Source organism: Lycium ferocissimum, chromosome 5, assembly GCF_029784015.1.
Source record: "Lycium ferocissimum isolate CSIRO_LF1 chromosome 5, AGI_CSIRO_Lferr_CH_V1, whole genome shotgun sequence".
NCBI classification, from domain to species: domain Eukaryota; kingdom Viridiplantae; phylum Streptophyta; class Magnoliopsida; order Solanales; family Solanaceae; genus Lycium; species Lycium ferocissimum.
This window is the reverse complement of record NC_081346.1, coordinates 11,487,186-11,612,148: the sequence shown is the minus strand read 5'-3', so window position 1 is coordinate 11,612,148 and position 124,963 is coordinate 11,487,186. Positions and strand designations below refer to the sequence as shown.

Here is a 124,963-nt window from a genome sequence, read left to right as displayed (position 1 = left end):
TTTTGTCCTTTTGGAGATTGTCGTTGGACTTCTTCCATCCTCTGTCCATTTGACTGACTGGGGCATAACATAATTTCACCTTAATCGTCTTGTAATTTGAGTCTGTTTCAGTTGGGTAGCTCTTGTTGAAATGACCATGTTATTGTCACTTGTTCTTCCCCAGCTTGTAACGCTGCTAATACAAATTGATATATTAAATCCCCGAAGTCATCAAAAATTTATATAAGGGAATTAAGAGAAAAACTAAAATGTTATATATAGTTGAGATTCAAAGTTGTGACTTACAAGTTACAACAACTATTGGACCACTCTTACACTACATTAGAACTTACTTTATCTTATATTAAGGATATTCAACAGTATATCTAATCTATAAAAATTCTATTTTACCCTATTTACATGATATAACTTTCTGACGAATTGAACCCCCGTTTTCTCCTTTTAACTCTGCCGGTGGTAACACCCACTAAATTATCCCTTCAAACTACACTCAAAAGGAATATACTCAAATATAAGAACGGAAAAGGCTCGCCAATAGCGATTATAAATTAAAACTCATTAGTCGTTTTGTATTCTGCGGAAAAAGGGGATGCGACAAGTGGAGTATAAAATTAAATTCATTAATCATGTGTCGATAGACAAGCCATATTTTTTTATACGTGAGTCAACTTGGCAATAACTTTCAAGCAATATCTAATCTCTATTAGAATACTCTTTCTTTCTCCTTTTTTAATAACCAGATCTATTACCAAGGGGAAAAAAAGCATATACCTTGTCCTTCTGAAGGAGAAGAATTGAGTAGGAGAGTTTGCTGAAGGGAGGGAAAAAAGGCACAATAAGCAGTGACTCCAAAGCAAGAAAAAACAACTACTGAGATAACAAAAAAGACAGAAAAAGTTTCCATGATAGTATTTTTGCACTTCCAAAGTATGAGGAAGAGAGATTGAGTGGAGGTGGAAATTAAATAAAGATTTTGTGAACCCACTAATTTATGTCTATCAGACAGGGGTACAAGTTAGACTTTGCTTGATATGGATTATTATGGAGTTGACAAAAACAAAAATGATTTGATGTTTATTTACACATTCTAGTAACATAGCGGGTAACTGTTTTTATTTTATTTTTTATTTTTTGTGGTATTCGTTAGATGATACGTTACATTAGCACTATAGGTGGACGAGAACAACAACGTACTGAAAATCTTTTATAAGCGGTGTCTTTATTTAAGGAAATGAAGAAAAGACAAATTCGCGTGATATTTCATTTGAAAAAATAATATTTAGATCATATTAATAAAATACAATTTAACTTCTCAACAGCTTTTAATTTTTTAAATGAACTAATGGTAGCTTTATTAAAAAAGATACTAATTAATTCATCATTAGAGATAAAACAGATTGTTTCAACAAGTTTACTTGTTTTTACCTCATATAATTAAGGTTGCTGGTTCGATCCCTGCATATAGAACTATTCTTTTGATAAACGATAATAAACCAATGCATAGCACTTCTTTTATATAATTCTAGCATTTTTGTCTGCATCTAATTATATAAAAAAACGTGATTTTTTTTTTTTTTAATGAAAAGTTGTCCCATGACACCACTTCTCTTAAGGTGCATCCGCCCCTGAGCAAGAGATGAAGTTCGTGATCTAATTATGATGAATAACTGATGTGTTTTGAGTCTAATAAATAAAAATATTGTTTGAACGTCCGTGATATTAAAAATATTGATTAAATTAATGCCACAACTGGGGCCTCAACTCTTCACTAAAGTTGGAATTCCTTGAAATTTTGGAAAAGCTGGAATCTCTATCATTATCATGATAATTGGAGGAAGATTCAAGGAATTTTCGAGTTTAATTCAGTCAACCAGGTTAATTTATGGATGCCATAGTTAATTATTATTGTCATGCCCCTAGATGACTTGCTAAGACAAAAGATGAATTTTTCTACTATATTAGAAGAGTGGGTTGGATCGTCGTCTACCCACTCTTCTAATATAGTTAAAATAATAATAATAATAAAATTAAGGTGGGGCCCACTCTTCTATAATAGTAGAAATAAAAAAATAAAAAAAGGGACATTTAAATAGTGATAATAAGTTCAGAAAATGGTAAAGGTACGCTTAGAGAAAATTTAAAGAAGAGAAATTCATGAAAAAAGTGTAAGAAATATTTTCCTTGTCTCCTTTCATTACTTGAATTGGTTTATATACAAAATAGGAGAATAATATTCTAACCTAAAATAGGAGATTACACAATATACAAAATATGCTAACCTAAAATAGTAGACTACAAAATCTTCTAATGAATATTTACATATTCTATCACACCCCCGCAGTCGAAACGGGAGGCTTACGAACGCTGAGATCGTCCGAAAATCTTCAAATAAGACCCGTGGTAGTCCCTTGGTGAAAATATCGCAATCCGATAGCGGGAAGGAACATGAAGGACACGAACACGTCCGCGCGCAACCTTCTCACGAACAAAGTGAATGTCCATTTCAATGTGTTTGGTGCGGCGATGTTGCACGGATTTCCCGAAAGATAAATGGCACTCACATTGTCACAATATATCATAGTGGCCTTATGAATAGGACAATGTAATTCCAAGAGAAGATTGCGAAGCCAGCAGGACTCGGAGACAACATTAGCAACCCTCCTATACTCCGCCTCAGCACTCGAGCGAGAGAGGGTAGGTTGGCGTTTCAAAGACCACGATATCAAGTTATCCCCAAGAAAAACACAGTAACCAGACGTTGACCGACGTGTGTCAGGGCAGCCCCCCCAATCCGCATCAGTGTAAGAAAGAAGATCCGCAACTGAGGACGGATAAAGATGCAAACCATAGTCAAGTGTACCCTGAATGTATCGGATGATACGCTTAAGTGCACGCATATGAACCGTCGCGCGCATGCGTACGTGTAAGCATACCGTTGAACGAAGATAAGAGATATCCGGCCCTCGTGAAAGTAAGATACCGGGCGGCACTCGCGAGGATCGCGATAGTGAGTCGGGTCATCATAAGGAGCACCCGATGTGCCGCTCACCTTCGGTTTAGTATCAACCGAGAGGGTAGAAGTAGCCCACACGAAGACATCCCGGCTCTATCAATGATTTCCGTGGCATACTTGCGTTGCGACGTAAAAACGACCATCCTTATGTCGAGTGACATGAATGCCAAGGAAATAATTCAAAGGACCCAGATCCTTCATAGCAAATTCCGAGGCAAGAAGAGCCATAATGGAGCATCGGAGAGAATCTGAGGAAGCAGTAAGAATAATATCATCAACATAAAGTAGCAAATATGCCATCTTGGACCCCTTTTTGTAGATGAACAAAGAATTGTCAAATCTGCTGTTTGAAAAACCAAGAGAAGAGACATAATCTACAAAACGCTTGTACCATGCTCTCGGGGCCTGCTTAAGCCCATATAAGGACTTACGGAGTAAACATACATAATTCGGATGAGTGGGATCTCTGAAACCCAGAGGTTGATGTATATACCCTGTTTCCGGAGCTCACCGTGTAAGAAAGCATTCTTGACGCCTAGCCGATAAATAGGCCACCTCTTTGATAGGGAAAGACCGAGAACGCGTACGGATCGTAGCCGCTCGACCATCGGATCGAAGGTCTCACCACAATCAATGCCAACTCGTCGAGTCTTACCATCACCTACAAGACGAGCTTTAGGCCTCTCAAAGTCACCATTAGATTTTTCTTTATGAGTGAAAATCCACATAGAACGAATAACATTCACATTAGGTGGACGGGGCACTAACTCCCACGTCTTATTTTTAATAAGAGCATCAAATTCATCATTCATAGCCATTTTCCAATTCGGGTCGCGAAGGGCGATCAGAGGGTTACGAGGAAGAAGGGATTTCGTAACCACGGTATTTAAGTTAAAGAGGCGTTTTGGCTTAAAAATACCATGCTGACTCCGGGTCACCATTCGGGACGGATTGGGAGAAAGGGAAGGCTGGGGCGACGGCGGGAGGGCCCGCAAAATGGAGGGAGGATGGGGCGGTGGCGGGCCCGGTCGGGGCGGGGGTGGGTCACCGGCGCCGGGCCGGGTGCGGCGGGAGGGGACTGGGCAGCGGGCTGGGTCACGGTGGGAAGGGGGGTAGGAGAAGCCAAGTGATGCAACCACAATGGGAAAATGCCATCGTCCAAAAACTCATAAGTAATAGAAGTGAGAGAATGTAATTTGGAAAAGGGGAAGACATTCTCATCAAAAATCACGTGACGAGAAATAATGATTTTATGGGACGATAAATCATAACACTTATACCCTCTATGATTCGCAGATACCCAAAAAGACACACGGTGTAGACCGGGCTTGCAATTTGTGGATAGTTGGAGAAGGAAAGAGGGGGATAGCATAAACATCCAAAAACCCGAAGATGAGAGTAAGATGGCGTTCGTTGGTAGAGCACTTGAAGAGAGAAACGTGACCTAATAATTTACTTGGTAAAATATTAAGAAGATATGTTGCCATTTGTAAGGCGTGATGCCAGAACGAAGGAGGGAGAGAAGCATGTGCAAGAAGAGTCCGAGTGATATTATTGATAGAACGGATTTTTCTTTCGGCTTTCCCATTTTGTGAAGACGTATGTCGACAAGAAAGACGAAATGACATCCCATTAGACTCACAAAATTTCCCGAATTGATCATTATCATATTCCGTCCCATTATCACATTGGACATTTTTAATATGACGTTCAAATTGAGTGTGAATGTGGGTTTTCAAAGCTAAGAATTTCGGATAAACATCGGATTTCTTAGCCAACGGAAAAGTCCATAAAAATTTCGAAAAATCATCCATAAACAGAACATAATATCGATGACCCAATGAACTTAACACGGGAGAGGTCCACAAATCACTATGAATAATATCAAATGGCATCAAAGTTTCGGAAATAGATGAATCAAACGGCAACCTAATGTGTTTACCTAGAACACAAGAACGACAAATACTAGATTTATTACATTCAATGCTTTTACGAACCCTAAGACAATCTAAGATAGAATTTCCCGGATGACCCAAGCGAGCATGCCAAAAAGGAGAAGACAACGCCGCAAAGTTTGATGGAGTGGTGGTTGGATATTTGATGGTGGTACCGGATAAAGATCTCCCCCGACTATCACACCGCATTAGTGGCATCCCCGTCGAAAATCCTTCACGTAAAACCCATATGGATCAAAATCAACACACGTAATTATCGTAGTAAACTTCCGGATCGAGATTAAATTTTTAATGAGTTTAGGAGCGTAAGACATTTCGTAAGGATAAAGGGGGTTCGAGGAGGGAAACTAGTGTGACCACAACCACGAATTGGAATCGAATGACCATTTCCCACAACAATACCATTATTTTGATTGCTCAAATTAAAATAAGACGAGAGATTACCGTCCGAGGATGTCATATGAGAAGTGGCTCCGGTGTCCATGTACCAATTTTGGCTGGGGCGGTTCAAGGTCATGGTGTGCATTGCGGACTCAATGTCGGTTGGAACATACGACCCGGGAGAAGCCACCGCCGCCGTGTAGAGCTGCTGAGCTGGAGGAGGGCCCAAAATACCCTGCTGCCGTGGCGGGACTGGCGGCGGACGAGCCCAAGAGGCTGCTTCGGGCACGGCGGGGAGGAGGAGGGCGCCGCCGGGGCCGGGGGACCCCGCGCCGCGTGCCAACCGTCGTCGACCGCCACCGCCGCAGTCCACCGTCGTCGCCGCCGCCGGCCGGGCGGCCATCGCGCCGGCCGGGGTGATTTTGCCACTACCGAGCCGCGGCCCGAGCCCCCTACGCGCCCGGTTCCAGACTTGGCCGCGGGAATTTTTTGATTTCCCTCGGCGTGAGCTTGAGTTATCAGAGGGGAGTGGCGTGTCGTCGACCGAGGCCACCATAGCCGAGCCAGACCCGTGAGAAACCATGGCCGCAAGTTCACGTTCTTCCAAAACAAGAGAAGACCGAGCCTCAGTGAATGGTGGGAGCGGCTTTGCATGGCGAATTTGTGTCCCAACCCCTTTGTATGCATCAGTGAGACCCGAGACCAGTTGAAGGACAAGGCGGCTATTCGTCACGGGAGCCCCAACGTTTTTCAGTTGATCGGCAAGGCTCTTGAGACGTTGACAATAGGCGGAGGCATTGGGAAAATCCTCCATACGAGTCGTCGTGAATTCTTGTTCAAGAGTCACCGCACGAGAAGTTTGATGATCTTGGAAGATATCACGTAAATCGGTCCCAAGCCTCCATGGCAAGAGCATTCGGTTCGAGGATAGTGTTTAACGCATCGATCGAAATCGTCGAATAAATCCATTGAAGCACGGTGGCGTCAATGGTGGTCCATAATTCAATTTCCTCGTCGTTTTGGGAGCCGCTTCTCCTCACCCGTAGGTGGAGGAATGATGTGATGAATGACCCCGCGAGAACGAGCATGAATTTTGAAAAGCTCGGCCCATGTACCATATTGTGAGTTTTCCATCTCAAGAGTAACGCAGACGTGATTCTTGATATTGGAGACCGCGAGGGCCGGGTGGAACGTGGGCTTAGTGGGGTGGTTGGTGCGTCGGCCGTGGGAAAAAAAGGAAGGGGGCGATGGCTTAGGAGGAAAACAAAAATAGGGATTTAGGGCGTGAAGCGGAAGGAGGAAGAAGAAAAACCCTATTCTCGATACCATGTAAGAAATATTTTCCTTGTCTCCTTTCATTACTTGAATTGGTTTATATACAAAATAGGAGAATAATATTCTAACCTAAAATAGGAGATTACACAATATACAAAATATGCTAACCTAAAATAGTAGACTACAAAATCTTCTAATGAATATTTACATATTCTATCAAAAAGAAATAACGATTTAAATTGAACACAAAAACAGCTAAAGAAGTCATAAAACCGAAAGATTTAAAACTTATACCCAATACGTCTCACACAAATATTGAGAATAACATCAAGAAGACGAAACATAAACGGTCAAGAAACGTATACACATATTTTAAGAAAATGATGAAGTTCGTCTATACTTAAAAATTTAATACTACAACAGATGTTGACACATGAAAGCACTTTCAGTGTTGTTGAGTAGAAAGAGACGATGGCATGAAACTCAGTAGGAGAAGGTGTATTTCAAATCTTTCAATTGGAGAACCAAACCAGGAAAGTCATATATGGGAGAAGCGGTCTACGTAAAATAATTTATTGATATTTTCAATTAATTGAATTATAATACTTTCTATAATAAAAATTTCATAATTATATTACTAAAAGGTACTCTCTCTGTCCTAATTTACGTGACATAGTTTGACTAGGCACGAAGTTCAAAAAAGAAAGGAAAGATCTTTGAAACTTGTGGTCTAAAACAAGTCATAGATATTTGTGTGGATTTAAATCATTTCATTAAAGGTGAAAGGGGAAGTTTCAAGTTAAATGATTTCTAAACATAAAAATATATCATTCTTTTTAAAACAGACTAAAACAAAAAAATATGATACTATTTTTTGTGTTGGGCCAGTACTAGCACGAGCTTTCATCATCTAGTGAAATTAAAGAAATGGTCTATTCCCTCCGGTCCTGTTTATTTATCATTTAGCTTTTTGCACATCTTCTAAATAATATTACTAGTAATTATAGTTATTTGACAAAATATTTTCCATATTTATTGTTTGAACCTTTAATCTCTTTATTCTTTTTAGAATATTTCTTCCAAGTAAATTTTAAAAAAAATCAATTATTTTTAAATTTTTTAAAATAATAATTTTTTAAATAACTATTCTTAGGAAGGTGTTATGAACTAGTTAGCTTCCAAATGATGGAACAAAGATGACCTTGCGATTAAAGATGGGGGGCTTTCTAATTACTCCTAAGGTTCATTTATTTGTCATGTTTTCTTTTATATGCTCTTAAGAAATCATTAATTCAAAAAAATAATTTGATTAAATTATCTTTATTTATTCTTTGATCTCAATTTAATATTACCATTCCTTTTACGACATTAATCTTTCTTCTCATTTATTAAAGTAAGAGTAAAGGTGGAAAAAAGTTAATTCCAACTTTAATTTGGTGGAAAAAAGTTAATTCTATCTTTAAATTTTAAAATGACAGTTTGTTGAATCAATTATTTTTAGTAACCATGACAAGTATAATATATCGGAGAAAGTAACAAACTTGGTAAGCACCCTTCCCTTCTATTTCAAAAGTTTGAGTAACCAAGGGAGCAAAAAGGGGAACTTCCAGGGGTAGGGGTTAAAAAAAAAAAACTTGGAAGGTGTTCTGAATACTTAGCCTCACGTCTCCAAATGAAATTCGTCACCACTAAATTCTTGATCCATCGAATTATTCAATGGCCAGGCTAAGAGAAGTGAAGATCGAACTAAGTTGGAACTTTGATTAAAAATTAAAATATTAAACTGTATGTTTTTTCTGAAAGTGCAAGCTCCGACTAATACGTCTTTAGCCGACAGGAATTGACCATACTAGTGGCTACTTAAAAGTTAAAACTAGTACACTATTTTGTTATTTGATCCCGCAATTAAAATGGGCGCCTCACGACTCCACTAGTTGATATTCGTCGAAATTTTGGAAGGGTTGGAATCTTTCACTATCATGATGATTGTAAGAAAATTCAAAGAATCTTCAACTTGACTTGGTGTATATATCAACATCTTTTATGCCTGGTTACTTAGTTCTTAGTCGGTTTTATTTTGTTTGGCATTATTTGCTTATAAGTCGTTTAAAAAATTATATATTTTTCCAATGAGAAGTTTTTATAGTCATATAAATGTTATGACATGTTTAAGATTACAAGTAACATTATAGCCACACAAAATGTGAATAAATACCTTGAAAGGTCACTTAGAGCCCGTTTGGATTGGCTTATAAGTTGGCTTATAAAACATTTTTCAGCTTTTTTGAAAGTGTTTGTAAACAAATTAAAAGTCATTTTGTGCTTAAAATAAGCTCAAAAAAATAATTGGACCCATTTAACTTAGTTTATCTAAAACAGCTTATAAGCCAAAAAAAATAAGTTGGACTACCCCAACTTATTTTTTTCAAACTTATGCATGCAAATGTTTAAGCTATAAGCCAATCCAAACGGGCTCTTAAGTATGTGAAATTGCTTAATAAAGTCGCTCAACTTACTCTTGTATCTTTAAAATCCCTCAACTTCAACTTTTTCGCTTGCAAAATCATTCCATGTTAAGGGTTCTTAAAATGAGACTATGGATTGATACTCTGGTTTATGTTAACTTCATAGCAAATTGTTGTCCGCTAATTTTCTTACTGCTATATTTGCAATACCAAATAAACATGCCACAGCTGTAACAAGAAAAGAGAAGGTCAATCTCCTCTTAATAGTCATGGAGTACACTTCTTACAGCAACATCCCGTCCATCAATATTTTATGAATCCTGGGTGATATAGATACTTATTACCCAGCGAGACTTCGAAAGTACAGGATGATAATAAGCTTATCAACTGCATTGACCAATATATTGGTATTCTTCACCCACAAAATCAGCGTACTAGCTGCTTCACTGCTTTGGCTAGATTTGACATTCAAATAATAAACTGCAATTTGCATTGCTAAATATAATTTAGCTGAACATGTAGAGAAATATAGCAGAAGAAAAGTAAATCGGAGAAACCTTCTGCTAGCCCAAGATCGTTACTAAGATCGGAAGATTCAACTAAAGAAGAGGAAGCTATAGAAAGGAGAACTTTGAAATGGAAGAAAACTCTCTTGAATTAGCTTGAATGATTTTCAATTGGGTTGATTAGAAATGTACAAGATCATCCCTATTTATAGTTGTCTATGGAAGATTCTAGATACTCTTCTAGATACATCTACAAGAAAATTCTAGCAACCTTTATCTTCTAGTAATACTCTAGAACATTTAGTGGGCGTTTGGCCATAAAAATTATTCACTTTTTTCCGGAAAATTTTTCATTTTTTTTATTTTTAGCGTTTGGCCATAAAAATTATTTACTTTTTTCCTGAGTTGTATTCCGGAATACTAAAAACAAGAAAAATTTGTTTTTCAATTTTTTTTCACTTTTTTCACTTTTTTACACTACATTTCACCAAAAACTACAATTTCAAAATTCCAAAATAAGTGAAAAAGTTTTTGGTATTTATGGCCAAACGGGCCCTAAGATATTTCTATACGATAATTATTCAAGAAGCTACACTTGACCATTCTAGATATTCTTCTAAATATCTATGATATTTATTCTTCCAAAAAATTAACTTTAATATTTCACACTCCCCCTTAAAGTAATTTTTTGGAAGCTACCCCAAGCTTGTCGCAGAAGAACTCAACTGAAGCTTTTGGGCATGCCTTGGTGAAAATCTCAGACATACCTTCCTGTCTCCTCTTCCTTCTTCAAATGACGAAGGTTTTCCGCCATTAATTAGGCCTGCAAAGAAGCATGAATACGTACCGGCACACTTTTCATCTTTGTAGTGAGCTGGCTTAACAATATTTCTTTTTGGCCTTTGTGAACCATGTGAATTATCTCCATGCTGAGTTTTACATTCTTGAGTTTCCATACTCCCCCTTTTTCTTAGCTCCTTGACAATTGTGTTATCCGGAGAAATACCCGAGTCGGTGACGATCTGACCATTCATTTCCTTCGAAGCCTCAACACTAGCGTATGATCCACTACTAGATTCCCTTTCCGCTCCTCGCAAATTGTTTGTCGCAGCTTCCAAAAATCATATTGTTTGTCTCTCTATTTGAAATCGAGCCCTCAAGGTTGCTTTGTTCATTTATTTGATTGTTAGCTTCTTCACTGTCTGCTGGTAGATTTGCCGAGCTAGTGATTGACTCTGATATGACAGATGATTGACCAAAGACTTCAACTTCCACTACAACTCCCTCAATGCTTTCTCTAGAATGGTCACCATTTTCATATATAGTTTCATACACTTCATGCTCTGGTTCTATTTCAACATCCTCCACGTCCAGACTTTTATTACCAGTTTCATGATCTGCTTCATTGATTTCCTCGATAGCAGCTACCACATCACTAGTCTGAACATCCTTGGAATCTTCTTGCTTTTTGTTGAGGACACCAATGCCTGCCTTCTCCACGTGATGGACCGTATTATCTCCTGAATCCATGGTCCAGTCTCTTTCGAAATTGAAGGAAGCGTGGCATCTACTAATCGAGCCTCAGCTACGAAGCACCTTCCCCAATCCTCTTCTTCTTCAGCAGCTTTCTCAACTTGAGCCATGTTGCTCTCTTTGGCTTAGCAAAATCTTTTTATGTGTCCTACTTCACCACATCGGTAACATTTAATAGTCTTCTTACCATTATTAGAAGACCCTTCCTTCTATCTTGGCGAGCTTGACCCCTCATGGAATTGAGAATGTGTCATCTCTCTTGAGCCACTTCGCTTTTGTCTTCCTTTAAAATTCCTCTTGTTAGCTATAAGAGCATTTCCTTCCCCTTCTTTGATAGACACACTAGCCATCTGTTTGGCTAGTAGCTCCTGTGATGATAAGAGATTCTCAAACTCCTTCAAGGATGGTTGTTGAGCCCATCCTTGAATTGATGTAACAAAAAGAATATATTCTGACTTCAAACCACGAATAATAATTCTTCTCATTCGTGCTTCAGGGATAGCCTCGTCCGCATTTAATAAAGAGATTTCTGAACATAAGTTCTTAATCCTCAAAAAGTACTCGGTAATAGAAAGATTACCTTGAGTGGTGTTCGCCGATTCATTCTCCAATATATGTAGTCGGGCTTCATCCTTCTTATTGAACAGCCGATCGAGGGTCCTCCATATCTCATGAGCTGATTTGCACCTAATAATATGATCAAACAAGTTGTGAGAAATGGACCTCTTTAGGATGAATTCTGCCTTTGCATTAATCTGCTTCCACTTCTTGCATGCGTCGCCATTTTTCGGTTCGTCTGCAAGAGGACTTGTGTTACTTCCATTAACAACATCGCACAAATCCTCACCAACAAGGTATGACTCCATACATGTCTTTCATACCTTGTAATTGCAATGATTCAACAACTCCATCCCCAGTCTATTAACACGACCGCTCAAATCCATTTAGAAAAACCAGTTGAATCTACCACTAATCCGATCTTGAAACAAAATCCAGAAGCCAACGTATGGCTATGGCTCTGATACCATGTAGACAAATATAGCAGAAGAAAAGTAAATCGGAGAAACCTTCTGCTAGCCCAAGATCGTTACTAAGATAGGAAGATTCAACTAAAGAAGAGGAAGCTATAGAAAGGAGAACTTTGAAATGGAAGAAAACTCTATTGAATTGGCTTGAATGATTTTCAATTGGGTTGATTAGAAATGTACAAGATCATCCCTATTTATAGTTGTCTATGGATGATTCTAGATACTCTTCCAGATACATCTACAAGAAAATTCTAGCAAATTTTATCTTCTAGTAATACTCTAGAACATCTAGATATTTCTATAAGATAATTATCCAAGATGCTACACTAGACCATTCTAGATATTCTTCTAAATATCTATGATATTTATTCTTTCAAAAAATTAACTTTAATATTTCACAGAACAATCCATCCATACTAAACATTACAAAGTTCACTTCAACAAAATTATAGAATTTTTAGCTAGAGCAAACACCAAGCAATTACCGAACACATCTAAAAAAGGATTATTTAGTGTGTGCTCCTATCTACAAGACAGGGAAAGTTAATACGTAGTTTATTTTAAACCCAATGCAAGTTAGATTTTCGGTGACCGGAAATGGCATTTCTGTCTGGAATGACTTTGTAAGAGAAAAAGTTGAAGTTGAGTGATTTTATTGATAAAAAATGTAAGTTGAGGGACTTTACTAAGTAATTTCACATACTTGAGTGACATTTTAAGATATATACTCCACAAAAATGTTATAGAATAAAATCACAAGTTTTAAAAGTTTTCATTTCTTCATTAAATTTTGTGTCAAATCAAAATACGGAGGAAATATTTATCATCCCTTGTAAATATCAAATAAGAACTTGAGATTAAGGAAAGGGCGTACGAATTAACACATATGGATTAGGAATGATCGTCCTGAACAAGTTGCCCTCACGTTTCCAAATGAAATTCTCCATTATTGATTCATGGTTGACCATACCATACTAATATCTACTTTTATTACTACTTTCCTTCCGGAGACGGAACGTATTTTAAGTTTTTCCTAAAAGCTCCAAGAGTACCCAGGAGGCCAGGTTTCAATATCCACAAATGATTTACTTCTTCTTCCTAATATTTATCTATAACCAAAAAAGAAATAATAAAAATAATTCACTTCCCAAGTCCCAACTCCCAACTCCCAGTTGTTTTTGGTCTACTCAGGCCTTCTTATTAGAGTGGAAATATAAGTGGAACCTTAAAAGCGAATACCAGGTCTATTTTGTTGGCCGATTTACCGAGTACTATTGAATTTGCAAATAATACAGTTTACGCATGATATTATTTGTGCCGAACCAAAAAATGCATAATATGGAGTTAACTAAATCTGCACTACAGCAATATCAAACTTCTAATTAGTTGTTGATACTTAGGAAAAGTATCTGAAGTAACTGAGGCCAGAGCCTTGGTCTATTTGAAGCTTTTGTTTAGCGAGGGTGATAACCTCAAAAAAGATTGGGGATTATTTACACTACACAGTCAGTGGGCAATTTCCAGAATTTGGGGTTCAAAATATAAAAATGTAAACACACGAAGAAGCCTAAGGGGGTTCAACATCTACTATATAGACATAAAAAATAATTTTAACCTTGTAAAAACAGTGATTTTTTCTGCCGAGGGGGTTCGGATGAACACCCTCGACTTATGGCTCCGCCACTGTACACAGAAGTCCAACAAAGTCCACGATAAAAAATAATTTTAATCTTTAATTGGAGAGTATAATTATTGTATAACTACTTAATATGCCTACGCTTTGCACGGTCATAAAAAAGTCTTGATGAGTTTATTAAGTGACTATTTTATATAATACATATAGAAATAGAAGAAATATGACAAATAGTTAAACTAATTTTCATCTATAAAAAATCACGAAACTCTAAGCTTAAGTAGAACTTGATAATATTGTTGCATACTAATATATAACACTTGATCGATCAATAAATCACAATGAAATAGAGAATTCTAAAGTCGTTCCTCAGTTATCATATTTTTTCCAAAATTAACTAAAAACAATAGCAATAAAATAAAGGAAAGAACAAGCTCCTATTTTCGCTAAAATTAAATAGTATAGGAAAGTACTGTCTCCTAATTATAAAATTGAAAATCATAGAAATCAATATTTCAATAAAAATAGAAGTACTTTTGATATTTATTATAAATACTAAAAGTGAACATAAAAGATTCAGGGATATGAAAAAAGACTTCTGTAGTTTAGCCTTGAATAGTTTTTAGTAACCTATGGGCTTCTCACTCTTTCCAAAAATCAGAAACTTTACTACCTCTTGTGCCAACAAATCCACTCTAATTTTCTTCTCAGAATTCGCTGCAAATTTCCCAAAGTTTGTTTTTGGCTATTTCAGTATTCTATCACTCATAAGTATAAATTGAATATATATAAAAAACTCTTAAAAAACACAGAGGGAAGAAAACGAGAATTAAGTATGGAGATGCAAAGAGTCCAAAAGAAGGAAAAAGTCATAAAATTCATTCTGGTACATGCCTGTACAAGATATACTTCTCTAAAGTTCTTCTTGATTCTCAATTATTATACAAGTCCTTGAAGAGAAGAAAAAAAAGTGTAGTAGGAAACATGAGTTTGTACGAAGAAAACTTTTTAAAAAAGACTATCACATCTCTAATTCGTTTGTTTTTTCTCTTGAATTCCTTTCTCACTACTTATTTTTCTTGTTCCTTTTTACATAACACTCTTGGCTGCTGAAGAAAACTGGCTATCTTTTTCTTTATACGCAATATCTTGAAAGTCAAAGAAAAAGATCTACCTTGGCAACGAAATGACTGATATGCTCATTGCATGGAATGCCACACTAAAGTGTCACCGAGGCCATGTGAAACACATTATTTAATACCAATATTTGGGGCCAAATGAAAGTCTAATATATTATATCGGCACGTGGCAGAAAGACTCCCAGAATAATAAACACAATTGGCCTGAAAATTGGAATCGTTGGTTGCTTCAAAAGGGTTCCCTAAAGGTTGTTTTGTCTTTTACGTTTAACGATTATGGAGTATGACTTTTGGACTTCTCAAAACAAAATGAAGGAAAAAGCAAGAGAAAAAGGCAAATTTGTATTAGTATTCTCTAACTGTTGTTAATGAAAGTGATGAAAGATAACTTAATTAGGAAGAAATGCAAACTCAAGGCAAAAGTGAGTTTGGAGCCATAACATAGATCCGATTTTAGACTTCTCTACCCGGCACGACGTAACACTATTTCTGCAAAATTCATTGCTTGAAGATATAAAACAAACAAATAGTGAACAAACAAAATTATCGACTTGATATATCAGTACAGATATTACGCTGCGTTGAATTAGAGGTGTGCCGAAATAGATTTACATAGATGGTGATAGGCGAAGAGGAGAGAATCAGGTCTATAGTGACAACAGGACAACCAATGTCTTTTATTTATGAAAATATTGCAGAGATAAGTTCTTAATGTAAATAACTGTATTCATTCCCAAGTTGGGGTGACTTTTGGGATTATAATAGAGAGTAACGTCTGTTACCTTAATTGCTTCGTTTTGTCAATCGTGCCATTTCAGATTCCAGTTTTTTAGAATAGTAAATAGTAGTTAATTAAAGAGAGAAATTAGGATGAAAATTCAAAAAAACCAGGAAAAGGATAAATACTAATGCTTGATTTTTAGAGCGCCGCGTCACTGGGCCTAAGTCTTGCTTATATATAGATTAGAGTGGATACGTAATACATCAATTATATACTTATTACACATGATATCTCTTCAAAAAGAGTTTAAATATGATGAACCTGCAAGTTTTATGTGAATTATGTTATGAACCTCATGACAATTATTATAAAGTTCTTATACACGGAATATATATCGTTGTCTACTATAAATAATTCCGATTAAGTGGGTGAAATTCTTCTTAATTGCCTGACTAAAAATGTGAAAATCCAAAAAGATGAGTACACTATGAGAAAAAAATTCTCAATCTTTCTTAACAATAATGGTTACTTCCTTCTACTTTACTGTACAAAAACCCTGGATTTTTAAATAAGCAACCCTCACCAGCTCCCGACGACTTTTATCGTGTATCCTTTCGACTCATAGAGTTGAAACATTATAGAAAGTTTGAAATTTTAACCAAAAAAAAAAAAAAAAAAAGAACAGTTGAACCATCAGAAAATGAACGGACGTCATTATAATTCTATAAAGAAACTTTGCCAAAAATTAATAAACTTTAGTCATTACAGTATGAATTACAACAACGTAAGCGATGTAAAAACTGATAACCAAACTTTGATCATCCAAATAAAAGTACAGTAAAAATTAAGACAAGAACATACACAATGTCACGCATGACACATCATGAGTCATCAAACTCGTATTAAACTTAATCAATACAAAATCTTAAAGTCTACGGTACACAGAAAATAAAGGAGATTATTTAATTTCCTTCCACATCATAATCTGATCATCACGCATGTAGATCCATGATCATCATCGATCACTTCTGTTGACTTTGCTTGGCCTTTCTCTTCTCCATGTAAAAGAATCCAAATAGGGACACAACAGAGAAAACAGAGAACACAATGGAGCAAATATCCAACGTGGCATGTCGTCCACTAATTGCTTGAATGTCGAAAAGGTTCTTTTCCTTCTTGGCATCAGCGCTTTGTCCAAAGCCAACTTCTTCATTAGCAGAATTCAAAACATAAGCCCTAACAAAGTAAGTACCAGTTGGGACATCCCTCTCAATTGTCCAATTGTAATTGTTTGAGGATTTGTATGGCATGGTTACAATGTTGAATTGGCAAGTTTTGTCTTTTTTGAGAAGGTCGTCTGTTTTCCTCCAGGCACGATCTTTTTGGCTAATAGCTGCGAAACAGAGCTGGAGTTTTACTGTTTTGTAGGTTGAGTCTGTCCCTGCTGGGAGTGTCTTGTTGAATGACCATGTAAATGTGAGATGGTCTTCTCCAGCCATCAACACTGAAAAGATGAGAAGATTATTTTCATTTCTATGATGACTATACTAGTAAAGAATCTAGAGTTTAAGCTATATGTGTCATAATATTTGCAAAATCAGATTATTTAAAAGTAATTAACTTTATTTCATAATATCAATTGATAATTTAAAAATAAATGGTAAGTAACATGTTATAACAAGTTAAATTACGTTGATCGTGTAAAAAGATCGTTATACGATCAGTATATGTGAATTTAATCTATGTATCTAATTTCCTAATCAAACAATTAGCTCTATCAAGTCATTTAATAGCTGTAATCAATTACATGAGCAAAGAAAAGAAAAAGAAAACGATCATTACAAGACAATTAATGGAATGACCTCAATGCTTAGAAATCAGTAGCCATTTTTACTTGATATTTCCCTTCTTCCAAAACGAATAGTAAACGGCTAATGCTAAGAAATATGTCCCCGAAAAGAAAAGTCATCGACATATTTATTTGCAACAAAGCCTTGGATTCTTGTTCTGGGCGAAAGTGTCAGAGATTTAAGATGCAGCCACATGTGAGACTAAGTTACTTATTTCTCAAATCATTAAAAGTTGGGTACAAAAGAGAAGATAAAATCGCATTCCATTCTAAAATCTAATTAAATCCCTGCATTATAGTCTTCCATTCCTTTCTTGTTTAACAGAAAAATAGAAGGGGCTGATAATTCGTACCTCCTTGTCTGTGTGAAGCAGACACATCAAGAGTCTTCTTGAGGGTAGAGAACAAAATTTCAGCGTAACATGAAGCTACCAAGCAACATATCACAAGCGAAGCCACAAAAATAGAACGAATACTTGCCATTTAGCCGATTATAATCTGCTCACTGCCTTGCAACCAACAAGAGAAAGAAAACTGGAATGTGAAGAAACTAATGTAATATTCAACTGATGATGGGCTTTAGTAGAAGATGGGTTGCTTTATATAGATTTCTTGATATTTGCCACAAAAGGTGGCCATTTCTTAAAGAAAATTTAAAAAGAGGAAGTCAAACACAAACCGCAACTGGTAGCTAACAATAAGATAGTGTCATTTTCTAATGTAAGTTTTAAATAATAAAATACGTAGCTATTAGACGTGTGAATTGGCTCTAAGCCATGTTCAAAGGGTAACTTTCTGACGGTTTACAGACTAATAAATACTCCATTGTAATTTTGGGAACTACTTGTTTTGACAAGAGCTTAATTAGAGTTGACCTTAGTTTGGATGAATATATTTAGGAATTTCTGAATTGTTCGAAATAATATCTACTGGGATCTTTGCGATACATTCGATATGAATATTTAAGTGAGTTAAGAAGTTGGGCTTAAGAGTTTTGTCTCCTAATGCTTTGGAAGGACCCAAAACAAGAAAATCAACTGATGTAGGGTGGTTGATCAATGAGCTGATGCAGAAGGTGGGGTATATGTTATGAGAAATCGCTAATCGTATGTATAGATCATAATTGAGTTACAATATATGTCTCATTATTTAAGGCATCTACTAGCTAGTTGGGCTCATCATCTATATATATTTATTAACGCCCTTGGGATAAAAGATGATTGAAGAGATTTAATCCTATAAACAAAACGCGGCTATTACCCCTGGATCCTTATTAATCTTGATTCTTGATTGATATATATATACAGTTACCTAGGCTAGAAAGTTCTTTCTCAGCGCTAAGTACGGCTGCTATGAAGGAAATTTATAATTCAGATAATCTTAAAGAATTAGTTCAAGTTGTGTGCAGATTGTATATAAGTTTCTGTACATCATCGCATTAATAACTTACCTGTAAAGTAATATGTAGAAGTAATAATTATAATAAGCACGATCAGACCGATTAAAAAATAAAACAAAAATATAGTTTACTGTTATTAGCAAAAGATATATAGATTTGACGAAGAAGAAGAAGAAAAGGAATAAGAAAAGAAGAAAAAATTAAGAATAATTGATTTTAAAAAATGAATGTAAAACGTCACGTGAATGTTTCGTTTGACCTACTTTCACACGCTTACGAAATGAGTGAAGTAATTATCCATGCAACTTGGTAATACATGAAAAATTTAAATAGAAAATACTACTCCATATAGTTTAGGGGTAACAATAACACCCTATAATTTAAGTACTCCTTATTAAACTTGCAAAATGTGAATAGTTTAGAAGAATTTTAAGTATTAACTCTAACTTATATGGATAGTGTAAACATTTAATTAACAATAACAACATACCTAGTGTAATTTCACAAGTGGAGTCTGAGGATGATAAGTGTACGCAGATCTTACCCCTACCTAGTGGAGGTAGAGAGACTGTTTCCGAAAGACCCTCAGCTCAAGTGCAGCAATCAAAGTAGTAATGAAAAAGGCAATACAGCGGTGAAGAAAACATGGCAACTAATAAAGAAAGCAGTATAGAGTATTCAGTAAAGAACAACAGCGGAATATTGAGATATCCGAAACACAATAAACAACATATGGTAACAGATATCCAAAGCAAGAAACTACACGAATAAGGTTAATACTATGATAGACACGGTGCTCCAAATTACCATCAAGTTTGGTCCCGCTGAAAAGTGAGTAATCGCTCAACTACCCACCAACCTTCTATCCTAATTCACGACTTCCATACCCTCCTATCTAATTTAGTATCCTCAGTAAGCTGAAAGTGTATACATTTAATTATAGTGTCACAATATATAACTTAAACCAGACAGGAACCTCATATTGATTTCTCCTCAAAATTACTTTTTACCACGTCATGGATAAAAAGGTCCTTAAGGTGAATAATTTGATTCCTACTTTGATAAGATCTGCATGCTTCCAGTTAGAACCTTGGTCATAGTAATGCCAAAAGGCAAAATCCATATATAGAACAGCATCACCGCAAAAACTGACTGGAAATTTTTTAATGGAGTAGTTCAGCTACTCCAGATTATTTTCTTGTGTTGGACTCATTACTCATTCACTTTCAACAATCTGGAAATAAAAATACTCCATTTTTTACTGTATTTGATTTTAAGGGATGCATACATATCAGACAAGATGACAAGAATAACGTGGGGCCGGTTCAAGATGTACGGATCCTCAGCGGCTTTTCAGATACACGTACGAAATATTATCTCTTTCTCGTTGACTTTCATTAATTAGTGAGGTATATTTTTACCAACTGCATAATACACGAATTAAATACATACAAATTCCCAAATGCATGCAATTCCTGGTAAGGGGCAACAAGTGCCTTTTCATTTAGTTTTGTTCTTTTTCTGCTTAAAAAAAACAAAAGGTCCAGATTAACGGCTGAGTATTACAACAGCACTTGCGGTTGACGTCAGTGCTCTAACATTTTTATATATAAATTGAGTGGTTAATCTTGATTAGAAATATTTATATACAGGATCTATCTGATAAATGGAAAGGGAAAAAAACAAAAAGAAGGAGAATATTACTTTACTACTATATTTATATTTATATATATATATATATATATATATATTTTTTTTATATAGAAATGAGACTTTGGGGGTACGAACACTGCTTTGAACAATTGCACTAAAAGCATTACAAATTGTACTGTACACTTAGCCCATCTTTTCTTTCCCATCACACTTGGGCTCATCTCATCTCCTTTTGACAACACGTGTTCCCTACATCTAAAAGTTGCTCCATATTGTTTCCATTTCACCTATTCTACTTCCTTAATGTTGTTTTCCTCTACAATTCAGAGTTGTTTGGAATTATTGATTTGCAGTGTTTGATTCATAGTTGCACATAATTTTTTTCTTAATTTCTGAACAACCTTGGCCATGGATTGTCAAAGAGATGAGCTTTCTGGAGTAGTATGGAAGAAAAGGGATTTTGCAGCCAAGGTTTATGTTCTTCTAATTTCCTCTCCATTTATTCGTTTGAACTCCATGATTGCAGTGTTTTGGTTTAACTGCTGTTATTTTTAACTATTCTCTTATATTTATATTTCTAGCGCACACCAGGTGTTTGACAAAATGTCACTATTAGCCATAGACTTCAGAAAGAGGAGCTTTCCAGAGAATTTCAGAGAAGAGAGCTTTTGCAGTTAAGGTTTTTGCTCTTCCTATTTCTTCAGCTTTGTTTTTCTCAATACAAATTACACTTCTCCATGATTATAAGTTTTTGTTGTTTATTGTTGTTATTCTTTACATTTCTAATGCGCACCCCGTATTTTTTAAAATGTCACTAATATAAAATCGGATTTTCTTTGCTCTGTTGGGAAGTAAAATATCAGTTTCATAGTACCTTTTAAGTTCTTTCAATGTTTACTTAAGTTAATTTAGCTATTTTGAATTTGGCATAATACCAAAACAGGCCCTCAAACTTGGCCTCGGCTGGCAGGTTTGCCCTCCAACTTTGGGTGTGCACAAGTAGGCATCTCAACTTGTCTCCACTTTGTCAGCTGAACACTTTAACTTACAAAACGATCATTTAGACACGTCAACTTGTATAAAGTACACCTCAAAAATTTATGAGCCACGTCAGCATTTGTGTTTGCGCGTTCAACTTTATACGAGTTGAGGTGCCTACTTATGCACACCCAAAGTTGGAGGGTATACTTGCCAGCTGAGGCCAAGTTTGATGGCCCGTTTATGTATTAGGCCTTTGAATTTTGATGAGCAAAATTATATTTACCAGTTAACTTGAGTGTTTGCCATCACTTTAATTATGATAAAAATACTTTGACAGGTTAAACTATTGAAACAGAAAATCACAAAGGAAAAAAAAAAAAAAAAGGACGAGCAAATAGGGAAAATTCTCCATGAATTTAGAAGGTTAAAGGGTACAATGAGGATAATATCAAGTGGTTCCTACAATGCAAAAGGATTTACCATTACAGACTACATTCTCTTCACAAGCAATTTTCCAAAATGATAAGACATTTTATTGAAAAAAATTTCACTCGCTCAATGATAAGATGTGCAGGAAGGAGAACTGACGAGTATCTAATTTATCACATGTAATCTACTTTATTGTAGGGAAGCTTTAAAAAGCTAAGAATATGGAAAATGAAGAAAACCTTTCACAAAGTCATATGGCCAAATCAGCTAATACATAATTTTAGCAAAGCAACCCACCAAGAAATTCAGGTATATCTACTTCTCAGTGACTTCACCTTTGTATACTATAAATTCTAGTTGCAATTACCTACACTAAAAAAACCTTCCCCATCCCAATGTTGATGAAAGATATTCAAAATTTGCTTCTTCGGTACCTACCTGGGCTGATAGAAAAATGTTTGTACTTCTACTAGAAGTGTAATCTGTCGACCGTAGTTCAAGTTGGCCAACCTCTTATTTGACTGGTTGGTGATTAATTGGTTCTGATCTTCCCCTTTGAATGACATTTTTTAGATTTTTTGCATGATAAGACAGTTGCTAAAGATCTTTATCTTCGTACCCTCTGAATACTGTGTTTTTGAATCTTCATGCACATACTATAATTCTTAATTTCTTCTAGAACAATCCTCAAAATGTAATTGTATGTATGTCGACTGTTGGCCAAGTACTTTGTATTGTACAATAGTTACAATGATAATCCAAGAAAATTTGGAACCTCCGTTCACATCACCTTTTAATGGAGGCAAATAAGGTTATGCTCAAAAAGTTCGGTTCTCTAGTAATCTCATGTGATACGTTTCACTAAAACATAAGGTAATTGGTCACATAATCTTGCACTTATTGTATCTATTCGTGGACACTTAGAATGTGGACTTTGTCTATGTCTTCTCTCTTAGCTCCCTTCTTCGAGTTGATAAGTTCATAATTAACAGATTCATACGCTTTTTTTATTCATTTGCACCCCTGGAATTGTTATACTTATCTCATTTAGATACCAAATAATTTCTATTTTATTAATGAATGTGGTATATATTTGCTAGGATGTCATATATGCAGGTGATTTCAATTCGGATCGAGAAGAATGGCTAATCCTATACCACCGACGATCCATTATAGTGCGCAACCAGTATTCTATCATATCTGAATTCATATGGGGTATGGTGATCCCACACTATTAGAGTTAGCAGTTAAGATTGAGTCAGGTGAGTGGTCATAATTTATGAAGCGCAATTCAGATATTAGTTTATTGTTCAAAGGCCTCATCAAGTTTTTTGCTATCCAACTTTACTTCAAAATTTTCTTTTGTATCTTTTGAGAAGAGAATTTGAATTTTTAATATGCTTATAATTAATTAAATTTCCACCTGTCATGTGTGGTACTTTTTCCAGTGGTGTTTCTTCTTTGTTCTTTTGCCGCTTCTTACTTTTATATAGTCTTGCATAGGTTTGGAAGGTTTTTACTCAACCTTCCCCTTGGAGAAGTGAAGATTTGCTGTAAAGTTTGGTGCTAAAATAACCCACAGAAAAAAACTTTTGAATCTTTAACATTTTTAAGTAACAGCTATGTGGAATATCTAACTAAATAGTATATTGCTTAAAATATTAACTGCATATGGTATTGGCTACCAATTATTTAATGCTCTTAATTTCATTGGCCAGAAATGTAGCAAGCTTCATTCGCATCATGGTTGCGCTATATTTGGATTGGCAATTTTTTCCCCTGTATATTTTTTTGAAAGTCAATGATATTTTCTTTAACGTGAAATGGAGACATACTTAGGTTTAACATGTCGGCAGTCAATGAATAATAAACTAATAAAAGTTATTACTTGCCTCTTAGAAAATTCACAATTTTCTATTTCTATGGACTGGCAAACTATAAATTTTGCTAACATGTAAAAGTTTTCTCAAATTTAAACGTTAGATTGATTGGTAGGGGAAAGACACTTTCCTTCTTTGAAATAATCAAAGATGGACCAGTAGATTATACATTTTGCTAGCATGTAAGAAGCTTTTCCTAAATCTGAATGTGATTAGTTGACTGGGTAAGATTATATGGATGACACTGAAATTCCAAATTGCTTGGGGGTGATACATATACATTCTCATTTCTTTTACATTGATTTTGCACATTCATGATGTTTTAATTCTATACAGATGCCAGAATGGGGCTTCTCAAAAAGGAGATTGCATGTCTATATTCTTTGTCGATGCAGTGAGCTCTCTTCTTGGAGCTCTACTCTATCAAGTTGCTTTCGAGTATCGGATGTTTTAGGACCGATAGAAATAGAAATGGTCTCACGTGTAAACTTATAAATCGTATCTTAGAGTTCTTTCCTGTAAATGTAGCCTCTAACTTTTAATGCCCTCAAGTTTCGTTAATTGGGAGAATTAGGTGCAAAAAAAATTGCTACCTAAGTGTATTGTTGAAATTTATGCCATCAGCTTCTTCATTGCAATGTTATCATACGACTAAGGAAAGAAAGCAAAGTTACTCTGGAAGCACTCTATCATTCAACTCCAGTTCCTGTTATTTCTTGCATTATGAAATTTGGGGTCTCTTGCATCTTGCACCAACAATTTTGAAGATTACGAGCCTCTGATGTTGGGCCCGTGCTAATGGTCCATCTAGTACTTTATAGAAGAGGGAGTTCATGCCAGGATAGTCGACCATGAACTCCCTCAATGGTCAACTGAAATTAAAAGATGGGGTCCACATATATTAAAAAGAAAAAAAAATGAATGGGGAACCAAGAAAGGATTGAACGTGAAATAGCAAAAGCAATTGCGGCCCACATTTATATTTATCTTTTTTATATTTATACTTTATACTGCTTATTATTATGACTATGGCCGACAACTTTTTCCAATTAACTTGCCCATTGCTCATATAATCATATTTATGAACCTGTTCATAGTTTAAATTTGTTTTTGCTGTACGTATACATTACTGCCTCCTCCCGGTCATATTATTGGATATTTTTAATTTTTAGATTTAGTCCAAAATATATAATCATTTATATCATAAAAAAAGTAATAATTATTTTCTTAAAATTATCTTTCTCAAAGGGTATGTTCAAGCTAAAAACACAATCCCTGGGAAATAATTCTAATTTTCGACGAACTTAACTTCTCGTTTCATCATTCGTTCCAAGTACTAATGACACGTAGTGCTTTTATTTTCATTTTTTAGAGCATAGGTTTGTTAGATTCAATTGTTTTGACATTAAATTATGATTATTATTCTTTTTCTCAATAAATTGCATACTGCTATAATTATAGATTCTTTTATTCAGAATTAGATAGTCTGAAACTAATAACGAATTAGTATCGATGACCCAGGTAAGTTGGATCTCAAGAGTTCTAGCAAATAATGTGTGTCATGAAAAATATTCTTTTCGAAACAGGTTATTATCAAAATATATCAAAACTAAATTAAGGAATTCTTAACATTCTTTCACTGTTTTTACATAATTTAATTTCCACATCGCGTTGCTACCTTCGATCTTGCTGCAATAAATGAATCTTGAAATATAAAATTACTCATTTCTTGAACTTTATAATATTTGGAAAAATGTGCTATATTACGTTTGAATACTCATATTTATTTGGTTTAATGAAGGACAAATTTGATAATAAAAATCCTGCATATAGGGAGAGGTTTACCGATCCATCAGAACTTATGACGGTCTGTCAGAATTTTGCTTGCATATATGAGGCAAGTTTTTGCCCAACCATTTGTATTCTGAGATCCACCAAAACTTGTGAGTTATTTTTTTTTAGTTATAATTTTGAGTCATTTTTAAATTTATGACATAATTTGTACTAAAGTCCGGACAATCCTCAAGGACTTTTGGCAAGGTGATCCGCAGCGAATTACTATCATATTGTGACACACAAACTATTTTTATAAAACGAGTCAAAACCTAACTTTTCTTTCTCATTCAAAACCTAAAATTGTGGCACAAAAATATCTTATTTATACAAATCAAATGCAATATTCGAGGATAGAAAATGTTTCTGCACGGGCTACACTTATCTCTATCTAGTCTAGTCTAGTTACTACTCTTTAGAAGAGCCAGTTTATAGCACTTTCGTCGTCCGTTTTTTTATATTAAATTGTAGGCCCCACTCATGTTTAATTCCCCACTCATTTCTACTATTATTAAACAAAACAACTAATATAAAAAAAAAATGTGGGCCACATAAACTGGCTCTTCTAAAGAGTAGTAAAATGTGGGCCACATAATTTTAAGGTATACATATATCCGTTCCAATTTTTTTTTTCAAAAAAAGTTATGAGCCCCACATGTATTAAACAATAATTAATATTAAAAAATCGTACAAATTAATAATGTCCCAAAAAAATTGCCCCTAAATTAAAAAATCAAACAATATTTATGTAATTTTCAAAGTATCTCATTAAGTCAATAATGATAGATTCATTGCCACGTGCGTTTTCGTAGCAAACACAAATATAATAAAATTTTAAATACGGAGCACAAATTACAATGTTATATTAATCGTGTTTTGAACAATAAAACAACTAACATAAAAAAAAAAATGCGGGCCCCATATTAAACACGATGCGTATTCATAGCAAACACTAATATAATAAAGTTTTAAATACGGAGCACAAACCACAATGTTATATTAATCGTGTTTTGAACATAGTATCCCATATTGACAAAATCAAGCAATATATAAAAAAAAATGAATCCCATATTAAAAAAATAAACAATGTCAAAAAAAAAAATTCAGACTCTGTATTCTTAGCAAACACTAATATAATAAAGTTTTATATACGGAGCACTGTAATTTTCAAAGTATCTCATTAAGTCAATAATGATAGATTCATTGCCACGTGCGTTTTCGTAGCAAACACAAATATAATAAAATTTTAAATACGGAGCACAAACTACAATGTTATATTAATCGTGTTTTGAACAATAAAACAACTAATATAAAAAAAAAATGCGGGCCCCATATTAAACACGATGCGTATTCATAGCAAACACTAATATAATAAAGTTTTAAATACGGAGCACAAACCACAATGTTATATTAATCGTGTTTTGAACATAGTATCCCATATTTGACAAAATCAAGCAATATATATAATAAAAAAAAAGTGAATCCCATATTAAAAAAATAAACAATGTCAAAAAAAAAATGCAGACTTTGTATTCTTAGCAAACACTAATATAATAAAGTTTTTTATACGGAGCACAAATTACAATGTTATATCAATCATGTTTTGAACATAGTATGTGTATATATATATATATATATATTATATACATAAATATAATACAAACTAATAATGTCCAAAAGGGTGGGCCCCATACTAAACGACACCAAGCAATATAAAAAATAAAAATAAAAAAAGAAGAAACTATATAAAGCATGGGTTTAGACCCATGTTTCATCATCCGTTGTCCCTTTAAAAAAAAAAAAGGAAGAAAAAAAAGTGGAACTAACCACATCCAAACTCACGGGAAAAAAAAAGTGGACACCATATTAACGAGAATCAAGCAATATTAAAAAAAAATGTGAATCCCATATTAATAAAACAAACAATGTTAAAAAACAAATGCTTAGAAAATCAAACAATTAAATCAATAATAATGGACTCTTTAGAATAAGGAAAAAATTAATTTCTACTTTGTTTCATTTTAAACATGTAAAACTAATTTAATAATTTGAATTAGAATTATCTAAATCAAAATTTGATAAAAAATAATAAGTATTTTACACCGTTAAATTAATCGAATTAAAATTGAAAGTATCAACTGATATTCAAATATTGCTATTGTTTTATCTGAAAGAGAGGAAAATACTTTCTTTTTAAACAAGTCTTCTCTTTTAAAATGTATTAATAAATTTTCGTAGCAAACACGAATAAAATAAAGTTTTAGATACAGAGCACAAACTACAATGTTAAATTAATCGTATTTTGAACACACACACACATATATATATATATATATATATATTATTATTATTATCTAAACACAATTACATATACCTATACACTATAATCTGAAGTGTTGGGCCCGTGCGCAGCACGGGCATAGGCCATCTAGTAGTATATATAAACGCTTGCTTTTTTGGTCGTCCTCACAGGACCTTTTTGGCATTTCATTGAGTTGGTTTTCACTGGGTGAACTGCATTGAACATTTGGAATTGGTACGAAAAAGATAGAGGTTTTTGATTTAAGTACCTTTTGCATTCCACATTTAGAGCCTGTTTAGCTGGGCTTAAAAAAAGCAGCTTATAAGCCAAAAAGAATAAGTTGGGGTAGCCTAACTTTTTTTTTTTTGGCTTATAAGTTGTTTTCAGCTTACAAGCTGCTTTAGATAAGTTAAGTTAAACGGGCCCAATTATTTTTTTGGGTTTATTTTAAGACAAAATTTTTGTTCCTGCTAACCAAATACTCAAAGAAATAAAAAAATGCTTATAAAGCAACTTATAAGCCAATCCAAACAGGCTCTTAAAGAGTTACACGTGTTTCCAACTTTAGGATTTTGTGGTCCCTCTTTCATTTTGCCTCTGGTGCAATTCAATATTGTTCAATTGCGACTACGCAATTTAATAAATAAGAAATTTTTTTGTGATGATATGCTGCTGCCAAATTCAGTCTGCTTGCAACCCTTTTCTTTTAGGGAAAAAGTGCAAATATACCCTTCAATTTTGCAATTTAGAATAGATATGCCCTTCGTTAAAAGGTGATACATATATACCTCTGCCGTTACGCAAATGGTACAAATATACACCTGTCATTACATAAATGGCGCAAATATACTATTTTCGCTTATATAATTTTTTTAAAATCATTTAGCTTATTTTTTTAATTAAAAAACAGCCATGTGATTTTAAAAAACATATCTACCCATTTTTTAGTAGACTTATTTTTGTAAAGCCACGTGGTAATTTTTTTCTGGTGGGTCGAGTCTGGTTCGTTTAAAAAAATATCTCCGTGACTTTAAAAAAAATGGGTAGACTTATCACGTGGCTTTAAAAAAATGGGTAGACTTATCACCCAGACCCGACCCACCAGAAAAAAATTATCACGTGGGTTTTAAAAAATAAGTCTACCAAAAAATAAATGGGTAGATAAACTAAATGATTTTAGAAAAAGCTTCTTAGCAAAAAAGGTGTATTTGCACCATTTGTGTAGCAGCAGGGATATATATGCACCACTTTTTTAACAAAGGGTATGTCTGCTCTAAATCGCAAAGTTGAGGGGTGTATTTCCACCTTTTCCCTTTCTTTTAGAAGCTTCTGTCAAAGAATATTACTCTTTTCGTTTTAATATGTTTGTTTACTTTTCTTTTTAGAACGTTTTAAAGAAAATGTCTTTTTCCCTTTTTCATAATTCTTTAATTTCAACTTTTCACATGCCATGTTTAAGATCACAAATTAAAGAATATTGGTACATTCTACATATCTTTAGTTTAAGCCACAAGAGTGCAAAGTATTATTTACTTTCTTAATTAAACTCTGTGTCAAATCAAAATCAGACAAACAAATTAAAATGGAGTAAAACATATACTCTTATAGTTTCAACTTTCCACATGACATGTTTAAGACCACAAAATTGAAAAGTATTCTTTACTTTTTTAAACTTCGTGTCAAGTCAAATGAGACAAACAAATTGAATAAGGAGAGTAAAACATATACTCCTATAGTTCCTGTAGGAGTTTCTTATAGCTGAATAGAAAATATTTTGTCAATCAAATATGTGCCAGTTGGAAGCACATTAATAGAGAATTCATGCTTTAATAACTTAACCATCTCATTTAAATTCCAAATGAGAGGGTTGAGCATTTATTTCTAATTTCCTAACCAGTCTGAATTATTTTGTTTCACCGCAAAAGTTGAAAGGATAACAGTAACGCTTATTATTATATCCTTCCACGGTTTGGGTTGTGTAAATAAATGGATATTATAAATTAATTACTTGATATTTTTCGAAAAAACTATTAAAAGTGCCATATTTTATGATAACTTTTACTTCATTTGTGATGATATTATAAGAGACAAATATTTTTTTAATACAAAGAGAATATTAATATTAAGAACTAATACATATTATACAAAAAAAAAGTTCTTTTTGGTTAGACATTATACAAAGTTTGACTTCCCTTGGATACAGAATTTTCCATGATATGATGTATTATAAAAGGCTGCTATGTATTTTTACGACAAAGTGCACAACATTGTGGCATTTCAAAAAAATTCCGACAAAATGCACAACATTATGTCTATTCTGATCGTGATTTTGTTTCTTAATTTTTAGGTTTAAGAATTTGTCATATTTAATCTTATTGCAGTAAAAAAAATTAGTTTTGACTTCAATTTAAGATTCATAGATAATATCTATTGTTGTGCTGACAATCAAATAATTAAGCGCACAATTAGGTAAATAATGCAATCTGATATAAAGTCAATCGAAATCAATTTAAGCTTCAATTCATGGATAAAAGATATGAGTCATTAATTCTACGGTAAAGCTCAATTTGAATTATAAGATATTATGTTTACAAAAACTTGTAATGAAGTAATTAAAAAGGAGCATTTATAGCGTGCATTTATTTGAAAACAAAAAGAAAGTCTAAAACAAAAAACAAAAAACAAAAAACAAAAAAAAAAATCTTCATCTTCTTTAACTTTCAAACACTTTTGTTCTATGATTTAGTTTTAAGAAGTTTGTAGAAATGTCGAACTTCTCTTTCGATAAGTTAATGCCACAAAGAGCAAAAAATATTAAAATAATAATGATTTAAATTTTAGTGTTGATAATTTTTTATTTATTAGATTTTTTTTTTAAAAAAAAGAAGAGTAAAAGATGAGTTATGCATCGTAAAGTGGTTTATTGACACCGGTAAGTGATTTAGAGCCCGTTTGGATTGGCTACAGCTTATAAGCTGTTTGGCTGGCCAGCTTAAAGTCATTTTGTGCTTAAAATAAGCCCAAAAAAATAATTGGGCCCGTTTGGCTTAGCTTATCTAAAGCAGCTTATAAGCTGTTTTTTTAAGCCCATCCAAATAGGCTCTTAGTGACTTTTGTATTAGTATACTCAAAGTAAAGTGACTTTTGTGGGAAAAAAAGTGATAGTTAAGTGACTTTTGTGTTAGAAATTTTGTGAAAAAAGATGATCGTTAAGTATATCTTTAAAATTTACCCTCAAGAAGTACAACACCATTTTAACAAAAAAAAAAAAAAGGACAACCAAAATTCAACCCCATTAGATATTCCATGGCAAATTTGGATTCGTTGGTCAGTATAAAAATCACATCTTTGTTATTATCTTCTATTCTTGAATTTGTTGCTTAAGAATGAGGAAATTAGTTAAAATGGGTCTTTACAAAATGAATAGAGGTTTCTGATTATCTTCTATCATGAATTTGCTACTTTTTTGTTGATTTTTTTTAGGTTGTTGAATTAGCTAATTATTTTAGTTTGACGGCATTTGTTGTACCTCTAATAGAGTAGTAGTTGCAAGTATTAGAAACTGACCGCGGCAGATTTATCGTTTACTATATGGGTTCAACAGAACCCAATAGCTTTAACTTAAATTCAGTATTTGTATGAACTGAATAATTTAGTAGGCGTTTGGTCATGAAAACCAAATATTTTTCACTTTATTTGGAATTTTGAAGTTGGAGTTGTCTTTATTTGGAATTTTATGGTCTTTCCTTTTTGCTTGCACTCCTCTAGTTCCGCCTTTATTTGTTGCATCCAAGTGCCATTAATAACGGCGAACCGCTCTCGAATGTTTGTCCATAATTCTTCCGCTTCCTCTTTATGTGTAATCGTTGAGTGAAGCGTCGGTTCTATAGTGTTGCAAATCCACGACACCAACAGTGAGTTTGTAGTCCACGAATCTTTCAAGTCTGGCGACTCTTCATCTGGCTTCTTGATCATACCGTCAACGAAGCCGATTCATTTCCTTGCTCTTAGGGATGTACTCATGGATCTAGCCCATTCTTCATAATTTTCACCCTTCAATTGGACTTGTGTCACCACAATTCCAGGGTTATCATTCGACATAATGTCGTAGGGAGAGATTATTTTTCTTTGGGTTTTGTTTTCTTCACCAACACTTCCTTTCTTTGGTATTGCCGGTTTCTTTATCGTCACCTGCCATGGTTTTAGGGTTTTTTTGTTCTTTTCAACGTGGCTCTGATACCATGTTAAAATCGAGACAGAGACGAGAATTTAGAGAGACAAGAATAATGAGAGAATTCTTTTCTGCTTTGTATTCATCATAATGACCTCCTTATATAGAAGTAAGGTCTTCCTTCTCCTAGTCTAATAAGGTAACTCAATTCTAATAGAACTATAATTCCTATATTACCATAATTACAATTGTACCATAAATAAAGGGAAAAGGGTCAAAAATGCCCATCTACTTTTGGAAAAGGGCTAAAAATATCCTCCAAATAAATTTTGGGTCAAAAATACCCCTTCCGTCATTAAAGTTTTCAAATATAGCCCTGTCTTAACGAAAATTCGCAACATAACCCGATTTCATTTTTAAACCCGCTTCATTTAAAACCGACCCAACTAAATAAAAAATGCATATGGGCTACCCGCTCCTGTGCCTAGTGGCTCCAGATGCAGGACTCGGGAATAAGTTGGTCACATATTGATTTTTTATGTAGTTGGGTCGATTTTAAATGGAGCGGGTTTAAAAATGAAATGGGGTTATGTTGCGGATTTCCATTAAGACAGGGATATATTTGAAAACTTTAATGACAGGAGGGGTATATTTGACCCAAAATTAGTTCGGACGATATTTTTAGCCCTTTTTCCAAAGTAAAGGGGCATTTTTGACCCTTTTCTCAAAAATAAACTATTATTATATTCCCTCAATAAAAGAATATTCAGTTGTTTGAATGCACTGAAAGTGAAAAAAGTGAAAACAAGGTTTTAGTTGTTTTCCAAATTTCAAATACAACTTCAAGTTGTATTTTTAATTTTCATGGCCAAAGCTAATTTTAAAATAAAGTGAAAAAAAAAAAAATTCTCAAGTGTATTTGGAATACCACACATTTTTTAGGGGCTTGCCTAGTGCGTTTTTTACACTATACATCTCCTGTGTGATTTACAGGCTATTACACTAGAAGCGGGTTTATCCAGAGCGCACCCAAAAGGTGGAGGCTGCGAGTTTCCTGGTTTACAAAAAATTAATTGTAAATTTAGAACCTAGGAATTTCAAAGGCTAAGAATCTAGAACCATAAATTTCAAATCTTGAAGCCGCCTCCTATTACAGAGTATGAAACGTGTGTGCAAGATGTGTGATAAAAGTGCAATCGAGTTTTCTAAGGATATCATAATGGAAATATTGCATCGTTTGCCTTCAAAATCTCTGGCAAGCTTTAAATGTGTATCCAAGTGTTGGCGTAAGTACATTGCTGATTGCCGTCGTCGACGATGGAGGCCTCAACCGGATCTAATTGGTTTCTTTTATCAAGCTCCAGAGACCCATATAGGTTCAAAAATTCGTTTCTTTTACTCGTCAAACGAAGTAATTGATGGTAGTTTGGACGACTTAGTAGACAATCTTCTTAATTGTCATTGGCAGGAGAGTTAATATTGTCGCATCATCCAATGGTTTTCTTCTATGCAATTTATCGAGGGTTTCTTATTGTGTTTATAATCCTGCACTCCCCAAAACTCGAATCTACATGAAGGATCACCCTGCTGTTGGATTTAATTGTAAGGTAGATGAACCTGATACTGATTTCATCTCCTTTACTGTAGTTCGCTATGAAATACCTATGTATTGGGATTTACAGTTTACTGTATATAGCAATTGAAAGTTTCTCTTCGGAGACTAATGTGTGGACTGCAAATCGTATAAGTCTTGATTTACCACTTAGACTGTATCATTCTACCTATATGAAATCGCCATCTGCTAGTGTCATCGATGGAGTATCCACAAATCACTTTTCATGATAGTGAAGATATGGTGACCGCAGGCTGTTGTTATCTTGGATTATCTGGTGGGGCGTTGTATTTTGCGTTGTGCGTTAGACTTCAGGCAACGGTCACTGTGTGGTACCTTGAGAGCAATATTCATAGTCGAGATGCAGTATGGGTTAAGAAGTATGTTGGAAATGTCGCCGGTACAGTTCTACAATGTCCAGACGCTTGTGGACTTGCAAGCTCCCCTCGTATTGAGGTGCAGAACATGGCTATTCATCCTACTGTTCCGCACATCTTTTATTTGGGTGTAAGATGTTGTTTGAGTCAAAATTCGTATTTTACCCAAATAGTTGAATTTGTTCTAAGGTTAACCACTGTTGGTAGTAATTTGATACAGATGTTAGAATTAACACAAGCAAGTTATTAATAATTGATAAAGAATAAATAAATAAAAGAAAAAAGTAGACTTATGTCAATTGTAATGAACGACACTAATGGATTTCCGCGTTCCCAAGAATGAGTAAGAACTTGATGATAAAAGAATAATGATAATGATAATAAGAAGAGAATAATAATCAATAATAGTGTATTTTTCCAGAAAGTCTTGGATGCCCAGATATACAAGTGAAAGTCCTATTTATAGGTATATGATCCTATTTGGTGCCTTTTCCGTTGTGTGTATGTAACGGCAAATCATTAATTGCTGAATTAATGATTGTCATTTAATTCCTTGATTCTGGCCGTTAGGAACCGTTTTGCCGTTACTGCATTAACTCCATTTAATGCGTAATCAAGAGGGTCTAGCATGTTGTTTCCGTTGATGTTCTCTTCGTTGACCAAGTCTTCGGTATCAGCTGCCTCTCCGTAAATGCTGTGCTAGGCATGTCGACTACATGTTTGTCCACGTGTTAGGTGCGATTTTTCACCCATACAGATGTAAGGTTATTTTTTTTTTTGATGACATGAGAACCCACAGCCGCTACTCTTAGGGTGCGCACAGGGTAAACCCAGCTCCTGTGCAATAGCTCGCAAACAACACAGGAGAGATAACCCGCACTAGGCAAGCCCCGTGCGACGAATTCGACTTGTAAGGCAAATCCCCGTCGTCGTAGGCAGTGGAGGTTTCGAACCTGAGACCTCCATTACGAAAGCCCCATGCTCAACCAACTGAGCCACCCTGTGTAAGAGGTAAGGTTATTTCTTACGACTTTGAAACGGATAATGTAGAACTTGTGTATGATTTCGGAGAATCTTATAGGAAAACATATCGCTACAAATTATTTTCTTATGAGTGGGATCAATGGGCACGTCTTCTTTAGACTATGAAGTAATGTTATGCCATATTAGAGATTTTTCTGTTGAGTGGTGGATCGTTGCATGTAACTATTTATCTTGAAGTGCAGATCTGCTGTGCCAATTCATGGGTTTTCAATTGTTTAAGTATTTATGTTCAAAGTTTGAATCAGTATACTATAGCATATAAAACTACCTGTCTCCATGTTTATGGGGCTAGCTTAAAGAATTAGTGAAACTGTTTACCTTATACCTCAGATAATTCTTAGTTGCAGGCAGAAGTTAATACATATTCCCAACCCGCATCAGCCTTTTATGCGCGCGCGTGTGTTTGCTTTGGTACAATTGAAGGGGTATTATTGAAGTTAATATGTTTTCAACCTTATATAGAATCCCTCCCCCTTAACCAGAGTCTCAGGTTTAAGCCCTAGGAATGAAAAGATTCATGATACGGAGCGCTTCCTCCTTTAATGGGTCTTATGTGGGGCGAATCCTGATTAGTCGGGACCGCAAAGGGGGTATCGGACACTGGGCTAGAAACCAAAAAAGATATGTTATGTAGGTTTACTTTTATCTTTCTAGTTTTTGAGGCTAAGAATTATCTAGACTGTTAATTTATTCTCCCTCTGAAGTTGGTGCGCTTGCTCCACTTATTTTTGCCATGCATGCATCTGCATGTTCAGAAAAAATGAGGGACATCTGCAGAATTGAATTGTTCTCCATTTAAGTGATTTTTCTGCTGACAGGCTAGTATAAAAACATCCCTTTAGTTTCAAACAGTTTCAGGCAGCAAAGAAGTAAAGATCATTTTGTTGTTCCAACTCCAAAATGCTCCCCTTCTTGCCCAAGTTAAATAAAAAGACTTAAAAGTTAAACTAATTTGAAATATGATTCGTGGACAGAAGCTGCGGGTAAACCCTCGGTTTGCCCTCAACTATATACGTTGATAGGGGATAACTTCTTTGCTAGCTACCAACTAAATGTGATACTATCTACAACTCCTGAAAGAAGGCCAAATAGTGTTGGGGAATAACTTCTTTGCTAGCTACCCACTAAAAGTGATACTATCTACAACTCCTGAAATGAGGCCAAATAATGTCTCATCTGACATTCCTTCTCTAAGGAATGCTTATTCAAACCATTGAGAATAATTAAGAAACAAGAGTGTCGTCTAAAAAAAAGTAAATAAAATATTAGGGGAAAAAAATCATTTTTGAATATGTACCAGAATGTTATATCTTGTTTTCTAATTTTCTTGATTTGGTAAATAACATTTATTTCAAACTAAATTTAGTAGAGTTTCTTTTTTTTTTTTAAAAAAAAAAAAATAGATATATACATAATGAGCATGAACATGTAACATGAATTTTGGTAGAGTTTGGCCTAGTTGATGGGACTCGAACCTTGGTTTATAATTAATAGATTCTTGTGGGCGGCTTTGATGACTTTCTCGTCCTGTTCTCGACACGTTGCTCTCAAAGACGTACAAATTCCATACTTAGAAAAAGGTTGTGAATACTTAGTGGTGGAAAATAGGCAGGTTGGATCGGATTTGAACGGATGAAAAGCGAGTTTGAGTTCCAATATGGGTAAAAAATGGATTGAATATAAATGGAGGGGATTCGCTGAGCCTCACCTCTACTCCGGTGTTGGCTAGGCTAAATTATATCATTCATTGTTCATATTATCACAGAGTATGCCCCAATGATGCATAATATTCTTCTTTTTTTCTTTCTATATATTCTAGCTGCTCATAACTAAACTAGACTCGTGAAAATTATACTATTGAAATATGTATATGTTGACGTTCTCTAGATGTGAAGCTTTATGATTTAGTTAATAGCATGGTCTTAATTAATTATTTGAAATTATGTGTTAACCGCATTCGAGTTATCATTATTAAAGCATGCTATGTGACGATACAAGGGCGCATAGATCACATAAGAATGGATAGTTGAGTCGGTCATGGATTATATATATTAGATTCCTAACCATAAAACCAATTAAATATATAATTGATAATTAAATTTAATATAATATACTATAGAGTTTACTGTATTTTAATTTGGACATGAATGAGAAACGTTAAACTAACAATAATAGAAATGTGTACTTCAGTGCCATGTCCTCGTTTTCAAGTCTTCAAGTTTTTATTTCATTTTCAAGTTTATAATATTAGACCTTTGAGTAGTATTTTAAAAGTCTAAAAATTATATTAATCAAACATCTAGATATGTTAAAAAGTTTTTTTGGCAATAAAAACCAAGGTAGTTTTTTGAATCAAATGTCTAGCATTTACTAACTTAAAGGAACTCATTGAGGAAGGGTTGCTAGTAGATATAACAATAATAAATTTCTTTCCATTTTATATTATTATAACATAAACCCTAACTCATACAATTTACCCTTCTATCAATTGTATCGTTACAGTCACTAACAATTGAAGATGAGGAGATTTGCCGTTCCCTTCAACTCTTTCTTTGATATTCCCATTCCTGTTCGGCAATTTCAACAAGAGCTTATTTTTCAACCCATAGTAATACTTTCATTTCGGTGAAAGGTAAACTTGGGTTAAATAGCAATTTTGATAACTTGATGATGTTGTTACTGTCTTCCTTCAAATGGTTAGAATTAAGCCTCTTCTTCCGGTTGTGGAATTCTCTAAATTATTGAATACTATGCTTAAAATGAAGGATTATTCTGTTGTCATTTCTCTTTTCCATAAAATGCAGAAATATGGTATCCCAATTAACGGATACATTTTGAGTAGGGTGATTAACAGTTATTGTCTAATGCATCGTTCTGATTGTGGGTTTTCGGTGTTACCCATTTACCTGAAGAATGGGATTCCATTTAATATTGTCACCTTTAACACCCTATTAAGGGAACTTTTTGCTGAAAATAAGGTAGTAGATGCAGTTCAATTGTTTAAAAAGTTGGAGAGAGACAAGATTTGTGAGCCGAATGAATTCACGTTTGGAATCGTCATCAATGGGCTCAGCAAAAGGGGCCATACTGAGAAAGCTCTAAGTTTGCTCCCGTTAACAGAGCAACGGGACATTAAGCCCAATGTAATCATCTACAACAATCTCATAGTTGCCCTTTGCAAGGATAGAAACTTAGATGCTGCTCACAACCTTTTGAACGAGATGATGTAGAAAGGCATTCCTCCTAACGTCGTTCCCACAACTTATCTTGGCATGTCATTGGGAAATAAACATAAAGCAAAAGAGATATGGGATGGTATAGTGGAGAAAATTGAGAAAAAGTTAACTAGATGGAAAGCTCAATATCTATCTCTTGGAGGTAGACTAACCCTAATTAACTCTGTACTTGACTGTCTTCCCACATATGTAATGTCCTTATTTCCTATACCTTCCAACGTTATCAAAAAATTGGATAAACTTAGAAGGAATTTCTTATGGCAAGGGTGTAAGGAAGGGAAAGGGTACAATAACAGTGAAGTGGGAAACAAATCTTACTCAAGACGAATAGGGGTGGTCTGGGGATCGAAACTTAAGTTTACAAAATAGATGCCTAATGATGAAATGGCTCTGGAGATACCATGGTGAGGAAAATGCTCTATGGAAGGAAGTAGTCAGCGCAAATTTTGGTGAAACAATTCCTTGGTGTACAAAGAAAGTCACAGATACTTACGGAGATGGAGTTTGGAGAGCTATCAGGTCTCTTTGGCCTCTATTAGAAGCTAACATCAAACTAAAGGTAGGAGATAGAAGAAAATTGCAGTTTTGGAAAGAAAACTGAATTGACCAAACATCTCTCAGGGATTCTTTCCCAGATTTGTTCAGCATCTGCAACAATCCTGAAGCAAGAGTGGGTGAATGTTGGTCACCCCAAGGATGGGATCTTACTTTTAGGAGACCGTTAAATGACTGGGAAGTGGACAGAGTGGCATCTCTCCTTGGAAAATTAGAAACTGTTAGTGGTCTCACACCTGACTCAGACAAAATTACTTGGGAACATAGCAATGATGGATGTTACATAGTCAATAGTGCATACAAAAAAGAGATGTTAGATTCATCTGGGAGAATACAATATCCGTGGCACTGCATTTGGAAAAGTCTGTCTCCCACGAAGGTAAAGTGTTTCACATGGTTGGTGATAAAGAGAGCATGTCTCACACATGACGTGCTTCAGAAGAAAGGAATGCAACTTGTGTCAAGATGTTTTCTCTGTAACACAACAGGAGAAACAAACAATCATTTGTTTGTACATTGTAGCTTCACTGCTCAACTATGGACTCTCTTCTTCAACCTCACTAACACTACTTGGATCATGCCTGAACACACAACAGATCTGCTCAGTTGTTGGATTAGAAGGGGAGGAAGCAAAATCCAAAAGAGATAGTGGAGGATTATACCATCGTGCATATGGTGAACTGTGTGGAGGGAGAGAAATGATAGATGCTTTGAAGATAAATCCAATTCCATCCAGAAAGTTAAATGGAATTGTATTGTATCTTTATTTTCTTGGTGTAAACAACAATGTATAGTGGATGTAAATCATTTTTTTGCGCGGATTGCCCTTCTTTTGGGGTGGTCTTTAAATTTTGCCCCTCAAATTTGTGGTCTTTAAATTTTGCCCCTCATATTTGTGGTCTTTAAATTGTGCCCTTCGCTTGGAAAGGTGGGCGAATACATGAAATTCTGGGTTCGAACCCCCGCTTAAGCATAAAATAAAAAAATAATTTCGCAAGGCAGGACCGGGGGAGTATATGCCGGATCCGGCATAACTAAAAGTCTGCCCCATAAGGCAGAATTTTTCCTAAGACATAGTTTAGTTATGCCTTATGGGCAGAATTTTAGTTAAGGCATAACAAAATTATGCCCCATAAGGCAAGAACTTTTCCTTAAGGCATAGACTTTGCCTTATAAGGCAAAGTTTAAGTTATGCCTTAAGGAAAAGTTCCGCTTATGGGCATACTTTTAGTTATGTCTTTGGGGCATACTTTTTAGTTAAGGCATAACTAAAAGTTTACCTTGAAAAGTAAAATATATATATATATATATATATATATATATATATATATATATATATATATATATATATATATAAGGCAAAGTCCGCCCTCTCCGGCGACTTTTAGTTAAACATAACTAAAAGTCCGCCCCTCCCGAACTTATAGTTAAACATAACTAAAAGTCCATTTCCTTCCCGAGATTTTTAGTTAAACATAACTAAAAGTCTGCCGGAGGGCATAGCAAAATTTAAACTTTGCCTTATAAGTCAAACTTTTAGTAATGCCTTAAGGAAAACTTACGCCTTATGGGGCATACTTTTAGTTATGTTTTATGGGACACACTTTTAGTTAAGGCATTACTAAAAGTTTACCTTGAAAAGTTAAAAATATACATATATATATATGCTTGAGGGCAAAGAAAGTCGCCCCTCCGGCGAATTTTAGTTATGTTTAACTAAAATTTACGCCGGGGGGCATACTTTTAATGGGCAAACTTTTACTTGTGAAGGAATTATCAAAGTTATGCCGGACCCGCATACTTATGCCAAGTCCGCCCATAAGGCATAAGTATGCCGGTCCCGCATAACTTTGGTAATTCCTTCACAAGTGTCTTGATGGGGCATAGCGAATTTTAAACTCTGCCTTGCAAAGTTTTTTAAAAATTTTGACTGTGTGTGGGTTCGAACCTGGAACCTATGGGTTTTAGCCGAAGGGCAAAATTTAAAGATTTCAAATATGAGGGGCAAAATTTAAAGACCACCCCAAAAGAAGGGCAATTCGCACGCCCGATGTAAATCAAATTGTAGATCTATGTAACACCTCGTACTTTCATACTAAACCATATCGGTAATATCCCATAAATCCGAGTTAGATGTGAACGTATGAAACTAGTATAAAGATCATATTTTAGCTACATGAATCCATTCGGGTGATAAACAGTTGTTTTGAAGTCAAACCAAAAAGTGAAGTTCTTAAGGCCTTCTAAATTCGTCTAAGTCTGAGACAGTTGTACTTATGGCCAGTTTTTGGGTAGTGACGTTAGGAATTTGAGAAAACTCAAAACATGAAAGTTGTAGGCCTTTGAAACACCTTTCCAACCATATATTATGGAGCTCAAACGGAGCTCTGTGCTAGAAGTTATACCCGTTTTACTCTGCGCGAAGTGCTGCGCAATCGCGCACCAGAGGCAGTGTTACTGCCTTCGCTGCGCGATCACCTGCGCGAAATAACCTCTAGCTGCGTGACCGCGCACTGACCACGATGTTTTAAGAGCCAAATTTCGTTATATTCATTCCCACTTCGTTTTAAACCAATTTTTCTGAGGTAAAGAACCCTAAAGAAGTCTCTCAAGCCCTAAGGACTAAGCTCTCTTTCTCTCCCAACCGTCAAGAAACTTTAAGGTAAGCCTATTCCATGCAATCCAAGTCAATTCCAACATACGTTCATGATCATTAAGCAAGAATCCATCATTCTTAACATAGGATTTTCAAGAAAATCCATCTCAAGGTTCAAGAATTCAAGATTTTGGAAATCCTCTTCAAAGCTCAAGTCTTTAATTCAAGTTTCGGAGCGACTAAGGTATGTAGAACTTCCATCCACATGTGGGAATCTCTACGTTCTTCCCCATGCTCCGTTTCTTGATATCTATGAAGTTCAAACCCTAGGGCATTAAACCCAACATATTAGTAGCCCATAGTTATGTATTTATGTACATGAATTCTCGTATCTATATTCGTTATTGTATTCCTAATCTTCCATTACGGTTATTAGGAACCCTAGCTTAATCCATGAATCATGAATTCTTCCTCATGTATTCTCATTATGTTTATATGAAATTTTATGATTTTATGTAGCAAGTTACAAGCATGTTTTCAAGTCAAATTATATATATAATTTTGAACTATTGTTATTACTCATGAATCAAGAACATGTTTGCAATACTATGACAAGTTATCTTATGAAACCATATTACAAGATATTTCATGAAACCATGTTACAAGTTATTTCGTGAAATCATGATTACAAGTTATTTACAAGTTACTTCACGAAAATCATGGGCTTCTTAGCCAACTATATCATGTTCATGTTTTTGGGATTGCTTAGTTAACCGAGAAGGCTCAGATAGCCTGAAACTACGTCGCCACCGTAGGATAAGGGTTGTCGACAGGAGGCAACACCTTCATTATGCGGTTTGGATCCTTACATGCTTATTATTACTTAAATCTCATATGCCCGGCAAGTGCGAGTGTTCTCCTGGTAGACGCAAGTACCGCATCATGTTGTCGGTTACATTATAGCATTCCCCACGTTAAGAAGTTTTATATACATGTATTTTCATTGATTTACTGTTTTCGGACTTTACTCCCGTTTCATGCTCATGTTCAAGTTACATTCAGTTTCAGTTCATGTCCTATACCTATGTTGTGCCATGTTCTTCATTTCAGCAGGTTTTACATACTAGTACTATTTACCATGTACTAATGTCCCTTTTGCCCAGTTCCGCACTTCACGGTGCAGATACCGATTTTTAGGAGCATACACCGCGCGGTAGGATCACCTCGTTATCGGCTTATTGGTGAGCCCCCTCCTCTCGGGGTTCGACATGGAGTCCGTATTAGTATGCGGATTTATGGTAGTCCGGGGCCACGTCCGGTAGTTAGTATTCCAGACATGTTTTAGAGGTTTCATAGACAGATATTAGTTCACAGAGTCAGTTATGCTTTCATGTTTGCAGACTATTACGTTTTCATGATTTTTCATGCTATGAGATAATTTTAAGATTTTATTCCGCAAATTACATTTTCATGATTCATTTAAATTGCATCATATAGAGTATATTGTTTTGATGCCCATGTTGACAAGCAAGCCATGAGGTTCGCTCGGACACATGCAAGCAAGGCCCGAGTGCCGTGTTACGCCTAGGCCATGGTTCGGGGCGTGGCAATCTATTAGGATCTATGTAACTTTCTGGAGGTAGCCAGCATATCCTTAATCTTTGAGGAATACAACCTTACCAGTTTCAAAAAACAATAATACTAACTTTTAAATATTTGAATTTATTTTACATGCAAGCAAATTAAATTTGTATTATGCTAAATATAAATTTATGCACCGCGAAAATATTGTTCCTTACCAGTGACAAAAATTAAAGACACAAAATGGGGAAAAGGTGCAAATGACCCATATTTAAGTACCCCGGGCGATGCAGTCCATAAACACACTTTGTCAACAATCTAACTTCAAAAAGTTTCGCCGGGAAATCAAGATTCAAGAATCTCTTCATCCATATTCCTATCCGGTAACAAACATTTCATTCCATGTACATGTTTTGCTCAGATGTAGTATCAATTATGATAACTTTATATGCTCCACTTTCTAATTTTCTAATTGCTTTGCTTTATCTGTTCAATTATAGTTCTAAAGTTGAAATATGGATGTTACATTGGTGACAATATTATTGGGTATCTTGTTAGCTGTGCTCATTGTCATACCTCGACTGCTCAGTAAATCTAGTGAGTTTTTCTTTTCCAATTGTAACCTCTTTCGGTATGTTTGGCTTTGAATCTAGGGAAAAGGGTCAAAAATGCCTCCCTAAGTTGGGAAAAGGGCTAAAAATATCCTCCGTTACAAATTTGGATAAAAAATACCCCTCCGGTCATTAAAGTTTTCAAATATATCCCTATCTTAACCGAAATCCCCAAATCCCCCAAAATAACCCGATTTCATTTTTAAACCCGACCCAACTACATAAAAAAACCATATGAGACCAACTTGTTCCCGAATCGTACATCTGGAGCCACTAGGCACATGAGCGGGTAACCCATATGCGTTTTTTATTTAGTTGGGTCGGGTTTAAATGGAGTGGGTTTAAAAATGAAATCGGGTTATGTTGGGTATTTTCGTTAAGACAGAGGTATATTTGAAAACTTTAATGACGGGAGGGGTATTTTTGAGCCAAATTTGTAATGGAGGATATTGAACCCTTTTCCCAAAATAGAGAGGTATTTTTGAGCCTTTTCCCATGTTTTTATGTTTTGAATTTGATGTTTGATTATTGTCATTTTGTGTTCTATTACAGATCAGCCCAAAAAGGTTACATCAAATGCTCAGAACAAGGTACTGTTTTAATTTACAGTCATTTGGTTGTCTAATTTGGTATGATAAACTACTTTTGTTGTTAAATTTAGGCAGTTCATGATGTTAACAAGTAACTATGTCTGTCAGTATAAAAGTTGAAGCATTTTAGTTTGTATTAAAAAAAACCACCTTGAACCTAACTCAACCCTAGAAGCGAACTCATAGACTAAAACTCATAGATTGTGTAGGATTCTAATAGAAGAATTAACCTAAATAGTCGCTCACCCAACCGCCTAAATTAAAATATTAAAAATGGCCGGCAGATGTATAATACTAGTATAACTCATGTATAATACGCTTATAATTTATGTATACCAGCTAGGGAAAGTAAACGTTGAATCTGACCAGCTAATTGTATAAAGATTCCATTCTAATACCCCGACATAGGTACGGCCGGCACCTAGAGTAGAGTAAGATAACGTGGGTGGCCCAAAATTAGGGATGGATCTAATTGTGATACCACTTTAAGAAAACAAACCTTGGTCTAAGTCAATTCCAAAAGCTAGTTTAACGGTAATGAATTTACGTTGTGGTTTACTCATGTGTTAGGTTTGTCTCCACTTAGATGGTAGATAATAAAATGCTTGAACTGTTTTCTTTTCTTGATATACATGTGTTTATTCTTAAACCTTTTTTGTGTGTGTTGGGGTGGGGCAGGGGGATGGAATGTCTTTCTCATCTTTAAATTTATCCCCGGTGTTCTGCGATTGCTGATTGCTTCTTTTTCTTTCTTATTTTTGGGATATGTTCTTTTTGAACTGAAGGCAGTCCTATCATATAGCAAAGCCGAAGTTGCACTGCATAACAAGAGAACCGATTGCTGGATTATTATCAAAGATAAGGTCTTTTTGATTCGCTTCTTCACCACATAAAGCATTACTTACACTTGTAGAATATTAACGTTTCTACCTTACATTCTTTTCCTAATGTCTTCTCTTCTCCGCTTTTTTCTGTTTTTAGGTGTTTGATGTTACCTCGTATGTCGAAGAACACCCTGGGGGTGATGCTATCCTAGCGCATGCTGGTGATGATTCAACTGAAGGTTTTTATGGGTAAGTTATTTTAAAAATATCTTTCTTTCACGAAATTAGTTACATTAAGAAATTGTCTGAGGAGATAAATGGTTACAATTAAAATTGTCCAAATTTGTCTTTTTACTCTAGTGTCCTCCGATAATCCCTTATGGCATGTCACCAGCTGATTTGATTTTTCCTACATGTCTTTCATATTCTTAGAATCTTTGGGGAAGTTCGTCTTAGCTTCCTGCTATATCGCTTCTTATACTGAATCCAAATTTTGGGGAGTACTCCCTACATTGCAATTTGTTTGTCTTAGTTTGACTAGGCATGAAATTTAAGAAAGTAAAGAAGAATTTTAAATCTTGTGGTCTTAAACATGTCATATGCAATGTTGAAATTAAAGAGTTCTGAAATTAGGAAAAAGGCATTCTTTTTTAAACAGACTAAAAAGGAAGTAAGACGAACAAATTGAAACAGAGGGAGTATTAGCTTTTGTAGACTTATGCATGATCACTTGGTTTGTCGCTCTTTTCATTGTCGTCCTCTAAGTTCATTTTTCCTGAGATAGGATACTTAATGTAGCCTCTTAACTATGTAATCACCGGTCATGCTTATCCTATTCCATTTGTGGTTCTCAGTTCCCTCCGTTGCGTTATTTCTCAAAGTTTCATTGTTGGTTGTTGTATTATCTTAGTAGTTGGGTTCTATTAACCGTATAAATCATGGTCACATTCTTGTTGCAGGCCACAACATGCTACACGAGTATTTGAAATGATTGATGACTTCCGCATCGGAGATCTAGAAAAATAATTGCTTACTTCCATCAAATGGTAAGAAAATGTTTATCTGAAGTCAAAATTCAAGAAGTGCCTGCCTCGTGATGAAGCATCAGTTATGTCTACGGCGACCTATTGCCCTGTTACCCGTCTTCCCATATCAAGCTCTGCATTGCTGATATTCGCGAATTCAGTTGTTATGTCATCTTCTTTTGTTAATCAGCTCAGCATAGATTTGAAACCCAATTTTTCATGCACTTTGGTGTATGTGCCTCATCTAGTAATATGCAAAAGCTCTAGCCTCTGTCCACCCTTTGACGTTTTCGTCGTGTTAAAACCTCAAATATTGTTGAGTCTGAAGTGCACAGATACCCGACTTCGTGATCACCACTTAAGCCGTTGTCGTAACATATAAAAAAGTTTGCAAGTCTATCTACTTCGAAATAACTTTAGATATGCGATGTCTGAAATTTTTTTTGACTGAACTTCAAGCACATTTGGCTGGATTTGTCTGAATTTCAGTCATATACTCATATGTGCACTACAAGAAAGTACAGAAATGACAGCAACTCTTTTGGCAACAAAAATAATATAGTTGGCAAAATTCAATATTTGGCAACAACTTAATTTTATTGTTGGCAGAGATGATGAATCTTTTAAAAATGAACTTTTTTTTTGTCGTCAAACAATTTAATTTTGTTGTCATAGTATTGACTATTGTTGCCAAGAGTACTTCTGGCTAGGGGTGTCAATGGTTCGGTTCGGTTGGTTTTTTGCAAAAAAATATACCATACCAACTTTTCGGTTATGCTACTATATATAACCATAATTAAACTTTTTAAAACCGCTCCAATCATATCGATTTTTCTTTGATATCAGTACGGTTCGGTTAATTTTCGTTTTTTTTTGTTTGTGAAAAATCAACTAATACAAAACGGGAAATAAAAAAATAGAAGTTAAGAATTAAAAGTGACGGAAGAAACAAACTGAAAATACACTAACATTATTGATGAACCTCACAGATATAATGACATATACGTATAACTTATAATAAACACACTACGCTATAAAATAATACTAGCAAGGCTGCAAACTAACAATTGTATCAAGACATGACAATTGGTGTTTAAAGAATATTTTTATTATTAAAAATTATTGAAAACTAAAACTACATAAATTAATTTTCATATAAGTTCCAGTGCAATGAGAAAGGGTAATTGTATTAAATTTTTAGTTTAAGAATTTGCAATATGAAGTTATATGTAGATGCTACCATTGTTAAGCACAATAAGAACTTCAAAAATTTAGAAAATAAATAGAGGGAACAAAAAGAAGAGGAGGAGAAACAAACCTTTCCTTCTTCTGGAGTAGTTCATGACATTGTTGTGTAGTGGTATTCGCGACTTTCTGTATTTTATTTCAATAGGAGTAGGTTTAAGTTTTAATTATAGTCCTCTCCATTTTAATTCATCCCAAGGCAAGGTCTAAGGTTAAAATATCTAATGATATGTATTATAAATTTGACACATAAAATATATTTTTTACATGTATATTTATTTGGTTCAGTTCGATATTTTTTTTTATAAAATAAAAACCCACCCTAATTATTTGGTACGGTTATAATTTTATATTAAAACCTTTGATTTTATTAAAAAGAACCTAAAAATCGATTCAGTATGGTACAGTTTGGTCGGTTCAATCGGTTTTTGAAAAACCATTGACACCCCTACTTTTGGCAACAACAAAAAATTTGTTGTACGTCGTTGCAATAACAACCGATGAGAAAAGTTTATGCAACAAAAAAAAAAAATGTTGTTGCCAAAAGTACTTTTTGCAATAATAGTCTATCTATGGTAACAAAAGAATTTTTGTTAGCAAATGTCTTCTTTCTTATAGTGGTGGCTGAATTAAGTCATTTTTGTCTGAACAAGATTCTAAAAGTTGGCTGAAATTTAGTCATTTTTCCTGAATTTCAAGTACATATGGTAGGACTTTAATTTATTTGAACTTCAACCATCTCCTGAGTCATATGGTTGAAATTTAGTCATTTTTGCTTGAACTTCAGGTAGCTTGACTTTAATATTGTCTGAACTTCAACCATATATATGTAACTTCAAATTCCCAAGTAGTTAGATGTGCAAAATAATTTAAAAAGTAAATACTTATTAAATAGCAACATCCAAATATGATACACGACGAAATTCTTAGTAATGCTGAGGTGAAACTCAAAGAAAATGCCGTGTAAATTGGCCATTTTTCTAATTCTGGTTTCGCAGGCTTAGCCCATAACCAGCTAAAGCTGCTGGTTGAGAGCCCCATAAAGTCTAAGATAAATAGAAAATAAAGGAGATGATTTAATTTACTTCCACATCATAATCTGATCATCACGCATGTAGATCCATTATCATCATCATCGATCACTTCTGTTGACTTTGCTTAGCCTTTCTCTTCTCCATGTAGAAAAATCCAAAGAGGGACACAACAGAGAAAACAGAGAACACAATGGAGCAAATATCCAACGTGGCATGTCGTCCACTAATTGCTTGAATGTCGAAAAGGTTCTTTTCCTTCTTGGCATCAGCGCTTTGTCCAAAGCCAACTTCTTCATTAGCAGAATTCAAAACATAAGCCCTAACAAAGTAAGTACCAGTTGGGACATCCCTCTCAATTGTCCAACTGTAATTGTTAGAGGATTTGTATGGCATGGTTACAATGTTGAATTGGCAAGTTTTGTCTTTTTTGAGAAGGTCGTCTGTTTTCCTCCAGGCACGATCTTTTTGGCTAATAGCTGCGAAACAGAGTTGAAGTTTCTTGTTTTGTAGTTTGAGTCTGTTCCTGCTGGGAGTGTCTTGTTGAATGACCATTTGAATGTGAGTTGGTCTTCTCCAGCCATCAGTACTGGAAAAAATCAAATATTCTTAATTAATATGGAAAATGTTAAACATATTTTCTTCTATTTTAAGATTTTTTCGTCAAGAAATTGTTTCATATCTATGACGACTACATGTATCTAATATCCTAATAGCTTTAGTTAATTACATAAGGAAAGAAAAGGAAGACAAACCGATAATTACAAGATAACTAATGGAATATGCCCTCATTGCTTAGAGATGATTAATGTATACTTTCTCAGTTCTAATTTATGTGACATAGTTTGAATTGTCATCAAGTTTAAAAAAGAAATATAAAATTTCTAATCATAATTAAACATGTTATAACATTTGTGTTGCTATACATTTGAAACTTGTGATCTTAAACAAGTAATAACATATGTGTGGTTATAAAAAATTTCTCTAATTTTTTTTGGAATAGATTAAAAATGAGAGTGGTCACATAAATTGGAAAGGAGGAAATAACTTTTACTGTATTTGTTATGATCCTAATTTCAAAATGATAACCAAGGGCTACTGCTAAGAAAGATGTACCAAAAGAAACAATATTCTAATGACTTGATGAAAAAAGGCCTTTGTTAACTTTTATAGAGTCATGAGCAAATTCTATGTGAAACAAGGCCTTGTATAGTTCTAGGGAATTAATAGTGTCAGAGATTTCAGATGCAGCTACATGTGAGACTAAATGTAATTTATTTCTCAAATCTAAAAAGTTGGGTATGAAAGAAAAGATAAAATAACAACCCAGTTATCAATAGAAGCCAATTTAAAATCTAACTAATTCCTAGAAAAGAAAAAAAAAAAAAAGAGAGGGGTGGTGAACAGTTCTTACCTCCTTGTCTGTGTGAAGCAGATACATCAAGAGTCTTCTTGAGGGTAGAGAACAATATTTCAGCGTGACAAGAAGCAACCAAACAACATATCACAAGTGTAGGCACAAAAATAGCACGAACACTTGCCATTTTCCGATTATAATCTGCTCACTGCCTTGCAAACAACAAGAGAAAGAAAACTAGAATGTAAGAAACTAATGTATTATCCCACTGATGGTTTTTAGAGGAAGAATGGTTGCTTTATATAGATTTCTTGATATTTGCCACAGAATGAGGCCATTTCTTATAGAAAATTTAAAAAGACGAAGTCAAGCACAAGCCCAACTGGCAGCTAGCTCTCAAACCTCCACAAGGGATGCAAACAATTTAATAGTGTCATTTTCTAATATAAGTTTTATATAATAAAATAGCTATTAGACGTGTGAATTGGCCTAAGCCATGCTCAAAGGGTAAGTTTTTGACGGGTTAAAAGACTAATAAATTTGTAATTTTGGGAACTACTTGTTTGGACAAGAGCTTAATTAGAAGTTGACCTCGGTTTAGATGAATACTTTTTGGAATTTCTAATTTGTTCGAAATAATATCCACTGCGATCTTGCGATACATTCGATATGAATATTTTAACGTCTTAAGAATTTGGCTTAAAGAGGTTTGTCCCCTAATGCTTTGGAAAGACCCAAAAACAAGACGGTCAGGTGATTTAGAGGATGGTTGATCTATCAGCTGATGCAGAAGGTAGGGTATATGTTGTGAGAAATCGCTAATCGTATGTATAGACCATGATTGTTTTATTATGAGTCTCATTATTTAAGGCATCTACTAGTTGGCCTCATCATCTACTAACAGTACGTTTGACCAAGTTTCTGTAGGAACCAAAAGTATTTTTTTTTTTTTAAAAAAAAAAAATCAGATAGTTGAGGCGTTTAGCCAATCTTTAAGAAAATAAATTATTTTGAGTAGTAATAGAAGTTGTTTTTTGGAAGTTGAAACAAAAATAGTTTTTCTCTCGACAGTACTTTTGGAACCTTAGCTAAGCAAAAGTTGTTACTCCAATATTGACAAAAGTACATTTCAAATTGATTAGGAGGGATAAGTTATTCCACCCATCCCATCCCTCCTACCAAATGACCCCTAAAAGTACTTTCTCTTAGCTAAGCAAAAATTATTGCTGCATTATTGATAAAAGTACATTTCAAATTGATAACCAAATACAAACGACTGCTCTCTAAAAGTAGTTTTTTGAAACATTCTGATGATAATTTGTTTTTGGAAGTTTAGCCCAATTAACTAGAACATTATACTTCTAATATTTTTCCTATTTAACTTTAACTTTCCTTGGGATGAAAGATAATTGAAGCGTGATCCTAAATCTACATATTTTCATCTGAGTCTTATTCGATAAGCTGAAGAGGTTTACTCCTATAGAAAAAGACGTGGCTATTATCCTTGGATCGATATTAATCTTGATATATATACAATTATCTAGGCTAGAAATCTTCTCGACGCTAAATACGGCTGCTATGAAGGAAATTTATATATTTGACATAACTTAAAAGTAGTTGAAGTTGTGTGCAGATTGTGTACAACTTTTTGAAGTCATTAGATTGAATTACATGTAAAGTAATATGTACGTAATAATTTATAGTAATCTATATGATCGAATAATTTGAAAACAAAATAAATAAATTAACATTACAAGTTAAATTATATTGATGCTGGCATAAATTATTTAATATAATATCAATATATATAACTATTAAACCAGATTGGAACCCGATATTGATCTATCCTCAAAATTACTTTTTACCACATCATGAAGAAAAGGGTTCACAAGGTGAATTCAATCCTATACAGATTTGAATGGTGTCAGTTAGAACCTTGGTACTAGTAAAGCCAAAAGCCATATATAGAGAGAGCAGCATCCACCGCAAAAACTGACTAGAATTTTTTTTATTAATTCAGATATTCAACATTATTTCCTTTATTTTCTTGTGTGGCAACTCATTTTCAACAAGCTGGAAATAAAAAGTCTCCATTTTATATGTAGTTTAAGTCTTTAAGAGATGCATATCAGACAAGATGACAAAAATAAAGTGGAGTACGTTTACGATGTACGGATCATCAGCGGCTTTTCAGATACACGTACGAACGTTTATCTCTTTCTCGTTGACTTTCATTAATTAACTAAATTTTTATTAACTAATACACGAGTTTAATAAACAAATTCCCAAATTCAATTCCTGATAAAGGCTAACAACTAACAAGTGCATCTCCTTTTGATTTGATTTTGTTTTTTTTTTTATGTTTAAATGAATTAAGAAATCTAGATTAACGGTTGAGTATTACCAACAGTGCTTACGGTTGATGTCTGTGCTTACAGTTTTTATATGGAGTAGGTTAATTCTTGATTAGAAATATTTATATACAGGACTTATGACATAAGTGGGAATTTAAAAAAAGAAAAGAAAAAGACAGAAGATAATATGCAAAAGTTATAGCCTTGAGTCTTGACATTGTCGTGTTAAACCTCTATTAATGCTGAGACGAAACTCGAAGCTCCCGTTTGGCCATAGATTTTGAAGTTAAAATTTGAAATTTGAGTGCTTGAAGTTGTGATTTTTGAAACTTGAAATTGTGTCTGGACATGCATTTTACTTTAAAAAAAATTAAAGTGTTGTGAGTGGAAGTTTGGAACTTGTAATTTTTTTGAAGATAGATTTTCCAAATCTAATCCAAAATCTATGACCAAACAGGTATTTGGAGATAAAATTTTAAAATCTGATCCAAAATCTATGGCTAAACGCTAACAAAGGAAATGCTGAGTGAATTGGGCTTTTTCTAATTCTGGTTTCCTAGGCCTAGCCCATAACCAGCTCAAACAAAATGTTGGTTGAGAGGCCCATACCTATAGGTTATCGTACAGCTGAAGAACTTGAATTTTTATTGCTTCCACTAAATTCTGATGATATACTACTTAGTCTGCGACAGTAGGTCCAACAATATACGTATGAGTGCATATGTTTGGCTCATCACTGAGTGTTAAACTCTTGCAGTACTTTTGATTATTATGTACTTCATTATTATATTTCACTCATGGTATGATTTACCAACTATATCTTCATGCAGTCTACATAAGACTTATGTCTAGCTTATTTCTCTTTAGACCATGTTTAATTACCTTTGTATCGTGTACTAATGCATGAACAAACTATTAAAAGTTCTTGCACGGTCACATTCTTTATTCATAGTCAATTAGTTATCTAGACTTTTTAACCTTCTCGTTCTCCTTTGATCATGACCAAAGTAAGGCCTAATTGAAACCGTCCTCGTCCCCTTGTTGCTGCTTGATTAATTTATCTTCGTACCCTACAATTTGGGAATAATATCCGGATTGTCTCGCATTACTATTTTCTTCATTCTACACTATCTATACTAATATAATCATCAATAAAGTTAGCTACGAATTCGTTATCGTCTCTAGCTAGTTTGTGCCTATACAAAGAATTAGGTCTTGATTTCAGCTAATGTTTAATAGACAATTGCACTAAAAACAACTAAAGCTAATTTGAAACCCCAAGGAGGCGGATTTTCACAAGACTACACCAAGAAAAGACAACCTTTGTGCCGGCCAAATGTTACAACATTTGCTATTCATTTATTTTAGCAATGTTTCTACAACGTTGTCCTTCTCACCCCCTCTATGTTCAGCTAAGAATTTCCTACATTCCCATTGGTATTCGAGATTTGCTTCCGCTAGTAGAATCGCGCGATGGAGAAGAGATTCAACAGGAACCTGTCAAACGAAAGCAGAGGATCCTCAAAGAGCTTACAGAAGATAATTGCACAGAGCAAGAAGCCTGTTAGTCATGTCCCGGACTTAACTGATTTTATGAATGACATGTTTTTTGGGACACCAAGTCCTGATAAAAAAACGTATGATCTGAAGGGAATTAGCACGAATCTGATGGATGACGAAGATGATTTCGACTCGAGCACAAGGAGTGTTAGTAGCAGGCTAACTCAGGAGTGGCTGCACGAAGCTAAGCAAATGGTGGCATCATCACCTGGTCGTGGAAGTGAGTCGCCCCCAGGGCGGCTAGTGGCTTCCCCTAGGTTTGCAACATCTCATGCTAGAATTGCAGATTCTCTTACTGAAGGCAGAGATCCTCTTTCTAGGTCTGCTAGAAGGTAAAAAGCTAATAGCTCATCTTTTCGGTAAAACCAACTTAACATTGTTGCACTTTGCATTTGTATTGTTGACAATCATACCATTTCTTTGATAAATCATATTCAAGTTTGTTGGTGTTATCTCTGAGTGCAACAGGACTGTACAATTACAATAATAGCTATGCCTCAATCCCAAACAATTTGGAGTCGTCTATATGAATTCTTACTTATCCATTTAAGCTCAAGTTATATCATCATCATACTAAACAAAAGTAAAAGTAACAGAAATGTGCACTTATGATCAAAGTATACAATTAAAAAAGGACGGAAAAAACAAATGCTACCTGCACATTTAACAAGTTTGTACCCAAGATATAGAGAAGCTATTAACATAGTTAATATTTTATTTTCGCCAATAATCGATCTTGAGGTCATTATCTTCTACTATCTATTATGTCCCCCAAGCTTATGAATTGTAACTGAGAAGAACCTCTAGACTGCAAAGCTTGAAAGAGATTAGAAAAAGTCATAGTCATCTGTCCCAATTAGCCCAAGTTTATGAACTACTTCACTACTTATTTTTTAAGCATTATTGTAGTCTCTAACATTTGCTGATTAAAACGTTAGTAGTATTGATTAAAGCTCTGGCAATCAGTTTTGACCCACAATTATGTAAAGGCATGTTTGATTTAAAAAGCTCATCCAAACTCAGTGTTTACAACAAACCATATTATTTTAATCATGGTTAAGTTATAAATTGAAGTGAAGTCACATATTAACTAATCATGATTAAGTGATAAAAAGTGTATGCAAAAGAAACATGCCATGTTACTAGTGGCTTGGATCAAGTTTTTTCCATTTCGGGACTTTAGGGTTAAATAAGACTCTAACCAAATAGCCAAATGCAATTCAATTTGCCTATTTGGCCCCGCAAAATTTAATGTTCTTATTTTACAAAGTTTAACAGATTTCATTTACTGGAAAAACAGGCATAGATCAGTGGTTGGTTTCAGTGAAGAAATCCTCTCAAAAACAAGAAACACAACCGCAACAAATCAGAACCGTACATTAATCCTCCCTCAGCCAGCACATCACCTTCATCAAACGTTCAAGATTGGCTCTCCAACACCTTCAAACCTCCAAATGATGGGCCCACCATAAGCACAACTGGACCCACTTCTCCTAATCCCAACAATGATCAGCACCAACAACCCGCACTCACCCTCCCACCCCGCCAATCAAACAGTCGTAGAACACGGTTCCATACAAACTCCAATGCACCTCAGCTACAGTCTATCCATTCTCCAAAACGAACTTTTAAAATTCCCGCCACCAACTCAACGGACAATGTGTCACATTTTTTAGATGACAAGCCACTTTCACCACCCAAAAGTCTCATTGAATCTTCTCATAGGAGGTCGATTTCTTCGACGACATGCTCAATCCCGGACGATCGGGTCCTTTCGCCTCCGAGGAATTTAGTAGAGTCGGCTCATCGGAGGACTATCTCCGCGTCCACGTGTGCTTTCGAGAAGGTTTTGCAGAAGAATAACGTGAACAAAGATGAAGTCAGCGAGGAAGATTTGAAGAGTCAAGGATTGAATCGGTTCTTGAAGGAGCAGAGAGACAAGATCAACAACATTTTCAGTGGAGAAATTAATGGGAAAGCTAAAATTGTGCTCTCTGGACCTTCCAACAGTTGAGTTCCAGCTGAATTTCTTTTTCCAAATTTAAATTGAGTTAATGGTCAAAAACACACCTGAACTATAATCTTTTTGCAAGTTTCCCAACCCAACTATCAGTTGTTTTTTCTACCTAAACTATCACTTTTTAGCGAGTTTCACACTCCAACTATCAGTTGTTCCCTTTTCCTACCTAAACCATTACCATCTATGTATAAAATACACCTGGACGCTGACTAGGTCACTTATCAGTTATTCTCTTTTCTTACATGAACCATCATTATCCTCAACTAGGTGTATTTAATACATAGATGGTGATAGTTCAGATAGGGAAAGGGGAACAACGGATAGTTGCTCACAAAAAAGTGATAGTTCAGGTATGTTTTTGACCATTATCTCTTTTAAATTAGTACATCTTGTGTATTTGCTTTAGGTTTCGGCTATTTCACTGAGTTAGTTGGAATATTGTAGGTACAAGCTCAATGGTGGCGGCAATTTGCTATGCTTGGTTGTTGGAAAATAGGATGAGGGCTAATGAGCAAGAAGGAGGAGAAGCGAATACAACACAGGTGGTGGTTCCTGTGATGAATATGACTAGAAGAAAGATGTTGAAGCAGCGGCAAGCGGCATGGCTTTTTCACCTTGTTGGTGTTGATGTCAAATCTCTGATGTTTTCTGATGAGGTACTAGTCCCAAGACCTTGACACTCTTGAGATGAAGTCAATTTCCTTTATTGTCAAGCTTGCAGGCATTCTAGTGTTATGTGCTTTGAAATTGATTTATTATAACTTGTGAAATGTGAACAAGACCAAGAAACTAACTAGCTAAACTGAAACATTAATCTCAGTTTTTCTATGTACCTGCAAGCCGCAAAAGGCACAATTCGACATGCTTTAGCGAGTCATATATCTCTGTGCTTATTTTGAGTCTAACAAACCTTGGTTATCATGTCCTGTTCATTGATTTCTGGATTAGCATCTTCCTATCTTTTAAGACAGCCATCAAAGATCTAATTATATTACCATTTAGTAATGCATAGAATATTCAATCTCCCGAGAATGTGAGAACAGATCTTGCAAGTTATACCACTTGTAAGCCATTTGGGACTGTTTCCTTTGATGAGCTAATGCTGATTTTTTTCGTCTTTTGGTTTTGAACAGGTTGATTTGGAAACATTACTATTGGCTAAGCAGCTAAGCATCCTTGTAGTTGGTGAAGACATACTCAAAACTAATGGAGAGGTACTTATAGTGTGTTAAAGATCTTTAAAACAAAAGATTTTAAGTACAAACAACGTAGCATAATTTGACGAAGACTTCTAACGTTTTCTCCTGCCGTATGTCATACCTGTAGGCTGTATCAGGATGCACTGTTCTAACGGACAATTACTGTGAGGATGCTTATGACCTACTTCAGACACCTATCTTGAAAAAGCTTCTGGTACTAAATAAGTTACTCCATTTCTCACATGACCAATAGAAGAAGTGAGACACACATTTTGAACTCTGACAATCTACTTCCCAGCTTGCAGGCATACTTTTAGACACACAAAACTTAAGTGCATCATCTAAGGTGTCAATGACAAGAGATGTAGAAGCAGTTCAGCTGCTTTCAGTTGGCTCCACCCCTAATTACAGAAATACCTTTTTTGACCAATGTATGCTTTTCCTTTGCCATGAAGACTATGATCACAAATTCACAGCATTTTTGCCATAAGAATTGAAGTTTATGATTATCCTTGCAGTGATGCGAGATGCGAAGGATGATAGTTTCTTTGACGCTATGAGGCAGAGTTATGGAAATTCATGCATTGAGAGTAAGTCTCACCATTGACAAATCTTGGTGATTCTTTACTTGTCTAGCTTTATATTCACTTAACATGATGTTGTTTTAACACTCGCTTTCGTGTTGCAACCCCCAAAACTAAATTGCTACTGATGATTGCAGCCAGCCATAAGTATAGAGACGAACACCTCTTGGAGAAGAATTCCGTTCCTCAAGAAAATACACCAAGTTCAGATAAGATTTCTAAAGATCAGAAGAATGGGAAGACAAATAGAGTGTCACCAAACACAGGTACTTCACCTTATTTATCCATCTATGCATTTCATGTTAATTTTAATGGAAGTAATTGTCATATTCAAAGATCATCGTTGAGCCTTTGTCATTCCAAAGTTAATTCAGACTGTGATTATCATGATTGGGAGTAGACATGTACAGAATCTCGAACGCATCAGAACAATTAGTCACATTGTTCAGATTAGAGCTGACTGGGTTTTGGTAAATAAACTTCTCATCATGCTCGTGCAGAACTAATTTATCTAAACATGGAATTTTTCTATGATATGTGTACATTGTCTACCAGAAGATAAAAGATATCTGCATAGTTTCTTAATTCTTACCAATATTAGTCCAATGAAGTACAATTCATTAATGACTCTTCAACAATACCTTATTAGTCTAATCCTTTTTCCCCTACTAGGTAAAACTACAAATTCACGTGTACATGCTCCTCCAATATTACCAGCAAAACCAGTGGATGCTTCTCGGGGCAAGAACAAAACCTTCTTCTTAGCAAAGTGGTTTGGATTGGGGAAGTGAGTTATAAAATCTGCTAAAGTATGAGTAATTTCGATCATCCAATGCTCAAATTTAGTCAGAGAACAGTCAGGCTGATAGAAAGTGGATTTTGGGCTACATTTTTTTTTTTTTTCTTTTCGAAAACCTACAAAATTAATAGGGAATTTTCTAAATGTTTGGAGAGCTGTTTTGGTTGTTGGTCTTATTCAATTAAATTTTTATGTGTCTGAGCCAGGCTGTTGCACATGCATTATCAGTAATGTTTAATCTATCTTCTTGTATCACAATCTTTATATTATCTTTCAGCTCATAGTTATGCACATAAAAACTCCTGCATAACTAATGTGATTAATTCATGAATCGAACGACCCTTCTTATGCTCAATTCTCCACTTCATAAATGCTGAATACACCAGTAAAAAAAGGCAAAAATCGCACAACAATTAGACAAACACATACACATCCTAGGCTACTGTTAAGTATACTACATAGCGGTTTCGCTTCGTTAATATTATCTATGCGGAAACTGATGAGATTGATGGTTACTGCTGGTTAACATGGATTTTTTTCAGTTATCGTATCCCATGAAAAAACTGGATCTTTATGTTACCTATCTCTTTCCCTGAATATCCTTGATCTTCAAGAATATTTTCTTCCTTGAATCACAGCGAGTTCCCTTAATTCCAACTTCCAACTCAACATCTTTGTTCAGATTTGTTTAACTTGAATTTAGCTCTTGAGTGTTCATTTATTTCATTCTTCTTAAGTAACAGTTATGTCAAAAATGTCTATCCAGCCATAAATAATAGAATGCCATAAGTCAAAACATTTTTTTGATTAAATTTTCTTGACCAAACTTTCGTGAATCTGTCATCAATCAAAACTTAGCAATGGGCTAACCTTAAAATAGGATTGTGGCCAGACTGTACAAAAGCATCGACGTAAAGTCTCCAGCACATCTTTTCACTTGTTTTATTGGCCTGAACCAACGAATTTCTGGTAGAACTCCAAAGTATTAAATCTCCCATCCCTTTATCATTTTTTTTTTTTGTCTTTTCTTGAAAGGTTTCTCATTTTGAAAAGATGATAAATTAAAGATCATCAAATCATTGAGCAATAAATTTTGTAAAGGAGGAGAAGACTATATTTTACTCCTCATCTAGAATATTAAAAGAGTGACTTTGAAGTCTTATGATGAGAGGGCTTCTAATCCCTAAGAATCAGGAGATGGGTACTACTTTTTTGCAATATAACATAGTTAAGATGTTCGTCATTTTCTGTATTATTAGAGGCGGATTTAGCCTATAGGGGTTCACATGAACTCAGTAGCTTTTATCCAGATCTTCAATGTGTTAAGAAATCCACTAGGTATTAATAAATATTTGACCATGAACTCGGTTATATATTAACTGGAGGTCGTTATAGAAATTAATAAACTTCAAAACTATCTGTAAGGATTAAGGAATTTGCTATGCTGTTGTCATCATAATAGTTCAAAGTATGCAAAGCCTAGTCTTTTTTTATAAATAAGAACTCATAGTGTCTATTTACCTTAGTTATTGCCTTTGATCATCAAGGTCCTACTTATATACACAGTGACAGCGTTTGCCAAATGCAGAAATACAGTTAAAGCAAATGTATTCAACATTCTTCTGTATATATATAGAATTTAGAAGACAAAAGTATCACAAAAATAATTGCTCACTTTATAAAACCACAGTTGAGAAAGAGAAGAAAAAACTGTGGGAGAATACGAACATGGAGATGCCTCAAGATTGGGAAAATAATTGGGCATGTTATGTTATCCAATCTGTCTCTGTCCAATTATGCCCACTTCTTTTTCACAAACAGCTGTAACTACCTTGCTGCCACAATGCTAATTGGGGCCCCCAATTTGTTCCCATGTGCTTTGCTCCTTTCCTCTCTCAGCTGTCAACCCAATCTCCTTCCTAATTAGGCCATGACATGAGTCTCATTTTTTTTTCTCTTTCCCCCCATTATGTTTTTAGCTGCTTTTAATGATGATACAATCAAATAACCAATATTCACTCAATGTAACTTTCTCATTCTACCTTCCAAGCATAAAGAAAGAGGCAAAAGTCTGAAGAGTTACTTGAATTTAACCCCTCTATTGACCCTGAGCTCCCTGTTTGGGATGATAACGGAGTTGATGTCGATGAGGAGAATGGCGGTGATGATAATTCAGATACTGATGAAGGGGATGTGGATAACAAAACTGGCTTGAAAATAAACAAAGCATGCCTTAAACCAGGATTGAATATCCAGTCATGAACATCCCAATAAACTTCTATCCTTACTTTGTTGAGATGAATCGATTCGTTCCCTCTGAATTTCCACTGCAAATGCTTCACATGAATGAACAATTTCCCATCTATCCTTATCTCCATTTCTGGATCGACCCCATCGATAGAAATCCCGCTACTGTTAATTCTGTTCTTGCACTCAATGGAAATCTCATGCATTCTTCCCTTGTCATGGAATCTAACTCTTGTTGAAAACTTCTTTTTACCAAAAATGTGTTCTTTTCTTGATACCAGAATTGGTTCAATCAGTGCTGGCCTGCATCTTGTTTTTCTATAAGCATCTTTTTTCAAATCACCAAGCAGCAAAATAACTTCTTCATCACAAACAACTGCCACATAGTACTCTGAGCTTGGTTCTGTCTCGCCATTAAATTTGGCAGCCTTAAGATCCCAGAAAATGTCAACTGGCTTACTGTCCAAAAGAAAGTGCTTTGAACCTTGTTTCCTCCAAAAGTACCAAGGCTTTAGCTCCACCTTGCAAGTATACTGCCCATCTCCACTTGAAGATCCTTCTACTGACACTGATAAACCATGGAGCAACAAGTTCTTGCACCAAGTAACTGTGATTAACCGGCATTGACCAGCAATTTTAGTCCGATAAACGGACATAAAAATGCTTTGGCCTGACCTGGTTACTGCAGCATGATCATCTGTTAACTTTTCCCCTGCTGAGAAGCAAGTAGGGATTGAATCTTGCATCATTTAGCTGATGAATCTTGATTGGCTTCTTTGACTTTGTCACAGAGCCTATCAAAAGGGATAAGAAAGAGGTATAATTTTAGGAGGATAAATTATTTTTGAAATAAGTATTTGGCATAGGGAAAGAATCCTAGATATTAAAAGTTGGGAGTTTACAGATGCCGCCAGAGGTGATCTTGGCAGCATTGATGAAACACAATAATAAAAAAAATATGTATCTGAACTGGCAAATAGATGGCAGATGAATTAGAATGAGTGAAAGAGTAACCCCTTTTATATTCAATTATGCGGAAAAATACTTTATTTATAAACTCAATTATTTTCTTTGATGCTCCATACAATTTTTTATTACATGTAAATAGCTAGCAATAGTTTTATTTATAATAGTACGAAACTTACTTTGATTATAAACTGGAAAAACTATTTCTATATAACTTTGACTACCAATCCTATTTAGACATGAATTAATAAATTAACAAATATCAAATCCTAAACAAGTCTGGTTTTCCACAACTTTAAATTTTCTTCAACAAATTATTTGATGTTTATCTTTCCTGGCACTTTTTCATTTTTCTATTTGGCTTTCTTTATTAGTAAGTTGTACCTTTCTTGATTATACCCCATTTCCTTTTAAAATGCTTTTCAAAAAGACAACTTTTTTTGAACCCATGGTAGACTTGATTCTGTGTCACAGTTAAAAGCTCATTTCCATGCAATGGTGAAAAAGCAGAGAAGTCTTCTTCACCAGATCTTAAGTTAGTTTGCACACCGAGGGTGAAACTATGACCAGTCAAAACTAAAAAATGGGGTTCCCAATGAATTGTTAATCACATTCTTTTACACTTCCTTTGTGATGGCACTCTTTTTGTTCCAATTTATATCATGATTTTTGACTAGATACGAAGTTTAAATAATGAGAAAAAAAATTGAAAATTTGTGATTTAAAATAAGTCATAAAATTTGTGTGGTTATAAATCATATTATTAAAAGTAAAATGAGAAGTTTAAAGTTAAATTATTGCTTAATATAAGAAATATAATTTTTTTGAACACTGACTAAAAAAGAAGAGTGCAAAAACTATTACTCCCTCTCTCCAAATTTATGTGGCGCAGTTGAAATTTCGAGATTCAAACTTTTTAAATTTTGACTGTGAATTCGAACATAGAAGCTTTAAGTTTTTTTGAAGTGAAATTTATATTTGAAAACTACGTAAAATAATACTTAATTCACAATAATTAACAACTTAATATATATTTGAAACACATATAAAATAATTTTGGTCAAAGAAAAACTTGGTTAATCTTTAGAAATTCAAAATATATCACATAAATTGGAATGGAGAGGGTACTATATTTGACATTTGAGTTAATGAAGTTTGTTTTAAGGATAAAAGAGGAATAGGAGAGGAATCTAGCTGGGGAGCTGAAACAAAGCAGAATGAGTCAGTGTAATTAGGTGAAGGTGTTTTCAGATCTGGTCCAACTCAAATACTTTTTTGTTCCTTGGCTTCAAGACAAAAGGAAAATGGGAGCTAGATAACAAATGACTGCTCATCATGTGTTGGATCTGTATTGAAAGGAAATCATGATTCATGAATTAAAATTTGAGGGAGTTTGATTTAGTTCAATTTCCAAGATTTATAGTAGAAATACAACTAATACAGTAACACTTGTCCTTGGGAAAAAAAAAATGAAAAAATACAGTAACATCTGTATATATAGATTAATTAAAATGAATGAAAAAATTAATGCAAGGTAACATCATGTAATCACTATATTTCCCCATCAAACGTGATTATTGTTCTCTTATATTAGTACCCCGCTTTGAACTGTCATGGTTTGCCTTTTATCAAACAGTAGGAGATATCTCCTGCGTTTAATAGTAAAACTTTGGTTGGATAGCCTAAAATATTACTACTCCTTTTCAGTCTCTTTTGTCCGTTATTTTAGAAAGAAAAATGTCCAAAATATCTATCATTTTAGTAAATTAAGTATAACAACAAAACGACAACATACCCAGTGTAATCTCACAAGTGGATCTGGGGAGGGTAAGACTAAGATGTACGCAAACCTTACCTCTACCTTTATGGGATAGAGAAGTTGTTTCCGATAGAACCTTTGCTCAAAATAAATGTAACTGATGCATAAAATTTTAGTAAAATTAAGTAAGCGTTAATTTTTTTTTTTTTTGCAATTCCACTCTTATTACTGAAGAAATCATATAATCATTAATTCCTCATTTAAGGAAGAATTAAGAGCAATTTAGTCAAACACCCTTATGTTTAGTACTACCATTAAAGGAAGTCTTTAATCGAGTCTGAGTGGCATATACCAAGGATTGAAGGAAGTGTTAAAAGGTGAATCGAAGGCTAAAAAGTATAGCCTTTGTTTTTTTCTTTTGTCCCATTAAGTAGCTTAATTCGATATTTGACTGAGGTATCATTCAACTGAGAAAATAGTTTTGTTTTCTTCTAATAAGAAAGACAAGAACGGGGAAAAAATAGTGTTATAAGATTAACATGAAAAACACTGGCCAAGGTAAAAGACCGCGCGTAGAAAAGGAAAAAATGTTTGTGTATAGAAAGGGAAAATGAAGTAACTGAAAACACTTAACAAAAATAAAGGTGTCAAACCGGTCAATATATAACAGCTCTAACCAAAGTAGTGATACACGACATTGGCCAAACAAATTGGTCGTTACAGCCAACAAAGCCTTTGAAGACAACACGTGAAAGCAATTTCATCAAAATAACTTTAATATCTTCTAGTGGGCATACCTTATCCTTTAACACTAAAAACTAATAACCAAGAGAAATGCACCTTCTGGACTTTGATTCGAATTTATCCCCTTTAACGTATGTGTGTGCGTCCAATTAGAAATTTAACGAAAATATACAAAAGCAAAACGGAAAAGTAAAATTGTTTCGAACTTTCAAAAATAATTTTCATACCCCTTCGTTATATTTAAAGCTAATTATCACTTCTAAATTATATTTATAAATTAAAATTATCACTAATACTACCGCCATTTATACGTCGCATCATCCTATTTTTCAAAATTATTTACCCTCAAATAATTTTTTTTACTCACTAAAATAATTAATTTTTTTTTTTCAAAGAAAAATAATACGGATAATTTTTCCAAAAAAAATATAAAAATAATTCCGTATTATTTTTTGTCAAAAAAAAAATTGGCCTGATTGAGTTATTTTAGTGAGTAAAAAATTATTTGAGGGTAAAATAATTTTGAAGGGCTAGATGATGCCGCGGAAACAAATTAGATGTATGAATATAATTGACCCCATAAGATAACCGAAGCAGATAATTGGCCCTAAAGTATAACAAAAGATGGATACGAATTATTTTTCAAAGTTGTGGTAATTTTGGCCCTTTTCCGAAAGCAAAATCATGAACAGAAAAATAGAAAAATACATTACGTCGATAAATTATAAACTCCTTCCGTCCCAATTTATATGATATAGTTTGAGTAGGCGCGGAGTTTAAGAAAGTATAAAAGACTTTTAAAACTTGTAATTTAAAACAAGATATAAATATTTGTGTAGCTGTAAATCATTTCATTAAGGGTAAAAGATAAAGTTGTAAGTTAAGTTATTTCTATATATAACTTAAATGTATCATTCTTTTTTAAACTCGCTAAAAAGAACGTGAATCACATCAATTGGGACAGATTAAGTAGTACTTTTACAACACTATACAAAATGTCGAAATCTGCAAGCATGAAGCAATATCTGAAAGTTAGGCCTAATAAACTGTCCAAATCAGAAATGAGATCAGTGAGGCCACACCGCTACTATTTGAATAATTGTTGGCCCAATTCATTTGGTCCAATATCGCACTGCGAAGGGATGATGCCTGGCCCATCTATGTTAAGTAGACTGTCCATAGTCCCATAAGATCATTTTGATGGGTCATTAGCCCCTATGTCCCTATTTTGTGCTTGTCTTTAATTTGTCCCTTGTAACGTTTTCACATGGCATAAGTTTATATTTTCGCATCATAATATTCAATATGTTATGCTTCGCATGACCTGGAACATATGCCCTGTGGAAAAGTTAAAGACCAGCCCATTTGAAGGGTAAAACGTGCAATTACTTCCATTTTGATCAGCTTGCACAACGAAACTGGAAAGAAAAGGAGAGCCGTGAGCTACTGGAAGGTGCTTTCTTTGTTATGCTCTTATTATGCCCTTTTCGTTCAAACACAGACGACATTTTAGTTTTATGACCTTTGTACCAGAGATCTTCATTTTTTACATATAAGAGATCTGGAAAAAAACACATAAGAGATTTGAAAAAGACATTTTATTTTATTCAAATTGTAAAAAGCTAAGAGATCCTATTTCATCCAATATTTTAGAGTTTCCGAATAGGGAAATACAATGTGTCAGATAGTCATTGGCAATTGTGACTCAATAATTTTCACGGAAGTTGAAAATGATTATATAGGATTTTATTTTTATTTTTTTACGGTTATATGAATCTTCAATTCCCTTCATTTAAGCCTGTTTCTGTTCAGTACAGGAAAAGACCATTGCATATAAAAATGGGCTTAATACACATGCAACTCCTTAGACTTGCCAGTATCTTTCATTTAGACACTCGAATTAAATCATGTTTCAATTGAACACCTCAACTCATAATAAAGTGTTTCAATTAGACACTTTCGGTTTAAATTTTAATTTTTTTTTTCGTGTGTGTTTTCATTCGTCTATTAAGTAGTTAAATTTACCACATGAAATATGTCATTTCCTTTAAATATACGCATCTACCTCAAGTAGAAAATGCTTGTGATTTTACGGCTTATGGAAGTAAATGCATATAATTAAAGGAGATGACATATTTTATGGGGTTAACTTAACTACATACTAGACTAATGAAAACAAACAATTTTTTTTTCCAAAATTCGAACCGAAAGTGTTTAATTGAAATACTTTATTAGAAGTTTAGGTATTCAGCTAAATCAATGCTTAGTTTGAGGGTCTAAATAGAATAACCTGATAAGTCTAAGGGTTGTCTATATATTATCCATTAAAATAAGGGAAACTTACATAAATCACCATATTTTGAGATTTCCTTACATATTATAGCTACTTTTTCATATTTACCATATGTAGCTGATTTTTAGATTTTTACTGTTGTATTTCGTTTGTAAAAATACATTTATTTCCTGACCTTTCTTATTTTTTGGACGATTTTTAGTGCCCCATTAATTATGGAATCTTCTAATAATGGATACACCCCACAAATCACGTATTTATCATATCCTCCATAACTCATCAGGTTTCTCTTTCATAGTTAAATACATGTATTTTTCCCCTATTTTTTTGGGCTAAATATTTGGGCGGTATTTCATTATAGTTTAATACATGTATTTTTTTGAGCTAAATATTTCGGTTGTATTTTCTCATAGTTAAATACATGTATTTTATTTTTATTTTTATTTTTTGGGGCTAAATATTTTGTCTGTATTTCCTTATAGTTTAATAGATGTATTTTTAAATACAAGTGAATATAAGAAAATACACTCTATACAAAAAAATACAAGCGAAAATATAAAAAATACCACTGTATTTTCACCAAAAAATATGAACACATCTAAATCTTTTAAAAAAATACACCATAGTCGTGAGGAGAAATACAACATAAACAAAAATGCTAAAATTTACCAAAATTTGTTACTTGTAATGGGAGTAAAAATCGTGCTAAGATGTGAGAGAAATCGTGCTAATTATGGTGAGGAATAATGAGAGTAAAAATTGGATAGAGAGAATTTAAGATGTGAGAGAAAAATATTTAAAAAAGAAAAGAGATTGTGAGTAAGTTGAGAGTGGTACCTTATTTTTAGGAAAATACACTGCATTTATAAATGGTAATTTGATAAATAATTAAGCTATTAATAATAAATAGAAAAAAAGATAGTTAATATTAATAAATAGATTTTAGATATAGCTATAATAAGTAAATTTTCCTTAAAATAATTCGATGTTTTATAGAAATATTTAATGGAAACCTATAGGTTGCTGTCATTATCAGTAGATCCAAAACCTAACAGCCACATGTAGTGTTGCGTGATACATGTTCGAACTTTGGAACAAGTTCCTCCAAACGGATCCAAAAAGTGGCCTACCTCATTTCTTTCCTGTGGATATATGACTTTGTGCGGCGAATTATTCCATAATGATAATGACTTCCATTTCATTTCTATAAAATTATATTCTAATGTCGTCTTTAATAGTTGCCTTTTTCTTTTAACAAAATGCTATCTCCCCACGCAAACCACCACCTGAATTACGTGAAAGGCTATGAAGATCTTCAATAAGGAGAAAGCAAATGATAGAATAAGACTTTTGACTGATTATTTTAAAAGAATCAGTCTATTGATCATTTTTAAAGCAATAATAGCATATTTTTTCTTCAGATCATCTGTTATTTGAATTGATGGCCCGACTAACTCAAATTCACGTACGCCGTATACAACTCATCAAGGGGGAAAGTGCTCTATACTAGTTAGGAATTTCTCCATAATTAACAAAGCTCGAACTGTCGATCGAACACGGTACCTCAGATTAAGAATGGAGTAATATCATACATTCCACCCCATCCCTACTTTTTAAGCATCTATTAGTTAAAATAGTTTTCCTTCTCTTGTGTTATGTTGTGGAAAGAACACTAGAGTTGGAGGTGGATGTACGGTATTCACAGTAGTTAACTCTCACACCTCTCACACCTAGTACTGCTTTAGTTCTTCTAACTATATACTATTTATTAGTTTAAAAGATAGATTTATAATAAGTTTGAATTTATTTTCAAAATAACACATGTGAATGTAATAATTTTCTATCCACTCACTTAATTAAAATTATGATTCCGGCTCACATATATAGGCATGAAGGTGGCAATGCATATTGCTGTCGGTGAATTAATTCCTCAATGAGAAAAGCCATATGGTAACAGCTCTTCTTTGTTGTGAGCATTAATCTCAGCACACAAATTCTTTTTTAAAGAAAAGAATCAGAAATTGTGATGAGGTATTGAAACAACTGGGAGTGGAGCATTGAAAAGCCAGTGAAGAAAACGTCAATACAACCCAACCATTTTTGGTCAGCACATGCAACATGTTCCCTGCTTTCCTTATTCTAACGTCCTACTTTGGCCTAGCATTGTTTTGTTACATTACTCACATTCTGCATTTACCCTAAAATCACAATGATTCATTATAACTAAGCGTTAAATTAAGATTAGAATGTACATTAGTTAAGTATAATTAAGTGATAAGAGTCTGCGTATGTGATGTATACTATGTATTCATGAGTTTGATATAAACACCAAGCATGTTCCCCTTATAATTTTGGGTTAAATTTATATATAGTTTGAATTCTTCGTCTTTTTTTTTTTTTTTGAAGAAAATGGAATTAGATCATCGCTGAAGAATAAATTAATCAAATTATTTTAGATATTTTTCCTTCTTCAATCAGGTCAATAAAATAATGGGTTGACAAGAAAAAGGTGCTACATTAGATGGAATGACTAATTATTTTGGAGCATCTCATGAGTCATAATTCCTTGATATTTGTGCGACCCATTTACAATATCATATTACTTAGTAGGGATGATTAACGCTTATAGCTTACCTAAAAAAGGTGAGATAATCATGATATAAATTTCTCTGACCTATCAATCTTAGATAAATGAAATCTTCATTGTTCTGCGTAGAGTATCAAATATATTGCTTTCATGTCTAAATTCTTTTTTTTTTGGTGTAATGCATGTTCGTTCGTGGAAAAGATTAATTAGTTTAGTTGTCTAGTATATTCTTCTAAAGGTTCTCACCCATATGCCCCATTATAATTTTAATTGGTGCTCTTCACAAGTTGAAGAACTAGTCGAACTTATTATAGTATCTAATGTTAAAAAGGATAAACTAGGAGTTTCTGAAGGTCAAACACTTGGACACGCAATTCGAATGAGATTATACTATCTAACGTTGTTTGGTTAATTATCTCACGAATATTATTGATGCTACTACGCTCTGGTTTTGACCAATTATTCTTGGAGCATTCTATACTTTTACAAATTACAACTAGCATTGTTTAGATTTTACATGTTTTTCGCCATTAACAAAAGGAAATTCCTTATTATGTTGGACATGTGAGACTTTTCAACTAGTTGCTCTGCAAAAAGAAAAAGAAGTGCTCAACAAAATTCTTTATTCATGGACATTGGTACTTTATTCTGAAAATAAAAAAACTTATTTAGTTCGCTAAATTGTGAAGATCAATAAATCTTCTTTTCACATCATAAACTACTGAATTTAACATTTTAAGTTTTTAACTGCATCAACAGTAAAATACTTCCTCATTTTCATTTATATGCCACATATTCTTATTTCTTAGTTTAAGAAAATACCTTGTTAAATCTTAAAAGTTTAACTTAAACTTCTCATATTACCTTTAATGACAAGCTTTAATGGCAACACAAATATTACAATATGTTTATTCAAAAATCTTTTTTTCTTCAAATTACGCCATATAAATTGAAAACATGAATGGTAATTAGGAAGGCGAGGTGTTTGAAAACAAACTAAGATATGCTATCTACAATATCATATCAGTAGAGATGATTATACGCTTACCTCACCTCTATCGCATTCATAACCGTGCTCATTTTTGTTTTCTATCTCCGTGTAATCTGTGTAGGTTCATGGAAAATTTCATTACTTAGTTTTAGTTGTCTAATATTCTTTTTAAAATTCTCATTCCATTACTTATACAATTGGGCTCTTTCACAAATGGAACAAATTTACATAATTTGATGCATTACACAACTAAATTAATAATGAAATTAACACAACTTAGTTGTCTATATTCTTTTGTTAACCATGATTAACTCATACATGTTTTTACCTCAAAATTATCATTAAGTAAATTAACTTAGTTACGTATGCCTTTAATAGACCGTTATGGTCCAAGCCTTTCCTATGCGCGGTAAGACATTAGTGCACAGGCGGCCCTTTTTGATAGTTTTTTTTTCCGTGCTGCCACTCAAAATACCAAAACAAAAACACATAAAAAAAAAAAATTAAAAAAAGCACTGTGTACTATTTTGGCACTTAGCCAGGGGTACTAAACAGAGAAAATGAGATTTTACTAGGCTGTATTAGCCAAAAAAAAAAAAAATGTTTCCTTAAAAGTTCCACAACAAATGGTGTTACTGACTTTTAAAATCGAAAAAGCAAAAAGAGAGGATCCAAGTCCATTGACTTTCCATAATTATCCAGAGTTTTATTTTTTCATAAGCTTCCAGAGTTGACAAATCTGAATAGGAGTAATAAATAAATTAGCGTCCGTCGGTCACAATCATTTAAGCCGATTCCCTCCGTTTATACGTTTCGGAAATCAGAAATCACAACCACCACCTTCTTTTTTCCTTTACACGGTTCTCTTACCACCACCAGTCGCCAAACCTACGTAAACTTCTTATATGTATAAATAAATAACCCTACTAACGTGAAGGACAAAAAGTAATCAAATTTTTTGCTGAATTGTGGATTAGAGTGTTGAATTGGGGATAGTTGTTTGCTATATTAGACTGATCTGTATCAATTGAAGAGCTAGGGTTCTTAATTTTGTGTCATTTGGAGGAATGCAGCAGAATTCGGAGTCGGAGCAGGAACCCGACGATTCTGAATCTGAGCCTGAGTTCGTTGAGCTCGATCCTACTGGTCGCTACGGTCGGGTTAGTTTCTTTTTTTTTTTTTTTTTTGGATCAATTTACTGTTTTACTAGTTCCTTTTTACTGATTTTATTTGTCCTACTGCTAAATTTTTACTCCCTCTGTCCCAAATTAACAGTTCCTTTAGAAATTCAATTCAATAATTAGTCTTTTTTCTCCAACTATACCCTTGTATTGAAGAACTACTTCTTCTTAATAGTGCTTAATTCTCAAGAGACATTTAATAATCAAATTACTATACATTGTATTTATTGATTTCTTAATGGGCGTGAAATGAGCTAAATAGACACTTATTTTGGGACGGGAGGGAGTATCTTTTATTGTCTTTGATGATAAATACACTCTGCATTTGAATTATGGAGTTGATTTCTGTTGTTTTATGCAGTACAAAGAGGTTCTGGGAAAAGGAGCTTTTAAGAAAGTGTATCCTTTATCAAACACCTTTACATGCATATGATTTGGTTACCATTATACTTTTTACCCCTATAATGTTTGTTTTGGAGGTGTTATTTTGTCAATTCTTTGACTTACTATCGGGAAATAGATATCGGGCTTTTGATGAATTGGAAGGAATAGAAGTAGCTTGGAACCAGGTTAAAGTTGCTGATCTCTTGAGGAATGCTGTGGACTTGGAGCGTCTTTATTCTGAAGTTCATCTGCTTAAAACCCTCAAGCACAAGAATATCATCAAATTTTACCACTCTTGGGTAGACACAAAGACTGAGAATATCAACATCATTACTGAAATATTCACTTCTGGGAATTTAAGACAGTATGTGATATTTGTCTTTTCTTCTGTCCTTTGCTCAACCCCTCCTCCCGAGAAAAGGTCATATTATGAGCTGCTCATTGTGTTATGTGCAGATACCGGCAAAAACATAAGAAGGTTGATTTGCGAGCACTCAAGAATTGGTCTAGGCAGATATTGGAGGGACTGTCATATCTACATGGTCACGACCCTCCAGTTATTCATCGGGATCTTAAGTGTGATAACATTTTGGTCAATGGTAACCAAGGGGAGGTGAAAATCGGTGACTTGGGACTCGCAGCAATTCTTCAAAAGGCTCGTTCAGCTCATAGTGTCATTGGTGAGGGCTTAGTCCACTTTGCTAAAATTGTATCTATCCAAGGTTGCTATTGTTAGTGTCGTTCAGATGGTCTTTTTAACAGTACAATTTATATTTCATCTCAGGTACCCCAGAATTCATGGCACCAGAGCTTTATGAAGAGGAATATAACGAGCTAGTAGATATCTATGCTTTTGGCATGTGCTTGCTGGAGCTGGTGACTTTTGAGTATCCATATGTTGAGTGTGCAAATGCTGCCCAGATATATAAGAAAGTGACAGCAGTAAGAATTCATGTCTTTTTTGCCATCTATTATGTTCTCTGTTTCCTTGTGCCCTCAAACTTTACTAGGACATGCTTCATATAGTAGAAATAGGAACGGCATAAATGGCCATCTTGGTTTGGCTATCTTGGTTTCCAGCATTTTGTTTCTTAAACTGCTGGGGCTGAACTAAAGCTGACCAAGCATACATCGGTTAGGTTCAATTCGATTTTGCGCATTTTGGTTTGACTAAATTTTGTTTGATAATACAGCAAATTTGGTTAATGCTAAACTAGTTGGAATCACCAGTATGCATCCTCTTTATATTCCGCTCTATTCAGATCCAAGTCATTCCAGCACTGTAAGCAACTTTTCTTAAGAGAAGTTTCTAAAATTAGAGTTCTCTAAACCTTGCATTTATCCCTAGTCAGATCTAGTGTAATGTAACGACAATAATTAAGATTTAATTTCAACTACAGTTGATGTTGCCTATATGGACCTGTACTTCCATTATGTTATATTTTTTGCTAAAATCACAGATCTTAAATTTAGCACAAGATGTGGTAAATTTAAGTGGATAATTTCTCAAGATATAGAAGTAGTGAAAATTATACTGCTTCAAATTGCATTTTTTTTTTTTTTAGGTTTCATGTGAGGAATAGAAACAAAAATTGAGGAGGTTCCAATCGATTACGTAAAGATGAACCTTGAGAAAGAGATGGATGGTAGTGGTAGATTCCTCGCTATGGTGGTGGTGGTGATAAGGCCTTGCAGCCTCGCTTGCATGGTGGCTAAGTCTAGACTGAGAAGAGAGCGCCCAAAGACTGGTGGCTGAGGCATCTAGGCAGGGTAAGAGGATAACAGACTAAGACTTTGATACAAGAGATCATAAAAAACGGATATTGGCCAAAGAAAATGATTGGAAAGTGGGTTAGAGAACTAGAAGGAAAGAACGAATAAATACAGAAAAGAAAAGAAAGAAAAAATACAGGAATTCTGGTAGAGATTTAATAGCTTGACTTTGACCTTGGGAACCATTACACAAGGCATCCAGATAATGCTTCAATGTAGCGTTAGATGTCTCACAATGGTGGTGTTGGTGGTGCCAAGGCACTGCTGCCTAAGTTTACATGGTAGCTGAGACAAGGCTACAACAACAACAACAACAACAAGCCCAGTAGAATCCGACAATGTGGGGTCTGGGGAGGGTAGAGTGTACGCAGACCTAACCCCCACCTTGAAAGGTAGGGCGGCTGTTGATGCAATATTGTAGTTGAATTAGCATTTTATTAGCTGTATTAGTTAGTTGGCTGATGTGGCAGAGTTAGTTAGTATTGTTCAGCATTTTATTAGCTGTATTAGTTAGTTGGCTGCTGTGGCAGAGTTAGTTAGTATTGTTCAAGAAGTTAGTTAGAGTCCCAAAGTTAGTTGAAGAATTCAGTTACAGTGGTTAGCAAAGCAATTAATAGCTTAGTAGTTGATTAGATTCATTTCATATATACTTTGTAACTCATACAATCAATTCATTCATGAATATACATCTACTTCTCTCTTTCTCAATATTTCTCTCTCTAGCTAAATCTCTCGGTTGAAACCCTGACTTAGCATTACAGTTCTTCAAGTTTCACAACTTCTAGATCTGTTCTTCACCTTGATTGCACTGTGTGCATCAATTGGTATCAGAGCTGTCGATTCTCGGCAGTGAAACCATGACCAGAAGCAACGAAATTGCCACTAGAAGCAAGAATCAAGAAAAACCACCAGAGGAAATGGAAGATAAGCTGTCACAAATCCAAGATCAGTTGCAGAAATTAATGGAAGGAATGACTAGTATGAACAATCGTAATTTGCAAGCTGATAGGGAGTTGGTTGAATTGAGAACCACCATTAACAACATAAGAGGAAAGGAACAAGAAGTAGCCAGAGCTGAATCTTCTTCAGTGGATAGGAACTGTCCAGTTGAAGCCCAAACTGAAATCAGACCTAAGGAGAATGGTCATACACATAATGGTAATTTCTTCACTAGATACTCTAGACTAGAATTCCCAAAATTTTCTGGCCATGATTTGAGGACTTGGTTGTATAAAGTGGACCAGTTCTTTGCTATGGATGAGGTTCCATTCGATCAGAGGGTTAAAGTAACATCAATTCATTTAGAAGGAGAGGCAATTGCTTGGCATAGGTCATATGTGAGGTCTAGAAATTCAGTTCTGGAACCTACTTGGACTGAATATGTTCTAGCATTGAATGAAAGATTTGGAGAGGAGTTTGAAGATCATATGGAATCAATGAAGAATTTGACTCAAACTGGTAGTGTAAAGGAATACCAAGCTGAGTTTGATAGATTGTTGACAATGGTAAACCTGTCAAAAGAAAACACCATCAGTTGCTTCTTGGGTGGACTCAAACCTGAATTGAACAAAGCTGTTAAGATCCAATCCCCAAAAACTTTAATGCAAGCCTATAAGATTGCTAGGTTGCAGGAGGAAGTCTTTGAAGCTCAAGCTAAGACTTGGGGACTGAAATCTGTTGTTAAACCTGCACTAGGTCCTCTATTACCTACTCCAAACCAGTTTAAAACCCAGAATTTCCAAAAATCATTTGTACCAAACTCTACAATCAGGAAACCACATGAAGTACAGCAAGGAAGGCCTAATAGAATCCCAGGAAGGAGATTAACTGCTGCAGAAATGGATGAAAAGAGGGCCAAGGGTCTTTGTTTTTTCTGTGATGAGAAGTATGTGCCAGGGCACAAATGTAATTCCAACAAGCAGATCTTTATGGTGGATATAGTTGAAGGGGATTCAGTCCTTGAAGAATCAGTAGAGGAAGTTGGTCAAGAATTTCTTGAAGAGATAGATGAATTCATGACCATCTCATTACAGGCTTTTTCTGGAGTAACAGGTTACCAAACTATCAGGGTAACTGGTTACCATGAAAAGAGACCTTTACAAGTCCTTATTGATACAGGAAGCACCCATAATTTCATTGACCAGGATATGGCTAAGAAGTTGGGGTGTAAAGCAACTGCTATAATGGCACAGTCTGTCAGTGTTGCTGATGGAAGGAAGGTGCAAACAGCTTCAGTTTGCAGAAATCTTCAATGGCTTCTGCAAGGTACTACATTCAGTTCTGACTTCTTGTTATTACCATTAGGCAATGTGGATATTGTCTTAGGTGTACAATGGTTAAACACATTAGGGAGGATACTGTTTGATTTCAAGAATAGAACTATTGAATTTATGTATCAAGGCAAGAAACATGTCTTGAGGGGGGCTAGTAGTCAGCTGAAATCCACTAATGCTAAAGCAGTGAATAGAATTGAGGGAGGGAATACTCAGTTCTTTATGTTGACATTAACATCCGGGGAAGATGAGGACATCCAATGTCATAATATTCAGGCTGCTCAAGGTGATTCAATTGCTCCTGAACTATCTGGTTTGATTGAACAATATGATAGTATTTTTGCATTACCTACTACTCTACCACCCCACAGAGGTTCTTTTGATCATAGGATACCCTTAGTTGAAGCTGCAAATCCTGTAAACAAAAGACCTTACAGATATCCTGGTGTCAAGAAAGATATCATAGAGAAATTGGTACAAGAGATGCTTGATCAAGGTGTTATACAACATAGTACCAGCCCTTATGCATCACCAGTTGTGTTGGTTGGTAAGAAGGATGGAAGTTGGAGGCTATGTGTTGACTATAGGGAATTGAACCAGTTGACCATAAAGGATAAGTTTCCTATACCTATTATAGAGGACTTGTTGGATGAATTAGGGGGTGCAGTGGTGTTCTCTAAGATTGATCTTAGAGCTGGTTATCACCAGTTAAGAATGTCTGAAGAAGATTGTCATAAAACAGCTTTTAAAACACATGAAGGCCATTATGAATTTCTGGTTATGCCATTTGGCTTAACCAATGCGCCATCTTCATTTCAAAACCTTATGAATTCAGTTTTTAGACCATTATTGAGGAAAACAGTGCTGGTTTTCTTTGATGACATACTCATACAGTAAGAGTATGACTGAGCATGTTGAGCATGTTAGAACTGTGTTTGATATCATGCAGAGGTTCCAATTGTATGCTAAAATGTCTAAGTGTGCATTTGGAGTGCCTAAGGTGGAATATTTGGGTCATTTTATCAGTAGAGAGGGTGTGTCAACAGATCCTAAAAAGATCATAGCAGTGCAACAATGGCCTATTCCCAGTAACATTAAACAGTTGAGGGGTTTTCTGGGGCTTGCTGGGTATTATAGAAGATTTATCCAAGGTTTTGGTGCTATATGCAAACCCTTACATGAGTTACTTAAGAAGGAGGGTTACACTTGGAATTCTGAAGCTACTGCAGCATTTGAGAAACTGAAACAAGCATTAGTTTCTGCTCCTGTACTAGCAATGCCTGACTTCTCAAAACCTTTCTTAGTGGAGACTGATGCTAGTGGTAAAGGTATAGGAGCTGTCTTGATGCAGCAAGGACATCCTATAGCCTATATCAGCAAATCTTTGGCACCTAGACACCAAGCTATGTCTGTTTATGATAGAGAGTTATTAGCTCTCATTTTTGCTGTTACTAAATGGTCACATTACTTGTTGGGTAGCCCATTTATTGTTAAAACTGACCAAAAAGCACTGAAGTACTTGTTGGAACAACATATCCATACTGACTTTCAGATTGCTGGCATTTCCAAACTCATGGCTTTTGATTTCTCTATTGAGTATAAAAAGGGTACTGAGAATAAGGCTGCAGATGCACTATCCAGGAAACCTGATTCTGAGTTGTTGGCTATTTCACTATTGTCTCCAAATGATTCCTTGTATGATCAAATCAAGGACACATGGACAGCTGATGCCAGTCTGCAGGATTTGATTACTAGACTACAGATTCAACCTTTTAAGTCCTTTACCTGGTGTAATGGTCAACTGAGGTGGAAGGGCAGGCTGGTGGTTGGTGCTGATCATCAGCTGAGGACAACTATCATTGATCTATGGCATTCTACTACTCAAGCAGGGCACTCTGGTATGGATTCTACTCTAAAGAGGTTGCAATCTCTTTTTTATTGGAAATCACTTGCTACAGATGTTAGAGAGTTCATTAACAAGTGTGATGTGTGCCAAAGACACAAATATGATGCGGCTGCTTCTCCTGGTTTGTTACAGCCACTTCCTATTCCTGATGGAGTTTGGACTGACATATGCTTAGATTTCATTGAGGGGCTGCCTAAGTCTAATGGTAAAGATGTCATTTTGGTTGTTGTGGACAGACTAAGTAAGTATGGTCACTTCATGAGCCTGCAACATCCATATACTGCTCAAACAGTGGCCCAATGCTTCTTAGACAATGTTTTTAAACTACATGGTTGGCCTGCTACAATTACTAGTGATAGGGATCCTGTTTTCCTTAGCAATTTTTGGCAAGAATTATTCACCTTACAAGGAGTTCAATTACAAAGATCTACTGCCTATCACCCTCAAACAGATGGGCAAACTGAAGTTTTGAACAGGACTTTGGAGACATATCTCAGATGTTTTTGCTCTGACAGCCCTCATGCTTGGCCTAAGTATTTACCACTAGCTGAGTGGTGGTATAATACTACATATCACACTACCATTAAATGCAGTCCTTATGAAGTTTTGTATGGTCAAAAACCACCTCTGCACTTGCCTTATTTGGCTGGGGAATCTTCTTCTGAGATGGTTGATAGGTCACTGGTTGCTAGGGAATCCATCATTCAGCTTTTGAAATTTCATATACTAAGAGCTCAACAAAGAATGAAGGACTTAGCTGATAAACACAGATCTGATAGGAGCTTTGAAGTGGGTGAATGGGTTTATCTCAAGCTACAACCTTATAGACAGATTTCAGTTGCTACTAGGCCATTCAACAAACTGGCTGCTAAGTACTTTGGACCCTATCCTATTGATGCAAAAGTTGGTGTTGTTGCTTACAGGTTACTACTTCCAGCTGATGTTTTAATCCACCCCACCTTTCATGTGTCACAGCTAAAGAAATGCCATGAGGTTCCTACTGTTATCAACCACCCTCCTGTTTTTCATCTATCTAGTCCTTATTGTCCTCTTCCAGAACTGGTGTTAGATAGAAGACTTGTGAAGAGGGGTAACAAGGCTGTTGCTCAAGTGCTGGTGAAGTGGACAGATATTGATGCTTCTCAAGCTACTTGGGAATATGTTTCTGATTTGCAGCACAGATTTCCTGCATTTCAGTCTTGTCAAAGACTGTGCTTCTGTAGGGGTATTGATGCAATATTGTAGTTGAATTAGCATTTTATTAGCTGTATTAGTTAGTTGGCTGATGTGGCAGAGTTAGTTAGTATTGTTCAGCATTTAATTAGTTGTATTAGTTAGTTGGCTGATGTGGCAGAGTTAGTTAGTATTGTTCAGCATTTTATTAGCTGTATTAGTTAGTTGGTTGCTGTGGCAGAGTTAGTTAGCATTGTTCAAGAAGTTAGTTAGAGTCCCAAAGTTAGTTGAAGAATTCAGTTACAGTGGTTAGCAAAGCAATTAACAGCTTAGTAGTTGATTAGATTCATTTCATATATACTTTGTAACTCATACAATCAGTTCATTCATGAATATACATCTACTTCTCTCTTTCTCAATATTTCTCTCTCTAGCTAAATCTCTCGGTTGAAACCCTGACTTAGCATTACAGTTCTTCAAGTTTCACAACTTCTAGATCTGTTCTTCACCTTGATTGCACTGTGTGCATCAGCTGTTTCCGAAAGACCCCTGGCTCAAGAGAGGAAAACAAGACAAAAAGTCAGATAGGGACAAGCATATCAAATACAATATGAAAATGAGGAATAACAAAAGCAAGGAAGTCATGATAGAACAGTCCGGAAAGAAAGGAGCATTAGCTACCATAGATAAATAAGATAATCAAAGTACACAGGCCCAACAGATATAAGCAAAAATCAAATGCAGAAATCAAATGGCAATAAACGAATGAGCAAAACTACAACTACTAGGGTGAAAGGATAAGCAACCTAGCCTTCTATCCTAATCTGAGTCCTCCATAACCTCCTATCTAAGGTCATGTCCTCGGGAAGCTGAAACTGTGCCATGTCCTGTCTAATCACCTCTCCCAATACTTCTTCGGCCTCCCTTTACCTCTCCTGAAACCGTCCATAGCCAACCTCTCACACCTCCGCACTGGAGCATCCGTGTCTCTCCTCTTCACACGCCTAAACCATCGTAGCTGAGATGAGGCTGAGAAGAGATAAATAAAGGTTGGTGGTTGAGGCAATGTTTAAGAGGGGAAGAAGACATGAGTCCAAACCTTTGATAGAAGACAGCCATCAAAAGCAGAAACTTGGTCAGAGTAAAGGCTTGGATAAAGGGAAAGAGAAAACTGAAAAAGAAATCCAAATAAGAGAATAATATTTCTATGGAAGTCGTGGAAAAGATAACTAAGAGTAAAAAATAGAGAGAATTGAAAGAGAGTAAAATATAAATATAGGAATTCACAGATATGCTTATCCACCTTGACCTTAATTACTCTACACCAAGGCATCTGATATTCGCTTATGCTATGTTTTAATAATATAGGAATCCATTGAGACACTCATTAGTAGTGTTAACAGCTCGCTTGGGACGCGCTTAAACCCTGAATCGTGGTGATGTCCATCTTCAAGTGCGGATGTACATTATACCAAGCGATATGATCCGGCCCGCTTAGTCGGAAACTTTTACTAACTACGCACATAAATATTGCAAAAGAAAATGTATACATAATATTGAATGACACCACATGACAAAGAGTGTTTCCTAGTCCACCGTTCAAGTGCCTCCTTCACCTAGGATATTTTTCTTTTTTGATCAAGAAAAGTGGGGAAACACATAAGATATTTCTGAGGTGAATCTTCATTTCACTGAAGTCCAGGTAATCATCCGTTGGTGATTTCTTGTTACTGTTCAGAGGTATCTTTTGTGAAACTATTCACTAAAGTATGTTATATTCGATTTTTAATTTGTTTTCTGTAAGTTGCATTCGTTTGAGATTTGCCCCTCCGGATTCATTGTCTACTTTAATCTCAGTTTCTGCCAAAGACGGTTTGGCCTTCCCGCGTGGTTGGGGGTGGGTGGGTGTTACTCACTGTTCTTTCAGTCTTCATGTTTTCCATTTATTTATTTTATTTTTAATACGTTGGAGGGTGGTAACTAGGCTTCACTTCCCATCCGGTAGAGGGCAGTACCCTTTTTGTGGTCTACATCTAAATGCATACTTCGAGGTGATGCCTTGACATTTAATGCAGTAGCCTAGTTATCAGAACAAACACAGGGGTCAGATTTTCTCTACAGCTCAATGGCAGCATTAGATTTGTTCTCCTGATACTTTAACTCAAGGCCATTTAATATGGCTAGCCCACTGCAATTACAGGCTTTTTTCCAGGCAAAGGCTGAAATACTGGCAGTATTGTTACTCGTGTCAAGGAATGTAAGTGTGTACCAATTCCATCATATTTCCATTTAAGAGGAGAAAGAAGAAGAAATGGTTCACTTATACCAGATCAAATCCTCTTATTTATGTTTTACAATGTTTGGAAATAATGCCTACTTACAAGCAAGGAGTTTTGCTATTTAGTGTTCATCAGTTTCTTATTGCACATTGGAAATCAGAGAATTTATAGAAAGGTCATTCTGGTGTTCTGAAAACTTAAATCATCGATCCTTGAAACAAAAGTATGTTTTAGGTCCTTATGTAAGACATAGGTAATCGACTCCTACTTCAATGGCCATGCTTTATGAAAACAGGATGTTCAATTCAAATGAAGTGTGTTAAAGAAAGGTTGTGTTTGGATTAAAAAAACTGAATTCATTTTGGTTTTATTTCCAAAAACAATTTGGTTTGGGTTCATTTGGAAGGATCGTATTTGTTTTTTTTTTTTTTTTTTTTTTTTTTTTGAAAAATATCACTGGAACCCAGAACTATTTTTGAGGGTATCACATGGTGACTTCAATATATTGATACTGCCTAAACATTTTGGACGCTTTTAAACATACTTCTGAATATATTTCAGAAATTTGGACCAGTTTATCTCGCACAACCACAGATACTGCAAAACTCTGGCCATCAAGGTTTAGGGGGAATGGGAAGAAGCACCTAGTGATTTTCACCTTTGAACCAAAGCCTTCGGCCCATTAGTGATTGGAGATTGAGAAAGTCAAATGATAGAGTAAAAGATTTGGGCATAACCATAAGGGTGGTACTGAAAAGAAGGAAAAGATTCTCTAGTACTGAACCGGAAAAGCCAAAAGAACCCTTATATAGAATGCTCGGGCTTTGGAATGCCTATTTTCTTTTCCTTGTGATGATCGGGTACTTTCAGTACTTAGCTCAGGTTGCCCTACACCCTCCATCTGGCTCTTACTTTCATCTCAAATACCGTCCACTTTCCTTAAGGGAAATATTGTTTCTTTGCCTTCATAGCATTTTGATATTTTATTGGGATAAGTGACCTCCTTATAGAATCTCAAACTTAACACTGATTGTGGGCCTACTTTCTCTCGGAAACAGTAAATTCCAACTCTACTTTTTAAAAAATTACCATTTAAAATAAAGGGACAGAGTGAAGTAATTTCTTTTGTTATATGTGATTATGAGTTTATGACTCAAAGAAAAGCCAGGAATCTTACTCATCAATTTTCATTGTTTGGTGGCTAACAAAATACAAAAAAAGGCAACAATAAGTCCACTTTTTGATTCTTTATTTCAGTTTTTGGGATGCTATTGGTAGGTGTCCTACATTGATGATTTCACCCTGAGTGTTAGTTGACAATACTAATTCTTCTATCGCTGTAATTTTGATATTTATGGATTGATTGAAGGATATATATGTTGCTTAATGTTGGTTTTGTTGACACTTGATTTCTTGGATCAGTTTTTCTGTTTTCAATGCTAAGATTTTGTACCTATGGCCCTTGAAGGGAATTAGGCCTGCATCATTGGCAAAAGTAAAGGATGCTGGAGTTAAAGCATTTATAGAAAAATGTATTGCAAAAGTTCCTGAGCGGCTGTCTGCTGCGGAACTATTGGTGGACTCCTTTCTCCAGTCAGATGATGATTCTGGAAGCATATCTAGATCCTTGAGTTCCCACCCCAGACATGCAGGTAACTACATGATTTCAGCTCCACATAGATATGTCTGGAAAATGTTGACACTTCTGGGTTCTTGCAGATAGGAGTGATGACCCATCTGACAACGGAAGAAGTCCCCAGGACCCTGTACCTGAAGGAAGCAGAGATTTCACAGTGCAGGGCCAAAGAAAGGACCTAAACACAATTTTTCTTAAACTGCGAATAACTGATTCAACAGGTTATGCCTTGTTCCTTATTTCCCCACCAAACTAAGATTAATCACTTCAATAGTTTGACATTTTCCCTGTATCTCAGGTCATGTTAGGAATATTCACTTCCCCTTTGATATTGAAGTTGATACAGCAAACACTGTTTCTAGTGAAATGGTTGAGGAGTTGGACCTGACAGATCAAGACGTCTCCGCTATTGCTGATATGATTGATTCTGAAATCCGGTCATATATCCCAGATTGGGCACCTAAACAATGTTCTAGAGATCACATCACTGATGAAGTTGCTCCTTCTGAGAGCAGTGCCTCTGAAGCTCGTGAAGTTGCTCCTTCTGAGAGCAGTACCTCTGGAGGTTGTGACGACGTTTCCCCTTCAACAATGAACTCCACTCTTTCTGGTGGTCTTGTGTTGGAAAGACTTCCTTCAGGTCATAAGTACTGGTCTGATTCACCAAAAACAACCAGTAGCGCGAGCTCTCCACTCAGACCGGGCCCTTCAAACCTGTCACAGGCAGATTCACCAATTCGCGAAAGTAGCTGGGATGACGAAAACGAACAATCACCTGTCAGCAAGAAAGAGGGAAGCAGCTCAGATGATGGTGCCTTTGAGCATGAAGAGATTGAAACTGAAAATGATATGGATGAAGAGGCTGATGTGATTCCAGATTCAAACTCAAGTGATAATAAACAATCTGCTGATTTAACTTCTGACACACAGCTTCATTCATCAGGGGAAAGAAAAAATCATAGCAGCAACAAATGTTCAGATGACATTGGAGAAATTGTGGAGAAACTTGAGAAGCTGCTAGGTGAGCAGCGCACAGAGCTAGATGAGCTCAGGGAAAAACATGACTTGGCTATCTCAGAAGTTATAAGCAAACTTCCTCCTGAGATACGCAGTGGAGTGCTTGCTACGTGTGGTCACAAAATATCTTCCCATAGTCTACGGAACGAAAGAGGCTGCTCCAGTACAAACTCTGAAGGCCCAAGCTCCTCTTTGAAAATGTAAGTGTTGCTGTCTTATTATTTGCTATTAAAGTGTAGATATAACTAAGGCTGTTTTTTGATTGTCCCAATCATATTACTTTTGATTGACTGTTACTACCAATCATGTTACTTATCCTAAAGGTTTCAAGATATTCCAGAATGCTGAAAAACTTTAGAGTTGCTGGCAATGGTTACATGCAAAATTCTGTAGCCGGAAGTGTTCTGAATGGACCTATATTTAGGCGCTGTTTCAGCTCTGTCAAAGGCAACATCAGTTCAGGAATGGGAATTGCTGTAATTTTGAAAGAGGAAGCAGGAGATTGATCTATCAGTGAGCGGTGCTTCAATTTGCCCTCAGTGAGTTTATTGTTGGACAAATTGAAATTTATGTTGCATGGCGTAGACGACGAGTTGATCCCTTAGTCCTTCGGAAGATCTTGTTGACCCGCTGAAATGGATTTAAAATCTCAGATTCGTGCATGAGATGCCTCGAGCTGCAGCCACAATAGGCTTTTGCATTTTCGTGAAGTGTATACTTGTAAATATTTATATTTTGTATTTAGCAAAGGTTAATTGGTTTGAAATCACGCCTGTTGAGATATTACCTGCACAGGTCATTTATATTTTATCAATCATGTTCTATAGACTAGTAAAACAGTACATTGCTTGTGAGATGATCAGTGTTTGCTGTTCACCCTTTTATTTTTTATTTTTACAGGATAGTATTTTTTAGCGAAGTAATTTGCTTTTCCTCCTTGAATCAGTGACGATTAGACTTTTTTTTTCATCAATCAATGACAATTAGACGAGTGTTTAAATATCTTTTGCTGTAGAAAAGAAAAAAGGGACAAATTTATAGAGAAACGGGCGATCAAATTGCCAAACGACTAACGACAATCTTTTGTCCAAGATTTGTATACCAGTATTGGAAAGTCTCAAACTAGAGTACCTGAAGTAGAAACGTGGCCCAAAGAGAGACTCGAATAAGTGGATCACTTTCAGTCATTTTCGTATGTTTTAGCCATAGAATTGGGGCTCTCCTTTATGACATTACTGGTGCAAAAATCGCCAAAAGTTATGTCATTTGTACTATGTTGCCTAATTGTTCGATCATGAAAATTACATGTAGCGTCTGCACCAAATTTATTGTGGTCAGGTCAATGACAACCAAGTGAATCAAAATAATCTCGTTTACTTTTTTGTAGTTAACCGAGTTTTAGCATATCCAATTTTCCTTCGTACCAAACATATGTTCGAGTTAATAACGCATGGACAATATTTATTACAACTATACTATTAATAGATTATTGTGCATATCACAATAAATTAATTTCAAGATACCACAAGTAAGACCTTAAAGTTAGGATTCACATCCGTGAAAATGATTAGCTTTTATATTGTTTATTTGAAAATTAAACATTTAAACATCAAAATCAATGTATTACATCAAAGGGGCGCCAATAAATGTGGATGGTCACCTCCACTAAATGGGAAAAAAAAATGACATTTCGGATCTCAACACTGAATAAATTATTGCAATGGTAAAAGAACTAATTGAAAAATTGAGTATACTTCGAGGGAAAACAGCACATAAAGACATTGGATTTCATGTGTTATCCAATATAGGTAGAGATTGATAGAAAAATCCCCCAAATAAGTACACACCAGAGGCCCCATTTTGTCCTGCCAAAGCATATAAACACTGTTATCCCCTTCTTCTCGCCCAATTTCTTTCAAATCCCAAATTCTCACTCTCTTTTCTCTCCCAAAAACTTCAATTTGAGTATTTATTCACTCTTATCCATGGCTTCAATTTCAGCAACAACTGCCACCGCCACCACTTGTTCAACTAAACTCATAAACCCTTCAACTAACAATACCCTTAAACCCTCCAAACTTATCCTATCCTCTTCTTTTACCCCAAATTTCTCAACCCTTTTCCTCCACTCACCCACCACCCCCACTTCTCCCACCACCCACCACCAACAACGCCGCTTCACTCTCCGTGCAGCACGTGGCAAATTCGAAAGAAAAAAACCCCACGTCAACATTGGTACTATTGGCCACGTCGACCATGGTAAAACCACACTTACTGCAGCTTTAACCATGGCGCTTGCCTCTTTAGGTAACTCCGCCCCAAAAAAATACGATGAAATTGATGCTGCCCCAGAAGAACGTGCCCGTGGTATTACAATAAACACTGCTACAGTTGAATATGAAACCGAAAATCGACATTATGCACACGTGGACTGCCCTGGTCATGCTGATTATGTTAAGAATATGATTACTGGTGCTGCCCAAATGGATGGTGCTATACTTGTTTGTTCAGGTGCTGATGGACCAATGCCACAGACAAAAGAACATATTTTGCTTGCTAAACAAGTTGGTGTTCCTAATATGGTTGTGTTCTTGAATAAACAAGATCAGGTTGATGATGAAGAGTTACTTCAACTTGTTGAATTGGAGGTAAGAGAGCTTTTGTCTAGTTATGAGTTTCCTGGTGATGATATTCCTATTGTGTCGGGTTCTGCTTTATTGGCTTTAGAAGCGTTGATGGCGAATCCTAGTATTAAAAGAGGTGAAAATCAGTGGGTTGATAAGATTTATGAGTTAATGGATAATGTTGATAGTTATATCCCTATTCCACAAAGACAAACTGAGTTGCCTTTTTTAATGGCTATTGAAGATGTGTTTTCGATTACTGGTAGAGGTACGGTTGCGACAGGGAGGGTAGAGAGAGGGACTGTTAGGATCGGAGATACGGTTGATATTGTAGGATTGAGGGATACTAGGAGTACTACTGTTACCGGGGTTGAGATGTTTCAGAAGATTTTGGATGAAGCAATGGCTGGTGATAATGTGGGGTTATTGTTGAGAGGTATTCAGAAGATTGATATTCAGAGAGGAATGGTGTTGGCGAAACCTGGAAGTATTACTCCTCACACAAAGTTTGAAGCTATTGTGTATGTGTTGAAGAAGGAAGAGGGTGGTAGGCATTCCCCCTTTTTTTCGGGGTACAGGCCTCAGTTTTACATGAGGACTACTGATGTGACTGGGAAAGTTACTTCGATAACGACTGACAAAGGAGAGGAATCTAAGATGGTTATGCCTGGTGATCGTGTGAACTTGGTGGTTGAGCTTATTATGCCGGTGGCTTGTGAGCAAGGGATGAGATTTGCTATTAGGGAAGGAGGAAAGACTGTTGGAGCTGGTGTTATTCAGAAAATTATTGAGTGATCAACGAGCAGCTGCACGTTTCCCTTCAAATGGTCCGGCCCTTGTCATGCAATATTCTTAATCCGTTGTCATATATGAAAGTTTTTGGTTACTTCTTTTCTTTTAGAATCATAGTTTAGTTGGAGAAATCTTGTTATAAGTCAATGATAGTGGACCTTTGAGAGTTTGCTTCAGTTTTGCTGCTTTATGTTTCATTTGTTTGAAAGGAACGATACCATTTGTCTCTTGTAACCTTTAGTTTCCCGCAGGACAAATTCATACTTTTGTTTGATATCGATTTTAACATGCCAATGAAGTAAGGTGCATTTGATATTTGTTTTGACGAATCAATGCTGCTAGGAAACACCCAAAAAGAAAAGAAAAACTGAGATATTTTCTTTTAACATCATTTGGTTGTTTAGAAACTAGAATTGATGGACCCATGTAACTATTATGTTGTAGAACCTCATAAGAATTTGTCAAGTGATGCTTAATTGTTATTCTCAATTGTGGCTTATCATCCCTCTGAGAATGGTCAGTTGGTTCTATGTCGGGATTCATCTGCCTTGGTCTTTATTTATTTACATGAGCTACTAGAAATTACACTACAGAACATGTTTTATACGTATTGCTTATTAACCTCAGAATGAAATGGTCCGTTGTGTCATCCTTCGTGCTTGTTCCTCTAATTATGCTCGAAAGAAGCTCTCACTGGCTGTCATTTTTCAGCTTGTTGCTGTAATCGTGCTTGAAAGATGTTCTCGTTGGCTGTATAACTAGCAAGCATGTTTTACTAAGCTGAACTAATGAACGACTCTGTGTTTGTATACCTCCGGATTTGACAGTTTTGGTTATGTCTTTCCGGAAAAATAGTGGATATTGTTTTCAATTTCTGATGCGGAGTTGATTGTTTGTAGGATCTGGTGAAAATGAGCGTCATAGCATGTAATTTGTTATATAACGTTTGTTGTTTACGGTTTAAAGTGGTGTAAGTGAAGCTGCTGAACTGAGCTTTTTCCTATCAACTGTAGCTTTGCAGTCCTTTTGTTTTGACTCAAACACGCACTACTCGTGTTGCCATGAATGGTAGAGCAACATTTCTTCAAATATTTTTGGTTTGATGTCATTCATGATGGCAAATATCGTTAAGTCCAAATATTTCTTCCTTTTCCCTGCTGCACCACTTGTATGTCACCCATGAGTTATGCCATTTTTGCAAGGGTTATTTGGCTAGTTATTATGGCTGTACTCTTGTTGATTGACATTTGGGTTTGTAAGCACAAGTATTATAACTGAGGGTGCAATCAGTTTCTTTTTGCCTTCTCAACAATAGCTATTATTACTGAACTGTGATGTATAGGAATAGGATTACTCTTGCAAGACCTGCCTTTGGGCATAAAATGTTACAAATAACCGTCTTGGATAACTTTCAAGGACCTGCACTTTGCTCATCATCTTTTCCTTTTTCCTACTTGGCTTGGATTCATTTTATAAAGCAATGGTACCATTTGGGCAAGGACAGATGAAAGAAAGGTGATACTCTTTCTCTATTCGGTCAAAAATGATGTTGGCCGAATGCACGTGGGCTATCAATACCATTGATCTCAATACTTTTCATTCTTGGGAACATTGGTTTGTCAAAGGGCTAGTTGATTTTGGGATGCTACTGAATTTGGCGAGTGATGCTGGAATATTTAGGCTTGAAAGAAAAAAGGTTTAAAATAAGGAGAATTGAGTTCGCGTAGGTATTGCAAAGGACCAATGCCAGTCCCAGTTATATTGCTGTGGACCATCCTTGTGCAGTATTTGGTGCTTGTTAGTTTACTTACCATTGAGGCATTCACGCTGTGGGGTTTTTTTTTTTTTTTTTTTTTTTTTGTGCTGAATATGCTAGTTCGTGTTTGTTAATCTTACTAGACTTGAAATTGTGTGGGAACTAATTTGGGATTGAGATGTGTTTGATTGATTGATACCTTTGGTTACCTGTTGATGATCATGGACTCATGGTCTTAATGTGTACACTGTTGGAGTTCTCTAAGTTCTTGTGCTACCCCATGATATGATCTTTTTTCGAATTGGTGATTGGATTGTTTTTCTTTTCACCAATTATTTTCGAAATTCAGTTAACTTATTTGGAGGGAAATGAGAATGGAGAACCAGCAGCGAACATAGTTGGTCTCTTTTGGTAGACCAACATGGTCGTTCTTTAACTATGAGCCTTGGCTAATACTTTATTGGAGAACTACAACCTCAGATTATACTGGTATGTGAAATTTAAGCACCTTACAGAATTGGAAAACTGGAAAAGAAGTGATGATCATGCTTTGTCTCCCTGCTAACCGGTGCTACCATTTAGCACACAAACTTACCAGCGCCCTTTTCATTGTTACTCTTTTTCTCCCCAAGCTATTATCTTTAAACAAATGTGCTTATATATACAGTAATGTGCTTATATAGAGTTTCCTATACAAGATGATGACTGCGTTAAAGCAGAAAGTTGTTTCAAGGAGAATGTGAATTAAAGATAATGCAGCCTTCTAAAATTATCATGGTGATTTATGAGTTGCAAGGGAGAAAATATTTGAGAGATAAGCCAGCTTCAACTTTGAATGAAGAATTTCAACATGTTTCTCCATCAAGAACTTCACTTTCTGATTACAGCACTTGCCCCTTCACACAAATGATTTATTTTTTAAATGGTTCGATTTGCATTCAGATATAGGAGTTAATTACCCTCGCATATTGAAGAAACGTTATACTCAATGCGTATATGCTAAATCTTTAGTCAACTTCTGCCAAACAGTCAATGAAGAATTTACAGAACAAACATATTAGGGAAGGAAAATAAATTACTCCGTAATCCCTACTATCTGAACTTAACCAATGTATGAACACACTTGAAAACTCCCAATTTTTCACTAGCATTGTCTGTATACAAATACTATCCAGTGCATATGTGTTCATGTAAATAGGTTCTAGCCATGAATGAAGTTACAGATAATTTGAGATTTTAGCTAGTAATCCGATACATATAGCACCTATAAGTTTCTGTGAAGCATTATTCTCATACACATATGGTCTAAAACTGTTTTCTTCGTTGGGTGGAATCTTGTGTCTGGTTATGCATGTCTTAGAAGATAGTTGAAGCAATAAGCTCTTGAATAAATGCAGCTCTTTGCCTTTTCTCTTCATACTGTTCTTCCAGAGCTGGATCACATATTGGCAGCTTGCTGCTGCAGAAGAAAAATAGATTTCTGTCAGCCTACTGTCAAAGCCATCATTAATTGCGCTACTAGTTTCCCTCTTGCCTCTTGCCTCTTGACACTCGCTTTTTCTCTGGGATGTTCTTGTGGTTGTAGAGGGAGAGGGGGGGGGGGGCAGCATATAGGAGAAAGGAAAAATAATTGTCTAGCTAAATAATTAGACTAATTACATCCACAATCTGGACCATCAGTTGATAAATCTAGAGAGTCTCCTGCATGTCAAATTAAGCAATTTACACAGCAATAGTTTGCCACAACAATAATACCTCAGAATGGTCCATTTTGGCATTTAATTCAAGGGCCGAGGGTAGAATTCATAGGACATTTCAAGTCATGGTACCTTCGTTTCATGTTTAATGTGTCCATCACTGCCTTTTCATCACCATAGTCGTTCATCTTTTACTCACTTAAGGATTCTTTGCTACTAGTACTCCCGTGCTCTGGTTGTCTTCTTGTATGCCAAAGATGATAAGTCCAAACTTCAACATGATGGGGGCACTATAGATGGTAAACCCCAGAAAGAAGCTGAATCTACTTTGAATAGCTAGTATGCATTGGTTTCTCAAGAAGTTGACTTGCTTTGGGTTGAGTAAGAGGGACAGAACACCGGTGACCTACATAGATTCTCTGTTTATTCCAGTGACAACTAATACAGACAGGTACAATTTTTTTAGTAGGATTTGCAAGGTTGCTTACATATTATTTCACATTTAGCACTGTTATACCAGTTTGTTTTATGTTAAATTTGCAGGAAAGCTGAATAATTATACGCTTGCATATCAAATGAATTTTCCTCGACTCTTACCTTTCTACATCAGGAGCAGCAGCAACACTACCAGGAGACTTATCTTGTATATCATCTTTAGGATCAGGTGTCATGCTACAGAGAAATGGCAGCAAAAGGGGATCAGGAGCAGGTTCTTGTACATTGTAGCGACCAACCATTAAATTTGTGCAGAAGAGCGAATTTATTTCATGAGGATCCTTGCCACTTATTGCAGTAGCATTATTCCAAAAGCCTGACTTCGGGTATTTTCTCCTCCCCTGAAAAAAAAAGGTGGGAAAAGAGAGAAATTTGCATGCTGATAGATTCATAATCGGAAATATATGTTTTTTCCTTGTGAACTATGCTAACCTTTACTGATTGTGCATGCTGCATTGTAAAATGCCCCAGAGGATCTTTACCTAAAGTTGCAGCACATATGGGACAAACCTGTTCAAGAAAAACAGTTAGTATGTTTCATTGTTCATTTTCCATTTAACACTACACATGTTCTTTAAGAAGTAACATAAGAAACCATCTTCAGTATGTCTACATTACCGCGTTTTTGAAATCAAAGCAATGCTCTTCTTGCAAATGGTTGCAAAGCACCTGCACTTCAATTTCTACATAACAGAAAGGGCAGGGGAACCAGGCTCTTACATCCCCTTCTCCTTCAGTATTATCCACATTTGAGAGAGTATCTGCTTGATTTCCAAAAGAGACCATTGTGAGCTTTGAAGTTTAGGAACTGACTTTTGAAAGCAAATAGTTGGGGCATAAATAAGTGGAATAGCAAGTCATCCACCTCATGGTTATAAGTATCTTTTCCAAGTGAAAAAGGTTGAATGGCAAATTAATCCATCCACAGGGTAGATGTTGGAAGTCTGACTCATTTTTTTCATTTAAAATTATCTCCCAATTTCATGAAATCTTACTAAAGGGAGTGAGGAAAATAAGATGAAAAAAGCAAGGAGTTAAGCATCTGAAAATCATGAGAAGTCTAAAGAATCTTTATGGTCCTAACATCCAAACCTCATTTACCACACAATATCTTCCTTAAAGGAAAAAGCAAAGACAACTGATAAATCCAAATATATAAGCATCATACATATTCTGATCTTCTACATCCTATGTCTTCCCGTTTTACTTTTTGCTTTATGCAACGGTAGCTTGAGAAGGGTATAACTAATTTGGAATGTTTTCTTCATTATTTTGTCTCTCTCAGTTTCCATATTTGTTCAAAACAGGTTTTCCCAACTAACATGACGCGCGTCACAAATGTTTACGAGACATAGCTCCCTTCTATCATGATATAGAGTTGTTAGTTTCTATGTCAAAACCTCCAAATTGGTTTATTTCTGCTTTCTTTTCGAGCTACTCATATAAATCATCATTTTCAGATACTATAAATTCCTACCACAAACCAATCAAGCTTTAACTGAATTTCTTTTCCAACTGACAAATCAGCTCTAGTTAAAGATATAATTGCATAATGACAAATCAAGAATAGGAAAAGTAGAATAGAAAGATTACACTCCTAAATCTGGTAAAGGAGGGAATGGGAGTATATAAATTAGTAATCCAATTAATGAACAAAGTAACAGAAAAGAATCATCTACTCTAATCCAAAATACTCAAAAGATCATTAGAGAATGTACTTAAAACCCATGTAACAGGGGATTTAAAAGTAACAGAAACAATAAGGTAAGAAGTCCAAAAAACTTCCTAAGACAAAACGTGTATTGCAATTTGATAAAATACCATAATTGCTGAGCCTGTTGGTTTGTACAGCAGAGAGATGCCTAGCTGAATTTATTCTTGCAGCCCAAAAGTCCACATCCATTTTCCAAATTTCTCTCTTTTTCTTGAAGTTATGAAAGTCAGCTTCTTCTTCTAATAGAAGCAAAGAATAAAGGGTTCTCAGATTTTGTTCAATAAGATACCTAATCCAAACAAACAAAATATTTAGACAGAGATGTTTTCAAGATTTAAGAAGAATAAGAGGAACAAAGGAGGGTGGCTGCTTTTGTTAAGCTTAAAAAGTATAGATGATGGCAAGTTGTGTTGTACTATTTTGTATTTTAGCGGTGGAAAGTTTATAAACATAGAGAGAAAGGTCGGTGTGGGGTCAGAAAATTTTGGTAAGCTTTTCTGACACACAAAAGCTAGATTAATATATTATTGACACGTGTCCCTATCTTGATGTTAAATTTTCACTGACAAAATTCTCACTGTTAACTGAACTAGGAAAGCTAATAGGCAGCAGCCCGCAAGTCTCAATACTTCATAAGAATTTTAAAAAAAGGACAAAAGCATGATAGTATATCGATAATCCTAGGCCTCGTTTGGTACAATGGATAAGTAAAAATAGCTTTTGGATAAAAATTTAATACCGTCTTATTTCACGTTTAGTTAAAATAAAAACTCGAGATAACTAATTTTGGAATTAGTTATCCCGAAATTATAGTGTTTTTTTATCCCACATTGAAGGTGAAATAATAATTCCGGAATAACTAATCTTGAGATTAGTTATCCCGGGATAACTTATTTTCTAACCAAACGAACCCTTATAGGTGTTGTGAACGGATATGGGTACATGTGGATGCCAGGTTGGCTATCACTGTAGCAACTCCTCTAGCCCAAGTTTCATTAGGCTATAAGTAGCCATGCTCTGTAAATGAAAATGACATCCCAAAATAGTAAAAGAAAAGTAATAGTTCTACTGCTCGTTTCTCTAACTCTCTGTGCCTCTATAGCTTCTTAATTCTACTACTCGATTTATTTTATAATACGTTATCGGCACGAGGCTCTGCTTTTTACCCTTAAGTTACGTTTCACGTTATCCATTTTTCACTATGTCAAACTTATCAAAGCTTGAATTTGTGGCACTTGACATTACCAGAAAGAATTATTTATCATGGGTCCTTAATGCTGAAATTCACCTTGACGCTAAAGGCCTTGGGGATGCTATTAACAAGGAAATAAAGCATCAAGCCAAGATAAAGTCAAGGCTATGATTTTCCTTCGTCATCATCTCCATGAAGGATTAAAAACTGAATATTTAACTGTGAAAGATCCACTTGAATTATGGAATAATTTGAAGGATCGATATGAACAGCTAAAACTTACGGTATCACCGAAAGCTCGATATGACTGGATGCATATTCGGTTTCAAGATTTTAAAATTGTAACTGGTTATAATTCTATTATCCATCAAGTAAGTTCCGTATTAAAATTGTGTGGAGAAACTATCACTGATGAGGACTTACTGGAGAAAACTTTTACCAATTTTCATGCTTCAAATGTGTTGCTACAACAACAATACCATGAAAAAGGGTTCAAGAAGCATGCTGATTTAATTTCATGCCTACTTGTGGTTGAGCAGAATAATACTCTGTTAATGAAAAATCATGAATCTCGTCCTACTGGGTTTGCTCCTTTCTCTGAAGTGAATGCACATAGAGCTTATGATAAGCTTGGTCGTGGCCATGGTCGTGGACGTAGAAAGGGGTGTCATAATTATCGTCAAGAATAAACAAGAGACTAATAAGGGTTCTCAAAATAATCCTTCAAGAGGTAAAATTAATATGTGCCACCGGTGTGGTATGAAAGGCCATTGGGCACATGTTTGTCGTACGCCCGATCATTTTGTTAAGCTTTACCAGGCCTCCCTCAAAGGGAGAGAAAATAATGTGGAGGCACACTTGACCTTCCGAAATAATGATGATGAAAGGATCCCTCAAACAAACATGATAATATTGAGGCAATTCTTGCTTATGAAGATGATGATTTTAAAAGCCTCTCAAATATTACTCATTTAGAAGCTGGAGACTTCTATGATGATATTGATTGAAGAACTGATCATCTCACTGGGGAATAGTACTATGAGAAAAGTTGTTGTTTACTTTTATGTTAGTTTGTATTTCTCAAGTGTATATCCTAAAATATCATGTCTTAATAGTTTCTACATTTCTAGTGCAATTTCCTAAAGTTGTTTGTTTTCACATTTCTTATAATGTACCTTTTATTTTTTGAAGAATATGGAAATTCCCTAGTCATCAGTCGGACCCAAGATCAATTACGATGATTTATGTCTTATAGATAGTGCTACAACGCACACTATTTCAAGAGATAAGAAAGACTTCTCTTATTTGGTAATGAAAGAAGCCAATGTTAATACAATATCTGGAAGTACAAGATTAATTAAAGGCTCCGAAAAAGCTAATTTATTATTATTCAGGGGAACAAAATTGGCAATTAATGAAGCACTATATTGTAGTAAGTCTCAAAGAAACCTACTGAGTTTCAAAGACATTCGCCAAAATGGCTATCATATTGAGACTACAAATGATGAAAAGATTGAATATCTTTATATTACTACAATGATGTCGGGTAAGAAATATGTGCTCGAAAAGTTACCCGCCCTTTCTTCCGGATTATATTACACAAGTATTTGGTTGAAAAGCATGCCATAGTAAACCAAAAGTTTACTAATTCAAATGATTTTATTATTTGGCATGACCGGTTGAGCCATCCCGGTTCTAATATGATGCGCAAAATAATTGAGAATTCATTTGGGCACTCTTTGAAGAACCATAAGATTCTTCAATTCAAGGAATTCTCTTGTGCTACACGTTCTCATGGCAAATTAATTACTAGACCATCAACAATTAAAGTCGGGGTTGAATCCCCTGAATTTCTGGAACGTACACAGGGTGATATATGTGGGGCCATTCACCCACCATGTGGACCATTTAAATATTACTCCATCTGTTTCAATTTATATGAACCCATTTCCTTATTAGTCTGTGTAAAAAAGAATGACCTCTTTCTATATTTGGAAACAATTTACCTTTATGCAATGATTTATAGCCACACAAAATATATATGACTCATTTTACACCACAAGTTTAAAAGTCTTCTCTACTTTCTTAAACTCCGTGCCCAATCAAATGGGTTCACATAAATTGAAACGGAGGGAGTATATGATTTTAATAGATGCATCTACAAGATGGTCACATGTGTGTTTGTTATCAACTCGTAATTTGACATTTGCAAGATTACTTGCTCAAATAATAAGATAAAGAGCCTGTTTGGATGGGCTTAAAAAAAGCATCTTGTGAGCTAAAAGCAGCTTGTTATTTTCAGCTTATAAGTTGCTTTAGATAAGCTAAGCCAAACGGGCTCAATTATTTTTTTGGGCTTATTTTAAGCACAAAATGGCTTATAAGCTAATCCAAACGGGCTCTAAGAGCACAATTTCCAGATCATGCAATTAAGACAATTCGCCTCGATAATGCTAGTGAGTTTACATCCCAAGCTTTTAATGATTATTGTATACCAACTAGGATAACAGTTGAGCATCCGGTTGCTCATGTTCATACTCAAAATGGTCTAGCGGAATCATTAACCAAACGCCTCTAATTAATTGCTAGACTAATGCTTATGAGAACGAAACTTCCCATTTCGATATGGGGTCACGCTATTTTGCATGCAGCAACTCTTGAGAGGATCAAGCCCACAAGTTTTCATAAAATCTCCCATTACAATTGGCTTTTGGTCAGGAGCCGAATATTTCCCATCTCAGAATATTTGGATGTGCAATATATGTTCCAATAGCTCCACCACAACGCACAAAGATGGGTCACCAAAGAAGGTTGGGGATCTATGTTGGGTATGAATCTCCTTCTATTATAAAATATTTGGAACCTATGACTAGAGATTTATTTACGGCAAGATTTGTTGATTGTCATTTTGATGAATCAATATACTCAGCATTACGGGGAGAAAATAAGCAGCTGAAAAAAGAGATATATTGGAATGCATTATCATTATCTCATTTAGATCCTCATACAAATCAATGTGAACTTGAAGTTCAAAAGATAATCTATTTGCAAAATATTGCAAATCAACTGCCAGATGCATTCACTGACCTATCAAGGATTACCAAATCTCATATTCCAGCTGCTAATGCTCCAATTCGAGTTGAGGTCTCCTGGTAGGACAATCAATTAAGGTAAATTATTATAAATCACAATTAAAACGTGGTAGACCGATCGGTTCCAAAGATAAAAATCCTCGAAAAAGAAAAGAAGCAAATAATTAAAATGATAAGAATATGGAGGCGGTTGCTCAATGAGAGCAACGAGACATAACAACGGATAAAACCTCGGAAGAGGTTTAGGTACTTGAAAATAATAAAAATGAAGAGATCTCAATAAGTTATGTCTTTTCAGGAAAAATATGGAACCGAAATGATATAATTGTCGACAATGTTTTTGCCTATAATGTTGCTGATGAAATAATGCAACAAAATGAGGATCTTGAACCAAAATCTGTCGATGAATGTAGACAGAAAAATGATTGGCCAAAATGGAAAGATGCAATTCAAGCTGAATTAGCTTCACTTGAAAAACGGGAAGTTTTCGAACCATGTGTGTGTGTGTGTGTGTGTGTGTGTGTGTGTGTGTGTGTGTGTGTGTGTGTGTGTGTGTGTGTGTGTGTGTGTGTGTGTGTGTGTGTGTGTGTGTGTGTGTGTGTGTGTGTGTGTGTGTGTGTGTGTGTGTGTGTGTGTGTGTGTGTGTGTGTGTGTGTGTGTGTGTGTGTGTGTGTGTGTGTGTGTGTGTGTGTGTGTGTGTGTGTGTGTGTGTGTGTGTGTGTGTGTGTGTGTGTGTGTGTGTGTGTGTGTGTGTGTGTGTGTGTGTGTGTGTGTGTGTATAATGTGTGTGTGTGGTGTGTAAAGCCGAGTGGGGGGGTACAAATGGGTTTTTGTGCGAAAACGAAATGAGAAAAATGAAGTCGTAAGATATAAAGCATGACTTGAATCACAAGAATTTTCGCAAAGACCTGGCATTGATTATATGGAGACATATTCTCCTGTGGTGGATGCAATCACCTTCAGATATCTTATAAATCTGGCAGTTCATGAAAAACTTGATATGCATTTGATGAATGTTGTCACGACCTATTTATATGGCTCATTGGACAATGATATTTTTATGAAAGTCCTGAAGGATTCAAAATGCCTGAAGCATATAAAGATTCCCGGAAAAATTATTCAATAAAGCTTCAAAAATCTTTATACAGAATAAAACAATCAAGTGCGCATGTGGTATAATCGCCTTAGCGAATACCTATTGAAAAAAAAGCTATAAAAATGACCCAATTTATCCTTGTGTCTTCATGAAAAGGTCTAGATCAGAATTTGTTATAATAGGTGTATGCCCGTATATGTTGATGACTTGAATATTATTGGAACTCCTAAAGAGCTTCCAAAGGCAGTAGAATGTTTGAAAAAGGAATTTGAAATGAAAGACCTTGGAAACATGAAGTTCTATCTTGGTCTACAATTTGAGCATTTTACAAATGGAATGTTGCCCATCAATCAACATATACTGAAAATATTTAAAGAGATTTTACATGGATAAAGCACATCCATTGAGTACCTCATTGGTTGTGAGATCACTTGATACCAATAAAAATCCATTTCGACCTTATGAAAATGATGAAGAACTTATTGGTGCTAAAGTACCATATCTCAGTGCAATTGAGGCATTAATGTATCTTGCCAATAATTCTCGGCCAGATATAGCTTTCTCCGTAAGCTTATTAGCAAGATTTAGTTCTTCTCCAACAAGAAGACACTGGAATGGTATTAAGCATATATTCAGATACCTCCGAGGGACCATTGATATGGGATTGTTTTATTCAAATGAATCCAATTCACAACTAATTGGTTATGCAGATGCAGGATATTTGTCTGATCCACATAAAAGTTGATCCCAGACAGGTTATTTATTATGGAGGTACGGCTATATCATGGTGTTCAACAAAACAAACTATGGCTACTACTTCTTCAAATCATGCAGAGATAATAGCCATTCATGAAGCAAGTCGAGAATGTGTTTAGTTGAGATCAATAACTCAATATATTCAGGATACATGTGGCCTTTCATTGGAGAGGAATATTCCAACAACATTATACGAAGACAATGATGCATGTATAGCTCAACTAAGAGGAGGATACATTAAAGGAGACAGAACAAAACATATTTCATCAAAATTCTTTTTTACTCATGATCTTCAAAAGAAGGGTGGAATAGATGTTCAACAAGTTTGCTCAAGTGATAACTTAGCAGATATGTTCACTAAGGCATCGCCAATCTCTTTTTTTTTTTTTTTTTTTTATGTTTTTCATCAGGGGGAGTACTCCTCACTAAGGCATTACTAGTAAATTACGCGTTGTACTCTTTTTTCTGGGTAAGGTTTTTAATGAGGCAGCAAGCAATGCGGATTACAAATAAATATGTATACTTTTCTTTCAGTAGAATTTTTAATTTACATGGACATCCAAGGGGGAGTGTTGTGAACAAATATGGATGTCATGTTGGCTATCACTGTAGCAACTCCTCTAGCCCAAGTTTCATCAGGTTATAAATAGCCATGCTCTGTAAATGAAAATGACATCCCAAAATACTAAAAGAAAAGTAATAGTACTACTGCTCGTTTCTCTCACTCTTTGTGCCTTTATTGCTTCTTAATTCTAGTACTCGGTTTTGTTTTATAACAATAGGCATGTTATTTACAAATGACTCTTTACATTTTTAGCTAGCCGGCTGAAAAAAGATTCACTGTCTAGGCATAATAGATTGCAATGATGGCTGATATATCTTTTAAAAAAAAAAAAGAATATAATTTTTTTACTGTGTACTTTGTTGGGTTGCTGTGTAGCGTAAAAATCGTTAACATACAAATGTAATTGTTGACTCACAAATAGTACGTAGGAGCAACAGCCAATATGAACAGCCAATATGATTTGAGTAAAAAAATAGAAATGTTACAATGGAAATTAACCTATGATCCTTTTAGTATGCTTCAATCAAATTATTTGAGTTTGATTTGTTAACACATTTTTCATGCCGTCAAAATGGGTAATTCCAAAACATATTTTGCTTAAATCAAAATGTTACTACTCAATAATGAAGCATGTACTGCTATCAAAATGTTCAATATTGTACTCCCTCCATTTCGAAATAAGTGTCCTTTTAGGCTTTTTATTTTGTTCCAAAATAAGTGACGCTTTAGGATTTCAAAAAGAAATTAATCTTATTCTTCCAAACTTACCCTTATTTATAATCAAGAATCATTAAATAAATTTTCTTTTTCTAAGCATTAATTAGGGATAAATTGGTAAAAACACTCCTAATTTTTAGGAGTGAGTAATTTTTTAAGGAATGTGCATGAGCTAAAAGAGACACTTATTTTGGAATGGAGGGAGTAGTTCTTAATATTTACAAATTTGTCTCCGGCAAACTTTTCAATAAAGGGCTTCACTTAAATTTGCTGAAGTAAAGATTCCTTGCATTCTGAAAGTACTTTTAGAAAGGTTCAAAAAAGAGGCTAGGAAACGTCCAAAGGTCGTGATCAGATACCGTAATTATTAATTAACTAGCTAAAATATAAAAGCTTAAGTAATTAAGGAATAAATAATGTAGCATACCTAAAAGGTTGATGACGAAAATAATACTCCCTGTGTTTTAATTTGTTTGAATCTATTTTCTTTTTAATTCGTATCAAAATGAATGATCTCTTTCCTAATTTGAAAATAAATTCACTTTATGAATGATTTACAGCTACACAAAATTTCAAGGCTTATTTCGAATTACAAGTTTTAAAACTCTTTCTTCTTTTTTAAATGTCATGTTCAGTTAAATGAGTTCATATAAATTGAAACGGAGGGAGTAATAGTTAGGTAAATATATGGTCGCAAATGGGGAAGTAATTAATAACACCTGGCCTAAATATACTTTATTGTCAAGGATAGCGACTAAGTGATTATTGTCCCTTAAATAATTAACACAAGGACGGTGTAGAGTCCCCACATGACCAAACAATCACTCATAAATTCATTAAATAAAGTCCTTTCTTTTCTGCTACTTGTGGTGGGTTAGGTGTGCGAAAAGAGAGTGAGTTTTTTTCTGTTTTAAAAAAGGTTCCCCATTCCCCAAAAAAAAAAAAAAAAAAAAAAAACAGTGTTAATGAGTCGAATAAAATTGTAAAACTGCATTCTCTTTATTTGTCCACAACATTCCCAGTAGGCAAATTCTTGAATCATTATCAGTCAAAACACATTTTATAACATCCTTGTGGTTGCCATGGCGACCAAATCATTCGGGCCAGCTTGTCCATTAGGCAATTCTCTAAGGCCCCATAACTCATATTTTTCAATAAATAAATAAATATATATATATATATATTTTTTTTTTTTTTCTTCGAAATTTTGATGAAATTATCTTTGGGTATGTTGTTGTTGTAGTAGTTTAGAAGAAAAAAATCGTATTAATCTATATATAATAAAAGTAGGCATAAAAAAGGAGTGAAAGGACACCTCTTTCTTTATGGCTCATTTATTTTTTTCTCAATTTTTTGACCTTTTTCTCTTATATTTCCCTCAAAATATTTGCTGAAAATTAAAATCACTCCATTAATAAGCCTATAATTGTACAGATTAATTTGTATTAAATCTATTAGTAAAGGCCAAAAAACTTTTCCTCTCCCCACTAATACTGACTCCTAAGTTTCTTTGTTCTTTGTTTTGTTATTTAAAGAGCAGATCAACTTCTCTTATGTCCCGAAAGTGTTCAAAATTTATACGTTTAACATCTTAATATGTTGTCCCTTGAATCATCTAACCTCATTCATGGTGAGAATTCTCAACTTTTCTGTTACTTTTTTCATGTTAAGGATTTCTTATTTTTCCAAATGTATAAGGAATCAATCTTCTTCTTTCTAATTTTTTTGTAGTTTCATTTACTTATTAATATATCTTATTTAAGTAACATGAAACAATTTATCTATGTATCTCTCTATGTTATATAAAGTTTCTTAGAGAAGGTGATGTGTCACATCTCTTGAGCCAAGAGTCTTATCAATCTCTTTATATCTGTGTGTTATATAAAGTTTCTTAGAATATATTATTGTAACGAGGGAACGAAATGAAAAGTTTTGAAGCCAATGAAGAGTTTTCACAGACGAAAATAACCAAAATCATATTATGAGAGTTAATGTTCTTTGATATACTTTGTTCTCTCCTTTTTCTTTATTCATATATATATTTTTGTGAATTGAATGATCACCTAACTTTGCAGGTTGTTATAGATTTATATTGTGTAAAACGATATTGCTCATGCCATATTGTTACAATGGAATTCCTCCACAAAATAATCCACTTTCACGGATGTCGAAACATGATGTTCCTCAAAGCAAATTAATTGGCCTAAGAAATATTGTAACAGAAGGTAGAAGCTAGATTAATATTTTTAAGGTTTTTTTTTTCCGCCTTGTGTCCTGAATGATATGGATGTTGTAGGAGCTTCTACGATTAGACTCATATTGTTTGTGTCTTTTGGATCTTTTAAGAAGATAGTGTATTAGGTTTTGTGTAATACAAGAGGAACAAAATATATTTCTTTTCATCATCTCATTTCTCAGCTTCCTTTTGGTATGAATATGAATTGCATTATGTAGTTAAAAGAAACCTCTTAAATTATTGGCAGTTTTACCTGAATTTGAGGTAGCAATTATCTTATTGTATTAAAGAGAAAGCACAGGTACGAAATGTACGATTGATCTCGAAGCTTCAAAAATTGTGCTCCCAACACTATTTTAAGGACCAAAAGAAAAGAAAAAAAGAATTTGCTTCTATGAACTCATTCCAGTACTTTTTTTTAAGAGTTTTTAATTTTAATTCCCATGCCCATTACGCTTAAGAAGATAATTAAATATTCACAATTAAGAGTTTAATTTTAATTCCCCTGTCCATTACGCTTTAGAAGATAATTAAATATTCACAATCGATAGAAATTTGATTCGTTTTAAAAATTAACTAAATTTTCACTTTTTGTAAAAATTAGAAAATTCATTAGAGATACAAAAAATCGAAGCGATAGCCAATAAGGTGAGATGGTACATATTTTATTTTTAATTTTCATCTTTTGTTTACCTTATTAAAAATATCTCAAAAGTTTCTAAAATAAGTATTAATAATTTATTACAATAACAATTGTTATTTTTGAACAACAATTATAGCCTGTTTGGCCAAGCTTATTTTTTCCTCAAAAGTACTTATTTTTTCAATAAGTACTTATTTGAAAAAAAGTGAGGTGTTTGGCCAAGCTTTTGGGAGAAAATAAGTGTTTTAGGAGTAAGCGAGCTTTTTAATTTAAAAAAAACTTTCTTACTAAAGCACTTTTTTGAAAAGTACTTTTGAGAAAAATACAAATAGAAGCACTTTTTAAAAGCTTGGTCAAACACTAATTGTTGCTCAAAAGTGTTTTTTTAATTAATTGGCCAAACACAAACTGCTTTTCGCTTTTCGCTAAAAGTGATTTTTTGAAAAGTACTTTTTAAAATAAGCTGATTTTAGAAGCTTGGCCAAACAGGCTATTTTATTATATAGAAATAGAAGATGGGATGCTTATGTAAGACCAAAAATCTTTATGTGTAACGTTTGCTTATGAGTTATTAGCTATAAATATTATATTATTTACATAATTAATATATTGTTTATGAACAACCCTTAAATAAGAATGAACAACATGAAAGAATTTATGTAAATGCTCTAATTAATAGAAGATGAGAGGACTTATGTACCACAAGAAATTTCAATTTATGGATAACGTTTACTTATTAGTACAAGTATTATTTACATAATTAATGTATTATTTATGAACAACAACTAAATAAGAATGGTTAAGACCAACGGCTTATATAAATTCTCTAATTATATATAAGATTTACCTCTAACTGCAATCACTAATAAATATTATTATGTTGGAGGTTTACATTAAATATTCTTCTTCTCACTTCTCAATAACATAATTAATACATGCGCATTCCCATTTGAGAAGATGGTTCCTCTGAACTTTGTCAATATAAATATACAAAATAGTTTATTTGATGTGATATTATATGATTTGTTTATGACATTTCTTTTTGAAAAGTAATGGAAAGCTGGAGGTCTTAGATTACATATTCTTTCCCTGATAAAATGAGTGTTGCCTGTTCATCTCAATTTAAAAGATCTCTCTTCAAAACTTAATCGTCATAAATCTACAATTGTTTATTGCATGCAACAATTTAATTTATTTTTTTGTTTTTACTTTTTAATATTTAATATTTCCTTATACATATTTTCTATTTTTCTAGTATTAATATCTTATCACTTCCATACATTAAATTGATAAAATTAATATTTTCCACCAAAAGCACGGTGCCAGTTCTCTAGTTTGTTTACATAAAAAAGGGAAGAGGTGATTGTTTGGGATTGGAAGAGAATAAGAAGTGTTTGGTTAGAGAAAGATTGATACTATTCCATAAAGACAATTTTTTAGAGACCACGTGATTTCATGCCAAGATTATAGCTCATGCATATATTCCCTCATAAATTATTGTACTTTATGTTTAGATTTTAATTTTTTTTCAACACTTTTTAACTTTTCCTCAATACTCATTACCTATTAGTAGATGTTTATCGACAGTTCCTATTACGGTTGCCTTGGCGGAAAGAAGTTTTTCAAAATTGAAATTGATCAAGTCTTACCTAAGAATTTAGGGGTGGCAAACGGGCGGGTCGAGTCGGATATGGGTTGGGTCGAAAATGGGTTAACCAAAAACGGATCAATTACCCGACCCGCCCATATTTACACCGATAAAAAAATGGGTTACCTGACGGATAATATGAATATCCATATTATCCATATTATCTAGAGCTACTTCAAAGATGCTGGGCTCAACATATCCATGGATATTACTCACACCCACGCACCAATCCTGCTTATCTTTTGTATATATATATATATATATATATATTGCTTAACAAATTTATTACTAGTAGAAGAAAAGAGTGAACTAACTCTCTGTTTAGACCAATATCCCAAAATATACATCTTATGAAACAAACCATGCCATCTTAGTTCATCATTGAACACAATCCAGTGAAACAAAGCAGACAACACAAACCCCAAACAAACACAAAACTAAGCAAAACTCCACAATTAGCTTCAACAAAAGAAGTTACAAATCAAGCAAAACTCCACAATTAGCTTAACCAAAAAGAAGTTATAAAATAGAAGTCAATATAGTTGTCAAAACAATGCATTGAAATATTGTTGTCTTGTTGATATCTTCCAGCACCAGCAGTTGTTATAACCTAATGATTCATCATTAACGCACCAAAATGTACCTGCACCAGCAAGAAAATAATAAGAACATCAATCAATCACTACCTCCTAAACATATACATAGAAGTGCATTTTTATGAGACACAACTTTGGAGAATTACCTTTCAAAATACCTCAAATCTTGCATCCCCAAACAACCGGCAGGTGATATGGAATCAAACAATCTCATCTTCAACAGGTGAGGGTATTCTTACCTCTAAGCTTTTCAAGATAAGGTTCAAGGTCAACAACAATCTCATCTTCATCAAAATCAGATCCAGATCCATCAAGATCTTAAACAATTTAAAAAGAAAATAAATAAGCTCTTACAGTTGATTAGTTATTAAAAAATGAAACAAATCAATATGGAGAAGATTAATTTACCTTCTTGTCCACAAATCCAATCCCGAGTACATAGTTGCGCCTCAGCATTTGCAGGAAGAATAGAACTTCGAAACTTTCCAATGATACGACCTCCAATGCTAAATGCAGATTCAGAGGCTACTGTGGTGATAGGCACACTAAAGACATCCCGTGTCATTAATGAGAGTTCGGGATACCTTAGTCTGTTATCCTTCCAAAAGCCAAGTACATCTAGATTCGGATTTGTTTTACGGTCAAGGCTAGCTTCCTCCAAATACAAGTCTAGTTGTGTTTTACCTGTATTTGACTCTAACTGACTTTCAAACATATCAAACTCCTCAAGTGCATCCCTCATTTCATTGCTACCACTACCACTACCACAAGCATGTTCCTCTGATAACGAGGTTTTAGTTGAAGGTATCAAGTACTCTTTGAATAACAACTGTAAATTATCTTCAATAACCTTCAGTTTTGCATCAGCAGTATCAGAATTTAACTTTGTAAAGCAAAACTTAACAAACTTCAATTTATATCGAGGGTCAAGAACAATAGCCATAGATAAAATGACACTATATGACCTCCAATATTTCTCGAACTTCCTTAACATATAAGTGGCCATCTCACTCATCACTGAATCTCCACCATTTTTTTGTTCTTCCAATAACTTTTCAATTCTCCATACATTAGGAAGATACAAATTTGCCGTGGGGTACTTGCATCCAGAAAACAAAGTTGTAATGTCATAAAAGAGCTTCAAAAATGTAGCTACAATCTCGACCCTTTTCCATTCATCTTCAAAAAGGCCATGTCTAAAATCAGGGTCAACCAGGTCATAATGAATATAAGCTTACTGATAATGAAGAGCACTTTCAAGCATTTGATAGGTGGAATTCCACCGAATAGGCATATCTTGGCGTAGCTTCTTAGAACATGGTAAACCAAGACTACTGAGGCACTCCACAAATTTCATTATTCTTGTTTCTGAATTCTTGATATACTTAACACCTTCTCGTATTTTCCCGATAGCCGCATCAGCCTTCTCTAAACCTGCCTTGACAATTAAGTTAAGAATGTGATTCCCACAACAGACATGAAGAAACTTTCCCTCGCAAACTAGTGAACGCATCAAAGACAAATGATTTTTCAAAATATCTACCACACCGTTATTGGAAGTAGCATTATCTAAAGTAAGGGTAAAGATTTTCTTTTCGATTCCCCATTCTTTAAGAAAATCGATCAACAAAGGACCCAAAACCGCACCCGAATGTGGAGGAGGAACATGTCGGAAAATCAAAACCCTCTTCTAAAGAACCCAATTTAAGTCCACATAATGAGCTGTTACACACATATAGCCATTAGATACTAATGATGTCCACATATTTGATGTCAAACACACTCTACTGGGGATCAATGCAAGCTCAGCTTTTAGAAGTTCTTTTTCCCTTGCATACATAGTCAAGATATCTGATTTGGCTGTGTTTCTTGATATGTGCCTCACGATTGGATTTGAAAACGAATGAATGTCCCTAATGCCTTTATGTTCTACAAAACTGAAAGTATAATTATGCCTACATATGGCCAATGACACTTTCTCTTGATAAGTTTTTTAATCTATTGGTGCACTTTGACCCTCTTTTGCCTTATCCAAACAATGCCTATTCGCCAAATGACATTTCAGATTTGATGTTCCAGCATTAGGGGCCATTATGTAGTCTTGTTCACAAAGCGTACATTGGACTTTATACTTTCCATCAGTAGAAATATCAGGCTGAATCCTAACAAAAGAATCCCAAACAACAGAAGTTTTCCTTTTTGCTCGTCTTAACGAAGTTGAAGTACTCTGTCCACAAGATTCAACATTATCTTCCATCGACACCTCTACCTAAACAAACAATTACATATAGGATTATTTAGTAATTAAGAACAAACAATCACAGGATTTTGATTTAGTGGGCTTCTTCCCAATGGGAACCAACCAAATAACAAAGCAATCAAACTAAAATCAGAAGTTAAAGCTACAGTTCTAAAACCAACCTAGAAAAATCAATCAAAATACTGTCTTTTTTTACTCAACAGACTCAAAAACTAATTTTGTCAGAGATTTCATATCTAATAAAAATCTACCTCAAGAACAGGGAAGAAAATATCAGCTGGTAGTTACTCACTCACTTGATATAATTATGATACCAAAAGATTTACAAAAACCTTACAGAATTTTAAATCACAATAAAGTGAAGGTAAAAGAACAAGAAGAAGAAGAAGAAAAAAAGAGAGAGTCGGAGACAGATACTCACCGGAGCCTGGATGGTGTTGGTTGATGGAAGAGGCATATGCTGTAGGGTTTGAGTTGAAAGCACCGTATCTTTTTGTGGAAATAACAATGTGGGTTTTATCCAAAGTTACCTATATTTTAAACGGAAAAGAGTATATATACGTATTAAGGAGAAATATTTACGAAATGTAACGATAGTTTTTTACTACAAAACATAACGATATATTACAAAACGGATTTTAATATATTTTTCATTTTTTTATTTTTTTCCATAAAATATATATATTTTTTATAAAAAAAATATTATTTTTTTAAATATTTTTATTTTTAAAAAAAATAATTTTTATATATATTTTTTAAATATTATTTTTTTTTTTTTGCTCAATGGCTTAAAAAATTACCTCATATTTACTGTGTATGAAAGTTGTATGAAATGTGTATGTGTGAGCAAAATTTTTAATATAATTTTCATATACAAAATTTTGAGCGAAAACTTTAAGCCTTGAATATTGTATGAAAATTGTTCTGATGTTGTTGTAATTGTATTAATTTTACAGAAATCTAACATGAACTTTATACATGAAAATGTGAGCGAAATTTTAAGACATGAGCAAGATACAAATTTCATATTGTTTTCATACACACAATTTTGAGCGGATTTTTAAGCCTTGAGCGAAATATCGCATTTAAATACATTTTTCATACACTAAATTTTGAGCAAACTTTTTAAGTCTTGAGCGAGATATACACATTTCATACAACTTTCATACATAAGTTTTTGAGCAAAAAAAAAATATTAATTTTAAAAAAAAAAAAAAAAATTAAAAAAAAATATATTTTTTTAAAAAAATATTTTTAAAAAAAATGATTTTTAAAAAATAAAAAATAATTTAAAAATAATTTTTTTTAAAATATAAAGCATGTTTTGTATAGGATTTGTAATGTTATGTTTTGTAAATATAAAACTATCGTCACGTTTCGTAAATATTTATCCTAAGATGTATATATATGTCAAAACACTTATTTTAAATGGGTGATTTGGGTTGACTCATATTGGGCCCATTTTAAATGGGTTCGGTATCCAACTCATTTAAAATAGGTTGGGCCGGGCGGATAACCATATTTTTTACCCATTTTGCCACCGCTATCTAAGATCAATAATGTCTCAAGAAAGAATTAATGAACGGATTAGCTATATTGTCAATTGAAAAAGAATTAATAGTAGATATTAATTATAACAAAAACTATTAGTAATTTTGCTTTTCGAAAGGCTAGAAAAATAAATTACAAATAAATAAATATATATAACTTTTTTTCAAGTTAAGACCCCTCATTAGAATTTGACTTTAGGCCCCCAGTATGATTGAACCACCACTGAAATCATTATCCCATTTACTCCTGGATGTGCATGAAGCTCCCACATTATGTCATTCAAATACTCTGTCTGTCCAAATTTCCGAAAGAATAATTGTAAGAAATTAATAACAAGTTTTAACTTTCATGCACTAACAATGTATACATTCTTAATACTATCAAGTCAAGGTGACCTACATTAACAAGCACTTCTCTACAGTATAAGAGAGTGTTTGGATTGACTTATAAGCTGGTCAAACCACCTTATAAGCCCTTTTAAACTATTTTGAGTATTTGGCAAAATAGAGAAGTGCTTAAAATAAGCTAAAAATTGTTTAAAATAAGCCAAAAGGAACCCCAACTTTTTACTTTTTGGCTTAAAAGCCATTTTGATTTGACCAACAATTTTACTTTTTTATTCATTATATTTTCTTCTAATTCTAATATTACATTCACTACTATAAAAACCCTAAACTATCATCCTTCTCCTCTTTTCTTCATTTCACCGCAGCTTCCCTCTTCTCTTCTTTTCCTTTCCTTTATCTTCTTATCCATTCTTGAAGTTCTTCTCAGTGATTTCACTCCTATCAATTTTTAGTTTTTCTTGTTTGGATTATGCTTCAAAGCATCCTTGCCTTTCTTGAAGAAACAACATGGCTTCTACTTTTTGGATAAGCATCTGTCTTCAGCAGGACATTCTCACCAAAATCACATGGCATGTTCAAATGATGCCCACCTTCAATCTTTATCCAAATTATATATTTTAAAAATTAAAAGTAACATATATTTATAAAATTAACTTGAATACTCTGTTTATATTGAAACTAAATCAAAATATAAATTAATTCTAATTTGAATCAATTTTAGAATTAAATTTTTTATAGTAATCAGCTTCTTTATAGTGTTAACAACTTTAAGGGTATTTATATCATTTTGACACAAAAAAGTGCTTGTGTATCAAACACATCAACAACTTATTTTCAGTTTCAGCACTTGTATCCAAACACGTAATTGCTTATTTATAAAATAAGTTCCAGCACTTAAAAAGTACTTTAAGCACTTATGCTTAAAAGCCACTTTTTTCCAGCTAATCCAAACGGGCTCTAAGTCAAATTTATTAAAAAAGTAAATATTTGACCTTGTGAAGCTGCTAGTCCAGTAGGTTCGAAAAATTTTCTGGGATCATATTGGACTAGAGAATTAAAAAAATACCATCATGTATAAGTTTTGTTTCTAGTAAACTGATGCTTTACCTGAAGGGGTCTGCTTGCAACACCTAATTTTGTAATCCACATACCTGAAGGGGTCTGCTTGCAACACCTAATTTTGTAATCCACATAGGCAAATCTGCAGTTGCAAGCATATCAAGTGCACCTCTCATATAAGGTATATTTGTAGTATCAAAATGACCTTGGAGTCCCATTCCAAGAGGTCCATTATACCCAGGGGCGGCTCAACGTAGTCTGGGGCATAAAGCTAAGTTTTAACTAGAGGCCTCAACTTATTTGACAAAATTTATGTAAACTTATATATGAAGTTATTTTTCTAAAATTTTGAGATATAAACTTACTAATTATTTCTAATGAGTTCGTTTTAATATTTCGTTGCAGCGGACGATATGTTCAATTTATTAAATATACCTTTGTTAGGACTTAGAAAGTGAAATCGTTATAAATAGGAAAAATAAATAGATGTATATAGAGGAGGAAAAATCAAAACTAAAGGAAGAAGTAAATGCACAATGTGTACTTTCGACGTTCATTTTAGTTGTCATGTTTGTGTTTTTTTTGTCCCTCCAAAGAAAACATTAACTAAAACGATAATTTGACTAAAGTATCCTTATTTGGTTCATTGATCTCAATATAATACTACTTTTTTTTTAATCATTTTAATCTCTCTCCACATTTATTAGAGTAAGGGTAAAAGTGAAAACATAATAATTACTTGTATCTTGATTTCCTAAAATAATAAGTATTTTAGACCAATTATTTTTAGTAACCATGACAAGTAAATTAAACTAGAAGGAATAGCAATTTGCTCACTTATTTGTACTTCAACCAAATTCAAGAAAAAATATGAACAACTTTAAAACCTTTTATTAATATTAAATATATAGATATATTCTAAAGCATATCATTATATCATATATAGTGATTGTATATTTTGGGGCCCTCAAAATGTGGAGAGTTGCCTTGCCATGGCTTTAGTTGCCTTGCCATCTGGCCGGCCCTGATCAGGGGCTGCTCAATAAAATGGGTGGCCTAAAGCCAAATCATAATAAGAGGTCTCAAGTATATTCGATAAAACTAGCTCACGCACGTGCATCTCGTGTGCCGCACGTGCATCTCGTGCACCACACGTGCATCTCGTGCACCGCAAGTGCATTTCATGAAATAAAACTTAGTTGGAGTATGGCCAGTATGATTTCTAGTACATGAAATGTACACATCGTTGTTTTATCAATCAGTTTTTGGATAGCACTAGTTATCATTTTTCATATGCTTCAAATTGTTCAAATCTATTTTATAGTCTTTTTTTTAATTTTTGAATTAAAAAATTATGCTTTTTACTTTAAAATACTCATTTTGTTTAAAAAACTAATTTATAAACCTATAATAGTGAAAAATGGGGCCTTAAAAAATTTGGGGCCTAATGCCTTTGCTCCTTTGCTTATCAACTTCACTCTAAAGCCAGCACTGCTCAATCCCAATAAATTGTATCAGGCCCTAATGGTTCAACAAGGTTGAAGACAAGTTCAAGGCAGATTCATTTCAAGCTGCAACCTATTGACGATAATGAAGATTTTTTATCAAATAAGAAAAAAAGAAAGTTCAAAGTGCTAGATATGGAGACGAACTTTCAATCATATTTTCAACATACCTGTTGTTGCATCTTTAAAAATAAGAACAAAATATTTTAAAATTATTTTTAACCAATAATATTTTTAACCTTATTTTTTACCATGGCAAGCAGCAGGAACCTTTTTGGTCTGCATATTTCATTTTAAATACCAATTAAAAGTGAACTTTCTTATAATAAGATTCCTGAATTTTAGTAAAAAGAGGTAGCAGGAAGGGTATTTTGACGGGTGTCTCATTGAAATTTGGCTGGTAGGCTAAGGGGTCTCTGTCGTACCGACGAGCCAAATTCAGACGAATTCCGTCGGAAATTAGCAATTTTTCTGTAGTGATATAGTATCCAAGGGAATGTAGTGTAGGCAACATATAACCCCGACACAAGCACAATAGCTGATTCCACAGCTTGAGCTTGTGACCCACACGGAGACAATTTTATTATTGCTCCGAGGCCCCCTTTTTTTTCAAATTCTAGTGGAATATGTGTGTGTCTATGTGTGCATATACATAAAATTTCAAGAAAAGTTGTTCTTTTTATTGACTGCTTTGATTCTAATGGGACTTTCATTCCCACAAGGTAAATGGATTTATGGAGATGCTATCCGCATATAATTCAACTGAACTAATTTCCTTGCTCTGAAATTAAAACCATGTATACCAATGTGAACCAAAAATGAAAAAAAACAAATGACAAAGGCAAAACTATATAGAATTAAGAAAATTAACCTCAAAATATAGCTCAGCAGGGCCAGAAAGTTTTCATTAAAACCACCCTTCAGCATAGACCAACATCCATATGTTGCAACAGTCCAACCTAGAGGAGGCAAACGGACAAGTTGGGTTAAATTTGAACTGATTAAAACAAGTCAAATTAATCAACGGATCATAACTCAATCCGTTCAAATTTTACTTAGGCCAATAAGGATTGGGTCAATATGTGCAAAATAACGAGTCATATGTCCAACATGCGGGAAAATCACCAGCTTGTGTTCTAATCTTTGCAATCAAAAAATTGTGCGGATTGCCCTTCATATGGACTGGGCTTTAATTTTGCCCCTATTTCTCATTTAATGAAAATTTGTGAGACAAAGTACCTTTATCCGCTGGTCTATGAAATCAGAGATTCGGGTTCGAACCCCAGCACAGGCAAAAAAATAATAATTTTGCAAGGCAAAATTTCGTAGCAAATTAGGCCTATTCGGGTAAAATTTGTGTCTTAAGGCCTAATTTCTGTAGAATCCTACATAACTATGCCAGACAAGAGGTAAAGTTACGCCTTAAGGCATAACTTCTATATAAAAAGAGGCATAGTTCTGTAGGATAACTTAATTTCTACAGAACTATGCCTTAAGGCATAACTTTACTCCAAATAGGCATAGTTTGCTATCAAACCTTGCCTTACGATTTTTTTTTTACTCTACTGGGATTCTACAGAAGTTAGGCCTTAAGACATAACATTTGCCGGAATAGGCCTAATTTCTTTGCGAAATTCTGTCTTGCAATTTTTTTTTAATACTCTGCTGGGATTCGAACCTAGAATCTTAGGGGTATTTTCGGCCACTTAAAGTATCGAAGGACAAAAATTAAAGATCAGCAATTTGAGGGACAAAAATTAAAACCACCCCGAAATAGGGCATTTGTGCGAATACCACATCAGCACTTCCTCGACTCACTTGTACCCATGCTACAAAAATGATTTGTTTTTTTAATAAATTCACCTAAACCTTGCAACTCTACTATCATTAATCGATTTCACCTAAATATACTGACAACATCAAAAAATATCTTTTATACTTATCAGTATCTCTTAACCAACTTATTTGTATTATATATAAGTGCCAAAGGAAGACCAACACAGCATTATCAAATTGTACATAGAGCATTCCATATTGTACCCTATTTCAGTGGTGAAGGACGCGTTAGATTGTACTATAAAAGCCAATCTCATTAATGATTAATGGACACGTGTTTGTACAAAAAGTTTAGTAAATTATACACTTTAACCAAATTCTTTTTCATCCCACTTGGACATATGTCATGGTATTGAATATTTATTTCCTTGTCCTATATACATGTGTATGCACTTCATTCTAATCCTCCTCTTTTGAGTGACACATATTTACACTCTGATTCGAAATAATTGTTTACTTAGCCTTTTTCACATCTCTTAAGAAAACATTAGTTTCTACAAAAAAAGAAGAAGATATTTTGACTAAACTATCCTTAATTAATAAAATTCTTGCTTATTTATTGTCTTCAGTAAATAGAGAAAAATTTGGAAAAATACAATTAATTCCTTGATTATGTAAGTTAACACTTATTTTGAACCACAGTAAAAAGGCTAACTGGACACTTATTTTGAAAGGATTACCTTTTTATTCCCTTTTTTCCTTCTTTGACATTACGATAAATTGTACCAAAAGTCTTACAGATTATACTATAAATTTTGCCAATTTCATTAATGATGAATGGACACATGTTTGTACCAAAAGTTTAGTAAATTGTACACTTTAACCAAACTTTTTTTTCATCCCACTTGGACATATGTGATGATACTGAATATTTATTTGTTTACTTAGCCTTTTTCACATCTCTTAAGAAAACAGTAGCTTCTAGAAAGAAATGGGTATTTTGACTAAACTATTGGGTATTTTGACTAAACTATCTTTAATTAATAAAATTCTTGCTTATCTATTGTCTTGAATAAATAGAGGCAAATCTGGAAGAATACAATTAATTCCTTGCTTATGTAAGTTAACACTTATTTTGAACCATAGTAAAAAGGCTAAGTGGACACTTATTTTGAACGAAGTACGTTTTTATTCCCTTTTTCCTTCTTTGACATTACTTTACTTATTTTTATTCTCCTGTGTGCTCTCTGTTATTGTTTCTTTACATTTATAAAATTTAAAATTTAATACTTTATATTTTCATCTAGGAATTTGATAATTTTACTTGTGGATTAAAACTGTATGATTTACAATATTATGTCTATCTTTCTAATTTTGATTTTTGTTTAATTAATTTTAAAAATATTTTATTAGTTTTTCTTTTATGAAATTCAATGAACCACAGTAAAAAGGCTAAGTGAACACTTATTTTGAATGGAGTACCTTTTTATTCCCTTTTTCCTTCTTTGACATGACTTTACTTATTTTTATTCTCCTTTGTATTTTCTGATTATTATTTCTTTACATCTATAAAATTTATTACTTTATATTTTCATTTAGGAATTTGACAATTTTACTTATGGATTAAAACTTTACGATTTACTATATTATGTCTATCTTTCTAATTTTGATTTCTTTGTAACAATTCTTTTAATCTATAATTGTTAATATAAAAAATTCTAATGTAACTGATTTACCCCTTATTATATGTGTCACTCAAAAGAGGAGGATTAGAATGAAGTGCATACACGTGTATATAGGACAAGAGAATAAATATTCAGTACCATGGCATATGTCCAAGTGAGATGAAAAAGAATTTGGTTAAAGTGTACAATTTACTAAACTTTTTGTACAAACACGTGTCCATTCATCATTAATGAGACTGGCAAAATTTATAGTACAATCTAACATGTCCTTCACCAGTGAAATAGGGTACAATATGGAATGCTCTATGTACAATTTGGTAATGCCGTGTTGGTCCTCCTTTGGCACTTATATAAAATAGAATTTTTTTGTTTAATTAATTTTAAAAATATTTATTAGTTTTTCTTTTATGAAATCCAATATATACAACAATAGTTCTTATGTTTAGATATGAACAATTAGTCAATAGCGATGGATATCAACTTGTCGGGATACATATTAGATATTAAAAAATTAAAAGAAAAAACTAGAATCAAAATATTAATTTTCCCTCAAATTCTTACTAATTTTCTTTTTCCCATGGATGAACAACTTTCATTGATATGATAACAACTAAATAATCCAACTCTTTCCATCTCAAAGACTTAATTCTATCATACATGTTTGAGATTTCAAAAGAAAATGATTTAAAACACATGAAACTTATTTGCATTAATGTTAAAGTTAGAAGATATATTTAATTTTTAAACTCCAGTTTTTAATTTTAACTAAAGTGATGGTACGTTAACAAACCTTAAAGACTAGGTAAAGTGAATAACCAAATTAACCATGTTGGGCACCATGCATCGCACGGGCATACTTTGCTAGTATACATACTATGTTGCTTAATTTGTTTTATCGGCTACCAAATTAGATACATATTGTTACTGGCCATGCATTTACAAAAAGGATCAATTTAGAAAGAGGGATTAGAAATAGCCTGAAAATAGTGTCGGAGCGAGGATTTTCGGTAAAGCGAGTTAAAATATAAAGAAGTAAACATACGAATAAACCAAAGAGATTTAATTTTATATATATAATAAAAAAAAATACGTAGTCCTTCTATAAAGGTTGCTCTGCAAAACTACATAAGATTTTCAATATTTCTTTTCAACTTTTAAGTAAAGCATCATGAAATTAACAAGAGAAGGAATTATGAACCTGAGATACTGTACATTTTGTTCTTCTCAACATCAAATCTTTGAGAAAAACTATCAGATGGTTGTGTTCTATGAGAAGAAACTATCAGACGGTTGAGTTCAATGAGAAGCAACAATGAAGACTACATTGCCATATTTTGTTCTTCTTGTCTCAATGTTCTCACCTCCAAATGGTGTCCATCCATTTAATCCATCATTGAATTATGGATTTGTAGCAATTCCTCCACTATATAATTTAGAGGGCTTTCCAAACACTATATAGAAGCATGAATATTAAGAAATTGATGGCATCGATCAAATCAGACCAATTCCTTTCTTCAAAAAAGAAAAGAGTTTAAGTTTTGTGCACCGTCAGTGTACAATTTTTTTACACCATCAGATAACATTTACCTTCTACAGGTAACCAACTTTTTTCTAATTTCTTCTTTTACCGTAATTCAAGCATTGATTTATTTTATTTTTTCCTAATCTCTCTCCCTGTAAGCCCTCCGTTTTCATAGCTCCTTAAGGGCCTGTTTGGAAAGCCACCTGGTAATTGGAATTGGTGTAATTACTAGGGTAGTAGTTAAATTAAATATCTTAATTACACGGTAGTGTAATTACAACGACTGTTTGTTGTCATACGTAATTACGGTGTAATTACAAGCGTCTTGTTGGTTGCACAAGTTTGATGTAATTACACGATCAGTTTAATTTAAAAATAAAATTTAATTATAAAAATTTAAACTTAATATTTAAAAAATATTGCCTTTATAAATGATATTAAATTAGTTATTTAATAACACATTGTTTCTTGAAAATATATTAATTAATAATCATATATTTGCAACTAATATTGTAACAAAAATAATTGATATATATTTTTCAAATTAATATTTAATTTTAATTAATTACAAAACTTAAAAGAAGACTTTTTTTTTTGTGAGAACGTCATGGATTAGATGTTTGATAAAAAAATAATATTAATAAATATAATGCCATAACATTATTCAAATGTTTGACACAAAAAATCCATCAAATGTAAGTGAAAAATAAACAACATGCAATGTGAAAGCAAATAACTTAAAATTTGGAAATATAACCTAAATTCAAAATCCAAAAGAAAAAGTTCACGTAATACTCTTATGTCAAATTCCAACATTACATAAGTAAATTCCAACGTAACTTAAGTAAATAATTCAAAAGAAAGGAAAAATATAAGTTTATAACCTCATTCACAATGATATTCTACTTGAATAACGTCACTCGTTATATGTCAAGTTTGTTAATGACTTATTCTTTCCAATATTAAGAGGTGTAGTTTCAAATATTAGAATAATAATAAGGTTATGCTAAATGAATAAAATAAAATAAAAAAATACAAGCAATTACATGGAACCACAAGAAGTAAAGGTTGGGAATGAGAAGAAAGAAAATGAAAAATAAATAATATAAAAAGAAAAATACATTTTAAAAAATAAAAATAATTCAAAAGTAAAAATAAAAAAGAAATAAAAATATTAGAAATAAAAAAAAATCAAAAAAATTAAAATAATAGAAATTAAAAATAAAAAGAAATTAAAGTAAAAAAATAAACAAACTAGAAAGTAACCATGTAATTACAGGGTGTAATTACAACCTCTCTTCCCCCCCCCCCCTTCTTGAGAATTAGAGAGTGTAATTACCCAATTCCACCTTCGTAATTGAGAGACAAATTTATATGTACAAATTTTTTTCCGTAATTACACTCAATTACACCCAATTCTAATTACATGGGTGGCTTTCCAAACAGGCCCTAGATCTGGTAATCCAATTTCTCTCTCTGGCTTTTCCAATCCTATGTGACCTATATCCATTCTCTATCTTTAGATTGTACATTGGACATGTATTTATGAGGTGGAAGATTGAATATAAAATTAAATGGAATCTTGAGAAAAGGTTTAATGTGCATCACCAAAATTTGTCCCACACCTTTGAAAATACACATCAAGGGAAGAACTCTAGGTCGGAGTATTATGGGAATATTGTTGCTGTTACAAGTTTGATTCATAAGGAATTGCTGTAATTCCTAATGAAAAACAGAAAAATTCCCAAGGATTAGATGTTTGAGACGTTGAATTTTTTATTTTTTTTAAGATTCATAATGTTTAGGGTCGGAGAATTACTTCAATGGTTGATTTACAATAATGCTGAGAGAAAATAATACTTCAGTATTTAGCATTCAATATGAAATAACTGTAGAGTTAAAGATTTATTTTGCTGAGATGAAAACCATGAAAAACCTTAGATTATACTGGAAAAGGAAAGAATCAAGGTATATTACGATTAGGATTTAATTTTCCTTTAATGTTTTTTCAATCATAAATTATACTACCTCCATTTTAATTTATGTGAACCTTTTCGGAGTTGCAAACTTTATAATTTTGACCTTAAATTTTGACATAGATTTTTTAAGTTTGTAAAAATAAAATTCATGTATTTAGAAACTAAATTAAAAGTACTATAAGTCATGATAATTTATAATTCAAATAATTTAGAAAAAATGTAAAGAAAACGTGGTCAAAGAACCACCTCGTAGACTCCCCAAATAGTAAAGGGTTCACATAAATTGAAACAGATGGAGTATTATAATTATATAAAAAGGTAAATATATTACCTTTGAAATTATCGGATGGTGTAAAAGTCTTATACACTGACCTTCAGACAAAACTTAAACTCAAAAGGAAAATACTAATAATGCGTTTTTATACCTTTTTTCTTTAGGGAAATTATAAATGTAAATATTTCTTATATAACTTTCCTTTGAAGTGAAATAGTAGTCATAGTCTTTTGCATACACTTGAAATCCTGCAAAGATATTTGATAAAAATTAAAGGGAAAAAATAAGACCAGGGAAATTTACATTTACATATCTAATACAATGAGAAAGGAGTGGGCAGTAACGTGCACAAAGGAGGCAACAAGTTAAGAATAAAATTACATTCTCTCTCTTGATGGTCTTCATAGTTGTAAATTTTTAGTGCTGTGCAATCGTAAATTGAGAGACAAATTTATATGTACAAATTTTTCCGTAATAAGTATTGTTTCAAGAAAATTATAGATTACACTTGAATTATTAAGCATACTTGAGCAAGTTCTCTTATCATTCATGTGGTGATGCCATAGCTACGACATAAATTATCTATTTAAATTATCTATTTTTTTGTGGAATTGATAATATAAAGAATTTTCAGAAAAGGGTAAAAAAAATACCCCTAAACTTTCAAATATAATTTATTCGTACCCTCCGTTATACTTTTATTCTAATTATACTCTTGTATATATTTTGATACAAATTTTTTTCTTAATTTGCATAGTCAAACACCACGCACAAAAATTCAGGAATAAAATAACTCACCCCAATTTTTTAACCTGAAAACCCAGCCCTTAATACTCGACTCATAAATTTCTTTCATTAATTTCTTACATCCTTCTCTTTCTTCTCTATCAGAAAAAACACATCACACAAAAATAACAAATCAATAGAAAAGAGATGCAATAGATCCTTTCATTTTCCGTTTATTTGGAATCATATCAATTTGAATTCACACACTAATTTTCAAATCTGAATGACATACCCATTTGATTTTCGGGAAAAATTATTGGTGAACTTTGTAGTCCGCCATTGTTGAACAATAATGAAGCTTTGAAGGTGGGTATGCTGGGTACTCGAAAAATTTTGTGCTTAAAAGCAAGTGGATGACTCAATTTGTTACTAAAAAGTTCAATCTAATATTGAAATTTGTTTTCGAAATTGAATTCATGCGCCGATGTTGTTACCCTTATCATCCATAACTTCATTGTTTCATTGTTGAGCTGAGGTCTGAACTTGTTCGTTGGTGGCGACTTAAAAATGGTGTCTTTGCTTCACAAAACCATCAATTAATCATACGCCCTTCAATCTTATTTAAAGATGGCGACTTCACTGGTAGCTACTGCAGTGGTTAAAATGGCGGGCCGAAAGATTGTAACGGCAGCAAATTGTGACTCTTCTTGACCGAGATTGCACGAATTTCTGGTTTTCCCTTTCCATTTCAGCAAAGTTTTGATGAATATTAGGCAGAACTCCACCATTGCAACTTGAGAATCCATGCACTGGAAAGGAGTTTATCAACTGAGAGAACAAAATTCTTAATAGATTGAAAGGCTCTGTTCTTGACGGAGAGGACATAATTTCATGTTCATTTAAGTGGGGAAATGGATACAAAATTACGGAGTGTAAAAGCTAGAGAAGAACACTCTTATTAATAATGTATAGTAGGCCAGGATCTATATGCTGGAATAAATAATATCTTTAAAAGTCTACGCGATCAATGTACATCTACAAACAAACATTATAACATTGCGGTTAATTTCTTTCAGCAGGGCCTATATTTACCTACAAGTAAATTACATACGAAAAATCTAACTCTTCTCCTAACCATAGTATCAAGAAAACATGTGGGATATCATTTAGAAATCGTATAAACTTCAAATATACAAGATTTTTTTTTTTTTTTAGAGAAGCTAGTAAATAGCTCTAGAAAGAGAAATATAGTTTTAGTAATGGTCTATAAAACAAAATTGCCAAAAGGACGTCATGTCGAGATGTATTTTGGATGTAAAATCTACACCTCATTCCTTGCACTCAGGAGACAAAGTTGCAACTGCGCAAGCTACACATATATGATGAAGTAATTGCAAGAAGAAACACATAAAAAGAATACAATTTTCGATTAATGACCCTATTAACTGGAGAAGATATATAGGTTAACATCCCTTTCTTCCTTCCATAGAGAAATATTTAACATAAGGCATCTAGCGTCCCTTCCTAATTAAAGGTTCTAAACAATATTAGTTATTGTAAATAATAATATATGTTAGTGATTTTATCGGATATATATATTAGTGATTTTATCGGAGTTAATATTATCCATAATTGAAGACTTTTGGTAAGTCCTTTTGTCTTTCATTCCTGTATAGTTATGATTATTCATAGATAATGTTTATTATTGTCAATTAAATTAGTAGTAACTATAGTAAAGACTCTTGGAATTCATTAAAAAAAAAAAAAAGGGTAAATGTAAAATGAGAAAAACAAAAAAAGGTGAAAGAACAGGTCGTTGGAGACTTTTGATCTTATCTAAGTCCTCTTGCTTTCCATTCCGGCACAATTATTATTTATGGATCATACTGTAAATAGATTATTAGTAAATATAAGTCTTGGAATTCTAAAAATGTAGATGAAAAATGAGAAAAAGAAAAAAAGTCTTGTTGGTTCAAAAGATGTGCCAGGTACTCGTGTTACTACAAAAAATGACGGGAAAAAAAATAGTAATCCTAAAATGAAAAAACCAATTCACGAAGATCAGAACTAAAAGGAAAGAAATTATTTATCACCGTTAAATCAGAAACAAAGACTAAATAATGTGTTCTTTATATCTCCCATATACAATATGCAAAAAATGAAAGTTTAGAAATTGAATGGAAAATGAAAATTATATTGTGGAGATTTAATTAGGTACAATGAATCGTGGAATTGGAAAAACTTAAGTTTGCTAGTTCGTAAGATGTGCCGCCTAAACATTTTAACCAAAAAAAAGTTAGAGCAAAGCAAAAGAAAAACAATAATATTAAAATGAAAATAATAATTACCGGGAGACCAAACTGAAAGGAGAGAAATTATCCTTCAGCGTCATATAGCTTGCAAAAAGAAAGAAGATATCATCGGCTACTGGTCCTGCAAAGTTAAGTTGGCATAATATTGTCCATGTACATTAACAACATATACAGCAGATGTTAATGAAGAAGACAAAAAAAAAAAAAAGTATATATATATATAAGGACAAATTCTCCAGCACGTGATATGAAAAACTCTTTCAGTTTCAATATATTGACTTCCTTACATAACATTAATACCAATAAGCAAAGGCAGAGAATTGTACATGGAAGATAGACCAATCTCTCATTTAAAAAAAAAAAAATTATGGGGGTTATCTCTTAGGGAATGAACAGTTATTATTAATTTGGTCATTGATTCTCTTAGAGAAGAAACGGTGGTTTATTAAAAGTAATGATGTTTGGACTCCTTCATCAGATGCCTACGAAGGATCATGACTTTTTGATTCGTAACATAAATTGAAATGAATAGTTTTTTTTTTTTTCAATTTGAAAAAAGGGTAAAATGGTCAATCATTTTTAATGGGCATTTTCGTAAATTAACTTTAGGCTTAAGAGCTTCCCACTTTCAATATAAAAAATGATATACAAAGTCTCTGAATGAAAAACAATAAGTTCACGTGAACCGTAACCGACCCTCTAAATTTGCCCCAGCCAGCCATTAACCAACAATTACATACCCTGTATGATCAGCAAAAGGTGATAAGTGGAGTTTGGGAAGGATAGGGCATACGCAAACCTTACCCCTACTTTGGGAGAGGTAGAGATGTGGTTTCCGATACGACCCTCAGCTAAAAAAAAAACGTTTTCAAAAAGATTTGAAATATACAAGAGCAAAAAGTTATGATGAAAATATTGAATAATTGGAAAGTATTGACAACAAATAGTAAATATAGCAGCAAGTCATTAACCATCTAAGCAAATAGTTACATACAACAACAACAATAACATACCTAATGTAATCTTGGCGCATGGGGAAGCTAGGATCTCGACCTTTGTGTGTGTGTGGGGGGGGGGGGGGGGGTAGAGAGTTATGATGACAATATTGAATAATTGAAAAGTATTGACAACAAATATTAAATATAGCAGCTAGTCATTAACCATCTAAGCAAATAGTTACATACAACAACAAAAATAACATACCCAATGTAATCTTGGCGCATGGGGAAGGTAGGATCCTGACCTTTGTGGGGGTAGAGAGGTGGTTTCTGATAGACTTTTGGCTCAAAAAAGTGCAATCAAAATAGGATACAAAGGTTTATCATATACTATGTATACACACTATGATTTTTTGAGACGAGGAGGGTTCTCAAGCTCTGCCCCGGCTTAACATGATCTCAAGTTGGGCTTGGGCCGAAACCATAGTGGAAACAATGTTTTGAAGCTAGTGGCAGTGTAAAGATTTTGTAGACATGTACATCGGTCAGTCATAAGCGAAATCAAAATTTTAATTTTATGAATTTAAAATTTTGAGTTCCTTACAATAATGGTTCAACATAAGTGATATTATCTTTTTTGATAAAAGAAGACAATTCTTTTGAATAAAGGTGTCCCTAATGGGAAGTTAAATGACTTTTCAGGCTGCTCGAAGAATATGGGATTGAATCTCCACTGGCATTTTGGAACTGCCACCAAAGTGGCATAGCCTGTAAATGGCCTTCCAGAAGCTCTCCTTGTTCATGAAGCTTCACACTATCGTATACTTATACCAACAATCTTAAGATGACCAGTTTCCATGTGTCAAAATCTACAATACTTACTGCTATAAATTTTAACACTTGAGAATATCACAAGAAAAATACACAAAATGGAATTGGTTCTCCAGCTTCTGCAAGACCATTCAAGAGAGCAATAGGTGCAACAAATAAAAAAGTAGCATTACAACAAGAAATCCAACAATTGCATCATGACATGGTTCTACACTGTAATGAATGATGTAAAAATAAAAACAGAATAAGCATAGAGGAATACAATTTCTTTCACATAGTACTCGTAACATATATCCTAATGCAAATATCACAAACAATAGAAGATAATGTCCAATAGTATTCCATTTGGTAGTAAATCTTCTGTACTTTCAGAAATTAGATCGGAGTCTCTATATCAAACCTGTTATTCTTCCTTAGGGAGAAAGAGTAAGGGAAGATTCAACACCATCCAAAATTCTGATAGCAGGGGCACCATACTTCGTCGGTGACATATTATCTACCTGAAAGGGAAGAAATAAAAAATTGTGACAAGGCTTTCGTAATAGCATCTTCTGCTAAGACAGTTTAAGTGGATAAAATAGAAATTTAGGTACACATTTATTTTCATGTCATATGTAACTGTTAAAAACTCTAACTGCACAACATGTTTTGTACATAGATATAACTACACATTCAGTTGTATATAAGGTTTAACTACTTTGGAATGTATCCTTTTGAAGTGGCAATGGATATGTAATCAATCAACTTATCTATTTCTTAGGTCCTCCCTCGGATATCAACATCTACTACTTCAAAAGAAACTAAATGTTCGAAATAGACTGTAGACTTCTCAAAGAGTTTTGAGAGAAAAATCAATCTCTTACAATGAGATTATCATGTAAAACCGCTCCTAGCTATCATAATTGTTGACTATCATCACACCATCACATCACAATAAATGTACTGATCAACGTAACTAACAATTAGATCAGCGTAACACAAAGTAAATGCATAAAAGTCACGAATAAACTCACCCTCTAACCAA

General features: G+C 34.2%; 11 protein-coding genes and 2 pseudogenes across 29 annotated transcripts; 7 read left to right on the top strand and 6 right to left on the bottom strand.

The window, feature by feature from the left end:
- Window positions 1–11,337: 11,337 nt before the first annotated feature.
- LOC132057554 (uncharacterized) lies at window positions 11,338–11,994 on the bottom strand. Its single transcript, XM_059450191.1, has one exon. The coding sequence runs from the start codon at window positions 11,992–11,994 to the stop codon at window positions 11,338–11,340; it is 657 nt and encodes a 218-aa protein (XP_059306174.1).
- A 4,356-nt stretch (window positions 11,995–16,350) lies between these two features.
- On the bottom strand, window positions 16,351–18,071 carry LOC132056003 (high-affinity nitrate transporter 3.1-like). Its single transcript, XM_059448045.1, has 2 exons — window positions 17,852–18,071; window positions 16,351–17,153 (listed from the first exon to the last, which is right to left on the bottom strand). Exons 1-2 carry the CDS (start codon window positions 17,979–17,981, stop codon window positions 16,672–16,674), a joined length of 612 nt encoding a protein of 203 aa, XP_059304028.1. The 5' UTR covers window positions 17,982–18,071; the 3' UTR covers window positions 16,351–16,671.
- Window positions 18,072–20,497: 2,426 nt separating this feature from the next.
- On the top strand, window positions 20,498–24,557 carry LOC132058199 (uncharacterized). Of its 12 annotated transcripts, none has more exons than XR_009415217.1 (5): window positions 20,643–21,021; window positions 21,142–21,229; window positions 22,159–22,269; window positions 23,077–23,175; window positions 24,177–24,557. XR_009415217.1 is itself a non-coding variant. In XM_059450748.1 (4 exons), the coding sequence occupies exons 1-4, from the start codon at window positions 20,959–20,961 to the stop codon at window positions 24,236–24,238; spliced, it is 306 nt and encodes a 101-aa protein (XP_059306731.1). In that variant the 5' UTR covers window positions 20,498–20,958; the 3' UTR covers window positions 24,239–24,557. The 12 variants fall into 12 exon arrangements, 1 of the variants encoding a protein (XP_059306731.1); XR_009415214.1 differs by having other exon boundaries at window positions 20,647–21,021; window positions 21,142–21,223; window positions 23,061–23,222; window positions 24,177–24,556; XR_009415213.1 differs by having other exon boundaries at window positions 20,648–21,021; window positions 23,061–23,222; window positions 24,177–24,556.
- Window positions 24,558–33,273: 8,716 nt separating this feature from the next.
- On the top strand, window positions 33,274–35,277 carry LOC132058197 (uncharacterized; annotated as a pseudogene).
- An 8,096-nt stretch (window positions 35,278–43,373) lies between these two features.
- On the top strand, window positions 43,374–46,554 carry LOC132058196 (cytochrome B5-like protein). Of its 2 annotated transcripts, none has more exons than XM_059450745.1 (6): window positions 43,374–43,530; window positions 43,648–43,744; window positions 44,311–44,348; window positions 45,134–45,211; window positions 45,330–45,421; window positions 46,132–46,554. In XM_059450745.1, exons 2-6 carry the CDS (start codon window positions 43,663–43,665, stop codon window positions 46,196–46,198), a joined length of 357 nt encoding a protein of 118 aa, XP_059306728.1. In that variant the 5' UTR covers window positions 43,374–43,530; window positions 43,648–43,662; the 3' UTR covers window positions 46,199–46,554. The 2 variants fall into 2 exon arrangements, with proteins under 2 accessions (XP_059306728.1, XP_059306729.1); XM_059450746.1 differs by having other exon boundaries at window positions 43,380–43,551.
- A 1,772-nt stretch (window positions 46,555–48,326) lies between these two features.
- On the bottom strand, window positions 48,327–50,125 carry LOC132058195 (high-affinity nitrate transporter 3.1-like; annotated as a pseudogene).
- Window positions 50,126–55,621: 5,496 nt separating this feature from the next.
- Window positions 55,622–59,822, top strand: LOC132056002 (uncharacterized). Its single transcript, XM_059448044.1, has 8 exons — window positions 55,622–55,753; window positions 56,209–56,420; window positions 56,898–56,978; window positions 57,091–57,177; window positions 57,262–57,394; window positions 57,482–57,553; window positions 57,685–57,813; window positions 58,220–59,822. The coding sequence occupies exons 2-8, from the start codon at window positions 56,220–56,222 to the stop codon at window positions 58,336–58,338; spliced, it is 822 nt and encodes a 273-aa protein (XP_059304027.1). The 5' UTR covers window positions 55,622–55,753; window positions 56,209–56,219; the 3' UTR covers window positions 58,339–59,822.
- A 557-nt stretch (window positions 59,823–60,379) lies between these two features.
- LOC132057553 (uncharacterized) lies at window positions 60,380–61,342 on the bottom strand. Its single transcript, XM_059450190.1, has one exon. It carries the CDS (start codon window positions 61,340–61,342, stop codon window positions 60,380–60,382), a length of 963 nt encoding a protein of 320 aa, XP_059306173.1.
- A 9,457-nt stretch (window positions 61,343–70,799) lies between these two features.
- LOC132056000 (probable serine/threonine-protein kinase WNK3) lies at window positions 70,800–84,478 on the top strand. Its single transcript, XM_059448043.1, has 9 exons — window positions 70,800–71,093; window positions 71,476–71,513; window positions 71,635–71,862; window positions 71,955–72,178; window positions 72,283–72,440; window positions 82,371–82,554; window positions 82,622–82,759; window positions 82,837–83,755; window positions 83,887–84,478. Exons 1-9 carry the CDS (start codon window positions 71,001–71,003, stop codon window positions 84,059–84,061), a joined length of 2,157 nt encoding a protein of 718 aa, XP_059304026.1. The 5' UTR covers window positions 70,800–71,000; the 3' UTR covers window positions 84,062–84,478.
- Window positions 84,479–85,379: 901 nt separating this feature from the next.
- Window positions 85,380–87,203, top strand: LOC132055999 (elongation factor Tu, chloroplastic). The gene has a single exon (XM_059448042.1). The coding sequence runs from the start codon at window positions 85,541–85,543 to the stop codon at window positions 86,972–86,974; it is 1,434 nt and encodes a 477-aa protein (XP_059304025.1). The 5' UTR covers window positions 85,380–85,540; the 3' UTR covers window positions 86,975–87,203.
- Window positions 87,204–89,804: 2,601 nt separating this feature from the next.
- Window positions 89,805–93,065, bottom strand: LOC132055998 (protein DEHYDRATION-INDUCED 19 homolog 5-like). Of its 6 annotated transcripts, none has more exons than XR_009414701.1 (6): window positions 92,741–93,062; window positions 91,538–91,683; window positions 91,352–91,429; window positions 91,022–91,260; window positions 90,483–90,830; window positions 89,805–90,186 (listed from the first exon to the last, which is right to left on the bottom strand). XR_009414701.1 is itself a non-coding variant. In XM_059448041.1 (5 exons), exons 1-5 carry the CDS (start codon window positions 92,820–92,822, stop codon window positions 90,084–90,086), a joined length of 645 nt encoding a protein of 214 aa, XP_059304024.1. In that variant the 5' UTR covers window positions 92,823–93,065; the 3' UTR covers window positions 89,805–90,083. The 6 variants fall into 6 exon arrangements, 3 of the variants coding, with proteins under 3 accessions (XP_059304024.1, XP_059304022.1, XP_059304023.1); XR_009414700.1 differs by having other exon boundaries at window positions 90,557–90,830; XR_009414702.1 differs by having other exon boundaries at window positions 89,805–90,183; window positions 90,557–90,830.
- A 927-nt stretch (window positions 93,066–93,992) lies between these two features.
- On the top strand, window positions 93,993–94,514 carry LOC132057552 (uncharacterized). Its single transcript, XM_059450189.1, has one exon. The coding sequence runs from the start codon at window positions 93,993–93,995 to the stop codon at window positions 94,512–94,514; it is 522 nt and encodes a 173-aa protein (XP_059306172.1).
- A 10,504-nt stretch (window positions 94,515–105,018) lies between these two features.
- LOC132055997 (zinc finger BED domain-containing protein DAYSLEEPER-like) lies at window positions 105,019–108,974 on the bottom strand. Of its 2 annotated transcripts, none has more exons than XM_059448037.1 (5): window positions 108,852–108,974; window positions 107,856–107,964; window positions 105,583–107,443; window positions 105,321–105,491; window positions 105,019–105,221 (listed from the first exon to the last, which is right to left on the bottom strand). In XM_059448037.1, exons 3-4 carry the CDS (start codon window positions 106,187–106,189, stop codon window positions 105,391–105,393), a joined length of 708 nt encoding a protein of 235 aa, XP_059304020.1. In that variant the 5' UTR covers window positions 106,190–107,443; window positions 107,856–107,964; window positions 108,852–108,974; the 3' UTR covers window positions 105,019–105,221; window positions 105,321–105,390. The 2 variants fall into 2 exon arrangements, with proteins under 2 accessions (XP_059304020.1, XP_059304021.1); XM_059448038.1 differs by having other exon boundaries at window positions 105,583–107,439.
- Window positions 108,975–124,963: the final 15,989 nt, after the last annotated feature.

Excerpts from the sequence above, each read along its gene's own strand:
- LOC132057554 (XM_059450191.1), bottom strand. The coding sequence starts at position 11,994 with ATGGAGTCATACCTTGTTGGTGAGGATTTGTGCGATGTTGTTAATGGA.
- LOC132056003 (XM_059448045.1), bottom strand. The coding sequence starts at position 17,981 with ATGGCAAGTATTCGTTCTATTTTTGTGGCTTCGCTTGTGATATGTTGC. Across the intron at positions 17,154-17,851 it reads TGCTTCACACAGACAAGGAG|TGTTGATGGCTGGAGAAGAC; the intron begins GTACGAATTATC and ends TCATCTTTTCAG.
- LOC132058199 (XM_059450748.1), top strand. The coding sequence starts at position 20,959 with ATGGATTGTCAAAGAGATGAGCTTTCTGGAGTAGTATGGAAGAAAAGG. Across the intron at positions 21,022-21,141 it reads AAAGGGATTTTGCAGCCAAG|GTGTTTGACAAAATGTCACT; the intron begins GTTTATGTTCTT and ends AGCGCACACCAG. Across the intron at positions 21,224-23,076 it reads CAGAGAAGAGAGCTTTTGCA|GTGATTTCAATTCGGATCGA; the intron begins GTTAAGGTTTTT and ends TCATATATGCAG.
- LOC132058196 (XM_059450745.1), top strand. The coding sequence starts at position 43,663 with ATGGATGTTACATTGGTGACAATATTATTGGGTATCTTGTTAGCTGTG. Across the intron at positions 43,745-44,310 it reads TCGACTGCTCAGTAAATCTA|ATCAGCCCAAAAAGGTTACA; the intron begins GTGAGTTTTTCT and ends GTTCTATTACAG. Across the intron at positions 45,422-46,131 it reads TCAACTGAAGGTTTTTATGG|GCCACAACATGCTACACGAG; the intron begins GTAAGTTATTTT and ends TTCTTGTTGCAG.
- LOC132056002 (XM_059448044.1), top strand. The coding sequence starts at position 56,220 with ATGGTGGCGGCAATTTGCTATGCTTGGTTGTTGGAAAATAGGATGAGG. Across the intron at positions 56,421-56,897 it reads CTCTGATGTTTTCTGATGAG|GTTGATTTGGAAACATTACT; the intron begins GTACTAGTCCCA and ends GGTTTTGAACAG. Across the intron at positions 57,814-58,219 it reads TAGAGTGTCACCAAACACAG|GTAAAACTACAAATTCACGT; the intron begins GTACTTCACCTT and ends TTCCCCTACTAG.
- LOC132057553 (XM_059450190.1), bottom strand. The coding sequence starts at position 61,342 with ATGATGCAAGATTCAATCCCTACTTGCTTCTCAGCAGGGGAAAAGTTA.
- LOC132056000 (XM_059448043.1), top strand. The coding sequence starts at position 71,001 with ATGCAGCAGAATTCGGAGTCGGAGCAGGAACCCGACGATTCTGAATCT. Across the intron at positions 71,094-71,475 it reads CTACTGGTCGCTACGGTCGG|TACAAAGAGGTTCTGGGAAA; the intron begins GTTAGTTTCTTT and ends TGTTTTATGCAG. Across the intron at positions 82,760-82,836 it reads GCGAATAACTGATTCAACAG|GTCATGTTAGGAATATTCAC; the intron begins GTTATGCCTTGT and ends CCTGTATCTCAG.
- LOC132055999 (XM_059448042.1), top strand. The coding sequence starts at position 85,541 with ATGGCTTCAATTTCAGCAACAACTGCCACCGCCACCACTTGTTCAACT.
- LOC132055998 (XM_059448039.1), bottom strand. The coding sequence starts at position 92,822 with ATGGATGTGGACTTTTGGGCTGCAAGAATAAATTCAGCTAGGCATCTC. Across the intron at positions 91,684-92,740 it reads CAACAGGCTCAGCAATTATG|CAGATACTCTCTCAAATGTG; the intron begins GTATTTTATCAA and ends TTGGAAATCAAG. Across the intron at positions 90,187-91,021 it reads GCTGCTCCTGATGTAGAAAG|CAGCAAGCTGCCAATATGTG; the intron begins GTAAGAGTCGAG and ends TTTCTTCTGCAG.
- LOC132057552 (XM_059450189.1), top strand. The coding sequence starts at position 93,993 with ATGATTTTCCTTCGTCATCATCTCCATGAAGGATTAAAAACTGAATAT.
- LOC132055997 (XM_059448037.1), bottom strand. The coding sequence starts at position 106,189 with ATGAGTGAGATGGCCACTTATATGTTAAGGAAGTTCGAGAAATATTGG. Across the intron at positions 105,492-105,582 it reads TTGGATTTGTGGACAAGAAG|ATCTTGATGGATCTGGATCT; the intron begins GTAAATTAATCT and ends AAATTGTTTAAG.